A 143,477-nucleotide genomic window follows, 5' to 3' on the forward strand; every position below is an offset into this window, starting at 1 on the left:
CTGTGAGGTGTTCAAGCTAGGAGAGAGCTTATATTTCTATAACTGAGGTTAAAAACTGGCAAAACTAGGGGGCTTGGGGAAGATTGGGGAGGGTCCAGCAGAAAAAGTTAAGAGTAGGTGTGTCATCAGGCCTTGCTTTTGGCACCCTAACTAGAGTTTCTAATACCTAACTTAGCTAGTTTTTTAAAAAAGATTTAATTTCCTTTATCTATTCAGACTTTAGTAGTATTTAAACAGGAAGACAAAAACAATTTTAATAGAAGTGTATGTGATCTGATATGATAGACAAGTTTATAACAGTTTTTATGATTTGATCAAGAACAAGGGCTTCTCCTAAACCCATTAGATTCTGTCATGTGAATATATATTCAGGCAATTTAAAAATGCATATTATGCATTCACTAGACCGGCACGGTCTGAATTGTATCATGTTATTCTGTCCTATTACCCCCCTCCCCAAGTCTGAATATGGAAATCTGTAATAGAGTGACTTTAGAGCCGCAGCAGTTTTCCAGTGTTTGTAACTTGGTGGTTTCATTTATTTATTTTATTTCATTTTCTTTTTTAATATCAAAATGTCCAGTCCACACCATGAACTAATGGCCCACAAAATTTTCCTTCATTAAATAAAGTCATTTAAAACTGAGTAATAGCCCTACATGCTGTTAACACTTTAACTTTTCCCTTCCTGCTCTAATGTCCTAGTGGGTAACTTGATATGCTTCTAACTCAGATTTTATTATTGTTGGGTAACCTCTAAGAAAGTCTTAGAATATTCAACTCTTATAAAGTGCTATTCTGGGTCTTGATATGCTGTGTTTTGTTTTTTTGAGAAATAAAATTTATGTAACCTGCATATTTAAAGGTTTTGAGCTAAAAGCAGATTGTCCCAATTTTAGGCTGAGTAAAGTGTTTCAAGTGAAATCTGTGATGGGCGGGAGGATCTTTGAACCGGGTATGGCTGTTCCTGGGGCAGAAGTAGTGGGCATTTATTTCGCATATTAACCAGATTTAAATGCTTCTGAATTTTACTCTCCCTTTCTTGGACAACCTGTGATTGCAGCAGGGGGCACTCCAACATACGAATTACTTGGAAGTAGGAAGCTCAGGCTCTTCTGTTTCCCCATCTACTTGGAGGCATAACCACTGAAAACAGTTATCTCTCAGAAATTTGCATATTTATGGTGCCTCCTGCAGGTTCCTGTGATTGCTTTACAGTCAGGAAAGGTAACAGAAAAATATATATCCTCCTTTAAAATGTGAAAAAGGATCATATAGGAACAGTGACTCTAATAGGAGACTAATCCTTGCAAAGCCGGTAGCATGAAATTTGTTTCTGGAGTATCTTTGTTTTGGTGTTGTTTTAGGATTTGAAGGGAATATTTTGGAAGTTGTAGCACTAAGTCTCTGATCCCTTGAAGATAGATATAGGAAAATACTTCACATTTTGAGAGAAAAAAAATTAGCCTAGACTTACTTATTTATTGAGTGAATACCTCTAAAGAATAGAAAATTCCTTACAGACATGGAAAAGCCACCCAATGGATCACTTAAAAGCCTAGTTCCATGGCACATATATTTTTTTAGTCCTAGTCATAAGCAATGAACAATTGTGCAGTGTAGCTTTGGATATAAAAGTTAATTAGGTCTCAGAAGAGAATAGTTTCATTTTTATTGGCTCTGAGTTCCAAGGATACCTTTGATACACCTTTCCTCTCAGCCCCTTTTGACCTTCTTTGTGGAAACGGTATAGGGCCTAGACACGCAGGCTTGTTTGGTTCTGGATGCCAGATTTTTGTTACTCTGCTCACTCTCTTGAATTCTACCAGAGGAAGCATCATCATTGAAATTACACCCAGAAAAAATCTAATCTTATCTCCACTTCAGGACCAAGGTGTAGTTAATGTGATATTTTTCAAGGGTTTTAGTTCAGGGAGAGAATTCATATACTCTGGCAACTGGCAGCACCTGAATGCAGAAATGGAGGTAGTGGGGTGGGCTGAAGCTTTAATTCTAAGTGGTCCAGTTTCCTTGTGTCTTCATTAGAACCTCATCCTTATTTTATCACAGGTCTATCGTACTTCATTTCCTTCCTTCCTAAAAGGCCAGTGTACAGGGCTCATAGAACTGACATCAGCAATCATCAGCAAACATCCTGAGCGATGGTGGAATTCTGCAATACACAGCCTTTTCTGTATCCCATCCTTTCTATGGAAATGCCTATCAAAATCAAGGGGGTGAAAATAATTTTTCCTGCAATTAGACTTTACATAATAAAGACACAGGGTAGTAAAAATAATATGTGCTATCAATAATACATGGTGACATAAATGCCCAAACTGTGAGCAGAAGGATTCTCTTATCACACATTAGTCACCACAGCAGTATATGCGCTTATGCACTACCTTTCAGGGTAACATTAGGCGATATATCTGTTTGTTATTCTGGCTAGGGAGATTCTCATTAAAATAATTACTGCCATCATCTGATTATTTCAGTGCAAGTTTATTCACAACGTTTAGGCCTTTGGTTTCATGCTAGAAAACATATATACTTCAGGATTAATGTTTATTTCCTTGCTGCTGGTCAGTCCCTTGTCCCTAAAAGAAAATGAAGAAAAGATGCTACCTGAAATCAGGGGCTCTTTTGCTCCTTTCAACTCCCATAACGAGAAGCTTCTTCCTTCTAGAATGTTTAAAAATTGATAGTAATGAATCACAACTTCTTAGCATTGTCAGAGATATATTAATTTTCAACTGTTCTACAAAAACCAGATATTATGTTGATCTTACTGAGGGTAACATATCTGAAAACACAGGCCTGGGGTGAGCTTTTCGCATTAATTTTGAGAGATCCAAACCCTTAAATGTGAAGATCAGTGAAAATATAACAATGTAGCTTGGAATTCTAAAGATGTTACTAAAACTAAAGTCTTATCAATTGAAAAAGAAAACAAACAAGTTCCATTTTGGTTTGAGGTTGCTTTTCAGTTTGATTTATTTATGCTAAAGTAAAAGAAAAAAAAAAAGAGAGTTGCAAGTTCCCATTAAGGGGAGTTTACTTCCTGTAAAACATATATTTTAAAATGAGCCTACTTTAAATGTTTTAGAATCTTTAAATCAACACACACAAAACATCTATAATCTTAGCAAAACCCCTTTATGTGCTTAATATTCAAATAATTAACATATTTGCCTTACCCCCCTCATATGTTTACTTTCAGAAACTTAATTTACTTTGAAAATCTACTAATCTTGTGTTTTCTCCTACTGATTAAGCTCAGAGTTCAAGATTCGATCTTTTGAGAAGAGAGGGTCGGGATTCTCATTCTATCATATCTGCTATTTCCCTTGTTTCCCGAGCAAGGCCACAGAAATCACCATGTACAGATGGGTGGGAAAGTGGGTGCCATTATAAGGCTCTGTGGGACTTGCTTCTTTCAAATGAGAACCAGCTAGAATAGGCCTTGATATTTAAAGAAAGTAGTATCTGGAGAATCAGGCTCCAGAATTAATCTCTCAGAGTTATTCTGTGTTGCAATGTACTTGGAATTTGGCTGTTTGCATATTTTATTGCATTTCAAAATCTGAGAATTGAGAACAATAAAAAGAACATTTTACCTATGGTAGAAAGGATTTTGAAGTTCCCAGGAATCTAAGTGGTCTACTTCATCTTTTATTCATGTACAAAACATTTCCTAAGGTCCTACTCTGTGCTGAGGGGTAAAAAGATGAAAAGGACAGAGGCTCCTATAAGTATGTGACAACCCAGGACTTGTCAGGTGATAGCTTTTATGGCATAAGTTATTATATGAAATATATACAGACAGACATGCAATTGTTTCCTCCTGACACAAATGGGCTTGCTGTTTATTCTGTGTAGGTTAGATAGCAGTGCAAATGGCCCATACTTCCTAACTATTTAAAAAGTGAAATAATATAATTTTCCACTATATGCATATGTAATATATTATGGATCAGACATGAATACTTGTATCTTTTTCACCTGCTGAAACAACAGAAAATGCATTTGGGCAATTCATTCCTTGATTTAGCATGAGTTCAATGCCTACTATGTGTTAGGGAAGTGAAACAATGTTGTTTAAAAAAATGATACATTCACTAATGGTGTTAGAAATAGTCTCTGAAATTGCCTACAAAACAAATGTAATACAGAAAGCTTATTTCTTGAATAATTAAGCTATTTATCATAAAAGCTGAAAACGATAGATTATCATAGATATATTCATGACCAAACCTCATTATTTACCATTTTTTATTTCTGAGAAACCAAGTTCTTTCTCCAACCAGTGTCAGAAGTAACCAGAGCTGTGTCCACTCAAACAAGTCCTTGCTAAAGGCTTAGAATTCTTCAAATCAGCAATGTGAAACCAGGGCTACCCAAAGCAAGGGAAATAGTATGTATCCATATGGCTTTGGCACGTGTGACTTGTGAACTTTATATGATGTGCTTGTGCTTGTGTGTGCGTATCTAGTGCCTTCAAAATGAAAGCCATCCAAGAGCAGAAACCACATCTCATGTCTGTTCAGGGCCGTGCTCCATAAAGAAAGAAAGAATAACAGTGCTTAGGACCAGATTCTTCATTTTATAGGAATCTAGAGGCTTAGATAACTGACCTTGTACAGGAGATTTTTTTTTTTTTAAGAAAAAATGAAAACAGGCAAATTGTGTACAACCAGGAATGGGAGACCAAAGAGATTTATCTTCACCAAGCTGACAAAAATGATGAAATAGGCTTTTTCTACCACAAAAGTTTCCTTTGCTGAATTTGGCAGGAAAAAATAAAATACGGATGATTAACTACTGGCGGGGAAAAAAAGATATCTTAATTTCTGGAAAAGGGGCCAGAAGAGCCAGAGCTCTTCAGTAATCCCTGGGACCGATTGGTACACATCTGGAATGGCTGTGGGACTAGGCAGGCGTTTCTGGGGTTTATAAGAAACTGACAGAAAAGGAACTTGAGCCTGGTAACATGTTTTGATGACTGCTTCTCTTTTAGCTAATTTGAGCAAAGACCAACTAAAGCTATTGTGAAATTAGAATGATCAAGGCCCTGTGGCCCTTGATGGCCTGATTTGGTGGTCTGATTTCAGTCAGAGAGAACAGAGAAAAGGAACTGCTCTTCTTCTGGAAGTGAAAAGGTTTCTAAATGCAGATATGGTGGCTGCAGTTCTTGGTGGCTCTTTCTCTGTATGAAGCTGGTGAACTTAGGGCTTGCCCAAAAAACCCACCCAGGGCCACATCTTGGTGTGCAGGGGGGGGAACAGAGCGGCATGCATCTGAAAACTTCCTCTGAACTCATCTCCCACCTCGTCTTTGTGCAATGGCTTTCCTGATGGAGCAAGAGTTGGAGAAGCAAAAGTTCGAGCTTTTTAGCTACATCTTTCATCCTGTTTCTACTGCCCTCTGATGGACACGTTAACTAGGGAACCACTCCCACCTTCATCTCCAACCGCTTCCATCTCTACCACTATGACCTCATCACCACCATTACCATCATCATGGTCGCCAACACCATCTTTGTTTTCCTTAGAATTAGCATCAACCGCATCATCACTAACAAACATTACATGTTATGGTGATGGTATACCAAGTTAACAGAACATATTTCAAACTTCTGGTCCATTAGATAATTCAAGGTAAATTCTTCATCAATCTGTCAAGAACCAAAGTCAAGGAGAAACATTTATGGTGTTCGTGTAGAGTCCACTGCTGACTATACAGTGCTGGTTGTTGCTTTCTGAACAAGCCAAATGATATCAGGAAAGCTACAAAATTTTGAAATAAGATGGCAGTTCCTCTATTGTTTTTACTACATAGATGAGACAAAAACATTTCAGATACTTTATTTCTTCTCTTCAGTCAATTTATACTTTTTCATCAGAATACCATGTGTACCTCTGTGTATGTGTATGAGGTTGCATTCCTTGACATAGTGTTGATTTTTTTAGTTCGTATGTGTGTGTGTTTCTGTGTGTGTGTGTCCATGTTGTGTGTATGTACTCCACGGTAATAAGATAGTAAAAAATTATAATAATGGCAAACGGTACTTGTCCAAATAAAGGACTAACTGCCTATAAAATTTCCTTTTAGACAGTGAAGTCATAGCTAAAAGTTGGCAAGAAGACCATCTGAAACCAGTAAAAATCATTTCTGTGATGTTGTATAAGGAACAGAGGGAAGAAGGGAAGGTGGGAGGGAGGGGGAAAGGTGGGGGGAGTGAGTGAGAGAGAGAGAATATTTTCAAAAGCTCTTCTTCTTCCACTGAGTTATTCTTTTATAAAACAACTTCACATCTGGACTGATAGGTTGAATTCCACCCAGTGCCATTTAAATAGCCCAAGTTATAAACCTCTTAAACTTGGGGTTTATAATAGAAACACTGACAGACCCTTAACTATAGTGCCTCTATAGTAATGAAAGCACAACTATTTCATTATAGCAGTGTCTGGCAGGGCTGCTATAATTAAGAGTCTGTCAGCGTTTCCATTATAAACCCAAATTTTAAGAGGTTTTTAACTCACATTGTTTTAAATCACATTGGGCTGAAACTTGCTGTTCAAAATGTCAGACCAGATGTGTGTGTGTGTGCTGTTTTGCTTTTCCTTCTATTTACCCACTTGGGCAAAAAAAAAAAAAAAAAGAGAGAGAGAGAGAGAGAGTAGGAGAATAGATGAAGCTTGTTTTAAGACTGGGTGTGAAAAACATGTATTGAAAAAATTATTCCTCTGTTAAAAGCAAAAGATTTATTGAAGGATGGGTGGGCACACAGAAAATGAAGTTTAAGGTATTTTTCATTTTTGGTTTTTCTGATTGTATTGTTTTCTTTTAGAAGTGCTCTCATTTGGGAAACCAGATTTGAACACATCCCAAAAGTAACATTAAAACAATGAATTTTCTGATAGTAGGTTCTTTTGCTGCTGTTGTTGTTTAGTTGTATGTTCGACTCTTTGTGACCCCATGGACTGCAGCACTGGGTTCTTGACACTGGTTTATTTGGAAGATATTTGATTATGTAGACTGTTGGAGGTGATGAAAATATCTTGCTTTGTATTCTTGAAAGATTCAGTTGTTCAGCTGTTCTGATCTTTGGGATAATCCTTCTAAGCTCACCATCCTTGGTGGGAGTCACTTTTAGGCTAAAATGTACTCTTACAAAAGAGTTATCTGATCAAAGCCTTGCTGGTTCTGGGGGAAACTAGTAGAATTTGAATGGTTATGTTGGTTTCATTTATGTGGTGATAGGATTTATTCACTTATTCACTCAAAAACCATTCATTGAGAAGCTGCTGTGTGCTAAGTATTGTATTTGGACATTTGGACATTTCTAATGTGGTCCACTGGACTGGCTTCACTGCCCAGCATCTATGTGTCTTTGATGTCAATGTTAGGGAGTTAAATTGGATATTTCAGTGTTCCAGCCAGAACACCTTGCTGTCTTCATAGGAGCCTCTTAACGTGGTGAGACTTACCATCAGCCCCAACAGCAACCCAGTGTAGAGGTAAGTGTAGGCTTATTTAGAGCAGATCCAGCTTTTTACTTCCTACTTTGCTCCCTTCCTTCTTTCCTTCCCTCTTTCTTTTCCTGGGGTGGTTTGGGGGGGGGGGATGGGGGGACAGCCATCCAGGAATGTCTGCCAGTCAGCTAAATGCTTTCATCCCATTTTTACTGCCCCCTGATAGAGGAGTTAACTAGGGAAAACAACCCCCACCCTCATCTCCAACCCCTACCATCTCTACCATCTCAGCTAAATGTCCAGGGAGCCTCTGGAGAAATGCCATACTGTTTCCCCAAGAGCCTCCCTGGGAAGTCTGTCCCTTTGCAGGTGTAGACACTGCCCTCCAGGGGCCTCCTTAAGTCCCAGACTCTGAATCATACTGGGAGCAGAGGAGGAAGAAATGTTATAGTGGGTGGGGGCTGAGGGAGGCTTGGAAGAAGAGGTAACCATGGCCCTCATGCTCATCTTTCAGTTTGTGGTGCCCACACAAAGCCCACCCCCTTCCTCAAGCACAACCTCCTTTTCTTTTTAACATTAATTTTACCTTTGTCTTAACACCTTAGCACTCCCACTCTTAGAACCCCAAAACCTATGCCAAGTGATGAATCCAAACCTGTTTTATTTTTTATCGAGATGACTGTCCTTTCTCTATTTTCTGAACTTCCATTAGGGAGAAAAACAACAACAACAACCAGAAGTAAAAAGCAAGGTGGGAGTGATTATATTTATCATTCATTCATTTGTCTTTAAGTCTGTAAAGGTGTTCCCTGCTAAAGGCAGACAGTGACTATTTTATTTTAATCTTGTAGTTTCTATTAAGACAGACCTTTTAACCCTTAGTTCTCCAGCTCAACCTGAGTCCCCCACACTAGGCGATCCTCCGCACGAGGGCTGGGACCGTATTAAGCCTGCCTCTTGGAGCTGTTTGTTGACCACATTCACGTTCAGAGCCCTGGAGCTAAAAGCACTTTACACCATAAAATAAAAGCACTGTCTTTTTTTCTAAAAGGTTACGTCTGGAGGCCACGCGGCTCATACTTCATACCGAAAACTACTGAAAGGACTATGAAATCCTCTATGATTTACACTCTCTCACTGCATTAGGGTATAGATCTACTCGACTCTAAAAATACGGTGGGCTTCTAACCGACGTGAATATATGTGCATTATTTCAGAAAGTCTGTTAGAAAACTTGTCAACACATTATAAAGCATAAACCAGGACTTGGCTATTAAGTACGGAGATCAGAGGCAGAATATATACTGCAGGAAGTCCTGGGGAGTCTCCTCCGCGGGCAAGATAGAGAGGGGGAGGAGGAGAGGGGAGGGGTCGCCTGTTGGCCTGGAGTTTACACGCAGTTTTGTCACCGAAGGTTTGGGAAAGAGCCCACCGAGCGTAATTAGCCCTTCCGTGGAATCAGCAAAGGTTCTACAGCTCCACATGAAGTTAACTGAAACGCCAGAAAATAATTTTAACATTGTCATAATTTATTACTTTCTAAAAGCTACTTTTGGAAAGTAAATATACTGACTGTGTATCCAAGTGTGAGGGTTTAAAGTGACCTTTCACCCCTCTACAAACCCACCTGCATCATTAATCAATACTTACGTAATATTTTCAAAGCTCTTACAACAACACGTTTTTATTTCTTTAAACACACAGACACACCTTCCCCCTCCCCCACTTTTGGGCGCTTTAGCGAGCATCCAGCAGCAATGAGGGAGGGGGCGTCACTCGTAGAGGCAAGCAGGAGGGACCGGAGTGGGGGTCCGCGACCAGGAGGGAATCGAATGCCAATACTGAACCCTGGTTTTCTGGACTGGGTGAAATCAGGCTGGGGGAGGGGCGGGAGTGGAGGGTAGTTCCTATTTCACTCTGGGCATTTTATGATGGTGAAATTAAATATATGTTAATGGTGGAAACGTCGCTACTTACCTCTCCATGGGCACCTAGGGAAGGCAGCTGCAAAATTGGGTTTTAAAGGTATGTTTTAAGATGTGGTTTCGGAAGGAACCCCCTGGAATCTGAAACAAGTGCAATAACATAGCAGACCTACTTGTAACTAAGTGCTTAATTTCCTATGATTTTTTTAAAAAGAAAATCAATAAAATGTTGCCAGTTATTTATTGGAAATAACCACAGATAGCGGCCCTGATAGGGTGCCGGTTTTAGAGAGCACACAATTGTGTAATGAATTGTAATTCAGAAGACTGTTAAATGTGAACCACAGAACCTTTCAGAGGTAATAAAGTCATTACTTTTTACACTACAGCCAACCCTGAAAAGCTTTATACACACCATTATATATAAATCATACATATATATTTCCACAACACACGTTCGCTCATTTATATACCTTCTCTATATATGGACTTTTATGGGTGGATGGGAAAAATATTTAAATTTGGAAAGCTCGGTTCCGGAAAGAATCGGACTTATTATTGTTACCTGAAGGGGCTTTTATTTATTTTTTTATTTTTCAAAGGCCTCCCAGTTGTACTTTTTTCTTCTCTCTCCTCACCTTCCCTCCAACCATTCTCCTCCACGTCCGGCTCCCCCCACCCCCTCCCCTGCAATGATATTCTTTTGGTCGCTCTACGGCTAGCTGAACAAGATTAAAAAAAAAAAAGAAAAAAGACAGTAGTGGAAAAGAGATGCTGATCTGCTCTGAAGAACTCGTGAAAAGGGGGAAATGGTATAACGCACACGCTACAGAGCTTTACTGCAAGTGAATCTTCCTGCTTCTTAAACAGGATTTGAGTCCCCCCCCCCAACCCCCACCAAACTGGAGGGGAACAATAACAGCAAACCACATTTACACAAACTCGGTCCAGCCCACATTTCTCCCACTGTTGAGCATCAAAACCTCCTTTTCATCCTTAGAGGGGCCCGAAGCTTCGCCGAGCAAGGCAAACCAGTTATTTTCTGATGGGTTTGAAACTTTACTAAGACAACACAGGAATAAACAGCCGCTGGCCGGCGCGGCTGGGAGATGGGTGCGCGCCTGCGAGCCGGGGGCCCTCGCTTAAGACAATAAAGCACCCCGCCCAGGAGGTGCATTTACGAAAGCGACGTCCCTCAGACCAAGGAGGGAGAAGAGAAGACACGAGGGTTCGTGGAGCCACTTGGAGGAGAGGGGAAAGAAGGCTCCTCGCTCTGCAGACCCACACTTGTACACGTCCACCTGCAGCTCGCAGTCTCGCGGGCCGCGGCCACCCGTACCCCCCCTGCACCCTCCGCGCCTCCCTTGGACCTGAGTCCATTTTCTTCTCCCCCCTGCCCTTCCGGATTTGGAATCGCAGCGCGGTCTCTCGGCGGCGGCGTCGGCTGAGGCTACAGGGTGGCGCAGGCAGGCGGGGAGACTGGGAGGCGGGAGACGCCGGGGGACTTTGCAGGCACGTTTCTGAATAAACTTTCCAATCGCAGGGGGTGCTGTTGCTGTACATTTTACGTAAAACTGAAAGTATCCCACGCCAGAGTGAAGCCCGCTTTTTGACAGCAGCAGCGCGCGCGCGCGCGCGTGTGTATGTGCATTAAAGAGACAGGGGTTTATTTCCAACAGGTCTTCCCTAATTTCCCGGGAACGTCTGCAGAAAGGCCAGACCTGGGCTGCGGGCTCCGGCGGGTGCAGCTCCGCCCGGGGCCCCCCGGGAGCGTGGCGGTGACCCGGGGCGGTCACCCCACCACTGTGGCCTCCCCGCTGCTCCCGCGAGCCAGTCGCTCTTTCTTCATTCCCCATTTTCTTTCCCTGGGTAACTGCACTGGACTAGTTGTGCTCTGCCCGTAAGAAACATTTTCTTGCCGTTCCTCGGTGCTTTAGCAGTAGCTCTGGAGTGGGAGGGGGTGTGTCTTTTCTTGGGACCCAGCTTAGGGACCTCCCGCGGCGCCGGGAGCCCGTTCCCAGGGACTGGCACTCTTCGACTGCCCGGGCTTTGTCCTCTGGCCGGCGGCGGCCCCGTGAGGTGGACGCCTCTGCGCCTCCTTCGCCCTGGGTCCGGGCACTCCACTCCCGGGGCCGGAACGTGCCCCGAGTCCGGCTCCCTGTTCTTTCTTCCTCCTCGACCGTTGAGAGCGTGACTCCTTACTCCCAGTGGCATTCACACCCGATCGTTTGTCTGGACGTTCAGATCTCCGGCCCCCCGGCTCGGCCTGGGGGGCGCCCTCCCCGCCAGCCGGCCCGGGGCCTGCATCTCCTCTCTCGCCCTTGCCCTCTCTCTTTCTCTCTCGGACCGCCCGGGCTCCCGGAGGCCCCCGCGCTGCCTTTCCGGACCCGCAAGCCTCCAAACTTGAGCTGGACTCTGCTTGGCCGGGCGCTCCTTCCCGCCTCCCCTCGCCCGCGGCGTAGCTGTAACTTGGAGGCTCAGCTCCCAACTTCGGGTGATTTTTCTTGGCTATCCTCTCCTCGAGCAAAGTTTCCCGAGAGCAGCCGCGGGCTCTGGGCTTTCGGCCCCCGGCGTCCGCACACGAGGCGCGAGCTCCGCGGCGGCGGCGAAGGGAAGTGGGTGTGCGCACGCAGGAGGGTGTCCGGGAGCAACTCTACCTGGCTTCCCTCCGCCCGCGCTTCCCCGGCCCCTGCAGCCTCCAGACACTCTTTTTTTTTTTTTTAATTTAAAATAATCTTTCATTTTAGGGTCCGCGTGCCGGGGTTGGGGGGAGCAGGGCGCACGTCTGGCTCTTCCCCTCCCCCGCCGCCCCTTCCCTCTCTCCCCGCCAAGCCGCTGCCTCTGCACTCGCTGCGGCCACTGGTGAGCCCGAGGCCCCAGCGCCCCCTCCCCTCCGCCCGCCCCTCCCACGGGGGCCGCGTCTGGCGTCTGCGGAGCCCCCCGCCCGGCACCTCCCCCGCCCCGCACTGGCCATTGGCTTGTCCTGGTCTCTTTTTCATGTCCAGCCCCTGATGTGTGTCCATTGGTGTGAGCTTCCCCTTCCCTCCTCCCCTTCTCTCCTGCTCGCCCTGCCCATGTTTTGTGTGTCTCTGTCCATCCAGACTCCTGACGTTCAAGTTCGCAGGGACGTCACGTCCGCACTTGAACTTGCAGCTCAGGGGGGCTTTTGCCATTTTTTTCATCTCTCTCTCTCTCTCTCTCCCCCTCTATCTCTCCTCTCTCTCTCTCTCTCTCTTTTTTTTTTTTTTGGTTAAAAAAAAAAAAAGCCATGACGGCTCTCCCACAATTCATCTTCCCTGCGCCATCTTTGTATTATTTCTAATTTATTTTGGATGTCAAAAGGCACTGATGAAGATATTTTCTCTGGAGTCTCCTTCTTTCTAACCCGGCTCTCCCGATGTGAACCGAGCCGTCGTCCGCCCGCCGCCGCCGCCGCCGCCTCCCGCCCGCCCCGCAGCCCACCATGTCTCGCCGCAAGCAAGGCAAACCCCAGCACTTAAGCAAACGGGAATTCTCGCGTAAGTAACCCAATAATAGTAATAATAATTATTAATAATCACGAGAGCGCGCAGGACGAGAAGCAAGAGAAAGGGGGAGAGAGGGGTGTGTGCATGCATTAAAAAAATTTTTTTTTTCACGAGAAAAACCTCCGAGAGTCGGGATAAAAGAGATTAAAGCGGGGGGGGGGGGGACCAACCTCATCCCATCCCGAATCGTAGCCGTATGTACACTTTTGGGATAGCACGAATCTTTTAATTTTATTTAATTTTACAAAAATTTGACTCCTCCTCTTTCCTGCTTTCCTCTGCTTTATTTCGCTTTTCAGAAAGGAATGCAATGATTTCGCCTCCAATTTTGCAAAATAATGAACAATGCTGTGGATGCTAACAACTCTCGTGCAAACATAAGGGAGGGAACTGGAGGGGAAAGGGGGTTACTTCCACTTACCGTAGGAAGAAAAACGGGGGGTGGGGAGCCCAAGTTAAAAAAAAAAAACGATTCCCAGGGAGAAAAGAGGTGAGACTGGCCCTTGGACACCAGCGCGCTCACGGTCAAGTGTGCACTGGGAAGAAAGTAGTCATCTCCACAATAGTGAGAAAGTGGGATTGTGGGAGGGGGGACCCCGGCGCTCTTGAGTCCGCCGAGTCTGGAGAGGGGCCGCGGTGCCCGGGAGAGCTTGGGCGACCGGGAAGGACCGGAGCCGCGGCCGGCGCTGCAGCCTTTTGTTCCGGCCCGAGGTGGGTGTTTGCCCCGCTGCCTTTTGTGCCGGCTCCTCGCGCTTGCCCTCCCGCGCCGCCGCCGCCGCCGCCGCCGCCGCCGCCGAAGGGCAGGAGCGAGGGCCGGCGGCCAGTGGAAGAGGGAGGGAGGGCGCTGTGGGTGCTGCCGCCCGGGTTGCCGCTGCCCGCCCCTCCCGGCCGAACCTCAGTGGCAGCGAAAATAGGTTAAAATAAAATAAAATACATAAAATAAAACATGGCAACATTTTTTTTTTTTGCCCCCAGACAGACGCCAAGCGCTCCGCCAGCGGTTTGCAGCAACGCTCTCCTCTTTGACTCCCCCACCGCGCCCCCCCTACAAATATCTCACAATCTCTAATAGAGGGGAAAAATACAATTACCCCCTTCACCAAAACCTCTTTAGTTGCAAACTTAGAGCGCCGGCGGCACAGAGAGGGAGCGAGGAACTCCCTCCTCTTACTATTTTTTGGAAGATTTTCAAAAAAAGTGGAAGTGGATTTTGATTGGGAAAAATCTCGTGTCTGAATGTTTACAAGCACCGCGTGTGCGGGAACCTCCTGCCAACAAACAGACAGAGGACCGAGCGCGGCGCGGCAGGCCGGGAGCGGGCGGCGGCTGCGGCCGGGCCTCGCCGGGGCCTCGCCCGGCCTCACCGCGCCCCCGCCCCGCCCGGGATCGCCCACCCGGCGCCCGCCGCCAGCCCGGGGGCCCAGCGGCAAGCGGTGCAGCGACTCAGCGCCAGCGGGTCCAGGGTCCTCTCTGGCCCCCTAGTACAATGCCCAGACCTCCTCTTGGCCAACCCTACTGCGAAATCGGCTGGGGAGAAACTCATCTTTGCAAAGCATTTTTATTTTGCAAAGCATCCCTAAAAGCGAGTCCTGTCCGTCCCCTACCCGCGACGCCTCTTGCCCCCAGCTCAGGGCGGCGGGGAGATCACCACGTGCCTTCCCTGCCCCCCTCCCACAGGGACAAGCCTATAGCCCCCAGCTCCGGAGCTCGGCCACGCAAGGTGGGGGTGGGGGGCGGGGGGTGGGGGTAGACGGTAGGGAAGTAGTTGGTTCGAGTATGGTTTTGGGGGGTGTTCGACCCCGGGACTCCAAGCATCCCTCCCTTGAGTTCTTGCTGTCTACCTCGGGCCTGGCTGGATCTGGGGGCCCTTCTGAGTCTGTATAAGGGAGGTGGGGTGGTTAAGTGGGTGGCTGCCTCCTGGCTAACAGAATGCGCCTGGAAAGGCAGGCAGTGGGCGCTAAGGAAAGTTTGGCTGCAAAGGAAAGAAAGGCGTGAGAGGGCCCACTTCCCTCCCCCACCTCATTCATGACCCGTATTTTAATTTTTGCTGCAATTTTAAAGGACCACCCCATATCCAGTTCTGTATTTTTTAAAGGTGTGTGTGTGGGGGGGGGGTGGTGCGCGTAGGGAATTGAATTTTTCACTGGGTCCTGGAACTTGTCACACACTTCGAAAGCTCCCCCGCCCGGGCACGTTGCGGGCCCTCCCTCTCCCCACCCCCGCGCATCCCTCCCTCACCGCTTTCCCCCGCCCCCACTCCCCCGGCCGCGCCGGATGCGGAGCAGACGCGGCGCGCGGCGGTGTGAAGTTACAGCCCGGCCAGGTACCGGCGGGAAGGAAGGGCAATGTTCGCAGCACTCGGGAAAGCCGGGCCCTTCTTCGGAAGGATGCACTGGGGGCTCAAAGGACGGACTGTGACGTGCAGTCCAGGCTGCTCCCCCGTCCCCCACTCTCCCGGGGCCCATCCCGAGACTCCAGGCTGGGTGGGTTATCCCCTTGGAATCCCCGAGTCTCAGAGCGGGTTTTGGGTTAAGGGGCCAGTTTAAAGTGGGTGCGGTGGTCGCTCCTTTCTAATTTTCTGGGTGCGCAGAGGGGGGGGAGCCATTCTAGTCTTCAGGACCCCCTTTCCCTCCCCCCTGCCCCCATCCCCCGTATCTAGGGCTGAATGAGCCGTTCGGTCGCTAGGAGGCAGAACAAGATCAAGAAAGCTCAGCGAACTTGAACCTGTACCAGGGCCTCCTCCCCCTCCCCCCTCTGCATTTCTCGACCCGGAGGGAAGAGCTTTGCGAGGGTGGGGGTGGGGGAAACGGACGGTTAGGCAGAATTCCCTTCCTCTCCCCCCCACCCCATCACCCCTTCTGTCTTTGTTCTTCGTTTTGACTTTAAAAATGCTTCTGGCCAGGGCTGCGGAGAAGCGCCCGGGCGCGTGGCCGACTCCCCAGTGCACCGGGAGTGGAGCCGGGTGCAGTTTTCGTTCTTTCGGGCAGGCGTTTTTGGTTGGGAGGAAAGGGGAGTGCGCGCTCTCCGGCTTTGGGGCAAGGCCGAAGGCGGGATCCGGCAAGTTTGCACTTAGTCTCCAGGTTCACTTCTCCCACCCCCTCATCCCCGTGCAAAGCGCGGACCGAGGCGGCCGCGGCAGGCTTGCCGGGCGCCTCTGCAGCCCGACCCCCCACCCCCCCCCCACCCCAGCTCCCCCGCCTCCTGCAGCTCTCGCCTCCGAGCCCGAAATCACAACAATAGTAATAGTTATCATCATAATGATGCGGGCAAACGGCGTCATTAATAATGAATAACCGCAGCCGCCGCCGCCGCGCTGTGCACACCGGTGCCGAGGATTGCGGGAGAAAGGCATTTTCAGAGATCCCTCAAAGTAAAAAGTGTGAGCCTGTGGACACATGAATTTCAGGACCCGCGCCTGAGGTGTGTGCGGTGATCCCGAGACAGCGCCAGGGTAACCTGCCGAGTTTTCCAAGCCTCACTTCCCGTATCTCCACCTGGTGGGCCTGGGGAACCGTCGTCACCCCGCGGCCGGGCAGGACGGGCGTGGAGGCAGCAGTCGGGGCCCGGGGCTGCCCGCCGCCTCCCGCCCCCAGCCCCGGACTCCCGGCTCCGGGCCCCGCGGCCGCCGCTGCACGTGTTCGCAGCGAGCGCGACCGGAGCCTGCGGACAGCACGCTACTCGCTTTGTGCCTGAGTCCCGGCGCCCAACTTCACTTTCCGCGCAGCCTACCCACGCCGAGCCCCCTGCCCCGGGCCTGTAGCCCCTGCCTTCGCTTTTTTTTTTTTGCTTTTTCTCTCCGCATTTCAGTCTCGGTGTGCTTCCTTACCCTGTTAAGACAATCAAAGGGAAGGACTTGGAAAGCAAACTTGAAGGCAGAGCGCCTTTCCCCCTCCCCCTCGCCAGCAGCCCTTGTTTCCCTTGCTCCTTCCCTACATTTCTTATAAGGCTTTTTTTTTTTTTTTTTTAATTTATTCCCTTGCAACTGCTGAGAGAGGAAAGAGATCTCAGTTCAGCGGCTGGGGCATTTAGACATTTCAGTCAGTCTTGCTGTTTGAACGCAGAAGCGTTTTATTTTGTATTTCTTTTTCCCCTTGTAGAGAATTCGCGGCTAATTATTATGATTATTTGCCCACTCCCTTCCACTTTAATCCTGGACTCCCTGCTTTGTAGCCAGCGCTTAGGCCGGAGCTTAGAAAGGCCGGGTTTGTGGGGGTGAAGGAGGATGGAATTGAATTGAGGGAGGGGGTAAAATGGCTGAGGTTAGGAATGTTTTTAGGGAAAGGGGAATTTGCATTAAAATACAGAGAAATTATCAGAGCCCAGAAAGGAAATGTTGATTGCCAGTGAGAAAAGATGTCAATGCAAATCAGTAGATTACACCAAGAGAATTGTATTTTCATATTTTCTTTGTGCCCCACTTCGTCTGATTTTTAATAATGTAGCAGCAACGATAAGAACACATTTTGGTATTTCTCTGAACATCACCAGCCAAATGTTTAGCAGAGAGCCTGATGTTAAAGGTATTTCATACATTAGGATATAATTCTTGTTAATTAGCAATAATTTACGTTAAGAGCATAGAAAATGTTGAGGTTATAGGTTTTATATCTGTACATTTGATCATCTTGTTATTTTCAAGAACTTTGCCTCCTATAAAATTAATTAGGTGAAATGTGGAGGTGTAATCAGCAACCTCTGAATTACCACTTCATTTCCTGGTTTTGATTGTAAATCAGTTCAGTCACTACATTTAGAAGACTTTAACCAAGTCTGTTTTGTACCGCGTTACCTTTAACTGTTTGATACCTAGGAGAATATCTTCTTTTGCCCCCAAATAATATTTCCATTTCCAGAAATGTGTCAGGGCTTGGGGATAAAGAACAAATCCTAATGATGGAGTTTAAAAAAAAATGTGTTTTTTTGTTTTTTTTTTTTGCCAAGGTTCTAGGTACTACTAACTTTTGAAAAATGAGGTATTTCTCCTCAGTCTTTCTTCAATCTGTAAACCTCTGAACTTGTAGTTAATGCTGAACAACAACCAAAAAAGCCACATTTGTTAATGTGTACTTAAAATCCTTAATTCAAATAGGAGGAATCTTGGCGAATAACTTCCTTATTCAGTTCCTCCCTTGTCACAATGAAAGCAAGCAGGGGAAAGATGGCATAGACGAGTAGTGCAAAAGCACTTCTATTTGTCTCCTTTTATTTGGAAAGTATGCATGTGTATCTATCTTTCGGCCAGTATGTTGGGCAAAGAAATGTAAGTGCTTACTTTTCTGTCTCTATTAGTAGGAATATAACCTTCATATTCCTGTGGTGACCTTATGTTAAATTAGGAGGAGTACCAGAGGCTAGAAATTATGACATGTCCTAGTTGAGCACAGGTGCAGCTAGACAGGGCTCTCTCAATATTATTTCACCCAGCACATCTGGGAGTTACTCCAGATCTTCCCCCTCAGTATTCAGCCTGGGTAGGGTTGAAATAAATTTAACCTGAGTTCACTGGATTTTTGCACTTTATCAAAATCTGTTCCAATATTCTACACTCAAATTAAAATCTATTTTTTGATTCTCTGTGGCTTTAAGTTCATTAAATGTGAAATTGGCAGCTTGCTAAAGAAGGTCAGACTGATTAACTGTTTAAGACTTGTACATTTTCTGCTTCAGTTTTATTAACTGGCAGCATCCTGAGTGTATTCTGTGTTTTGTAAATTTTTTTTTTTTTGGTGATGGAGTAAGTAAGCATAAGGTTTCAGGAGCAGAGGCTTACTCTCATTTCCCCTTTGGAAGTTTAAAAAATGATAGAAGCTGTTCAAATACATGCTTGAGTGTTTTGGTGCAAAGTTTGTTAGTTTGTTTGTTTGTTTTTTTGTTAATTTAAAGAAACAGGAATGAAAGACATATCTACCTTGTTGTACCATCCACTGGTGATCATGTGTACAGAAATAGTCCCATAATGAAGCATTTTGGAGCTCATTCAGAAAATTAGTCAACTTTGACAACATTAGACAAAGTATTTCAAGTCTTAAGAAAGGACTTCTCAGCCTTAATCTGAAATGTGGCGTTTGCTTGACCATTCTGATTTTTATGTGATGGGGGCCACCAAGTGCAAACATGTTTAGAATATTTTAGGCATTCCTTTCTTCAGAATGAAAAAATGACTAATTGGCTTATTTTCTTAAGTACTCAAAAGTATCCCATTTAGCTAATGTGTCTGAGAAGAATTGCCAGTGAATTTGGTATTTGTTTGATTTTGTGGCACAGCTGAGAGTGAGATCAGAAAGGTTTTTGGCAGTGTGGGTTATACTGTGTTATGATTATTATTTAGATCCGTTTCACAGGTGAATGCAGTCTTTTTCTTATTATGGCAGTGTAAATATGGCACGTTTTCTGTGTGATGTAGTAGCTTTCTAATTTATGAAGCCGTGTCTCTGTATATTTTGAGTGTATATGTTCACACACAAAGAAGGTGTGTGTGTGTGTTTTATTCACCTCTCCTTTTATTCTTGGGCACAATAGACAACTTACTGTATAGGAAAAAAGAAACAAATTTGGTTTTAATCCATGTTTTTACCAGTTCTTTGGGGGTGGTTATTATTTAAGCTTATGTTATGTTTCTGTGCTATTTATTTAAATAACAGTCACATTCTTTCTAAACTCACAAACTGGACACTGTTGTGTGTGTGTGTGTTACGTATATATGTGTGTGTAGTTTTCCATGGAAGTGTGCAAGTCAGGCAGTTTTCTTTAACTATATGATGGTTTGCCTCTATGATAAATTTGCTTTCTTGTTGTCAGTTTCCACACCCGTGTATGTTTCAGGCGCTCACATGTTTTTCTGAGAATTAAATGGGGGAGCCTAGAAACCCTTTACATAATGTGCTGGGGTGGGATGGGGTTGAGAACGTATTTCCCCCTTTCCTCTCCTTTCTGGCCCTCTAATAATTGTGCTTTTGTTTCTTCAACCACAGCCGAGCCACTTGAAGCCATTCTTACAGATGATGAACCGGACCACGGACCTTTGGGAGCCCCAGAAGGGGACCACGACCTCCTCACGTGTGGGCAGTGCCAGATGAACTTCCCGTTGGGGGACATTCTCATTTTTATCGAGCACAAACGGAAACAATGCAATGGCAGCCTCTGCTTAGAAAAAGCTGTGGATAAGCCACCTTCCCCTTCACCAATCGAGATGAAAAAAGCATCCAATCCCGTGGAGGTTGGCATCCAGGTCACGCCAGAGGATGACGATTGTTTATCAACGTCATCTAGAGGAATTTGCCCCAAACAGGAACACATAGCAGGTAAATGAGAAGCAAGGAGAAAAGCTGTTTGCATGTTTTCTTTTCATTCTCAGAGGCACTGTAGCCATGCACTAAGGAGTGGTGAAGTGCTTTCTGTGTTTCTCCATGTGACTGTCCATGACAGCCCTGTAACATTAAAGTAATCATTCCTATGGCTTATGTCCAGAACACACAAAAATAAATATTTTCCACTTCAGTTGAGTCAGATGTAGGCAGGATAGGTTACACACATACACCTGATACCCTCTCTCTGAATCTACTGATTCTGAATTTCTTTCCTCTTCTCTCCCTTCTCATTTTGAAGTGTCGAACCTTATGACACCTAGCCCAGTTTCCAAGACCCATTTCCAACCCTGGTGATAAGTCAGAGGCAGAGGGGCTGTATGGGCATTTGTAGTTCGGCCAGTGACATGTTTGGGTCAGAATACCTGATCAGGCCTCCCTAGCGGTGCAGTTTGTTTTCGAGGCTTCCGTGACGCTGGGTGGGCTGGAGGGGCATTTTGGAGGGACTGGAAAGAGTTAACTGAGCTTCGGGGCTAGCCTTGGATCCATATTGGCTGTCAGCCCGTATGGGGCTGTAATTAAACACAGCCCCGTGGTGGGATGACACCGTGACCTTGACTTTAAGATGCCATTTTCGACTGGCCAGGCCAGAGTAGAGAGGGCAGTTGCTGAAGCGCACAGACATGCTTACTCGAAAAGTTTAAGGGCATGTTGGAAATTTCAAAAGGTTGGTTTGACAGGAACGGCTGCTCCTTGCAGCCTGCCTCCTCAGCTAAATGATAAATGCTTCTTTGTGCTCTCTCTTGTCTCTGATGTGGTTTTGACAGATGTATCTTGATTTTGTTTGTGGTTTACACAACCACATGTCACCCTTACAAATGTCCAGTCCAGACTTCATTGTTTCTGCTGTAACACAATGTTAAAATTCTCTTGGAAAAATACATATACACATTCAACAGCCCTGCTTCCTCTGGTTAATTTTAGCAGAAAGGTAGCTAGAGGTATGGGTTTCTCAGCAGCGCAGGGGAAAGGAATTAACCACTAACAGAGGGACTTAAATCCCTACTCTGAATGATAATCAACAACACTATATAGTGACCCTCAAAACATTAAAAAAAATGAAACAACAGTGATTTAATGTACAAGATGAAGTGAATGTGGATTCTGTAGTGACAAAACCGGCATGTCCGAATCACTTTCCTCTATTTCCCTTGCCCCTGCCCGCCAAAGGCAGAAGGTTTGTTTAGATTTAGGAAGGGTGGTACATAGAATCAGTTGATGCCCTGGAACTTGTCCCTCCGACTGAGTTTGACCAGAGAGTTGAACTGTAGTGGGTCAGTGGTCCAGAGGGGATTAAATGTTGTATCATTTCTCCTCCCCCCTCTGGAATTTGCTCATTAAAATCAAATGTGGCATTTTCTTTCTTTTTTAATGCTTCCTGCAATAGCACTCAGATACTTTACCTTTAGTAAAACGAGAAAGCTGCTGCCAGGGAAGCTGCGTTTACAAACTGTTTTCTTGAATCCATCCCATGTAGCTTATATGCCATGCAGGTTACAATTTTATCTGTCCCCCCCGCCCCCCAGTAGGATATGGTGGTGACCATTTCCATGTGCTGTCTTGTGACTGGAAGGAAAATGAACAGAAGTGTAAGGCATGATTAATGAAGCTAGAGCAAGCGGAAGGAGATTTGGTCTTCAGAGATCCAAAGCCTTTCTAAATCTCCAAATATGGAGTAACACTTGCGTGATGTAACATCGTATTTACATATCGAGCCGCTCGTTTAAAAAGACAAAACACAGTGTCTGTCAAGCAAGAATTAAAACCACACTTCTTACTGAGGTCCCAAGTAGGTTATTCAGTCTCCGATTAACCAGCTTGAAAATTCTGTGCCTCTGTACTTACAGGAGAAATCTAAAAGCTGGTGGGGGGAGGCCCTATAGTGAAGGCTTTTCACTGTCACAGTTGTAAATCTACGTAGGGAAAGAAGAGATTTTCCTGAACTCTCTGGTGGTCATAAAGATTTTTTTTTTTTAAGGAGTAGTATTGTAAGAGAGCTCAAAGAAGGACCCCTTCCACACAAAAAAGCACATTTAAGATATGTTTTATAGGGCTAATGCTCAGCAATTCCGCTGAGATGAAAAGCTACCTAAGCTAGCTAAGATATTCAATGGGTGCACCAGTGCTGCAACCCAGGTGAGGTAAACCTTTCATGCACAAATAATTACAAAGTCTTGATTCCTTTCATTGTGTTTAATCACCTGTTCCCACCCTGGAATTGGCTGAACATAAATAGCATGGTCACATCTCAAAGCGAGATGTCAGTAACTAGAATCACGACTTCTCATAATTCACGGTAATGAATTAAGAGTTTCCTATGGTGAAATTAACATTCTGCCATTGCACGTAAATTAAGATGCCCTGGTTCTCAGGTGCCTCTGCAGTGAAGTTCTGGAAGACGGCTGTGTACTCGCAGCCCATTTCTCTCAAGCACATCTTCACCGTTCCAAGTGTGCTTTTCTTTTTATGGTGAGGAAGGAAACAATAAGAGTAATCATTCAGTAGATATTTGAATTGGGTCACACACAAAAAAGAGAAGCAATGCTCTGCATTAGGAAAGAGATATATTGATGAATCTCTAGAAGAATATGTTTGGCAACTGTATAAAAGGTAGTTATTTAAATGTGCTGTGTAGGAAAGGCTTTATTAAAGTGGTATAAGTTGGATATGAGCTTACTGAGTGCTCTGTGCTGTCTTATAGGCAGGAAGCTGGAATCAAACAACGACAGATCTTCTTCCTGAGATAAATAAAGCTTAGAATTTGGGCTTTCACACAGGAGGTTGAGTGGAGTTCTTTAAATCTTCAGTAAGATGCCATGCGTTTTGGCTATACATAGGCCTCTCAAAGCCTAGTATTTTTTAGTGAGGATAATTTTTACCAGGTTGAATGCACACGTATATGTTGCTCAGGTTTTTTTTTTTTTCATTTTATTCAAATATTCAAAATATTGTGGGATTATGATCTGCTGAGACCCCTGAAGCAGTGTTATTTTAACTGGAAACCAGCAGGTTGTATTGTGCAGGGCCCAGATCATCAGTGTGTGTGTCAAATATCCACTATTGGATATCAGCAGTCTTTGACTGGCAGTCAGGGCTTTTAATTGGGGTTTTGTTTTGTTTCCTAGTTTCATGTTTTATGAGGGGGGCAAGTATTCATTGAAGATTAGTGACTGTGGAACTGCTGTTCACTTATAGAAAAGGCCAAAAAATATTATCCCACAATGTCAGCTTTGAGGTTTTGGCTTATTGCACATAGAAATCTTTAAATTAGGGTTGAGCTGTCATAAAGTTAGCTTTTTGAGAGAGTGGCAGAAAATATGATGAGTCCTGTGAACTGTCAAGCAGTCTGTTGCTATCTAACATTTTTTCTCTTTAAAATCAAGAGCATAGGCATTGATATCAGGGTATTGAAAAATTGTTTGCCTAGACAATACACCTCATACCTAGATAATAATATGTAAGGCAGAAGCCCTGTGGAAGGAAAAGTACCGATTCAATCCAGAAATATATAAACATGTTACTTAAAGGTAAATCAAGTTTACCATATTCATGCTTTTCAGAATTTAAAAACTCAATTTGCCTTTTCTTTTTGTACCCATTTGAATTCTTTCCTATCTCAGACTGAACTGGAGGATGTACTTTATGATATAATTGTAAATAAGACTATATAGTATCCTATTTTAACCTATTTTTTATTTCTCTTTATTTGTGTGATTCTGAATAAAAATCACTGACTTCTGAAGTGAATTTTTAGTGTGGCAGCTACAAAAAATGACAAGCAAACAAAAAAAATCCCCAGTATACTGGTGAACATTTTATTTAACCTTCACACCTAGAGAATAAAGAATATTGTTTTTTAATAAATACCTAGAATTTTCATTGGGAGCCCATTTTGCGAGGCCATTACCCAAAGGCTCATGTTCATGAGACTGGGAGTCCTATATACAAGATGTATTTGTAAATAAGACAGAGAAAGGTTGTGAACTGGCAGCTTGGATGTTTTGTCAAAGTACAATGTCAGAGAAACTCTTTCTAAGACAAATTGTAAATAGAACTGTCACAGCGATTGCATGATTGAGCCGCAGAAGTGTCTTACAATTGTTGGCATTGTCAGAGGACTTTTGAAAGCTTAATTAAACACAGTGGCCCGCATGGCTGCTAAATTTACTTGGGCAAGCCAAAAAGAAAAAAAAATCTAAAATGTGGAAGATCCCAAAGATCCCGAAGTTCTTGTGACGTTACCCTTTTGGTGACACAGAAAAGATGCATTGTGCGCTTTCCTAGTTGTCTTTTATAAATACTAGTTTTGAGAACAGGGCCACGTGATATGAAGATCGTCCTGTGTGTGATGTGGAGATTGTATTAGTTTTTCTGTCTCCTGCTGTTACAGACAGTTAATGTAAAAATGGCCTTTTATTGGAAACACAAATATGTATTCACTTCAAGAACAGGAGCAGGGGGGATGTTTCCCTCCCATTCTCTGTGTTTATTCTATGAAGGCTTAAAAAAAACCAGTGCTGTAATTTCTCAAATCACCCCATTCCTAGTTTTGTTGCAAGTTGTGCCTTTTACTTTTAAAGGATCTGAAATCTGTTTTGCACACCTTCCTCCTGGTGAGTGTAGCATTTAATTGTGGAGCTGCCCATGCGTTGGAAAATGCAACTGGGTATAGACACGTGTAGGCAGAATTAGAACAGCAAACCTTAAGCTCAGGGAAGAGGTGAGTTGGATGCATATTAATGGCACATTGTAGAATCCTGGAAAATCATTATTTTCACACTGCTGTTTCAGTTTGGCTAATGTGGGGGACTGAATTGAAATATGTAACAGATGTGCAAAACCTAAGGAGGTATTTTTCAGAATTTTGTGATTTCTTAGCGAAAGTGTTTCAAAAAGAATAGGTGAGTGGTGGCCTTGCACACTAGTCAGTGAGAAAGGAAGACAGTTTTGGCTTTCGTTTGGGAGAAAATGTGAAATTTAACTGAAGTAGCACAGTTAGGGCGATGCACCAAGATTGCGTCACTCGTTGTTAATTTAATCTACTCTGGTTGGTCTGTTCACACCCTTTATTGCACAAAGAAATCATTTGACAAAATTTACCCCAAGCCCAAGTCTGTTTTTGCATACAGTAGTACCAGCTTTGTGCAATAAAAGGCACTTAGCATCAAATCGGACCCAGCCTGGCACCTTGCCACTTTTTTAGCAAGAGATTTAATCACCAAGGATCTTTAGTACCTTTCTGCTTGTTCAGATTTCATTTGGGTCATGGTTATGTCAGCAGTGTTGTTATTACACGGATTTTTTAAAAAATTTAAACTTAGGGTCCATTTTTAACACTGTCTCAAATCAAGCAGGTTTTAATTTTATGTGTCAATTTGGAAGACATTAATAATTTCATAAAATGTATTCAGACTATATAATTTAATGGATAATGACTAGTATTTTTATTTGTAATACCAATGGGAAATTGGCCATTGTCTCTCTCCCTTCTCTGTTCTCTCCTCCTACCCAGGTAAATAAGTCCTCAAAATGCTTCTCCCCTTTTCTTCCAGGGGATAGAGCTCTGGCCAATATCAGTAAATTTACCTTTGTAATTTGTCATGTAGGTTTTACAAATATGACCTAATTAATTTGAGCATGGACCACATCACTGCTACTAGAGTCATTTTGTGTCACTAACTTAATTTCTAGGAAATGTAACCTGACGAATAAGAATGCTTTAGCTCTCCACATGTGCTCCTAGGAACCAAAGGCAGATTTAAAATAATAATAATAAAAAAATGCCAGCATTATGAAAGCCAGTATGCTTGATGCCAAACTCAATTTGAAGCCAGTAAACATCAGACTAGATTTCTAATCAGTTTTAGAATGTAACGTATTCCATATTGGGTTCACTGGAATTTGTCTCTCTGCTTTTTACTGGCCAGCTGCACTCCTTATGCATTTTTAAAACATTTCAGCAATGGCTTTTGCTGTTCTTAGCAGGGTTAGTAACTTAGGGTCTATTTCTGAGCTCATTCGTCATTCTGTGATGGCATCGAGTTAGGCTGGCAAGGGAAGGATTTGAGGCTTGGGGGGTGGTGAGGTCACTTCTGACCCCAGCAGGGAATAGGTGAGCTTCATTTGCCTTTACAATAGGCGCACAGCTACTGCACCTTGGAAGATCTCTCAGGTGCCGCTCATATGGGCGCATGTAAATGCCCTGTCAGTTGCGGAGCCGGAATATTAATGCTTCTTCCACCAGCGCACCATAATAAAGCTGTACACAGCAAGCTTAATATGCAGCCAGTCTGGGGAATTGTGTAAACTTAGATAGCCCAGTGTGAAAGACAGCGATGTAAAAATGCTGGCTCTGCCACAGTTTCCATTCTTGTTCTCCTTTGATCTAGAGCAAAATGAAAACATCATCCTTGCCTCCTCTTGGAGTTGTCTCCCCGACTCTGCCACCTCCCAGTCCCCCACCCGAATTTCTTTGCATGTGCTGGTATGGAGAAAAGCGACATAATTTGTTTCATATGGTTAATTACAGGCGTTTGAATATTTAAAATTTTAAATAGCCACAGTTCCAGCTTTTCCTGTTAAAAGTATGTGATTTGAACAAAGGGAGTACAGTGTAAATATTTGTGGTGATTTGCAACACCCCTCTTTCCCCATTAAACACACGCACACATACGCACACATGCACACGTGCTCATACATTCAGTTGAAATCTAGCTCTGACTTAAAGGACTTCTGTACTTTCGTTTTTACTTTTTTTTTTAAACCAACTCTCAACTGGAACTCCATTAAAATATTTTGCCATTATTTTTAAGTCCACTCTTGCTTGAGGTTTTAAAGAGGATTTTTATAATGTGTTCATTTAACAGAATCAACAGCTGTCAGAGCCAGTTGTGGGAAATCCACAAAATGTACAAAGAAAAATACACATGTTTCCTGAAACAAAACACTTGGAAAAATAAGCTGCCAAGAACTGGAGAATGAGGAGTTTGCACACAGGGCACCAGTGTTTCACCTCTCCATTCACCCTGGAGACTGATGTGAGCCTGTCTGATGCAATGCCGCTGGAAGGCTTACCTGCACAGGTTACCGCTCTGAGCTAGAGCCCTGCTAGGGGCTAGGCCAGGCCACAGCTCGCTTGCTCTCTGCCTTCCTTTTTTCTTTTTGATTTCTTTAGATAGATAAAAGACCAAGTTTTTGGAGCTCTAGACAACAAATCATAGCCACTAAAGTTGAGATGATCAGGTTTAAACTTCCTGTAAAAGAGGCGAGAAGATGCTGTGCACACTTTTCCACTTTTCCAGATAGGGTTGGCAGCGTGTTCCTCAGAATTGAATCGTCCCACCAGGGAATTCCCAGTGGGGACCTGGAGCAGGCCTATTGATGAAGGGGATACCTGGGGACCTGTGGTCACGCACAGTGAGTTTCTGTTTGTGTCTTCCCTGTTGTTAGCATGGGCAATGAACAGTTACACCTACAATTTGATCTCAGTTTTAGATAGAGGTGAGTCCATCGGTTTAAAAACTCCCATTAAAATGAAGAGTGGAATTATTATGAAACCTGCGGAAGTGCTTTCAGAAAGAACACAGGTGCTGTGGTGTTCCCCCCCCTTTCTCTGCTTTCTAGTTTATTTTGGAATTTTCTTTAAAAAAAATGGGGAAACCTCCTGCTAAGCATCGGGGCATTTACATTTATATTCATCAGTTGTTCATTTTCTTGATATGTAATGATGCATAAAGAAGTACAGAAAAAAAATCACATCTGTCAATTTTTAGGAAAATGAAGTGTAGCTTGGATTCCTGCCTTAGCTGCAGCATGAGGCACTATGTGCCATATCTGCTTTTTAGGTTTTAAATATGGAGTTTCTCTTTGGGTCACAAAAAATATCTGAAGCATTTCCTTCTACTGACTCAGGGGATAACCATGATGTCATGATTATTTACGTTTAGGGGCAACTTGCAATAAGCCATTTACTGCCCATTTTGCCCCCACCCCTATCTTTGAGTTCATAGTTAAAGCAATGCCTTAACAGTATTAAATTTTAAATCTCATGAGTTTTTCTCTCCTACTCTATCCCATCCTAAGATTTTAAAAAATTATTCTTTTACATTTAAAAGTGAACATTGGCTACTGAAGTATGATTTAAAGGCTGAGAAAAATTTTAATAATAAATCTTAACCTTCTCATGTTATGTTTTTGTTATGTTAAGGAGAAAAAAATCAATAAGGAAAAATTTAATTCTGATAAAGATACTCTTGGATCTTTGAAAACAACTGCTGTCCTTTTAACTAAAACATTTGAGCAGCTTCAAAGACTATGTATTTCTTCTGATCTTGGAGCTGTGTGACTGGTAGCAAGAAAGAAAAAAAAATCTTATTCTACATACAAGTGGATTGCTTAACAAGTCTGCACAGACACGTACTTGTTTGTACAATAGAGATAAAAATTCCTGTATAAAAATAATTCAGCTGCTGACAGCAGGCATTGTTGTTGGACCTGTCTTTTGTGCTTGTCCCAGCTCCAGGCCCCTCCCCCACTATCTGCTTGGGGCAGCTTGCTGCCTGCAGACTCCTGACCAGAAGTTAATTGCTATATATTAAATATATAGGTATTGTATCTAAAGAGGAATATCTCAGGCCTTCCTATATGCATTCCACTCTGCTTTCTGATGGGACTGTGGCACTGCCAGCAGGGGGGTGGCGGGCAAACACTCTAATAGGGAAAATGACTTGAAGGCAGTTAGGGGAAATTTGGCCTTCAACTCCCATTTGCTCTGCAGTGTAGCATCGGTTTCTAAACTTTTGTTTTTAATCTAATTCTGATTTACTCTGTCACATCCCATATCAACCCTCATTGAACTCTACTCATGTAGAGTAACATTAGTGTCAAACAGAATTGGTCAGGACTGTGGACCTGTGGTTCATACAGATGGTTGTGAATGCAGGTCCCGTGAAGCTCTGCCTCCTATTCTTTCTAATAAACGTTAAAATGTGGCGTGTTTCTGAGCAGGGCCCTGGATTAGAGAGTCGAGGAAATCGGAGATAGTGCCTGAGGTTTCTCCCTTCTCTCTCCACTTCTTTTCCCACTTCCTTGACATACCTACTACATTCCAGGTAAGATCAACTTCAGGAAAGCATCTGAGGCTGGGGGTCGGGGATGGGGAGGGGGAGAAGGGTGGCAGAGAGAAACCACTGGAATATTTTCAATAGGGGTTCAAAGACAATCACCAAGGCAGAGGGCCCTTTGGGTCTAGCTTTGGAGCAGTAAGCACAGGCACGTGGTCCTTTCAAAGCTGTTATTCCCAGTCTTACTTGTCTACCAGCTGAGGGAGGATTCAGAGGCTTCTGTGCTTTTCACCTGGATGGAGGGAGTGTTTGGGATGGCAGTGGGGGAGGCCTGCAGTGGGAATTCTGTCACTAGAATTTCTTTAATGTCATGAGGTTAGTTAAAGTAGGAGTCAACATTCAAGGTGTGAGTTAGATTCTTCTCCACACTGGTAATTGGGAAGCTTAAAAGTCCAAATTCCCACGATGCTCTCTAATAACTGGGGTGGGGTGGTGGTGGGTGGACACCCTAACTTTCTGAATGTTAGCCGATGTCGGCCTGACCTGTTCTTCTTGGATTAAATGCTGCCAGTGTGGGATGGGGGGGAACCCCCAGGAAGATAAATACCCAACGACAAGATTTTCACTCCTCAGAAGTAAACCAGATCACGCTCCTCTCTGCCTTTACACTCTCCTTCCTTGCTCTTTTCCCTTTGGAAGTAGAAACTTCTAAAATGAATGCCACTCCAAGCCGATGAAAAAGCTGTTTTTATACCATAGTGGATGTTTACACAGGAGACTCAACTTGAGGGGAAAAAGGCTTTTTGGGAGGGTGGTGGGACTCCTGTTAATCTGTTTTGTTGGAGGACTGTGCAGTATTGCCTATGAGCAACTCTGGGCTGTTTTTGATAAATTACCATGTTTAGAGATAGGTTTGGCTCTTAAGGGCTTAGTTTTATGAACAAAGTCCGTAACGATGTTTGCAGCCTCCGTTTGTCTCTTAGCCCCTTGGCTTCACTTCTAGCTCAATGTTTAGTTTAAGCTCAGTCTGGAAGATATAACAATTTTGCATTAAAAAAATGAGGAAATCATAGGAAGAAAAACCCTTTGCTTTTTGGATGAATCTTACTGATAATTTGCTAAAGCTCATTTGAATTTTAAGCACTTCTTTAATCTTCAAAGGCTAAATTGCTTTATGAATATGCATGGTGTGGGCAGACTTCAGTTCATTACCTAGTTGTAAATTCTAATGACCATTAGGTCCTTCCAGTAATTGCGAATTGTTTTGCATTTTTGATTGGCCTATTAACATGTACATTCGGTGCACATCAGGCTGGCCTGTCAGCCTGCTGAAGGAGAAAAAAAAGGTGAAAATTGTTTATAGCACCAAGATTCTTAGATTTTCAATCTTGCAAAATTGATGATGTAAAAAAATTAAAGCCGTGTTTTTTCTTCTCAAGATTGAAAGTTCACCAAGAGATTTGACATATTTAATTTACATGATGACTTTGCACTCCTTCATTAATGCAATTTGCATATGAAGCTGTTGTTAATCACTTTTGATCATGTTTTGTGTATTAGCTGCCTCAGTGGCTCTCCTCCTCAGATGCCCCAGTAGAAAGGAGCAAAATGATGCATCTTCTTGCCAAGTTTCCTTTAGTGAATTGAGGAATTAGAAGTCTAACCTTGAGTAATTACATATGTTTTTATCCATTTTCTTTTAATGTTAAGTACAGTTTGTGGAAGTGTTGGCTGGAAGTTTTTCTTATTTGGGGAGAAGAATAAAATTTAAGTGTATAATGAAGGCATATCCAGATATGCACAGAAATATGTATGGCTTATCCCTCTTCCCCCCTGAAAGTTGTTGGGCAGTTTCACTGTTAGCAGTTTGATGGCAGAGAGACTGTTTCAGTGTATTAAGACATCAGGTGCCTTTGGAAGAGAGACGCCTACTAACGACAGACCTTTGTAACAATGCTTTGGGTCTCTGCTTTGAAAAGGTGACTTGCCCTTCCATGTCTTGGGTCTGAGTTTGACTAACTTATCTTTTAGTTCAAGTAAGTTTTGCTGGGGCCTTCTGCTCTCAGCTGTTCTGCCTGTGTCCTCCCCTAGTCACTGAAGTAAATTGTGGTCTCTGGGCTACCGGGTGCCTCTCTCAAGGTACATAAGTGCTCTGGTTGTGAAAACAAGGTGCTAACGAACGGTTTCCGATTTTTGAGAGCCTGTGATTTTGGTGTTTGCCTTTGCTGTTGAATAGCTTGTGCTGTATTATTGATGTTTGTCTTTGGTTTAGGAGTTTATCATTGGTTAACAAGCAGAATCAGAACATTGAAACTGATATTCTGATTAAAAGGAATGTTTAATGAAAGAAAATAAATTGTGATGGAGAATGAACAGTGTGTAAGAAACGTAACTACAATTTTAACCTCTGAGGGACCCTAGCACTGCCCTACCGTGACTTCCATCCATACCATGCTAAAAGCATGCTTCAGTTCAAAGTTGTTAATATTCAGCTGGGAAACAGTATCCAGAACACAAATAAATTATTAAGTGCATGAACTTTTTAGGCAGTAAGATGAACTGATGGGGTCCATCTGTGAGATCCAGGGGCTTTTTATTTGTGTGTGTCGAGCGATTCTGCCCTCTCCGACTTCACAGCCTTTGGTCTCCGGCCAACTGCATGCATAATTGATTCCACACGCACTATCATTTTCTTGATGTAATTGCTTTACTAAGATATGATGAAATCTAATGGATAATTTGCTATTTGAAAATAGGCAAAAAAATGTTCATATTTTTTATTGAGGGGAGGATAGTAGACAAGGCGGGGGTTATTCAGATGACCCAGTATTTAAGAACACAAGACACAAATCAAAAAGGGCAAAACTAACTTAGGCAGGCTGCTTCATTCTCGTTGGTTGTGGGTAGGAAGGTCTTTGTGACATATGGAAGCCAGTGTGTAAATCTCTCTCTTTCTATCTCATATCACCCCCACCCCCTTCATTCCTCCTCTCTCTGTCTCTCCCCAAAACTTTACAAGAAAGGGATCCTAACAAGGTAGAAAGTAAACAATTTAGTCATCACAAGCCTTATTATTCAGTCTATCCAGGAGTTTTGCCATGTCGGTTTATTTAACTTCCAGGAATGTAAACACTGACACAGCCCTAGAAGCAACAAGAAAGATTACAGTATTAGAGTTAAAAACCCTGAGCATGGAGTAGCCGTGCTTTATACTCAGCTATAATAACACTTTACATCGAAATGTAATGGTGAGTCAAAACGGACTGGAAACTTCTGCTTATATGGAGTACAAATTTCATTCTAATAGATTGGCATCATCTAGTGTATCCAGAGTAGATTGTTATATAATGGAGCAACTGTATAAATGTCAAGTACACAAATAATTCTACAGGAAGTAAATGAAAAGCATTAGAATTTCTTAAATCACCATTAAATTTTGTTGGTGGGGCAGTCTCATTAGCTGCCTCAAAATCATGCATGGCTTTGCATACATCTTTTAAAATTGTATTTTCAGGGAATTTGTGGACATTGAAACATTTTAATCCAAACCAGTTCATGCTTTAAACCTACCTTTAAAAAAGTGTACTGGTTTTCAAAGTCCTTAAAGGGAGTAGAGAGGTAGAAAGCATGTAAAGCAAATCCATCTCACTGTGGCAAACTGTTTTTCAAGTAAAGTCACAATAATGAACAACACATGATCTGAAATTTGATCAGCAAACATACACTTATGCCAAGGAATTTTCTTTCTTTTTTCCTTTCTTTTTTTTTTTTTGCCACTCACATACCAAGGGTCTGTAAATCAGTAAACCAGGCAGAGAGTAACTATTGTAAGGGGGTGACCAAATCATAGTATGCAGAATGGCACAATGAAGCTGTCTTTTGGAAGAAATATTAACATCATCACCACTAACAACAACAACAAAACACTCCTTTTGCAAAACTGGAAATGACAGAACAGTTTTAAAAGGAAAAAAAAAAAAAAACCCACCCTACCTTCTGATGCTCAAAACTTCAAACTATTAATAGACCACCAATGAGATAGACTGTCTTTGTGCCTTGAAATTCAAAATGAGGGAAATAATTAGCAGAGGAACAAAATTCTCAAAATTTGAAGAACTTCTGTGATTACTGGGGGTATAGTGAAAAGAAAATGCAAATTTTTTCCCAATCTTAATTAGATTCGATTGTGTGGTGGGTGTGTTGGATTGGGGAGAAAGGGAGGGGGGCAGGGAGTGCTGGGGTGAGCGAGGGGCTGTGGGATGTGGAGATGGGTTAGCCGGGGCCTGGTGGTATGGCAGGAAGGCTGCTTCCAGCGCCGATGCAGTCAAGGGTGCTCATGGGGCCTGAATTCTGAGCCTTTTACCTAGCTGGGCTTCTTTCTCTCTGGATCTAGAGGATTGTGTTTGTCCTTCCACGGGAGGAGTGGGCACTAAAATAACAGCCCAGGCTGCCTTAGGAAGGGGAAGCAGCCTGTGGGTAACTTTCCCTGACCACATGGGAAAGCTGTGAAAGATGTTATGTGCATTGTGCACCGTGGCCATCAATCAGCCTCTCGAGATGGTGTCTGCACAAAACCCCCAGCACTAGGGCGCTGCTGTACCACCCTGCGCCCCCGCCCCCACCCTGTCCTGAAACATGCTCTGCAGAGTTCAGTGGTGGTTGGTTGGCCAGAGTCCTGCCCAAGTATGTGCAGCAAGTTTCACTGGCTGGATTTCCCCTTGTGTGAAATAATAAAAGCTCTGGCCAAGGCTTATGAATCTATTTTTGTTTCATTAATATTATTTATTATGTCTTTTATTAATATTTTTAGGAGGGACTATGCTCTCATTTGACCATTTGTAGTTATAATTAATACATTCCGTACTGGTTGTAAAAAGTGTACTTGCATTTAATTGCGAGTCAGGATAAATGAATGGATATGATTTAAAACAAAATTTACTCAAAATGTTCTTTCAGGGAGCAAAAGAGGGGGCAGTCCCTGGGTTTCATTTATTTTCTGGGTGAGTGTCTGTGGTGAGAGGGTCGAAAGGATTGTGTGGATCTAAGGGGGTGTGTGTGTGTGTGTGTCCAAGGGATGAGGGAGCCACAGGGGGACAAGGAGAACCTGGGCAGGAGGAGGAGCAGCCAGAGGCTCCGTTCTTTTAATTTCTGAGGTTACTGGGAGGGGCTTTAAGCAAAGTGGTCAAGTCCATCTGCTCCGGAGAAGGTGGTAAAGAAAAGAGGTTAGTGGCAAGAGGGACGGAGCACAAAGGGAAAATTGTACATTGGGAGCCTTGCTCTCCAGGCTGTGGTGTAGCCAGACTGGTTTAGCAGACAGAATGATAGATTGTTTTGTCAAGGGTCCCAGGGTGTGCCCTGAACTTGAAGCACTTTGTTTATCTTGAATAGAAAGGGAAAAGCGCAGACATAATCGATGTCTAGTTTTTAGGAGCTCGAAAGAGGTAGAACAGAGAAGAGTCTGGGAGGTGGGGGAGGTGTACGCCGCGGTTGCGGCTGTCCATTAACAGATGAACTTGGCCGAGGGCCAAGCTTTAGATGAGAGCGTGTCAGGGCCCCAGTGCAGCCAAGCCTTTTCAGTGGTGGGTTTTTTTTTTCTTCTTCTTTCTTTTCTTTCCTACTTTCTTTTTTAAAAAATACCTGCCGACTGTACATCAAATGTTCCCAGGTCTTTGGCTAAAGGCAAGAAAAAAATACACAGCTCAATTTTTTTCCCCTTCTGAACCAGTTGAGGCCAGTCTTTTGGCTACATACACAGTTCCTATCATCTTTCCTGGCTTGCCGTTGGGAAAAAAAAAGGAATTGTGATAACGCCAGTAACCCGAGGGCTGGGGATTGGAAGAGTTGGTGTGTTTAGAAGACCAGCGTGTGTGAGAGTGTGTGCGTGGAGCCAGGGCGGGACATAGCAGGCGGGCCTGCATGTGCAGGTGGGAATCAGGTTTTTGTTTTTTTTTTTTTTAATGGCTGAAGTTAATCTCTTCGTTGAAAAGGACCTGTGAGCTAATCTCTTGGTGGCCGAGCAAGAGCATACACAGGTGAGGCCCAGGAGTGGCCAGGGGTTGGGGGAAAAGTGCCCTGTTGGAAGCACGGCATTTCCTGAGCCAGGCTGATGGCAATCCCATGTGTCTGGGCTTGTTTTGTTCTCGATTATCTTATCTTCTTTGGTCTGTTTCTGTGTTTTTTAGTTTACTGTGACATTATGTATTCACTTATGAGTGTTGGCAAGCAAGAGTCATCAGCCCAATAACTTCCTGACATTTTTGGCTCTTTTAATGTGCAGTCTTTGCCCTCTTGCCACAAGTGGCGAGGTAATTGAATTTCCCTGTTACTCACTGGCAGGAAGCATGTTCTGGCTCCCACCAGAGGGGCTGCTGAGGCTAACGCCGAGCCCAGAGAATTCCACGTAGGGGAGCCTGGAGTTTCCAAGTGGTCTGGAGGTCTGCAGTTCCACAATGAAAAATATATTTTTTTCCCATCATGGACTAGAAAAGGCACTATCGTGAACATCCAGGTAAAATATGATAAAATCATGTTTACTTCCCCAGGCAGAAGCCTCAAAAGGGAGGTGAATTTTCTCCCATATTTATCCAGGAGCTAATAGAAACTGGGAAAATTTGGAGGCCTCTGTGCTCATCCTATAGATCATGCCCCAAACTCAGCCAAGCCCTTAGATGCTGTCTTCTCTCTCTCTGAGGTTATCTTGTACCCTGCATGGTAAAACAATGAGGAAGACCTGAAAGAGGGTAAATAAACTCTTAAAAATATGTGCATCTCCTTTTTTTTTTCCTTTTCAGCCTGTGTGAGTACATGGAATAAAATGGCAAAAAGGTGCTGCCATTTCTGGTGTGTGGTGATTTCTTCATCCCTCCAAGTTTCACTTTCCTCATCTGCAGCATGATGGGTGGGGGGTGTCACAGGACCCACCTTATGGGCTGTTGTGAGCATTCTGTGTGGACGTTTGCTTGTTTCCTCAAGTAAACACTTGAGGAAAGCCAGTTACTATTATGATTATGACTCATGGCTTAGAACTGTTTTCTCCTTTAAGGACTGGGATCGTTCTCCTTGAAAGACTGGGATCTCCATGTCATTTCTCCTGGTGTGGGGTGACCGGGTTGGCATGAGAGAACAGAACAGGGAGCCTCTTTCTGCCTCAGGGTGGGCTCCTGAGCCTGTGGGTGTAGAGAGCTCAGGAACTCTCACTGACCTGATGTGGTGGAGCTGTTGGTGAGGGGCTTCTCTCCATCTCAGCTCCCTTAGCGCTTGGCTTCTCTCCACGCAGTCACATGCTGCCTCACCAGGAGAATGCGCCTGGTGTGCGACATAGCTGCTGTGGGTTCAGAGTCCTGCTTCACCACGGACTGGATGGGAGGGTTTGGGTGGACCCTTGAACCTCTGTGAAATGGAGACCACCCAAAGAACCTCCCTTCCAGAGTCGATGCAAGGAGTAAATAAGAGAAAGCATAAATACACAGGATGGACACCAGGAGCTGCCAACACCATACTGTGGCTCCAACACATGGTTACTTCTCCCCACAGCAACACTAGAAGGGAAGTCCTATCAGCCCCACTTAGTGGAGGAGGAAATTGAGGCTCCCCAAGGGTTAAAGAACTTGCCCCCCCCTAAGGGTTCACAGTTATTAAGGATTCTGTCTTTTGGCGTCTAGTCATGAGCGCCTGCCACCCCCTCACAAGGTCTTCAGTGGTGCTGGGGCACCAACTGGGTGGGAAGCTCTTGGGCTGGATAGTTGGTCCTCCTGTGGGTTTTGTGGTTGAGTTTTTCAGTCTTCTGGGAAGGAGAGGAATGTTCCCATCCAGTCCCTGGGCGGCTGTCCTGGGCGTCTTGGAGCTGTTGGAAAGAGCAGCAATGTAAGGAATTCTGCTTTGCAAGTAGTCACTTCTCTGTCTGTCCAGAGTGAGCCAGAAGTGGGGCAGGGGTCCTGAGAAGGTGAGGGAGGGGGTTTTACTACATGTCTGTGACTTGGTTCGGAGACAGCAGAAGGGTGACCAAGGAACCCAGCTAGGGCCTTTAAGGAAGGGCTGGTGGAGTTAGCCCGGCAGCAGTTCTGTTCTGTCGTCTCTGTGACATTCCCTTCACTTGCCACACTTTTAAAAGGTCTGGAGAATCGGAACCACGTTGTAGGGAAAGGTGAGGGAAAGAGCGTAGTGCATGAGTAAGTAAGTGTGTGTGTGTGTTTGTGTGTGTGTGTGTGTAGGGGGTCCTGAGGGGTAATAATCTGCTTCAAGGAGGTTTTCATTTCTGGCCAAACAAGCGCTGTGGTAAGGCGAGTCTGGAAAGCATGCGAGGAGACTGAGGGAAGTTTTGAATGGAAACTACAGTCAACAACTCCATATGACCCACATGTGGCTTTCCCCGAGGCTGGTTTTCAGTTGCATGGTGGCCTCCCCCAGTCACTCTGCAGGCTGCGCTGACACCATTAATATTTGCTGAAGCAAGACCTGAGGTTCGTTGCAGAGGGATTACATAATGTATTCCAAAACCAAATGGCAGGGTTTTCCTTTCATTACCCAACCTTTCAGATTGGCTGGGCCCCTGTAGACCACCATTTATTTAACTTTAGAGTCTTTGGATAGTATCAGGAAGTGCCTACTATATGCAGAGGTCCCTTGGGGAAGCTGAAGGATTGGCCTGGGCACCCACAAGTGTCAACTCGGAGCTCTGCTCACTTGGTAACCCTTCTCTTTGAACCCAGGGAGGTTGTTTCAATAGATCCTCCACCAAGGGGTTGTCATTGGTGTGGATGCAGGTATGAGTTGGGAGGTTGGGATGGAAGTGATTGCTGAGAATACGTGTGGGTAGAGAACTGCAAACCTTCCGTTTCAGTTCTTCATCTGTCCTGGAACTGGATCTGTATTTCCTTCTTTTCTCCTCAGCTCTTCCTCTGTCTCCCTACATCTCTCCATGTCTTGGGTTCAGGATGGAACACCCCAGAAGAGAAGCTCTGAGTTTTGTTTCCTGGGACCCCTAGGTAGAAAAGCAGAAATGATACATAAAAAGGAAGACTATTGCTTTATAGCCTCTTCACCTCCCCACCACCCAATTTTCTCTCCATTCTCTTGAAAATCAGGCCAGCTCTCTGATGCTGGCCTTTTGTTTCTTTTTCTTTTTTTGGTTCTGCTTTCGTTAAGGTAAGCACGAATTTAATGTCCCGAGAGGCAGGCCGGTGACCCTTCAGGCCAAGTGCCTGGATGTGGCAATGCTATAATAAATATTGAATGGTGAGAGCAATGGAAATTTAACAAAGCCATAACTGAGGAGACCGCAGAGGGGCAGCGGACTGGTTAAGAGGCTGTTGGATGAGCTGGGTAGTATTTCTGCTTCAACCTGATTGAAATGTCGACTAAAAATCAATGCTGTTGACTAGTGATAATTTACAGCGTTCCCTGTGCTAAGTAGTTCCCCGCTTAAGAATGCGTTGGCTGGGCAGAGATTAGTGCAGGGAGTTGTGTGTGTCACAGTGAATCAGACGTATTATAGGTCAGCCCTTTATTTGTTTCATCATGACTTTTACACAGTTGTCATGTAATTTATGGCTGCTTTCACGTTGTCAAACATTTTCATTGCATCTTCTTCCTTAACACACTCCTGACACAGACGTGCTGTCTTGGAAGGCTTGGTATTATTTCCTAATCTGAGAGGAGGCCTATAAACCATCAAATTACACTATCTTCGGGCTAATCTAAATGCACTGCAGATTAAAATCAGAGCTCATTTGTCCCTGATGCAAATTATTAAGTTCTAATTATAAATATCCATTTAATTACCCCATACATTTTTATTTTGTGGCCCCTTTTGAGCACTGCTGTCTGCAATGGGGGGAAGACGCATAGGAGACAATCTGCGGTAATTAATGTACACGCCCCGAATGGTAAAGGATAAACATATGCTGCTTTGTTTGTCTTATTTATTGATTGATTAGATGTATAGAGATTTTGGCGTCGGCACAATTCAAAGTTGAAATCCTTTTAAAAGTGAAAACTATTTAAAAATCTTCAGGGGGAGGAAAAGCACAATATAGCCAATCCAGAGCTTTCTGTTAGAACACATCATCCTAAAATAACAGGATTTTAACCAGATTCTAAGTCTGATCCAATCTAGATTTTGCGGAAGTTAAGAGTGAGAGAAACCATATACATTTTGCACCCAGAATGTGAAATCATTGTTACAGAAAAACTGTAATCTTTAAAAAAAAAAAAGATATCCCGGTTTCCAGGGATATCTATTCACTACTAAAAGTCTATAGTATCTGCCTGTAAGAGGAAGACAGTTCATTTGAGAGCATTATGGTGAACTATTTTTGATTCTGAAACAATAAAGTACAAAAAAAAGACAGATAAAGTAAAAATTTGTAAAGGTATATAACTAGACATTTACTTTTCCATGAAGACAATGGAAAAATTACTGAGACTGGTTTGGGGTGAGGATTGAGGTCTTTTGGGATTTTTCGACTTTTAATGATAGTGGAAGGATACAGGTCTAAGAACTAGTATATGCCTGGGTTTTGACCTTGAGCTAGGTGACCATGGGTTCCTTTCATCTCTTGGCGTTTTAGTTTCTTCATCTGTCAAATGGGTGGTCTGGGCAGGATGAGTTCTCTAGCCCCCATCATATACAGCATGTTCCGAATGCCGTAGGCAGAGTCCCAACTTCCGCTCCTTCCTGCTCTCTGTAGAATATAGTTGCTGAATGAGGCTAATCTGCAGAGAGGCCAGACTATTTTCTTGCTTTGCCTCAAAGATGGAAGTAACATTGGAGATGGAAGGCTTGAGCTCATGAGCTCTCAGCAAAAAGCTTAAGAGCAACTTTCCAATTGCTGGAAGCAGAATGGAATCATGGTATAATGGAATGGTAATAGTTCACAGAAGTTTCCAGCCTTATAAGATTTCTCCATCTTTTAATTGTAGCAAGCTGTTTTTTTTTCTTTGATAAACTCTAAAAATGTGTATTTTCTCCAGCTTTGCTTTTTTGGGCAACTGTAGTTATGTCAAAATAGAAATACACTTGACAAAGAAATCAGTTGAATTCAAACAACCAGGTATTTTAAATTCAATTAACTGACTGAATTCAGTGATATTTTCCTTCTTCCTCCCCCCAAAGCTGGTTTTTCTGCATGGACATAGCCTACATATGCTGAGTTCTTGGAGTTACAAATTCTTGCTTGTTAAAGGCATCCGATGCAACATGTTTAGAAGAACTGTCCCTCTGTTAGTGTTGAAGACAGCATAAATTGAGGGGAAAATGTTCTTTTTTTATTCGTCATGTAGGTAAAAGCATATGGCCGCTTCTGGGACATGTGATCTTTGCAATCCATTTTCTAAACTTAGTGATTACCATTGACTTTTAGCATGGATGTTTCCGTTTTCCATGCTGTCCAGCAAATACCATTGATAGGTGGCTATAAATTAGATATAAAATGATGTTTTTCAGAAGCGTGCTGAAAGACAACATTCAGAGTTAGCCTTTGCAGAATGATTATCTGAAACTTTCTTTTATTATCCCATGTGATAAGAATAAGGGGGAAATGAACCAGTTGTGAAATACGTGTTTTTTTTTTTTGTTGTTGTTGTCGTTGGATATAGACATTCAAGATGTATAGCTTCAAATAAAAAAGTAATTTATTTAAATTACTGCCTCTTTAATTTATAATGTTTGGGGGATTTCTTATTAGGAATGCTCTATTAGGGCACTGATAATTAGCTATTTCAGATTTTGCGTGCTCTTCTGTCTCTGGCAAAAAAAAAAAGTTGGAAAAAAAAGAAAACTAACGGGAGAAAGTTTAGCTCTAACTTAAGCTAAACAGAGATAACAGACAGACAGAATGAATGGCAGCCACCTAGAGGCACTTTTTCCCCATCGGTTATTACCTGAAGAGAAAGAACGATAACATTCATGCCAAAGAGATAGGTGACAAAATATGTATTCAGATATGGAGTTTAGGATTTCATAGCCCGATAGTCACTCTCTCCCGCCTCCAATTGTATTGTGTAAATGTATCAGCTGCTGTATTGTTAATGTCTGATAGGATGCTGCTGCTAGGACAGTCTTCGCTCACTAATGGGGTCAGCTGTGTCACCGTGTGATATATGGATTATGTTTACCATGGCATATTTTGTTTGCAAGCTGGGCTGTGAGATGGGAGCAGATGACAAATGAAGATACCCTACAGTTTTCACACTAGTTCCTGTGGTCTTGAGTCTCCAAGACAATCACGACACCACTGACAACGGAGAAGTATTTTGGGGGCGTAACTGACTTCAAAGTTTGAGATCTCTGCCTGCAGTTTAAGATGGGATAGTCCATTATGTGAATATCTTTACTTAAAGATCTTATTTGACTTTAGAGTTTGTTGCTAAAATCTTGGTAAATTCACGAACCTTTGGGTTAGTTAAATAACTTTCCAGTGGCTTTCCGTGTCTGGATGATTCATTTGCTTGGGCTCCTGTGTGTGTTTTTATGATTTCTAAATTTATTTCTCAAGTTTCATTGGCAATGAATGATTTTTCTTGCTGGAGTCTTGTGTGGTACACCTGTAAAAGACTTGTGATCTCTTTAAAAAAAAAAATTCCCCAATAGAGTAACACTATGAGACATAGTATATATGCACACATATATACGCATGTATATATACATGCATACTACATGAATATACATATGTACGTTTTACATATATAAAGGCAGAGTGTATGTACAGTGTGTATATATATGTGTGTTCATGTAACGTGCATATATGTATACATATATAGACACACATATTTTACATAAGTGGAGAGAAAGATTGAGAAAGTAGGAAGCTCTCTAGATTTACCATGATTCAATTAAGTTAGTATAAATTTAAAAAAAAAAATCTTTATGTGAATACTTTTCACCAGATTCTGACTTAGGCAAATACCATCTTAATGCTATTTGCCTTTGAGGGTCTGTTATTCACATAGTCCTGGATTGAAGGGTGTTTTTAGGGATTTGAGTCTCAAGCTGAAATCCCATATGGCCACTTGTACCTTTTGCCTTCACTGTGTCAAGAAGGCCAGGCTTTCTCTCGTTCCGTGGCTTTAACACTTGTTGCCTGCAAGTCCCTTTTTCAGAGTTCTGCCAGGAGTATATTTCTCATGACCCGCCTCTGCATCTGGTTAAATGGACTTCAGTAATCTGTGCACAGTTACTTCTTACTTATTTTATATCCTGAAAGATATTAAGTCCAACAAGCTTTTACCCACTGAGTCTACAGAGAAAACGGCCAGGCAATTTTTGTTTCAATCTCCTTGTCTCTCTGGAGCAGTAGTTCCAGAGGCTGATCAATAGGTTTTATTGTAGACCTCACTGTCTCTAAAAGCACTGTGACCTTATCCTGTCTAAAAATAGTATTTGCTCTTGCCTGCAGAACCTTGACCTGTGAAAACCCATTTGGAACATAACTGACACATCTAGTCAGCTGTATATCCAAGACATGCTCTGTGAATGAATTCTGTACAGAACCTTCCAGGAGAACACTTTCATCAAAGAAAAATAAATACCAGTTCTGAACACTGGGAGTTCACTTGCCTGCCCACTGCGGTGATGGGCCACCTGATGGGGAGTCAGGAGGACTCAGGGGCTGGGCGGTGCTGACAGGGGTGAAGACCCTCATGGAGGACTTCTGGAGGATGCATTTGGCCCCAAGAGGGTAGGGGACCGTGCAGGGCAGGAGTTTGGGCTGAAGTGAAAGGTAGCTTTAAACAAAGTCTGAAACCTTTTCCAGAGGGTGTGATTCTCCCCAGGCTGTCCTTGGCAGCCTCAGTCTCAAACCTTGGTGATAGGGATTCTCTGAAGCATAACCTAGATGGAAAGAAGTGTTGATATTTTGGAGTCTAAAGTAACTTCCCTATTTAATGATAAGAAATTACTTTTGCTTTATTTATTTTTTGGTGTGATAATGGTTTTGTGGTTTTTTTTAAAAAGAATCTTTATCTTTTAAAAATGCATACTGAAGTGTTTACTGATGAAACGATAGGATGTGTGGAGTCAATGTAAATAATCAGTGGGCAGGGTTGGCAATAGATAAAACAAGCTTGGCTCTGTGTTGCTAGTGGTTGAATTTTCATCATGTGTACTGGCGAGCTGATTTATACCATTCTCTCTACTTTGGTGTAAATTGCAACTTTCCTGAAAATAAAGGTGCTGCTTGAGAGCAAAATGGCCTTATTCTGTGGGTGTTGTTTCTTCACCAAGGGTTTGGCTCAGAGGCAGTGAAGAGGCAGATGTCCTGCTGCGAAGAAATGACCTGTGAGCCCAAGTGTTGGAAGTTCGCTGTTACGGGGGTCATCTTAGTGTCTGCAGTGTGCACTATGCTCCATCCTTCTGGAACAAAAGAGAGCCCATGATTTTTTTGGTTCGCAATAAAGAGTTGGAGGTGGAGCTCACCTGAGTTTCAGCATGGGGGCCTCTTTTCATCCTGGAATGTTGGAAGAAGCAGGTGGGTGGCGCCTGCTTCCCTGGTTACATTGAGGAAGACAAGGCTCTTGGGCCTTCTTGTGGCCACTGGAGCCCTGGCTTGGAGAGAAAGATGGTCCCTCTAAGAAGCGGCTGACCACACTGTAAGGAAGAAGGGGACAAAACACAGTTGAGGGAAGACTGGGACCCAGCCCCTGACAGGTGGCAAGCAGAGTGCCATGACTGCACCATCGTAAAGGGGCGTCGCGTTCTCTTGTTTAGCTACAGCTGGGACTCTCACCTTAAAAGGGAGGTCACCGGTGGTTAGGCACAGCCCATCACACGTGAGCCAGGGTGGGCCCGCTCCCGGCCCTCTCTGCTGCCTGGAAGCTGAGCTCAGCCCCTCTGAGCCGTTCTTAGGCACGGGTCCCTCTGGTTTTACAAAATGTCTGCTCCTGCTTGCTTCTTGCGGAAGCTATTATTAGCAAGTGTCACTCAGTTATCTTGAGAGTGGCGCTTTTAGCTGCCATCTAAGTGCTTGACACTTGGGTTTACAGCAGATTAAATTAAATTTTAGACTGGTTTGGCTTCACTGGTAGTAGACGATAGGAGCAGTTGTTGTAGAAATGTAACCTGGCACCCTCCAAGACTGGGTGTGTGTGCATGTGTGTGCATGCATGTGCTCATTGTGTGTGTGCTCAGAGGCGCACCTTTGGGAGTTCTGAGTGTGCAGGTGACTCTTGGGTGAAGAGGGACTTCCTAGGCCAGTGTTGAGCCAATGGAGAAGGTCCCATTGTTTGGGGGCCTGACTGCAGGGCTACACCTCCTTCCCGCCCCCATTTCATTCCTTCTTCAAAATGTGTTCAGATAAATAGTTTTTCCAACTTGATTTGGTTGTGCTTGGTTGGCAAAGGAAGTACACGAAGCTGGAATAATCTTTCTGCTGTTTGCACATCCATGTCAGTGTTGTCTTGCAAAAGAAGGGGCTATGCTTGCAGGAAGACACTAGTGGAAATAAGCAGAAGAAGGGTATGGATGATTTCTGGCTTATGGCAGCGTGGGGACCAAGTTGATCTGATGGGTGTTGTGGGCAGAATATCTGGTTCCCCCCTGTCCTGCTTTGTATCTCAGGTTCCCGTAGATCCAGCAGGCAGACCCACAGGAGGGTGGGAGGAAGGTTTTTGCTCTCTTAGACTCAGCTGTCTTCTTCTTGGTGCTGTGCCTGGTGTGCTCGTGCCAGTGAATCTGTGCCTTGTATTGTTGAATCAGAGCAAAGCAGTGCACATCAACATCACTTTCTAAAAATGCTTCTGAAAACTCTGTGGGGATAATCTCTCTTTCATATAGGCAGATTGCAAATGTGTACATTATTCTGCAGAAGGGCAATGTTCTTTACTTTTATCATCTAGGTTTTAAAAATTCCATGGCACTTGATTTCAGTTCCTCAGACTCCAGAATTTATACTCACTGATTAGTGATACATTATGCAAATAATTCAGTTTACATATCCAAATACTGTTTTGCATCATTCACACCTCATGTCTTGAAAAAAAAAAAAGTGAAATGTTTCCTCAAAATAAACAAAACCTGCAGAAGAGTTTATTGTGAGGGTGAAAATTAAAGAGGCGCCCATTTGCTTGGGAACTTTTGAGGAAAAATTTCATACTCTTGCATCAATAATTTTACAAGTTTTTTCCTTTTGGCTTTTGCCCATAGGCCATGCCATTCAAGGTATAGATGTTATCTTTAGCTTTCTGAATTTTTCAATTTTTGGAAAAAAGAAGCCATAACACTGTAAGTCACTCAGTCATGTCCGACTCTTTGCGACCCCATGGACTATACAGTCCATAGAATTCTCCAGGCCAGAATACTGGAATGGGTAGCTGGTCCCTTCTCCAGGGGATCTTCCCAACCCAGGGATCAAACCCAGGTCTCTCACATTGTAGCAGATTCTTTACCAGCTGAGCCACCAGAGAAGCCCATATCAGATGCGCATTGGTGAGTAAACACTTCAGCCATATGCGGAAATTCAAGCTGAGTTATTTGAAGGAGATACAATAATTGCTTATCAGTGACATGAATTTTCTACCAGAGAGGGGAGAGTAAGCCGATGCAAACTTTTATGCCCTGTGTCAAGAAGAGTTACATAAGCGTGGCCGCAAAGTCCTAAGTTATATGTTGGCAAATGGCAGTACCCTTTGAAAGTGTCTTTTAGGGACTTCCCTGGCAGTGCAGTAGTTAAGACTCCACCTTCCAATGCAGGGGGTGCAGGTTCGATCCCTGGTTGGAGAGCTCAGATCCCGCATGCCTCGGGGCTAAAAATCCAAAACAGAACAGAAGCAGTATTGTAACAAATTCAATAAAGACTTTAAAAATGGTCCATATTAAAAAAAAAATTCTTTAAATAAAAAAGTGTCTTTTAGCGTCCAGGGGTTTTTTATTGTCATTGGAGTTATTCAGGAGAACACAGGATGTGACCTGGAGACCTTGTCTGAATAAGCACGTTCCCATGCCCATGTGAATGTCTAAACCAGTGGCTTTGACCTCACGTGTTGGGACAGAATTGGCCTCAGACTTCTGCTCAGAATTCCAGCGGTTGCAACCTCACCGTCTGGAGCGGTTCACTGACTTCTGCTCCGAAGCATGTCAGGTTTTGGGAGGAATTTCCCAGAGAAGGAAGGAAGGAAGGAAGGGAAGAAGGCAAGGGGGGACCTTGTTTTCTTTTTGTGTGTGAGTGCTGTCCTCCTTCTTGGACGATGCTCCACACCCATCCCTCCTAACAGGTTATAGGCACGTTTTTGGCACCATGTAAAGTTAAGTGTTCCAACATGTTTTTAATCTTTAACTTTCACATCATTAGGAGTCTGATGTACTGGCTTTCGGCTGCCTGGAGATAGTTTAGGGCACAGCCCCTGACAGCTGTAATGTTTTGTGTTTTATGTCTCTTAATATGGAGGTTATAGCATCAAAAAGGCTGAAAAATGCCTTAAAGATGTTGATACCCATATTCTGAACATGCCTGGGCCTTTCTTGCCCCACTTTCACACCTGCTTTTTTTTGGTAACGTGTATTTAGAAGGGTGCTTGGTGTTACTTGAGAGACAAGAAGCTTCTTGGCTTGGCATGACCTCCCAGAGTGTCAAGTCTGGGAAATCCCACTGCTCTTCATCTTCTTTCTCGGGTTGGGAGATGTCTACCATAACTCTCATTTTGCTGTGGATTGTGGGGAAACACACATACTGGGTGCTGTGGCTTCAGGTCTCAAATTGAAACACAGAAGGTCAGCCAGAAGCAGCCCTGTGAACTGTGGCCTTGAAGGACTTGTGCCTTGATTTTTACCAAGAAGCAGGTTGTTGGAGTCTGTTTAGTTTGGAGCCTGAATAGTAATTGCTGGGTCCCCAGGATGCCCTATGGCGCTCTTTCCTAAGTCTGGATGTGGATGGACTTTTATTTTTTTGCATACATATCTATGGTCTTTATTAAAACATTTTTTGGAGTATAGTTGCTTTACTATGTTGTGTTAGTCTCTACTGTACAGCAAAGTGAATCAGCTCTGTTGTCGTTGTTGTTTAGTTGCTGAGTTGTCGCTGACTCTTTGTGACCCCATGGACTGTAGCCCGCCAGGTTCCTCTGTCCATAAGATTTCCCAGACAAGAATTCTGGAGTGGGCTGTCATTTCCTCCTGCAGGGCATCTTCCCCAATCCAGGGATCGAACCTTTGTCTCCTACTTAGTAGGAGGATTCTTTACCACTGAGCCACCTGGGAAGCCCTGATTCAGCTATACGTATACGTACTAGATGGACTTTTAAAGGAACTCCATGATCATGAGCAGCCTCTTACTATTTCCTTGGTATTCTCGGATGGGCTTAGTGTTGTTTCTCCCTGCTCTGGTGTGTGGTGATGCTCAGATGGTGTGTGATGCTTCTCACCTTGTCCCCCAGGTCCATACGTGTGAGAAACTGACATTCTCACATGTGATGCCCTCCCAGGCTGGGCCCCACTTGAACAAGTGTATTGAAATTCTGGTGAGTTGGAATGTCATTTTACAGACATAATCTTGAGTCGATGCTAACGCAGACACTTACAGAGTAAATAAATTTTATTAGCACTGTGTGCTGTGCTTAGTTGCTTAATCATGTCCGACTTTTTGGGACCCCATGGACTGTAGCCTGCCAGGCTCCTTCGTCCATGGGATTCTCCAGGCAAGAATACCGGAGGGGTTGCCATGCCCTCCTCCAGGGCATCTTCCCAAACCAGGGATTGAATCCCACATTTTTGGCAGATTCTTTACTGTTTGAGCCACTAGGGAAGTCCAAGCATACTGGAGTTTGTAGCCTATACCTTCTCCTGGAGATCTTCCCAACCCAAGAATCAAACCAGGGTCTCCTGCGTTGCAGGGGGATTCTTTACCAACTGAGCTACCAGGGAAGCCCTTATTAGCACTAAGCTGTAGCTATTCTTTGGACTCACTTCACTACGGGCTATGGCATAGCCATGCGGAACTGAAAGTCAGGTCCATGCCATCTTCACTTCCGGTGCCTTATGCAGTGGGGGAACAGGTGCTGGTGTAGGGAGCTAGACAAGGTGAAGTCAAGCCTAGCCTTGTTGGAGAGAGTCTGTAAAGAAAACCCGGCCCTGATTTTGTCTTTTTAAATTAAGATAGCTAGATCTCAGTAATTTTTAAAGATTCTTCTCTTTCCCTCAAATTGACTTTTTAGGGCAAGGCTCTTGTTCCTCTTTAACCAGAGTATCTGAAGAATCACAGTACAAGTCTTTGGGCCTGGACATTTTCCTCTGTGCAAGGGGGAGGTAAATATTTGCTGAGCATCTTCCATGTCGATGTTGAGTTATGAAGTCCTGTTGTTTCCTGTATCATTTTATAGATGAGGCAGGTTGAGGCTGAGAGGGAAGCCAAGTTCCTCAGGCTACTCACCAGGCAGTGACAGAGTTGACAGAGCCCAGGGCCTCACACTTTCATGCCTGGCTTCGTCTTTAACCCTCTGTCCCAAGTCTCCTGGCCCAGAAGGACTCAGCGTGGTCCTGCTGGCTTCTTCTCACAGACCTGTGCTGCTCCTAATGCCTTGCGTGATGGCTGCAGTGGTTTTCAGAACTGGAGCTTTGCCAGGGAGGATCCTGGAGCTCTCTGGGTGATGCTAACCTGTGGATCCCATAGTGGCGCCAAACAACAAACCCCCAACCGTCCAGGCCGTTACAGAGGGTGGTCATGTTGCTGTGCCTCGTTCCTTCCCACGTCTTCTGCCCTGTTTTGTCTCCTGATAGGATTTCCATGCTGTGAACAGTTCTGAAGTTTGCACCATGAGCATGTGGAATGGCCTGGTGTTTTTATGTAGATCATTGGACAGATGGGGTGGATGGAGTTGGGGTGGCGGTGCCCCTTACAGTGCAGATGGACCTTGAGGATTGGCTGGCCCAACCTCTTCCTCCTCTGGGGTTCTGTTTTTAAAGGCATCTCCCATTAGCTGGAGGTAACTTTAGTTTATCTTAAATCCTTTATGCTTCAGCTTAAACTCCTTTATTCTTCATTCCGGAGAAGGCAATGGCACCCCACTCTAGTCCTCTTGCCTGGAAAATCCCATGGACGGAGGAGTCTGTTAGGATGCAATCCATGGGGTTACTAAGAGTTGGACACGACTGAGTGGCTTCACTTTCACTTTTCACTTTCATGCATTGGAGAGGGAAATGGCAACCCACTCCAGTGTTCTTGACTGGAGAATCCCAGGGACAGGGGAGCCTGGTGGGCTGCCATCTATGGGGTTGCACAGAGTCGAACACAACTGAAGCGACTTAGCAGCAGCATTCTTCATTCCAGAGAAGACAGAGTATCTTATCGCCAGCTCTGGGCTGAAACCCCTGATATCTTAGAATTCTCTGTTCTGTTCCCTGCCATGGCTTTTTCCTGTGTTATCCCTAATCCCTAAACTTGAACTCATAGATCTATTCTTTTTCAACCCATTTCTGATTTTTGTACCTCTGTTAAGATCTTCCTGATCTCCCAGCTCTTTTACTCAAACATTAGTCTAATTACTGCTGAGTATGATGACAAGATACCTTAGTGTTTTCCATATTGCTTACTGCTACATCTGCACTTGGGTATCTTTGCTTGTTTTTTTTTTTTTAAAGAAAGCAGTGCTTCATTGATGACTCATACTCAGCTTGATGTCCACTAAGAACCCTAGACCTTCACCCATCTTTCAGTGAAGTCGCTCAGTCATGTCCAACTCTGTGACCCCATGGACAGGCTCCTCCATGGAATTTTCCAGGCAAGAGTACTGGAGTGGGTTGCCATTTCCTTCTCCAGAGGATCTTCCCAACCCAGGGATTGAACCTGGGTCTCCCACATTGTGGGCACTTGCTTTATCATCTGAGCCACCAGGGAAGCCTAGCCGTCTTTGAGTTCAGTTAATCTTTCACTCCCAACTATATTGATGCCACGCCTCTGTCTTCCCAGACCTCCTTCTCTGTCCTTGTCCACCCTGAACTTAGTTCTCCCATCCTATCCCAAGTTTCCTGGCCACCTCTCTGCTTCACCAGGTGACGGAGAGTTATGATGCTGCCTCCGAAGGTGCCTCCTTCCTCTTGGCTCCTCTCCCAGTGACAAGTTCATGGAGGCTGAGAAACACAGTGAGTGGCCTTTCTCGCCTCTCTTACAGCTGGGGAGAGGGCTGTTCATAACTTTCCGCTGACATCTGGAGAACGTAGGTTTTGGAGGAGCAGAGCCCAGACTCCCTGCAAGCCAGCAGAGCCGTCTTTTTTGAGTTTCCAGCACAATCCGTGTTATAATAGGAGTTGGTCATTGTGTTTAACAGTGAAGCAAAGCCCAAGTGCATGTCACAAGCACATCTCTTCTTTGTGCCGGGGTGAGCAGAGGTGACCCTCCCTGAGTGTGTAGGATGATACAAAGAGCATTACAGACATGGGAAAGCATTTCAGAGCACCCAAATGTGGCATGAGTAATCACAGGCATAGAGCCCACAAGACTGTGTTTTCAGCCCCTGCCTCCCCTTTTTGTACTCCAGTTCAGTCAGTTAAGACAGAAATGAAGTGGTAAGAAGAGGGGCTGCCCGCTCTTCAGACTCCAAGGTGTTTGTAGCCCAGGACCCCTGCATGGGCGTGGGTCCAGCAGAGCCCAGAGAGCATCCCCTGCTGGAATCTTTCTCAGACTGACTTGCTCACTTCCCGTTCAGCCCAGCCCAGAGGTGGCTCAGTAATCCCCACGGGGTGACCTCACAGTGGGCTAAGTGGCCTGGGAACTTATGCGTCCAGACTCAAGTCGGGAGCAGAAATGGGGCAGCTGGGACGTTGGGTGATCAGGAGTCAGTTGGAAAGCCCTGTGTCCACGCCAGACCCCTCTGTGCACTGCCACGCTCTCCTCGCCTGAAAGCACCCGGTGACATGTCAAGGCAGAAGGATGTAGCCTGCCCCCTACATCTGTGCACTGAAGGCTGGCTTCCGGATTGCCTTCCCTTGGGCTGCATCTCCGAGGCCCTTTCTGCAGGTAGCTAAGGGTGTCTGGGTGCAGACCTGGCACCGCCCTGGCTGGTGCTGTCCTTGGAGAGAGTGTGGCTTTGGGATCAGGGAGTAGGTGTCCATGTATCCACATGACTTTGTGCGAGGGGTTGGTGTCTTCTTCTCCTCAAACTACAATATAAGCTTTTTGAGAGCGGGGGTCGTTTTTATTTTCTGTGTTTTCAGCCCCACATCATTATGGTATTTAATTTGTACTCTGACTGATGGGAAATGGAAAGGCCAGGCTTTGAATCCATTCCTCGGCTTCCAGAAGTGGAAAGGTGTTGAGCGAGGCTGGGCAATTTTATCTGCCCTGTGTTGCCTGGGGAGAAGATGGAAAAGCCTGGGATTGGGCTGGAGGGCGGCATCTTCACGTCCTTCACTCTGTGCTCGCCTTTTCTCTTGGCCAGGCAATGAGGTCTGTCCTTGTAGTTCCTGCCCCTTGTCACATGACAGTGGGTGCAGGGAGGCTCCTTGGGGCTGGGCAAACGCGGAGAGGGCAGCTAGGGAGTCTCTGAGGGTATGGGAAGCTGGGAACTGTATCCTGCAAACAGGAGCATGCCAGGAGCAGGGCTGTGTTCAGAGGGCCTGAGTCCTGCTCTTCCTTCTTGCAGTGCTGGCTCACAGAGAGTCGGCTTTGAGGGTGATCCTGTCTTTTTGTTGTTGTTTTTGGTGTGTGTGTATGCAAGAACTTTGATGTTTGAGTTGGGAAATCCTCCCTTCATGTCACCCTGTTCAGTGTGTTGGAAAGAGTCATCTAGACCAGCTGGATTTATATGCACAGCTCTGATTTCTTTCATAAGGAAAAGGAAGCTTAGTTGAATTCTACATGCAGGAGGCTTGTTCTCCAGGTCCCAGGACTGTCCAGAAGTGGGCTGCTCAGCAGGAAGGACCAGGCAGGACTGCTGTCCTGCCAGGAGCCAGGGCGACCCACAGCCTTCTAGTTGAGCTGTGGTCTCTCTCAGGTTACCTCTTGGTGGGACCCGCGCCTACCTGCACCCCTGGAGGTGGCCCAGCATCTTCCTCCTGGAGAGCCGTCAGTGCGCTGCTGGCTGGAAGGGTGTTAGTGGCACAGGACCCCATTGCAGGTGTTGACTCAGCTGTGCTCTGCTCCAGAGCTGGGTCTTGCTACTGTTTTCTGATACTGGAGTGATGGGGGTGTTGCTTGTGCTGGGCGACTTCTTCCTCTCCTGGCCAGGGATGGGTTGATTCTGCTGTGGGCGAGAATGGGCAGCCAGTCTTTGGAGGGTGAGGGAATTCAGAGAGAAAGGGCAGGACAGGGAAGCTTCTGGCAGCATGTAAAAATGTGCTCCAACAAGAGGGAAGAAGTAGGAATTCTTGTTAGAGGTTGATCCAGCCCCCAGGCCTGCCAGAGCTGCTCCCAGGGGATGTTGGCTTCGAGGCCTTGGGCAGTGGCTTGGGCTCTGGAGAAGCCACAGGGGTGGGGAGGCATGGAAGCATCTGTCTCACCATCCGGCAGTGACCACCGCTGAGGAGTGGGCCTCCAGGGGCAGGGATTTCATCTAGTGCCCCTGCTGGGACCAAATTCCTGGTCCCCTTCTTCTCCCACATTCCCCTGCCTGGGAGTGGGGTTGACTGCATGGATTGGACACTGGGGCAAGATCGGGGTGTGCCTGAAACCTGCTTAGCGCGTGAGCCCCTTACTCTGATTCTCCTCCCAGGCACGGGCCTTTTAGAGAGTAGTGCTGGATGAGAAAGAGTCATTCAGCACCCTTCAGAGACTCTGTGTGGATTTTGGTGGGGGGGTTGGGTTAGCCCTCAAAACTCTCCCTCAGGTGTCTCTGTTCCGTGGGCCATCCTTTCTCTGCCTCTGTCAGGGGTAGCCAGGGATGCTGGTGTGGTCAGATGTGACTGTTGCCCTCACTGGGTGTTGGTTTTGGGGTGAGACTCGTTTCTGCAAGGGCTCCTGGGCGAAACTCCTTTCTCCTAGTGTCACCGAGTGGCTGCCATGTGGGTGGGCAGCGTGATCAGTGTATTCCTTCACTGTGGATGTACATTGCAGTAAAACCTGCCTGTTCTCCTACCCCTCATTAAAGGTGACTCATAGTTGAGAAACTGAAAGAAAATAAACTGACTTCACAAGACAGTGAGCGTCTCCAGGCTCCCAACCAACTTTAAGTAACCTAGGGATGCTCCGGTGTCTACCCCAACGCAGCCTCCTCAATGAGATGACCAACGTGAAGTTATTGGAGGCTTTCATTTCCACAGGATCAAAGAGTTAGAATTGAGAGATGCCATCGAATCTCATTTTTTAAAATTCAGCATGTGTTTATTGAGCACTTACTCTAATGCCCTGCACTGTATTGGATGCTAGAGATGCAGAGGTGAGCGAGGCTAGGCAAGTACCTGCTCCTGAGGCTTTCTTATTTAGGAGATGGGTGTGTGTATGTGTGTGTGTGTGTGTGTGGGGGGGGGTGGGTGCAAATCCTTTGTACCTGAGAGCCAGACATGCAGCTAGAAAATGAAAAGCACCCAGGCCAAGAAAGCTGAAGCGATTTGCCCAGGCCACCCAGCTACCTAGCCTTAACCTCATGCAAATAGTTTTTTCTGAGTCTCAAACTCATGCTTTTCCTAACATGTCAGGCCACTGCCTTAAGCACCTCAACAGGAGTTACAACGTGGGGTCTATGAATTCTGAATTACTCCCCTTTAAAGCATCCCAGGTAAGCAGACTTCCTCTTCTGACAGCTCTTCAGGGAAGCTGCCCACAAAGCTGCCTTTGCAACTCCCAAAGCCAGTGCTTCTTATCCTTCCAAGTTGTTTTGGATCAAGTTGCCAGCCCAGATGGCTGCACACTTAGTCCTTTTGGAGTCGCTGAGATACTGTGTTTCTTGGGAAGAGTTCCTGTATCTTTGGCCCCATTAGCACGAAGTATGGTTCTTATGCCTTTGAACGCTTATTCCATTACTGGAAGGACAACTTGGTGATTTGGGTGTAGCAGATGAAGCACCTCACATTCTCATTTATTTGTTTGTTCGGAAAGAAAAAATAAATTCCCACTTGCTTTACCATCCGTTTTCTTCTTGGAGACAGAGTATACAAAGCTTAGAGGAGAATTAGCGCTGCCCCCCGCCCCCCAACCCCATGTCTTACATTACAAGCTTCGTCTATGCCTACTGCATTTACAACTTATTATAGCTTTTCTATGGCTTGGAAAATCCCTTGACTGAGTGATGACTGTTTTCATGAAATGGTGCAACATGTAAAGCAATGGTTGTCATTAATAGTGCAGTTATGTAGAGTCTAGATCTTTAAGCCTTCAGTTTCAAATCAGATTAGCACTCTGTTAACTTAAAATAGCCCCCAAAAAGAAGAAAGAAAGGAAAAAAAAAAAGAACTGTTGGAAATCAGAGGGAAATATTAGCATTATGAAACATGTTAACAAGTGGCCATTAGCACTTTATGTCTGCATGAATAGCATCTTTAAGTGTTTTATTGGTAACAGAATAGAGTGGAGTTACAGAGAATGGTATTACTTTTCAAATTGGCAAGTTCTTTAAATTCAGACTTCTTGTTATTGCCTACTGGGGAGCATTTATTCACCTGTCAAAATGTGCGCTGGGGTGGGAAAAGGTACTTTAGCTTTTCTGGCTGATCCCAGGCTCTCAGGTGTGAGGAATTTGTCCCTTCACTGTGGCCCCCTCTACTCTCTCCCCACCAAGAGGAGGGAGCGCCTGAAAACACAGATGGAGAACCAGTAACACCATGCAGGAAGCTGGCTCCTCTGGGCTTTGTGCCTGACCCAGGGCCCCTGCCCAGCACTGGTGGGCGTGCCTGTGTCTCAGTGTGCCTAGATGGGTGGCTGGCTACAGGAAGTGTTTAGGGACTTCAAGAAGTGGGAAGCTTCTTCTAGGCTGGCACCTCCCCAGGCTCATAGCTTCCTCTCCTTCCAGTGGGTCCTCATAAGCCTTAGGGAAAAGACTAATTTGGTCTTGACCTGCTCGCTTGAGAGCCGCCCTCCCCATTTCTGTTTTCCCCAAGCCAGCTGACCCACTCTGTTTACACTCTAAGGCAAGATGCTGTTCCTCCTGGCCTTTAGGGCCTTTGGAGGGGGTGAAGAATAGCATTTGGCTCAAACTCAAATTCCAAAGCCCATATTTGCCCAGTTATAGGCTGCCTGGTGGTTTTATAGATCTAGGGTTGAGAGGCCTCTTGGCAGGTTGGAATTCTGGAGTTTCACTCATTCAATTTTCAGTAATTTTTTAAACACTTGCAATGTACCAGGATCTGTTCCTGGTGTTGGGCATATAGTGATGATCAAAGCATTCAAATATTCTGGCTCTTGTGGCTTGCATTCTTGTCGGGGAGACTCAAGATAAATGAATATAGGCGAGTTATAGAATTTGTTGGACTTCCCAGGTGGCTTGGCAGTAAAGACTTTGCCTGCCAGTGCAGAGGATACAAGAGATGCGGGTTTGATCCCTGAGTCGGGAAGATCCCCTGGAGTGGGAAATGGCAACCCACTCCAGTATTCTTGCCTGGAAAATTCCATGGACAGAGGAGCTTGGCAGGCTACAACCTTTTGGGTCACAGAGAGTTGGACTCAGCACACAGAACATGTCAGAAGGTGGCCAAACTACTTTGGAGAGAAAATAGGGACTGTGTGGTGGGCATGCTCTTAGCAGGTTGCTTAGGGACTGCTCAGAGAAGCAAAAGCTCCCAGCAAGTGAGGCAAGCACCATGTGGGTTTCTGGGGGAAGAGGGCTCCAAGCTGAGTGAAGACCTGTGCGTAGTCTATCTGACTGTGGAGGAGGAGGGGCCCGGTGGCCAGACTGAAAGGAGACAAGGAAGTGGGTGGGAGCTGGAGCCTGAGGGGACAACACCAGCCCCTGCCTGTGGGCCACTGTTTTGACTCCACGGAAGATGGAAGCCACTGGAAGAGTAGCATCATGTGGTTTAGTTTCCACAAGGTCACTTTGGCTGCTTTTTAAGATTTCATTGTGGGGAAGGTGGAAGTGTTTGTCACTCAGTTACGTATGACTCTTTGTGACCCCACGGACCATAGCCCATCACACTCTTCTGTCCGTGGGATTCTCCAGGCAAGAATACTAGAGTGGGTTGCTGTTCCCTTCTCCAGGGGATCTTCCCAACCCAGGGATCGAACCCTGATCTCTCACATTGCAGGCAGATTCTTTACTGTCTGAGCCACCAGGGGAGGTGAGGCTTAATCAGTCAGGAGACTGTCACCAAAATCCAGGCAAGATGATGGCAGCTGGGATAAGGGTGCTGGAGGTATGAGAAGGAATAGGATTCTGGACATATTTTGAGGGTAAAACCAATGGGATTTGCTGACAGATTGGACGTGGATGAGAGGAGTTAAGGTGGACCCTGAGAGGTTTGGTTTGGTGGATGTTTTCAGGGCTGGGGAACGCGTTGGGGGTGCTTGGGAGGATGGGGTGCTCAGTCCAAGCTGTGGGCGGACCTCCTCCCCCTCTTCCTCTTCCTGCCCCTCCCTTCCTCCCCTCCCCTCTGTCCTCCACTAGCTCAGGGCGGTGGGTGGGGGTCTGACTTCCCCTGCTTAGGAAGGATTGGGAGGGAAGGGAGAGGGGCCTTTGTGGAGTGGTTAGGAGAGCTCCGGCAGACTGCTTGCAGCCAAGACGACTCACATCAAACTCTTAACTGTAGTTTTTTAGGGAAGGTGTTTTTCTGAACGTTCTACTCCCCAGTTTCCTTCTCTATTTTTCTATAGCAACCAGAGACGACTTCTGACTCAGAAATGTGTGCTTTGTTTCTTGCATTTCTTTCCCTGAGCTTGTTTGCTCAGAGTTCAGGTAAACCATTCAGGGCTGCTGAAGAACCATGGGATTTGGAAATGGGTATATAAGCTCTGGCCCCGGACACCACCCTTTCCAGATGCTTGAGGTTTTTTAGGAATCCACTGCGGGGTCCTGTATCTCCAAAGACTGCTTTTCCGAAGATGTCTGTGTGGCTCCACTGTGCTCAGATCTGCTGGTCAGCCTGGGGTTTGGAATTTGTTATGGACACCCCTGTCCTCCTTTCCCCTGGTCCTCCTCCTCCTCCCTTTTCCCCATTCCTGGAAAGAAGTTGGCTGGCAGATAGAGTGTTTTTCCTTGAAAGGAGAGTGGAGAGCCCTCTAATGGAAAACTAAAATAATTCTTGGACTCCTCAGAACACCCAAGCTGGCCAAAGCTGAGACAAAGTAAATTATTGGGGGGTAATTTTCGAGGACCTGAATCAAACAAATTGTTTTCTTACCCTGGCCTCCACTTGAATCCTTAGTCCAGAACTGGTGATTTTAGTGGTCTGATGAGAAATGAGAGCCAGCATTTCTGTCTGAGTCACCTTTATTTTGAGGGTATCTTTGAGGTTTTAAGGCTCAAAGGTGAGCAGCTTTTGTCAGCAACAGGTTACTTACCTTAGGAGGGGCTCCTTGCTCTCAAATCTCATGAAAGATCTTAAATGACAGCGTGTAGAGCCTGAGTTTGGGCTCCTCAGGTGGCACTAGTGGTAACGAATCCACCTCCCAATTAAGGTGACATAAGAGATGCAGGTTCGATCCCTGGGTTGGGAAGATTTCCTGGAGGATCGGATGGCAACGCACTCCAGTATTCCTACCTGGAAAATTCCATGGATAGACGAGCCTGGTGGGCTACAGTCCACAGGGTTGCAAAGAGTCAGACATGACTGAAGCGACTTAGCATGCACACCCAGAGCCCGAGTTTAACACCCTGCAAGCCAGACCTTAGTTTTCCATCTCCCTTATGGTGCTGGCTTTGCCATATGCAGAACAAATTATTCTGGAATTGTAGGTGACCCAAGGGAGAGCTCATAGAAGAGTCCAGGCTGCCAGCTTAAAGCTCCGCTGTCGAAGAGATTCTCAGAGACATCCTGGGGCCTCCAGCCACTCCCATGGTCCCAGACAGAGGAGCCTCGTCCTGAACCTTCTCATAGCCTCTTGGATCAGGTGCCCAAGTGGAAGTTCCTGAGACTGTTTCTGTCCTTGCCCATCAATCCTATCCTTTCCATCCTGGAGGAAAGCAAAGTCCACTTCAGAAAGGGAAGAGGCCAACACAGTGGCACACAGGCTGTTCCATACTTGTCACTGCATTCCTTTAGAAATGTGTCTTGAGACGTGTGTCTCCCAGCAGCTGACAGCCTCCTCATTTTTGTAAACATAGTGCACAGTACCTGGGCTGCGTGTGGCCCCTTTCACCATTGCAGGGAGAGTGGCCTGGGTAGAATTCTGTGTCTCCAACAAGCTTTTCTCTTTCACGTCAAGCCCTCTCTGCCACGCTCTCAGGCAAGTGTGGCCGAGTTTGCGTTTCCTCCTGTTCTTTCTTTATGTGATTTTTTTTGTAGTTGTATCGGGGGGGAAGATAGAGAACCCTGGGGCAGTCAGCCTGGTAGTTTGGCTCTTTGAGATGAATAACTACTTAGCTGTTGCTCAACTACTTTTGTTTGTGAAATAAAGCAGTAAGCACCATGACAGGAGAGAATTTCAGGTTTATTGTGATTTCTTTTTTGTGTTTGCGTCTGTCCGGTTCCGTTAGGGCATTACCCTGTAACCCCCTAGGAACCAACACGGAAGACCATATGATTTTAAAGCTTTAGAAATCTGCGTGTGTAATATGTCTTTTGTGAATTTTTTTTTTGTTGTTGTTCTTTTGCTTTAGAAACTGTAATAATAATCCTTAGTAATTATCCCGTAGTATGCTGTCCTTTGTTACAGGAGCACCGGATTAGTGTGAAAACGTGTCCTGTATACAGTTTCAACAGCTTGATTTTGCTTCTTCCTACACCCCCCCCCCGCCCCGTTTCTGTCTTGTGCTATTTGGAAGACAGTTTCCACATTTCTGCCATATGTCTTAGAAAAGCTTGGGACTTACAGGCAGTAGCAGACTTAGGACAGAGAGCTTAGTTCAGGTGGGGAGGCGGCCCTGTGCAACAGAGACAATTATGCAGACAGCGAGCTGTTGAAACAGCTGCTTTTGGAAATAGTGCTTCCCCCTCGCCTGCCCTCTTTTCTTGAGAGACTCCAAAACATCTGAACATGCAAACGCACTTCACCAGGTTTTAACTTTTCTGGCTTGAACAGAAGTAGCTTCAGATCAACATGAGCACAGCAGTCTTTGTACGTTTTGTATACATTTTCCCAGCTTTTCAATTTTATTCTTTTTTATTTTCCCTGCCCCTCTCTCTCCTCCTTTTCTTCCTTCCTTCCTTCCTTCCTTTTCTTCTTTTTCCTTGTTTGGCTTTCTGCTGAAGCTGGAAGACTGTTTAATCCTTGGCCTCCTGTCTGTTGAGATATTATGTTTTTTTAATAGTGCTTGTTTATGACTAAGGTCAAAGACAGTATTTCAGAACAAAAATTAGAGTTAGTTCATAATTGAGTACATATGTATGTAACTGTTTATTTTTATAGTTTGCTAATTTATTTTTAAACAGCTCAGTTATGCCAACATGTTTATAGCTCTGTTCATCACAGGCCTTACCAGTCAGGGTGTTAAAAGGCACATGCTTTTCAATAGTGTGGATCCTAAGTTAAGTTAGATAACGCCATCAGGTAGTAATTTAATTACATTAATCAAAGGTTTATGTGGAAAGATAGTTTTGCAGAAGCTAGAATGAAATAACATTTAAGTACACATGTATAAATCACAGCGTTATAGACAATTGTTTAAAGTGGCCAATAGGAAACTGGATATATACCAGAAGCTTAGAAGGAAACCTGAGGGGGCCTTCTCCTGAGTGGTAGACACTGCTTCCGAAATCAGGAGGCTGCCGGGCCTGGCCATGTTCTTCATGAGCTGTTCATTGTGAGTCCTCTGAGCAGAGACACACAAAGGCACTTGGGTCATTTTATACAGCCAGGGCTTTCCTGGGAGGCAGCTGGCCAGCCCAGGCCTACTCTCTGAGCCTGAAAAGGCGAGACACACTCTCGTGAGGTCTTTGTCACCTTGGATGGCCGAGGTTTGGCACGCTTGGGTCTCTTTCCCTGGCGCTCCAAGCCAGCTCTGTCCAGAATCCAAGGAGGGCTGCCTCGGGGTTCCAAAGATTTTACAGCCTAGGACAGAAGCTGCTGCCAGAGCCCTGGGGCATGAGATGTGGCGGGTTTGCCCACAGCTTTTGCCAGTGAAGGTGACTTTCTCTGCCACACAGGGACTTAAATGAGGGCCCAGAGCACCAGCCCCTGGCCAGCCAGCTTCCATGCCCTTGGACAAAATGGGAACATTTGGCTAACAGGACAGGCTCTTGGAGCCCAGGTGCTCTTTTCCACCTCCCTGTGATGGAGTGTGTGCACATGCTCAGTCGCTTCAGTCGTGTCTGACTCTGCGACTCTATGGACTATAGCCTGCCAGGCTCCTCTGTCCATGGATTCTCCAGGCAAGAATACTGGAGTGGATTGCCATGCCCTTCTCCAGGGGATCTTGCCGACCCAGGGATCAAACCTGGGTCTTGACATTGCAGGCGGATTCTTTACTCCCTGAGACACCTGGGAAGCCCGTGGTGGAGTGTGGTGGATGTCAATGAGTGCTAGCGAAAGGGGACTTTCAGGTGTGCTGACGATAGCTCTTCTGCCTTCTGCCTTCTGACACCATCTGGCTTCACCTGGGCTATGGAGCCTGGTGTGGTGTCCCGTGCGTAGCCTGTCTCACCCTACCTGGGTTATTCACCAAGTGTCCCTGGGACTCCTGGCTGTTGGTTTTCTGGATGCACATTCTTCTGCCCATTGTTGATGTAGAGACACTCTCGCCCTCTCTCAGGTAGATTTGTTCCTGGGCATATCTGTAATTGCCTTGTTCCTGGTTGGGGGTCAACCACGAATGACTTGGTCTGAAATGAGAGGCCTCAATGGAGGATTACCATCCTCATCACAAAGCAGCTACCTTGTGTAGGTGGGGTAGGCGGAGAGGTCCTGATTTCACCACATTTTTGCCTCAGTGGCCCTAAGGTCTTCGTCCCTTGAAGAAGAGCTGAGGGAGCTGGAAGGAAGGGTGAGAGGTGTGTCTTCATGCTGGTTGAGACAGGAAGGGAAAGGCGGGTGGGTTTGGCCCCCAAAGGCAGGACAGGAAGGCTCTCATTCCCATGGCAGATGCAGTGTTTGTCCAGCTGAAAGCTGCCCTACTCGGCTGACTACCTGATGAGTGATTTCCCCCAAGTTGACAGCTGCTCCAACACATTTCACTACAAGTCCTGACAAAACAGGGTGTTCTTGTGGGGCTGCTGTTGCTGCAGCAGGCATTTGGAAGAATCTGGAAGGATAGGGCTGCATAGGATGACCTTGAAGCAATCTCCCAGTGTCTTGTTCCTCCCTTTCTTGCCAACCCTCCAGCTTTCTGGGTTTATGAGAAATTGGGCCCATCCCTTTCAAATACCCACTGTGCTCTTAATAATGGGACTAGACAGAAAATCACGGTATGTATTTACGGTTCTAGAATAAGCCCTTGGGTGAGCATCAGCATATGTGAGTCTTCCCTCGTGAGTAACCTTGTGAAGAGGCAGGGAAGGTGGTATCTAAGCCGGAGAGGTTAAAGGGTTCGTCTGGTCTCACACAGCTTCAGGGTCAACTTAGGATCTAGACTGAGGCCTCCGCAGTCCCTGCTCCCATGCACAGTCCGCCCACAGAGCAGACAGCAGGACCTGGAGCGCTTTGGGGCAGGGAAGCTGTGAGGAGGCAGGTGACAGGGGTTAGTCTGCTCTCGGAGAGTTGCAGGGACCGAAATGTACCTGACATTCTGCTTTTCTATATAATTTCAAGAATTTATTGCCATGGTCCGAAAGCACCAGAGGCAATGTTAACTTGGAGGAGCTTCTCAGTAAATACTTTAGGTGTGTTTTCCTGGGGAGCAGTGGCACCTGATTCTGGGGCTTAGCCTCGACCTGCTGCAAGGCTGAGCCAAGGCTCTGAGGAGGAGGGTGGGGGTTGGGGAGACAAGCGGGGAGCCCCCTTGACTTTGATTTGCCTTTTGCTTCTACTTTTCCTGGGTTCCAGGATGCTGAGCTGCTGTTCCAAGAAGAACATTAGTGTAAGTGTGAAACCCCAGGGGTCGAGGGTGACTCCTTCGTTCTGTCCTACCTCCCTCTCTGGGAGAGTGCACAGGCAGGGTGGAAGGTTCAGGCATGTGTAATAAGCTGGCATTCAGGTTGGTGGCCTCCTTTACCTTTGCAGTGGGTGGCTGGGCTGGGTGAGCCCCGGGGAGGCTTAGAAAGGGAAGGGTGGACCCGACAGACCTTTGGGAAGACCGTGCAGTTTCATCATTGCTCCCATGGCTGCGCATGGATGGCCTGGCAGGAGCCGTGCAGTGTGAGCCCTGGGCCCTGGTTCTCTTTGTGTGCAGGCTCAGTGGGCCCCTCTCTTGTTCGGGGGAGTCCTACCAGGCAAGTATGAGTCACAAAGGAGACCAGGAAGCTGTGGCACAGAGGTGGTGAAGGCCCAGTGATACTTTCAGAGTTCTCAGAATATGCCTCCCAAAGTGGAGAATGCTTTCGGCAGGCAAGTTTTCATCTGGTAGGGCCTTGATGCTCACTGTCTTTCATTTCCTCCCTCCCTCCCCCTGCTTCTCTTCCTTCCTTCCTGTTTTGGTTTGGTTGAGCCTTAACACTCAATGTCTTTCATTCCCTTGCTCCTTTCCTTCTTTTTTTCCTTTTTAAAAAAATTGATAAAAGTCAATTTTCAGAAGGTTTAGATACATGCCAATTACTGTCTAATTTTTAAGTTTACAAAAAAGAATTGAATTCTGACAAAAGAGCCAGAATACTGTCCTTCTCAGTGGGCACTGGGTTTACATCTTGTCTCTCAGCTCTTTGGCGTGGGTTAAATTAGCCCTCACAGGAGGCCACACTCTCCTTTCGGGGCCATCTGGGTATTTGCTGAAGGCTCTCCAGGGCTGGGTGAGAACTGCTGGGTGTGAAAACCACAGCATGGATGTGGGACAGGCCCTGGTGTTGGAGTCTGGACAGCGTTCAGGCCTGAGTGCTGCAGATTCCTTCCCGGAATCTTGGGTAGTAAGTGCATGGGAAGTCTAGGGAGAGCATAGGAGGCTCATGCCCTGTGCTGGGGGTAGTGGAGGAGACAGTGGAGAAGAGACTGTGGTGTTGTGCCAAGGGAGCAAGAGCCGCTGTCTCGCAGGGCGAAGTCTGCATCCTGGAACATCTGCCCAGTCGGTAGTGGGTGGCAAGGATGAGGGTGTTATTAAAAACCTCGAGAAATGAGGTTCCTTTGCAGCTACCCCTCTTTTCTCCCTTGGGTCTCCTAGTTGGACCTCAGTCTGTCCTTTACTTTCTTGGAGACAGCGGGGGCTTTAGAATGGGGCCCCTCCCTTCTGGCACTGGGGGGGCCCAGTTTGCAGGAGGTGGCTTCCTCCCCTACTCCCACCCCTAAGGCAGATGCAGTAAGTGGGTCTGGATCTGCTCCCTTCCCCACAGATACCTTCCTGACTGGCTTTGATCCTTATTTAAACACATTCCATGCATATTAAGATGACAGACAACATTGATTTTGCTCCAAGCAAGTAGCCATCCACACCCTAGATGGGCTGTGGGCCCCAAGCAGGTTGATGTTTGGAAGAGAGTAAGGGACAAGTCCCGGATGGATGGGTGTTCCCTCCATCTCACTCACTCCTCCCCCATCTCATTTTACCCACAAGAAACTTTGTTCTCTTAGAGATGAAGTGCCTCCTCCTGGTCACAGTGACAGGATTAGAATTTATGTCTTTAAAAAAAATATATTATTTTTACCATTTGGTCCATACTGTGTAGCATGTGGGATCTTAGTTCCCTGACCAGGGATCAAACCTATGACCCCTGCATTGGCAGCCCAGAGTCTTAACCACTGGACCACCAGGGAAATCTATAGAATTTATGTCTATTGATTACCAGTCAAGTGCTTTTTCTGCTCAACTATATACCATGATCAGAGACAAATTTATTCTCTTTGGTATTGTTTAAATGCACATTTTACTGTTTGAAAGCATGGAATTGGGTGTGAATAATACTTTCTGATAAAGGAGGAAGATGAAGAGAGGAAGGCGACTGGGACCATTCGGGGGCAATACCTGGGAGCCGGGAGTTGGGATCACGACAGACAACAGATACGTGTTAGCAAGGACCCACCACGCTACCCTTCTGGGTTTCATGAAGAAGTCATTCTGTCTGTGTAATTTTATTAGGCTGAGACTTTTTCCGACGGTTTATTTTTCCGTTTGCTCACTGCCCATAGAAGTGAGCCAGGGAGGGAAGCCAACACGTTTGCACTATTTACCTTCTTTCTGACTTTGGAACTTAGCAAATCTGCTGTGTGTGGCTTTGTTTTGCCGACTTTTACAAATCAAGACCATAAGCTGTAAAGCACATCAGCTCACTTTGAGGGACCTGATAGCTGATTGTTGCCTTGATAAGTGTCTGTACAAATATTTATATGTTGCTGATAGTCTTGAGTTGCATTGTTGCAACACTCAAAGCTGTTAGGTTTCCAGGACTGCTCCTGGCAAAACTTCTCCATGGAGTGAGGCTTATTTTCGATCTGCTCGTCCTCCCTAAAACCTTGTTAGCCTGCGATTGCACGTAATGCAGCTCAGGTTGTGGAGAAAGAAGCATCATATTAGCCCGTGCCGTCATGCGCTAGTAGAATAACTAGAAGAGGCCATTCTGGAATGCAGGGAGGCTGGCATAACTGCTCAGTGTAGCTTCTTCTGACCCCCCCACCTTAAGTATTCACATGAGACGAGCGCACTGCTGTGATTAAGGAAGCAGTGTGGTGCTTCAGAAAGGCCTTCATCTCTTGCCACTCAGGTGAGCACCTGAAAAAGAACCTATAAACCATTTGGAAGCGAGTAATCCTGTTACGAAGGTATCCTTCATTTCCCTGAGGGACCCACAGCTTCCTGAGACATTTCCATGTCTGTTAACAGATCAATAAGGGTTAGAGCTGCTAGACTGTGAGCTCCTTGAAGCCAAGCAATGAGGTTCATTTCATTTTATTCTCCCCACCATTAACAGTTCATGTTTGGAACAAATGAATGAAATTGAGTGCCATTACATATCAGGTGGAATGAAGGTAGCATTTCTGGAATGAGGATGTAAATAAGTGTAAAATTGGATATTCACTGACACTTTCCTAGGAGCAGGTCTCTGAGCATGAGAGCTGAGAGCTGAGCATATGGTGGTTGCAGGCCTCTGTGGCTGATTTTCTGGACCATGATTGGAACCAAGAGTTGTCTTCTCCCATGTTATAGATGAGGACTCGGAGATTGAGGAGTGCTGTGAGCCCACAGGGCGAGGTGACTGAGTTCTAGCAGGTCCTGAGTTCTTGCTCTGGGCTGAGTGTTTCACAGACACTATTTTAATCAGTTTCCACAGCAACCTCAGCAGACTGGCAATACACCATTGTCATGTACATTTTACTGATGAACAAACTGAGGTTCAGAGAAAGAGCTGCGTTGGGTCACACAGCCAGGAAGTCCTGCAGATGAAGATTCCAGAATCTAATTCAGGGAGCCCGAGTGCCCACTCTGCTGACACACCTGGGCTTGAGTTCACGTGGCCCACTCAGGTCTGGGTTTGCAGTTCCAGGCCCACCAACCTGATACCTGGCCTGCTGGCAGGTGCTGTCTCTAGGGGTGGCAGCCTCCAGCCTGGCCCTGGATGTGGTCCCTGGGGCTTGGGAGAAGTGAAGCGCCGTTAGTACACCTTGTCCTTTCCACTCTTCCCCCGTCTTTCTCAGGGCCTCCCCTTCCTTCCTTGCCGGTGCCACTATCTGCCTGCTCCAGTGTGCGTTCCTGCTGGGGGTTAATGCCCTGGCCAGGCCACCGCTGCACCCGTTGTCCCATAGTCTGGAGGCATGTCTGTCAGCCGGCAGGGGTGTGGTGTGGGGGTGGAGAAGTCAGAGGTGGCTCAGCCTGAGGAAACTGGCCCTGGGAATCTCACCTGTCCCTTCTCTCCTCCCCAGAGTGGCACTGTCAGGATTGCCTCTCTAAACATAGCCCCTCTGTGGCCCCAGGGGCTCCCTCCAGACCTTTCCAGGCCTCTGGGTGATCCATCCTGGCCCTCTGGAAGCAGGACTGTGGGAGTCCTAACCCTTAGTGCCCTGGGCAGAGCCTTGACATGCAATCGTTCTGGCAAGCAGCCTTAGGCAGGCCTGGGCAGAGGACTGAAAGGAGGAGAAGGAGCCGGGAGAGCTGCAGCAGACCAGATGAGAGACAAAAGACAGCTCGGGAGCAGGCTGCCGGGCGGTGGGGTGGGTGCACCCGCGGAGGCCCGGGCTGGCCTGCGGGGAGGAGTAAGGCTGGCGCCTTCTCCCTCAGAATCTCAGTCCTGCTGGAGGCCAGCCAGCTGCTGGAGCTGGGTGTGGGGCAGTAAACACAGGGTCTCGGAGTCTTGAAGGTTATAAGCTGGGAGGCTGAGAGGAGGGAGAAATGAGAATTCGCAGTATCAGACGGCATCGGCCTCTGCACCCCCTCTCTCCAACGCACACGGTGGTCCAGGTGTTGACCCCCAGACCTGTTTCACGGCAGCCTCTCCCCTCAAGGCTGAGTGAGTTTTTTCAGTATGGTCCACACTTTGGTCCTGCATGGTCCCTGGGGCTGAAAGGTAGGTGTAGGGAGATTGGCAGACATTGTCTTGAGAAGTCAGCCCCTCCATGAAGCCAGGTACATCTGAGTTCCTTCAGCCATTGGCCGGGTGGCCTGAAACAAGCCAACCAACCCCACTGAGCCTCAGGCTCCTCGCCTGTAAAATGGAGTGAATTACCTTTCCTGCCCACTGGGAGGAAACGTTCCGCTTGACTCCAGGTCACTCAGAGGTGTTGCAGGATGTGCGTTTTGTCACAGAGGCATGGCTCTGGAAGCATAGGCGTGGTGTCTTCTGGCTTGTCAGCTCTGTGGGCTGAAAGTGCGGCATGGCCTGCTGGAGGATGCTGCCTGCTGACCTTGCCCAGTATGTGTGGCTGGCCTGAGCCTCCCCAGCCTCACCCGGCTCTGTGGGCAGATGTTGTCCTCCAGCTTGGCGTGGGCCCAAAGATGGGAGAAGATGACCACAGCTCTGGGAGCCTGAGTTCCAGGGGACCTGCCTGGGGTAGTCTCCCATGTGAGTCGCTCCTGTGGCATCCTTCCCTTTCCGTGCGGTGTGCAGAGACAGTTGGGGGAAGGGAAAATGGGAGGAGCCGCTGCCCCTGCTGCCCATCCCGCACCCTGCTTGCTTCCTGTTCTGTTAGAGAAATGCGGTTTCTTCAGGAGTTGGCCAGTCATCTGAGGTTGATCAAGTTTACGGGTGATTCAAATGTGTGTGCAGGGTACATATGGCTTACAACACAAACCCGAGCGATTTCCTTTAGCAGCCAAGTCTCCATGCTTCTCAGAGAATCATCAGCCTGGCAAATGACGGGGCGAATCTGGGCTGACCTTGGACCTGCAGGTGACCTCAGCAGCCCCGCCGGCTTCTGGCTTCCTTTTCCCTCATCAGCCCACTTCCCTCTTTCCTGACCATACGTGTTGGTGAGTAGATGGGTGGGTCAGCTCACCCCTGCTCACGTCTCTCCAGCACACTAAACCTATTTGCCATTAAAAGCTGGAAAACAAGCCCAGGTGGTGCTAGTGGTAAAGTTGCCTGCCAGTGTAGGAGACATAAGAGGTGTGGGTTTGATCCCTGGGTTGGGAAGATCTCCTGGAGGAGGAAATGGCAACCCACTCCAGTATCCTTGCTTGGAAAATCCCATGGGTAGAGAGTAGCCTGGGGGGCTATGGTTCACAGGTTCGCAAAGAGTCAGGCAGGACTGAAGCAACTTAGCACGCATTATCATTTGGAAAATGTGCCCAAGAGCCAGAGGTGGCTACATTATGGAATGTCCCAGACCACTTCTAGGAAGGAAAGTGGGTATGGGGCAGCCCAGTGCTTCAGGGTGCCTCCCTGGTACATGCACAATGCATCGTCACCTCCCACCTCCCAAGTGCACGCCCGGCAACCTTGCGGACACCCGTGTCCAGCCCAGCCTGGGTGTACCTCTTGTGTGCTTGGTTGGCACTGATAGGGGTCACCGGTGGGGAGGAGTTCTCCTCGGAGCACACTGCCACATGTCCTGTGAGCTGTCTTTGAGGCCTTGCCCAGCCTGCAGTGTCCAGGGCCTCTTCTGCCAGAGCCCTGCTGGTTATCACTGTGGGCATTATCTCCACTCACCACCTCTGTGCCCAGGGCTGTGGTGTCCCCTTGAAGAACCCCACACCCATCTCCCAGAGGCCCTTCTTGCTTAAAGTCTGACCCAATCCAGCGGCACCCCCCTCCCCGCCACACAACCTTCCAGGGACTTTGAACTCACCCCAGCCTTGCTTGAAGCAGTGTCCTTCCCCAGAGGACCAGATCTGTCTCTCTAGGGGCCGCCCTGAGGGTCCCTGCCATCTCAGCAGTGCTTGAACCTTGTGTGGGTTCTTGTGGTGGCCCTTGGCTGATGTGGTTTCATTTAGAACCAAGCATAGCACCCTTTGGAGCATTTCTCTACTAGAGCGTTGTCTTCTCACTAGCAAAGAGAGAAATGGGACAAAAGAGGTCACAGAGCCCTCTGGGGGAAATGTGTGCTGAAGATAAGGTGGCAACACAGAGAAAGAAGGAGACTGGTCTAGAAGGCCTTCCAAGAAAGGACAGGTTGTTAAACTGCTCCATCAGCTGTACAGTGCTCTTCAGGGGCAGCTATTGTTATTACCATCAGGGCCATTATCACCACCATGAGAGGATATGGTCATGAGGTAGGTGCTAACTGTAAGTGCTGATTGAGTTTCCAGCTGATTTCCTGATTTTAGAGGCCACGGATGTGTCTACCTGGAACATTCCAGTTCAGTTCAGGAGCTGAGGTTTGAGTCTAGACCTCATAGCTCTCCGATAGTTTGCTGACTGGTTTCTAGGTGTTGACTTGAAGACAGCTTATACATCCTTGAATATTTGTCCATATTGTGAAAAATCTGAATTTATCAAACAGAGCAGTAAAAAGGTGATGCTTCATTTTACAAAAGATTTTTCTTTTCAGTTTACCAGAGGATCCTCAGTGGTATTTCTCTTTGATGGAATGTTTGTCTACCTCAGAAAGTGTTTACAGGTCATTAACTACTCCGGTGAAGGACCTCAGTAGAGAAAAGGAAGCCTGCAAGCAAACAGACTCATAGCTCTAGCTTAGAGGGTGGTAGTTAAAGAGAATTAGACTCCTTGGCCGACAGGTGTGTGCTAAGCACTCTGTGTATCCAACCCTAGGAAAGAAGTAGGGAGCATGCTTCCTTCCTTGGAGAACTGGTAGTCTCTTTGGAAACAAGACTTCTCATGAAATAATTGGGAAGACAGTATAGTGAAGACAGAAATTAGGTGCTAAGTTGTGTTCACTCATTTCTTACGATTTATTGATGGAAGAATGAATGGGCTTTGCTTTACCGAAATTCGGTTTATGTACTGCTTTTCAGGAATACTGCAGTGGTGCACAGTGAGGGAGGTCTGAGGAAGGAAGGAGTTGGCTAAGAGCCCTCTTGGGAACACAGAGAGAGCTTATGATGGAATGCAGAGGGCTGGCTGTCCTAGAATTAAATTCTATGTGATCAGAGTTTGCCTCCCAGAAATGGCCCAGGCCCCTGAGAGATACTGGGACGGAGACATCTGTTAGGCAAGAGGGCAGTACAAAAGAGAGAGAGGGACTCATCGTCCGTGTCTTGAATCCTTGTCTCCAACTAGTGGCCAAGTGGAAGATGACGTCACTTTTTCTCTCGCCCTTCGGGCCTGCTGACTGCTGCTCTGAGCCCACTTTGGCCGTGTGTCAGAGCTGACCAGAGGACAAGGATGACTTGTCATCAGATGGTCAGCACCAGGTCTGTCTCTGCTGGGAAATGGTTTCAAAAAGTTTTCAGTTCTGCCTCAGAGAGCTCAGCTCTTGCCCCTTTAGTGACATCTTTGGGATGGTCAGCTCTTACCCTTTCCCAGTCGGTGGCAGCCTGCCCCATCTCACCAGGGAAGGCATTCTGTAAATGGTGGTTTTTTTTTTTTTTTTCAGCTTCCATTGTATGGGTCCTAGTTTGTTTTTCCAGTTTCCAGGGACCCTTCCTGGTGCTAGAATTCTGGGATTTCGTAAGCAAATCTATGTTCTCCTAACCCATTTCCTCTGTATATGCATATGCATAGCTTTCTTTCATCCCCCCTCTTGTTATCCTAAAAGCCTTCATCATAAACTGAATTTTCGCAGGAGAGTGGCCCTGGTCCCCTTCTATTTAGTTTGTGTTCCCCTTTCCTGGCAATCTTTCCAAGTTTTATAGATTATGTCTTAGGTGTTTTAAAAAACCATTCTAAGAAGATTGAAAATATCCTTGAAATTTTAGACTCACAGAAACAACAATGCCATTTAGAATCTGGAGTTGCTGTTTGCCCCAAGTTATCTCTGCCCCAGGCTCCCACGGTGGCAGGGGATTGGGTTGGGGAGGAGCAATGAGGTGTCTGTTTCTGAGCAGGAAGGGAGTTTGCCAAACATCTTTTATGTATAGGTACTCCAGACTCTCAAAGCACAGGGACCATAATAATTTCTGCACCCCAACCTGGGATACAAACTGACTGCCTCCACTGGCCAGACTGAATTCATTTCTAAGGGGTTCCACCCTCATTTACTGATGAACCCTGCCTGCCATCTCTGTGTAAGAAAGGAAGATAGGCAGGACTTGGGAGTTATCCAGAGAGATACAGCTGAAGAGATACAGCTGGTCAGTGTCCAGGTGTGCACAAATATGAACAGGTTGCTGATTCTAGTACAGAGTCCCAAGCTGGCCAGGAAGGAGCTGTGGCATCTACTCTTAGCCAAAACCCACCAGGGTCAACACAACTGTGTTGGTCTGGAGCAGGCCAACAGTTGCCTTTATCAAAGGCCCCATGGAAGGGCTTGGCCTCTGATTGGGGTGGGCATGAGGGTGGGGTGGAAGAGGAGTGGCCGATCTCTGGGTCTGTGACTGAGCTCAGGTGGCTCCTTTCAGAAGGCTCTCTTGTCAGTGGAGAATTGGATTTTATTTCTCAGTAGGAATAAAATTGTTTGTATGCCATGGCAGGTGCACTAGGTCGTCCCTCCCCAGATTGTAGAGGAGGTGAAGGCTCCCTTGAACGCACTCTCCCCACCTCATCACTGTCTGTTTTCATCTGTCCATCTCTCCAACCATTGGTCATATATGGATGCCTATGAGCACAGTAGCTTGGAAACTGCATTCCCAATTGCCCCCTCCCTCCAACCTTGAATTTCTTGATCTATTCTCCCCCTCTTCTCTATTTCCCTGATCCCAACTTCCTCTTGGGAAAGGAACTGATGACCTCATTTCTGCTGAGGTGTAACAAATACCAGGAGGCATGTGTTTTATTTCACAATAAAATGTATGCACTTTCTCATTTCTAAGTACTTTACAAATATTAACTCATTTTACTTTCATAACAACTCCTATTAAGCAGATACTATTATTATTCCCATTTTACAGATGAATCAATTTTTAAATTCCAGCTAAAGAAGTAGGAGTGAGCCAGGAGTATTTGTCATCACAGGACCGGTCTGTATCTCCCCCGGTCTGGCTTTGCCAGTTGGAGATTAGGTAGTTGGAATGTATACTCTTCTCCCTTCGATATTTTATCCCAGCCAGCTCTGGGCCACTTCTGCCCTCCTCTCCCTATACTCCCATCTCTGCAAAAATGACACAAGATTTTTAAGACATTAGAGAATTAGAGATCATTTTCTCCAACTTCCTTGTTTACCGTGGGGCAGCTGAACGCCTCAGAGGTGATGAGACCCACCAGACCAGATGGTGGCAATGCGTGGACGAGAAGCCAGGGCTCCCTGCCTCCTATCTTCCAGCCTCCCATCTTCGCAGTCCTGAACCACTGCCAGCACCTTCTTCCCCCCGCCTCATGCTTCCTCAGTCTGTGTAGCTAAGAGGTGTGCTGCCCCAGAAATGAAGATTTGCTTGGGTCTCTTAAGTAACGCAGGTGCGCCTCACTCGCAGGGCTTCGCTTTCCCTTTCTCAGTTTATTGCCCATAGCAGTCTCTGCTCTGTTTTCTTGGGACTTCCCCGGTGGCTCTGACGGTAAAGAGTCTGCCCACAACGCGGGAGACCAGGGTTCAACCCCTGGGTTGGGAAGATCCTCTGGAGAAGAAAATGGCAACCCACTCCAGTATTCTTGCCTGGAAAATCCCATGGATGGAGAAGCCATGTAATTGCATATCTGGGACAAGCAAAGTCTTACATTTGGAAATAGTGTTATAACTCAGTAAGTTGTGTTGAGCCTCACTTGGCTCATTCTCAACTTGTTTGGGCTTCCTTGATAGCTCAGTTGGTAAAGAATCTGCCTGCAGTTCTGGAGACCTTGGTTCGATTCCTGGGTTGGGAAGATTCCCTGGAGAAGGGAAAGGCTACCCACTCCGGTATTCTGGCCTGGAGAATTCCATGGACTGTATAGTCCATGGGGTTGCAAAGAGTCGGACACGACTGAGCGACTTCCCTTCACTTCCCCTTGAGTTGTTGTCTTCCTGTTTAAGGTGGCTGCCCCTCTTTTGTCCACTCTCCCTCCACTTGCTGTGTCTTCTCTCGGCCTGCCTCTGCCGCTGCTGGGGGTCACTGCAGCTCCAGTCTCAAGGCTGCAGCTCTTCAAGGAGCTTTCTGCTTCCTGGTCACCTGTGGTCTCCCAGCCCTGCTCTGTCACAGCCACTGAGGGTTGGGGAGAGGCGAGGGGGAATCCTCATATCTTCCGGGGATTCTCTGTGTCCACAGCTCTGGGCAGCAGCTGGGGGCCCTTCTGAGGGAGGCCTTGATGTTGCCTTCCTTCCCAAGGCCTTTGGGCAAGGTAGAAGTTATCTTCAGGACCCTTGGCTGCTGTTCAACTACACAGCCAGCTGGGGAGGTCAATCACCCCCCTTTCTGACCTGGAGAAGGGGAGGCTCTTAGGACTCTGAGCCCACATTTAATAGTTACTCCTGACTCAGAAGGGGGTCTCAGTCCTAAAGAATGGCCATTATAAAAATGTTTTGAGGTCATTTCCCATCATTCCATTAGAGTAGCGGAGAGGTTTCTGCTTGGAATAAGGTGACATTTGCTAATTGAGCCAGGCTGTGATACAGGCTTTGGAGTTGAATTCCTTGAGGACTAGGAGGAGGGAGATGGGAGAGGCTGTAGGATGACAAATGGGGGTTCCCTGGGCTCAAAACCTTTTTTGTGTTCTCAAAAGTTGCGTTGCTCTAGATATTATTTTTCTAAGAGAAAGGAAGACATGCATTCATACAAACTCATATATGCAAATGTTCATTGGAACATTGTTCCTAATAGTCAAAAAGTGGTAACAACTCAAATGTCAATCAATAGGTGAACGGATAAACAAATTGCAGTACTGCCATACAATGGAATATTCAATTTAGGAATGAAATGGTAATGCATCTAACAACATGGATGAATCTCAAAATCATTCTGCTCAGTGGAAGAAATTAAACGGTTTAATGCAGTTTGATTCCACTTACATGAGATTTTAGAAAAATCAAAACTAAAATGATGGGAAGTAGATCAGTGTTTAAAAGGGGTCAGGGGATTAGAAGGGATTGACTGCAAAGGGGCATGAGAAGACTGTTTAAAGTGATGGAAATGTTCTCTGTCTGATTTTGGTGGAGGTTCTACAACTGTATACAATTAGCAGAATTCATCAAACTGTACACTTAAAGTAAGTGACTGTTGTATGTAAATTATGCCCCAATAAAGCTAAAAAATAAAAACCAACCTCTTGAATTGGACCGTCATGAAAGGCTGTCTGTCTGTCCCTAGCTTCTAACTGCATCATCTCAAGACTCTAGGCATCTCTGGGTGGGTGGGGGGCAGGGGGGAGTGGGCACTAACGTGCATCTCAGGGAACTTTGGATTTGGAGATTTCAGGGAAGTCGGTAATGACTGGAGAGAGGCAGAAGGAGCCTGAGATGATGCTTTCCACCACGAGCAGAGCACATGTCAGAAATTCATGAGCACTTGTGAGTATGTGAGGTGAGGGACAGTAAGGGGAGGGGATTTATTTCATAACCCAGAGGGCTTTAAAATATAAACGGGGAGAATACGCCTGAGTCAGTCTTATTATATATAAGTCAGTCACTGATATATCTTCTCTTTGGGTGGAGGGAGATCCCAACCGTGTGACTGTCTGGTGAATTCCTGTAAAGTGAGAATTTTTGTTTGTTTTTAACATCCATCTTCCTCTGCAAATCATCTCTCATGCAAAACTTAAGGTCGTCAGCGTACGTGTGATATCTAGACTTTCCTCATTCATTTGGTAGACTCGAGTCTTTCTGAACCTAGCGTATGCTAAGGCTGTGTAGATCTGAATCCTTACACAGAAAACCTCCGTGTGTGTGGTGTTGGGTTGCACCTGGGCACATGGCCTGACTCCGGGACTTGGCTGTCAAGATGGAGAAGGGATGCCCTGGATGCCTTGTTATGAACATTCAGCCCAGCCTGTGCCTTGAGGGCAACATTACAAATAATAGCTACATTAGTTGTTGCCCTCATTTTCTAGGGAGCGCCCTTTACAAAATAGGATAGACAAAGTGGCCGAGAACTTCTATGTTTCCTTCTCTCTGGCTTCAGAGTGAAGTCCTTTTTGATGATGCTAGATTCAAGAGAATATTAAAAATATGTTTTTAGAGCTTAGCGTTTTGCCTTCAGTGTGTGCTTCAGCCAAACCTAACGTCTTTGCAGCTGACCAAGGTTGAAATTGAGCCAGAGGGCTGTGCAGACTTAAAGATGGGTTTCCTGTAAAGATGTTAGTTTTTGGTAACTGACAACCAGACTCAATCAACCTGGCACACACTCTGGTTGGTGCATGGGCTTCATTTCTGCTCTTCTCTAGGGTGTGGAGTGGCTGTTTAAAGAGGGTGGATATTACTGCTAATCTTTGTGTAGCATAACAGGTTACTGCCACTTGCCTTTTTTTTTTATCTGGAAATACAAGCAGATATCAGAAGGGAACTGTTTGTGGCTACAGAGATGGTTAAAATTGTCATTGTGAACAGAAATGATACTTGGAAAAATAACTTTCCTTTTAGGAAGGCAAATCAGTCATTTAACCACTATTTGTTGAGTTTCTAAGATATATGTATATCATATATCACACGGTGTGCTGGGTCTTTTGAAATGAAATAAAAATAAATAGAAGACAGAGTCCGTGCACTTCAGGAGCACATTGGGAAGATGTAGAATTAAGGAGGGGCGTTGAGAGGTAACGAGCGATGGGAGGACTGGTGATGTATCCAGGGTGGTGTAGGGAATGTGCGCTCCTTAAGGTCAGGAAAGGCAGAGACTGATTCTTTATGCCAAGGTGACCAGCAGACTTTTAGCTGGGCCTGGGATATGAACAGGAAATCAGAGAGGAGGAAGAAAAGCCTGAAAGGATTTTAAACTAGCCTGAACCCAAATGAACTTTTCTGGATGATGTAAGAGAAAAGTTTATACAAGGAGTATTAGATAGGCATTTGAGAGGGGAAGGGAGGTTTTGGGGCCCAGGAGATTAGCCATGGATGCATGGAGAGTCAAAAGGAAAGCAGAGACCTCAGTGAACCCAGAATGTTCTAGAGGATGACTAGCTTCTGTTAGGATTTGAAGTGGTCAGAACAGCTTTGTAGCTTCTGCCATGGTACTTCCTCCTCCTGGCCAGAGTTTTCTTTTGAGACGGATGTTGGTCACACAAGCTTTTTTTGTTTGTGGTTGATCACTTGGCGTACAGCATGGCTCCTTGTCCTGGACGATGAGGAGGGCATTTTAGCAGCAGGCAGGGTATTTGTGTGTTCACTGCAAAAGGAATGTAAGCTTCTAGGAGACTTGGTGGCTTTGGGGAAAATCTCACAGTGGCAGAAATTAATTAGGAAGTAGAGTAGAACTGACTTCTAAGAGCTGGTGTTATGTGGATGTGCTATGGGCCACATGACAAAAAGGAAATGGGATGAGAAAGGGTGTAAATGACTAACAGGGACCTGTTGGCCGGTGGGCTGCTGTTGACCAGCTCCGCAGAGTGAAGGTAGTTAGGTGTTTCCACTTTGTCTTCCCCGAACTCTCTAAAGCAACTGTTCCACTGGGGTCAAAGACATCCTTCAGGAACCTCTTGGTTTCCTGTTGTTTATGACCAACAGCAATGTTTTCTTCCTTTCTTTGAAGATAAATTCATTTGGGGTGGTAGTGACTTCAGGCTAATTTTGATTCTATGGTCACTGATTTGAAATTTTTATTGTTATTTTTTTCATATCAGCCAGAACTAGAAGAGTTTCCCTGAATCCCCTGAAATGTGTTTCCTTTCACTGGGAAAGTCAACTATCTCTAGCCATAACAGGGTTTACACTGAATTGTATAAGTGATACTGACTTCTGTGTCAGCAAAAAATGAAACGAAAACTGATCATAGATGACATTACCTAAATGACAGTACCTATGTGTGTCCTTTCTTTCACATTTGCTGTAATCCTGTTATGGCATTGTCCTATTAACCCAAGTACTGTCATCTTTAAATGCTGTCAGATCGTAACTGGATTGCCAAGGACAGAGGAGAGGAATCAGGGAAAAGTCAATGGCATTTCCCAACACACTGCAGAGATGGGCTTCTTCCCTGTCTCGTGGTTGAATTCTTGGAGAAACTGTTCAGTTAAAATGATGACTCAGGTGTCTTGCAGGCTTTGATGAAATAGTCAACTTCACTCCTTGTGTTCCTAGAAGGAAAGAAAGAAACAGTCTCTTTCAACAGCCATTGGGGCAGACTCTTCCAGGATAAAGTTCATGATTCTGCAGAACGAGAATGCATTATATGTATTATTCTTGTGTTTTTCAAAAACCAGCTCAAAACTAATAACAAAGAGAGGGTTCTTTGTGAGAGTTTAACATCCAATTGCTTTTTTTTAATGTATTTTTAAACGAAGGATAATTGCTTCACAGTATTGTGTTGGTTTCTACCAAACATCAAAACCCAATTGTTTTTTAATAATGTTTCCTCAGATTTGGTTAGGGGATTCCATTGTAGAGATGGGAAAACTGAGTCATAAGATGCTTTGAGGTAGAGGTTCCCAGAATATTTGTATCCTACGTTTATGCCATATGCCCAGGTTCTTCTCACATATTTAGACTAAATTCTAATCCAGGTTTCTTACAAAGTGTTCATAAATTTCCAGTCTTCACTTTTCTGCAGCTTCCTTAGTTAGAATAGCTGATGGTGAAATGACTGCATTGAAATTAAGCCTCTCACTTTTTGCATTCCATTGCTTATAAATAAGCGAGTGAGAAATAGTATCTCTGAACGCCCTTATTAAGGCAGGTTTGGCTGCCGGAGAGTAGGGCTAACCAAAGGGGATGGGCTAAGACACCTTTTTCATGCTTCTTTTTTTTTTTTAATTTGCATTTTATAATGGTATAATTTAGTTTTTCCTTAATCTGATTCTGTGTTCATTTTTTAAAATATATAGTGTTGTTTAGATGTTCTATTATTTATAGCCCTCCAGAAGGATCCCAAGGGACGGTAATCTCCATTTGAGAAGATGATTTCCCAATTTCCATACAGATGATGAAAAAGTCACTGCCCACTGCACGCCACCCAGGCCCTGCCCGTGGTTGAGTTTTCTTCTCCCGGTCTTGGTATGGGGTGGTATGGGCTGCACCTGAAAGCCTGATGGGAGATGCAACATGTGGTGTGCTGACACTAACACAAAAGGACTGCCTGATGGACTTGGAAAATATAGATTAGGGAGTTTTATGGGATATCAAATTATCTTATTCTTTCTCTGATTAAAGACAAAAGACTATATTAAGTAGATCATTACATGGGTAAAAGGTTAGCGCTTCATAGACTTAGAGGGGTACCCTGGCATTCCCCCTCCTGCCTGTGGCAGAGTAACAGATCAAAGGCAGGCAGATACCCTGTTTGTAGGACTCTGAGATGTCTGAATAGTCAAGTTAGATTCATAGGAGGGACGTTTTGTTTTAGTTTTGAATTTCCTGAGTCCTTTTCATTCTGATAGAACAGCAGTCTTGTAAATGAAAGTTTAATTTGCCCTGATTCTATTTCATTTAGCAGGGAAAGAGGTGCAAACATGAAAGGGGGAATGCAGGGCGAGAGCAGTGGCTGTTTGAAAGACAAGTGGCTTCACAGGGTGTTGGGCAGACATGCCGCTCCTTGAAGAGGTGTGGTCATTTTGAGACTATGGGCTGCTTCTCTGTCATACTGTGAGATGTGTTGGTGTATCACCTAACGCTTAACGCTGCCTTGGTCAACTGTCTAATGCATAAAGGTCTTCCTGGAAGACATTCCAGATCCAGTCCTCATGTGGAGTTGGAGCTCCCGTGGGTCTTATAATAGTTTACCAGCTAATCCATCATACCTCCCACTTCTGTGCAAAACGTATTTGTGTGAACATGCATATGAGTGTGCATGTGCAATCTAAGCATAGCTTTCTTGAATTTCTCACTTCAGTACTTAACTATACATACGTCCATAAAGTGGGCTCTCAGCATTTGGCCACTGTGTTGTCTCATTGTTTGGGAAGAAGGCATGAGTGCCCAGTTGGAGGTGGGGCAAGGTAGGCTGGTAGAACTGTGGTTGGTGTCTCCATCTGATGTGTGGGGGAGAGAATGAGCCACAAGGCATTCTCTGCGAATGAGCCATGATATGGTCCACTGTACCATCAGTGCGGTGATGGGGGAAGTTTGAGGACCTCTCCAGGAGGTCTTGACCCTTCAGCAGCCTTTCAGTCAAATCCGTTTCAGAATGGAGAAGAGCTTGCTGCTGTCCCTCTATTTTTGACCAAAGCAGTGGTGTTAGATATAGATTTAAATCTGTATAGATGTATATCTTTGGGTAGATGTAGAAATAGATCCCTATGTATACTAAACAGATTTTGTGTGTGTGTGTGCGCTTGTGCATATGTGTGCACCTATGTGGGTATGTGAAAGGAGAGAGCCAGAGCAGAGGGTTGGAGAAAGAAAGCTGGGAAAGAAACACGAAAATGTGCAGTCTCATTCCCCCTTTTGAAAATGGGGATCTGGTAAGCAATATATATTTCTGAGAGAAGACAAAGCCATCTCTTGGGCAAAGGGGTTTTTCTGGGGAGACGTGGAATTGCTGTGTGACCTTAGGGAAATACTTGACTTCTCTGGGTTGAGCTCAGCCGAATGTTCACAAAGAGCAATGCTGATATTTATAGACTATGTTTGACTATCCCAAGTGAAAGACAGTCCTCTCACCTCAGAATAGCAAGCGTTGTTTCTCATATCTAGGTTGCTGGGACAGTTTCCTAGGAACCTAATATTCAGCAGCTTTATGACGTTGGATGCAGGGTTTTTCTTTGTAAACGATTCGATTGGGTTTCACTACTTTTCACATTATTTCCCAGGTCTAGAGTTTTTCTTATATTTTTCTCACAGGAAGAATCTTAAATGATCCTGATTATTTTTTCCCAGTTAACTCAAAGGCACCAAGGCTCAAGGCTTTCCCAGGACTGGTGTCTGGAGGCCAGTGACCAAGCTGAAGCCACAGGATGTCTGTAGAGGCCTAGGTGCCCACCGGGGTCAGCTGCCCACCGTGGCTGTTGAGGATCCTAGCTTTGGGATTCTTGCTGGGGTTATCTTGCTCTACCCTTGCTGGTTGCTGTGATTTGGGCTCATTCTGGGTTTGTGTGAATTCATCAGTCCAGCCTCTGGCATCCCCTACCCCACTGAATCCCACTGCAGTTCTTAAGGCGATTCCGAGGCCAGGGTTCCATTCCCCTCAGCTTCCTGCGTTCGTGTGAGATCTTCTTAGGAAATTGGGCTTTGGCCTTGAGACCAGTCCACTTGGGAACTGTGGCGGCAAAGGATAGTTGTTCTTCCAGGGCTGTCCCTTGTTGGTAGGGGTGGAGATGAGCAAATAATTTTTATGTTTCCTATTTTGATTTAAAATGCTGGTCTCTTTTTTTGGCCAAGTCTTGGGCAAATGCCACAGAGGGATTTTTTTTTTTTTTTTTGCTTGAACTTGAAATTTAGATGAACTTGATGAAATAAATGCAAATTTACACACACATGGTCATCACATCACCAGCACCCCCACTTCTGCAGCACATAATAGATTACTCCTAAATACTCCTAAATAAGGCTTCCTAAGTTTTGAGGTCTTGCTTTGCATGGTGATAAGGGCAGAAGACCTCAGCCCCATGTGCCTTTTGGCTTGAGTTGTTAACCTTTCCTTCCTTCCTCCTTCTTTTTTCTCCCCGTTCAAGGTCTTCCTTTTCTTAAGAAAAAAATGTGAGCCATGCTGGGAGTGTAGACTTGACCTCCACCTCACCAGGTGCATTTGCTGACCAGCACACACACACAAAAAAGGAAATAGTTTTTTGAAAGGGGAGGGGGTAGTTTCTGTTCCACAATCACTGCTATTTCAATGAAAAGCAACCTGGTTTATCTATAAAGTCTACTTCCCTTTCTGGTGAGGTGTGACTGTTTTGAACTCCTCTGCCAGGAGAGTAAAGGGAGGGGAGGTGAGGGAGGGGAGATGTGGAAAGGGGATGGAAAGGAGAGACAGAGGTGGAAAGGAGAAGAGAAAAGAGGGAGTGAGAAAGAGAGGAGTGACATGTGGGCTATTTTTAGCTGGACTTGAATGCAGATTTCATCAGGTTCTTTGGCTATGTGGAAACAGACTGTGTGGACAGTCACCTTGTCTGGAACTTCCTGCGAAGCGGCCGTGGTGACTGAATTTTCTGACACTGTCAGAGTTTGGACAACCCTGCCAGCTCCTGGGAGGGGAGCGCCACTGCTGTCACGGGCGCTTGAAGCCTCGAAAGCACACGCTGTCGATAGTGACCTGCATTTGCGGAAACTCTTAAGGGCTTTCTAATTACCGGAGGAGATCCAAATTAGAGGAAAGCTGTTCGACAAGCCCCCTCGCATGAGCTAAGTGTCACGGCGCAGATAATCATTACATCTAACAAGCTCCTGATTTTTAACAGAAGCTATGAGGTGAACTCGTTTATAATGGTTCTGTTTCAAGTGGGGGGGCGGGGAGGGTGGGAGGCGGGGAGAACCACCCTGGCCTGAAAAAGAAGAAGGAAAGAAGGAAGGGAATAAAGAAAGAACAAGAAGGGGAAAAGAAAATAGGGGGTAAAAAATAGGAAAACCAGGAGGAAAAAAAAATGAAGAGAGACTCTCATGCTAGTGCTTAGACTCTCCGCCTGGTTCTTGCCTTTGTCACTGGCTGGAGCAATCAGATACATCTTCTGTTTTAGATTTTCCTTACTGTAATCTATTTCTGTGAATATGCCAGCTCGTTCATTTGATGTTTCCCGGAGACAAGCCTCCTCTGTGAGTTATTTCTGACCATTGCAGCATTCCACAGGGTCTGAATTGTTGAAAGCAGTGACCCAAACCATAACAACTTGAATATTACAATCGAAACACGTGATGTAGACAGTGGTTGATTTGGGGCTGTATCTTGGATGGCCCTCATCTGTCCCCAGGGACTTGTCTGAGATCCCTTAGGGTCTGTCTGAGCCCAGACCTCCTGACCTTGTCCAGAGCTCCGTGCTCAGGGCAGTGGAATTTAAGTCCTGGTTTGAGGCGATTTAAACCAGCTTTCAAAGGCCTGAGTGGAGCCGATCTTTTGTGGACCTTTTTTTCTGGGTGTTCCCCCTGTCAAAACCGTTTCTCCACACGGGATACACATCAGAGGGGGAAAGGGCTGTAAACCTTGAGGGTTGGCCAACAAGGTTCAGGAAGCACAGTATCAAGAGCCGCACTTCTCTTATTCCAGTTGATTCTTCCCAAACTCCCCACACCATCCTTGCAGTTATTCATGGGAAATAAAATAATATAAATCACACTGCCTGCTTCTTTTCCAGTGGCTCACAGAGTAATCACAGGCTGAAGTGCAGGTTTTCTTGCTGTGCGTTGATCAGTAAATCAGATTTTGAGCATTTATCAGCAAAAGTTAGATTTAAGCAACGTTCCTGTAATGTTTGAAAGAAAGAAGATTTGTTCCGGTGGGGACTCTGCCAATCAGTGATCTTCCAGCTTGACTCTGCTATCAATTATTGTTGCAATTATTTGTCTAGTTGGATATTTAAAATGTCATCAGAAAGAGATGATTACATATTCCAGAAAGCGAGGCACTGTATAATCAGATGAACTGAATCCAGTTAAATGTAGTGTGGTACCAACCTGTCCTTCAAAGTGGAATTCTTGAGCTACCACCGAAGGCAGCAGCCTTCTGCCCGGTTTTCAGGAAGCTGATCTTAACCTTGGGACACAGCATGCTGCTGGGGTCGGGTGATACTCAATTATGGGAAACTTTCCAAGTCTGAAAATGGAATTGCTCCTTCAGATACACGAGAAGTGCATTTTGGGTTATCGCATTCAATTCATCTGCAAATCTATAAATAAGAAGTCCCTCTATTCTTCTTGCTTCCTGTGGATTTAAATGCCAAATCCTGATTTGTGGCAAAGTTGTCACATGTCCCTTTTCCCACTCTCTCTCTGCCTGGTGCCCAGGATCTAAGCGGTGGCAGTAGAAATTACAACTGTTTGGAAGCCAAGAAAAAGCTCCATTTCTCACTTTTCTCCAATTCCGGATATTCTCGGCCCTGCTCCATCCATCAGCCATCTCCCCACACACCTCCTCCACCACACACCCGCCTTCTGTCCACACCACCAACAGGAAACAAATACAGCTCCAATTTTTTTTTTTAAATGGAGGAAAAGAAACCACAACCTGAACAAATAACAAAAATACTCCCACCATACTGTCTACATAGAACGATCACAAATGTTCTGAATGTGTAGAAATCGCCCCTTAGGCCTGCCCCCTCTCTGGGCATCAAGAGTGCCCCTGAAGAATGAGATTCTAGATCCGAGAGTGTTATCCAAGCCGTCAGCCAGGAAATGTTAGTCCATCCCCATTATTAAAACCGAGTGTAGGTTCCGGAGATGTTTTCTGTATCTTGGTGGGTTTCATGAATTTGAGAATTTTTGCAGGACTTCCTAGTTCACGTCCCAGAAAGCATGCTGAACTCTTATGATTCCAGAACCCCATGGTGGTCAAAAGGCTTTCCCACCATAATATAAAATTTTGGGAATCTGCTAGAAAATCCATCTCTTCTGTGAGGCGGAAGTGGGGATGGGGAGAGACCCTTCAAAACAAAGGAGCCCTGGGTTGTGTGTGCTGGAGCATGTGGGAGAGAGAAAGAGGTAGGGAGTGGAGCTCCTAGAAAAATGACTTTAAAAACATCACATTTCATTGAAATGGAAAAAAGATATTGTCTCTGCTGCCATCACCTCCTGTCAGCTTTGTCCTCCTCCTTCACCACGTGTGCTCCGGCACCTTCATCTTGCCTGGCTTTCCCTGCCAGGCCTTGCAGCTTGGGGTGATCGGGATCAGCTGACCATGCTGCCCTGCCAGGGGGGGTAGAACTTGCTTTGAGCCTGGAAAGCAGGTTATATGCTTGTGGTGGGTGAGGTGGATGTGTGAAGACCACAAAGCAAGGGTGCCAAGGGCCGAATTTAGCTCTTGGGAGATGTAGAGGAGCCCTGGAGGTCTGAATGGTTTTGCTTTTCCTGGAATCCCTGCCTCATTTTTGTTTTCAGGGTGTATGTGTTTCTCTCTTGTTCTCCTGCACATCCCACAGGCAGGGGCTGGGCTTGGGCCTGAGGCTCCCGCTAGGCAGGGACATGCCAGTCATTTGGCTGGGAAGCCCGGGCCCCGCTGAGCACTCCAGGGCTTTGCACTCTCTTCCCTGCCCTCCACCGGGTGGTGCCAGGATCGAGGACAGTCGGGGGATGAGGCGTGGGCTGCTGCAGGCAGCCTCCTGCATCTGAGGCAGGGAGGCAGATGAGGTCATCCACACAGCCTTCCACGCACCTTCCAGGGCTAGCCTTATTTACCCTTTTAGTGGAGCAAAACCATGTGATCTAAAGAGGATTCCTTGAACTGAAGGGCTTTGCACTGTTCCCTCTCTCAGGGCAGAAAGATGGGGCTGTAGGTAGGGGATGAGAATAGAGGAAAGTGTAGGAGATTACTAAAAAAAAAAATTGAGATGATGAAGGAGAAGAAAGGCAGCCAGACTAGGTAATTGGGACCAATTCATCAGAAGGCTTAAGGAAATTTGACATCTATTGTAACTCTTCTAACTGTATAATTACGCAGCGTTTGGAAAGTGAATTATTAACTTGATTGTCCATAATGACCATTGAGTAAATATACAGTCACAGGTTGTCAACATTGTACAGTGAACTGATGGGCCAGCAGCCACTTTCAACTGGTTGTAATCATCTCCTGGGTCAAGGCTGACCTGGAGGCTCTGGGGTTAGTGAATCATTTACGGGAGAGACCTCAGGGACTCCAGGAAGGCAAGGTCCCCCTGGTCACTGCTGGGCCCTTGGCAGCTCCTTTCAGCCCAGGTCATTTAGAATTGCCCTTCAAGAAAAAAAGTCCCCTGAACAGCATATGATTTAAGAGTACTGATTGAAGGGATGGTGCTGGGTGAGGAGAGGTGGACAGTGCGCGATTGGGTCTCAGAAGGCTGAACTTTAGTTGGGACCAGAAGTGGTGGTCACATGAGCATCACATGAAGCCCTGGATCCATAGTGTAAGGCAGGAGGTCCTTTGCCGGCCCTGCCTTTGTCTAACCAGGGGCCTTGGTGCCCCCCGCCCCCTGAGCTGCAGTGCCCTGGCCCTAGGTGCGGGGTGGGGTGGGGGGTGGGGGTGTAATCTCCGTGGGGCCTCCTCCTGGGGAAGTCCGCAGCTCGCTCCACACTGGAGGAGCAGCGTGTCAGCCAAGAGCCGCAGGCCATAAATGCAAAGTATGGTTTAACAAAAGCAGCTTTTGAGTGAGAAAGCTGAGTGGAGTTGTCCCAACCTGTCAACTTCAAATTTCTTTCCTCCCCCATAAATCAAAAAACGGTTGGTGGAAGGGAGGGACAGAAGCGTTTCATTTTCAGATTTTGTAAGAAAATAAAATCAAATCAAAAGAACCTGTCCCACGCTGATACCTTACATGCCAGGTTTGAGCCTGAGGCAAATTTTTGTGGCCATGTAATAAGCCTCTTTAAAATGGTGACAGACCCTTGACTCTTTGCCTTGAATTACACTGATAAAAGACATTTTATTGCGTTAGAGCCGGGGCAGGAGTACAGGATGGTGCTTGCCTGGTCGGCCTCTTTGAAACCCCGTCAGCCCTGCTGTCCACACTCCCCACCGCCTGACAGGGCTGGAGTGTGATGGTGGCGGAGATCTGTGGGCCAGTGACAGAGGGGGCTTTTAGCCTGAGGGGCTTGTTAGGGAGAGGGGAGCGACTCCATTCCTAGTGGACCTGGGAGACCTTGACGTGGGTGGCTCCGGGTCGGTCTCACGTCTGGTGCTGTGTAGAAAAGAGTGTAACTGGGGCCTCATTTGCCAGGCAGTCTTAGATTCAAAACAAGAAATGATCCTGGGGACTCCCTTCTCATGTGGGGCCCCCTTGATGTCTGTGGAAACAGGAAAGGGGGTTGTGGCCCCAGTGCCCGGAGAGGCCAGGTGTCACAAGCTGAGTTCTCAAGCGGACCTGTCCAGTGGGTGGAGAGGGTGGTGTGTTCTTGGCTTGGGGAGCTTGGAGGAGTCTGATAACTTTGTGTGTTCGCTCGTTGAATCATCAGAATTAGCAAGCCCGAGAACAGCCGATGGTACCTCCCGAGTGACTGCAGATCATACACGTGGGCATCTTTTTTTATTCAAGAAATTCTTTCCAGGTTGGTCAGTGGGATAAATGCAGGATTTGAAATTGGGTAAAAAGCCAGGAAAATGAACTCTGAGGCCAAGAAAACAGGCCTCCAGTCGATAGGCTGTGTCTGCCTCTCCTTTGTTCTGTGGGGCTGTCAGAGAGGTTAGGACTGAGGCCAGGGCTTGGAGGAGGAAGGTGCTGAGCTACTGAGCCCAGGGGAGCAGAAGTCGGAGGAGCCTGTGGGCGGGCAGAGGCCTGTTTCTGAAACAAGGACTTGCTGCCGTGGGACAAGGCCTGGCCTCGAAGCCCCAGAACCCTCCTTGAGTCAATCTCACCTCAGGCGAGAGGGCAGCCTAGTTTTGTTCCTGAAGAAATGGCAGAGCCTGACCTGCTAGACCATTTTAAGCTTGTAGAGCTTTGAAGCCTTAAATTAGTTCTCATAATTTCCGAGCAGTTCTGTATTAACCATCGGACATAATAAGTTTTAATTCTGGAGAATGGCTAATTTTGGTGCTACAGATCTCTTGGCCAAGGTGTCACAGAGCATTAGGCCCTTACAGCATGTCTTTCCCCCACTTCCCTGGATGCTCACACCCCATTTCACTGTCCCAGGAAGGCAACACACTGCCTGTAAGTGGCTTTAAGACGAGCACCCAGACACTCAGCCAGCCTGGAGGGCTCTGGACTCAGTTCCAGCCCTGCCCTCACTACCTGAAGCAGGATGCCTGAGAGATCTTCCACCACCCGGGGAGGTGAAGATAACACTTTCCCTCACCCCACAGGCGTCCTGTGGGGTCAGAATGTGAGGAAGAAGGCTTTGGGGAAAAAATAAAGCCCTGCACAGAGGCCGAAACATACTTCCTTCTTTATTTTAGCCACACCTTGCGACATGCAGAACTTCTCCAACAAGGGATCAAACCCACACCTCCTCTGTGGACGCATGGAATCTGAACCCCTGGACTACCACGGAAGTCCCATGACATACTGTATTAAGAAGGACGAGGCTTGGAGGCTTGATCAGGCCTTCCTGGGGCCACCTGTGCTTCTGTGCCCTTTTTCTTTGAAGGTTGCACACATCAGACCTGGAAGATGAAACCAGAAAATCTCCCAGCTCTCTGGGCCTGCTCATATCCACCTACCATGCTTCTTTCCTCCAGCAGCATCGCTGCCTACATCCCACCCACATCCTCCTCCACACGGCCCAAGAACACCTGAAAATATCAGGGGCATTCCTATAAGTGCCAAGCTTGGTTTTCTTCAGCTTATTCTGGCATTTTCTTGAAACTGATGAAAATGGTTATGTGGAGGCATAAATTCTGTTTGTTGTGAGTTGACATAGATAAAAAAGGCTCGGGGTGGCCCCTTCAGAGGAATTTGGGAGTTGCATGTTCTGCTTGCTTTGATAGAGAAGTCCTTCTCTACCCTGGCTGGTGTTATCAGAATTAAACGTTTGCTGAGCAAATGGTCAGTCTCACTGGATCCACGTTTACAGCCCAAATGCCTTCCTTCCCTCAAGGGCTTCCCAGGTGGCGCTAGTGGTAAAGAACCCGCCTGCCGATGCAGGAGACCTTAGAGATTCTGGTTCAACCCCTGGGTTGGGAAGATCCCCTGGAGAAGGGCATGGCAACCCACTCCAGTATTTTTGCCCGGAGAATCCCATGGACAGAGGAGCCTGGCGGGCTACAGTCCATAGGGTCACAAAGAGTCGGACACGACTGAAGTGACTTAGCACAGCACCTCATGTGAAAATGCTTGTTCCTCCAGGCATCAAATCCTGGAGAGATGCAGGTGTAGCTTTCCAGGTGCTGGGGCTATGATTTTCCGGCCTTTTCTTCTTTTCTCTGTGGGGTGAGTGGGGTCTGTGAATACATGTGCGTGAGGCTGGACGATTAGGGCGAAAGAAACGCGTCTGGGACTTCAGTTTCTTCATTAATCACCCCTTCTTCTAACCAAAAAGGTACTGCTGTTGAGTCCCACTTTAGGAAAGTCCAGTACACACCAAATCTCATCAATGGAAACCGATAAATTAGAGGGTGATTTTTCACATTACAGAAAGATTGTTAACTTTTCAAAAGGTTTCGCCACAGGGTTCCTTTAAATAGTGAGCTCCCCCACTGAATTTAAAGTGTTTGTTTACAGATCATTAACTACTTGACAGAGAGGTTGGGGAGGGGGTGGAGGAAGAAGCACTTAAAAGGTAAAAGTGTTAGAAGCCCTGCCAATTTTCGATGAGCCTGGAAGGGTGATGAAACATCCCTGAAATTATGTCCGTTAGCAAATGTGATTCAGTTTACAGAAATTCAGTTTACACTTGGCTTTCCAGGAACCCTGCAAGTTGGCCGAGGCAGGGACTACAGGGCGCTGGGGCCTGGCTTCTCTGGTTGGGGTGGCTGGGAGAGGACTCTGGCTTCTCTCAGAGTCCTTTGTGTGCCCTCATGTACAATGGGTGCCAGGCTCTGGCATGAGGCCGATCTTTGCCACTGGCCTTCTGGCACGGGCAGTGAAGACCTTTCCCCTTGACATTTAGCCTGAGTTTGTGGGAAATTTCTTCCTGGTTCTCCCTGACCTTCAGTCTCTTTGGCTCAGGACCCACCTAGGTTTCCGGCTTGAAACTCAAGACAGGTAAGCTTTGAGAGACTGTGACCCCAGGAGACTGGAAACCACCACTAGGCCTACATTCTGAGTCGTAAGAATTAGCCTGGGGACCAGCTCACACTGGCCTCATCCTGCCAGGCCATAACAGGGCATAGTTCCATCCTGGCCACCTTCTAGGATGGGCTGTAGTAGGTGCCTTATTTGTGCCCTTGATCTGGTCCCAAGGAGACTCAAGACTCGCTTGGGAGAAAAAACTCATTCATCTACTCCAGTCCTCTTTTTCTAAAGATGAGAAAACTTAGGGCCAGTAAGGGGAGGTGCTTTACTCACATAGCTGGTGAATGGCAGAGTTGGGACTGAAGAACTTAAATTCCTGATTTTGTTTTAGCAGTCTCTATAGAGGAATGAGCCCCTAACATCCTACAGGAAGAAAGGAATCTGGATGGAGATTAAGGGGACCCATGAAGGAAGGAACCCGCCGGACAAGGCCTCTTTAAAAGTTGTTTCCCGATTCCCCCAAATAACCTGAAAAATAATCTTGGGTAGAGGCAAGTGCACACACACACGTGCATGCAAGCGTGCGTGCGCGTGCGCACACACACACACACACACACACACACACTCTCCCTCACACCCCACCACACACAAACAGATTCCTCCATATAAGGACTCAGCCGGAGTAGGGTTACCCCAGCCCTCCCCAGGGCTTTGAAGAGAAGAAACCAGGGAAATTTGGAGGGAAGGTCAAGCTGATGATTGAAGAGACACAGCAGTATAGGAAAATCGCCGCATTTCTTGCACAGTCGTTTGTTGAAAATGTGTCAGCAAGTACAAGCCCATCTGAAACTAGCAATGATACATCTGAAATAGATTATTTAAGCCGGGGAGGTGGTATTGCGAGGAAGAACATGGCTATCAGCACTTGTTTGGCTGACTCAGAGGAATAAAACACAGTGAATTCTGCCTTGGCAGACCACCCACCATTCATCAGGGGGAAAGACAATCAAGGTGGGGGGGACAGGGCAGGAGCAAAACAAGATGGATGAACTTTCATAGTTTCACCAGCATCCACATGGCTGCAACCATTATTGTAAGAAAATGTGATGTTTGAAAATAAGAAGCTGTGAAAGCTGACTCCTTCACAAAAGTCCTGAGGGTTTATTTATTTAGATGACCATATCCTCTCTTGTCAACTGAGTGGATTTGTCCATGATGTTTTGATTTAAATATATTACCTGTTGAGCCCGTTTGCTCTGTGTATATCTAGAGCTTTGCTTCTCTCTGGACATCCACACTTCCTTTTCTTTTACCTAGAAAGTCTTTCCTCTTGACTCTTCAGGTCTAGTCCCTAAATTACCTCTTCCCCAGAGCCACTGTCCTATCTTCCAAAATTCCTTTGAATTTCCATTGCAGTTTATCTGTACCTGTCTTGTGACACACTTTCTACTTTGGAGCATAGCGATTCCTTTCCAGGTCTATCTTCTCTACTAGATGGAATTTCCTGTAGGGAAGTCTGTGTCTGAGTTTTCTTTGTTTTGCCCACAGAGGTAGCCCATAGCTTTGGGCATTATATGCACTCAGTAAATAGTTGTTGAATGAATGTGTCAAAGAATGAATGAATGGAGTTTATACTGGGTACACACATTTTGCATAGTGAGGTACACAGTTAAACAAAGGGGGGAAAAAAAAAACTGTCGTATAAGATGATTGGTCTTTTTATGCAGCTGCCCTTCCAGTCTCCTCGAGAAGTTCCACCATTCTAAGGGAAGAGCTTAAAATGTAATAAAAATTTATCTAATTCACGATCAAGTGAAAATACTTTGGGCCTAGAGCCAAAGAATATTATTGGAATGAACTTTTTTCAACACCCTAAATTTAACCAGCTGGAATTCTTTTTTTAAGTACCATCCTATTCAACCTTTTGAAATGAAGGATTTGCCTTTTAGTGGGAAATCTGCATTTCAACACAAAGATGGAACAACACAATGTCTTTGGCTTACTTATTCTTCTGAAAAGCAAGCTCTTTTTTTTTTTTTGAATTATATGCTTTGGTTATGTTAAAGACACAGATTGCAGAAAATTCTGTTTAGGCCTGACAGATTGGTGGCTTGCATTTTTTCATTTTTATAGATAAAGGGGGCATGAAAGATGTCATCTTTTCTCCCCACTGATAGAGTGGATGCCTAGGGTGAGAACTCTTAACAGGTGAAATTAGTAACACGTTGTTTAGATAGCAAGGCTCTGAGATGATAGAATTGGTTTAAAAAGGTGGGGGGAAGAGTTTTTAAGTGAGTGAGTGATGAGATTAAAGTCACTGGTGAAGTATCTAGGAATACAAGGACCATGAACAAGTTTCAGCCAAGAAATTCTATCAAGTGATGTTTGTAGAATTCTTGTTTGCTTTCGATTGTACAGAGCATCACAAGTTGGTAAAATCTTAGCTAGTGAAAAAGCATAGTGATGGGAGATGTGCTCACATAAATGCTCGTTTCTAGAACAAAAGGGAATGCAATTTTGACAATATCAGAAGGTTAATTAAGAAGTCTGTGAGCAGTGATAAAGCTGGCACATTTTCAGTCAGACTGATACAGCTCAAGACACAGGTATTATAATATTGTATTATTCAAACTATAATATACATACTCTAGCAGGTCACATGGAGAAGGCAATGGCACCCCACTCCAGTACTCTTGTCTGGAAAATCCCATGGAGGAGCCTGGTGGGCTGCAGTCCATGGGGTCGCTGAGAGTTGGACACGACTCAGTGACTTCACTTTCACTTTTCACTTTCATGCATTGGAGAAGAAAATGGCAACCCACTCCAGTGTTCTTGCCTGGAGACTCCCAGGGACGGGGGAGCCTGGTGGGCTGCCATCTATGGGGTCGCACAGAGTCGGACACGACTGAAGCGACTTAGCAGCAGCAGCAGCAGCAACAGGTCACAGGATCTGAGAGGTGAGGGCTGGCATCTGTCCTAAACAGAGGGTCAGGAGATAGAAGGACATTTGATGGATTTGCTTCCAGTTAGATAAAGAAGCCTCTATCCTAGACTAGCTGCACTGTTGTTATTTTTGTGATTTAGATGCAGTAATATTACTACAGCTAGAATGAATTCATTCATGGAACTTTACAAACTTTCAGGATGCATTTTAAGTGTAATCTGTAATTTGGCTATTGGCAGGGGCAGTCGGACACGACTGAGCAACTTCACTTTCACTTTTCACTTTCATGCATTGGAGAAGGAAATGGCAACCCACTCCAGTGTTCTTGCCTAGAGAATCCCAAGGACGGCAGAGCCTGGTGGGCTGCCGTCTATGGGATCGCACAGAGTCGGACACAACTGAAGCGACTTAGCAGCAGCAGAGAAGAGACTTGAGAATGCTGGAGCTGGAAGGGACAGTTAGGGTCCTTTATTTTGGCCTATCACCAATAGAGAGATTCTTCCCCATTATAGTGGACTGTCATCCATTCTTTTCATGAAGACCCAAGGTGAGCGGGAGGTGACCCTTCCTCTTGGGGATAGCTCTACTCCTGTGCTTCGTCTTGTTAGGAAAACACGGAAATTACCTAGAAATGTGTGTTTAAGAAAAGAAATACATCGATGCACATATACACTTTAGCGAACAGCAAACATCCATACATGTCTGTACTTCTCTAGAGAGGCCTGGGTTCTCAAATCTTGACAAAGGTCGGCACCTGGAGCAGTCATGCAGTGCTTTGGGAATGTTGCCTTTTGCTTGGCTGTTTCTGCCCATTTGTACATCAGCAGGATTACTTGTTGATCGGTAGACAGTGATGTGGCTATATGACATACCCAGGGATTCGTTTTGGAAACAAATAGCAGGTCAGTAGTAAAGGAATCTTTGAGATGTTCTTGAGGAAACCTAGAACTTGATTTAATGATCTTCAATTCCAGGGACGTCCCACCCGGCTTATAGCGCTCTCTGTCAAAAGTTGGTCCTGACGCACATAGAAATGTAAAGTGACCCGTACATAACATTCAGCCAAAACCATTCCCAATTCAGTGCAGATTTTTAATGAGACCTGAAAAAAATAAGATTCATTATTTGTTATTCAGCCATAAGGAACCATTGCAACCTAATAATGCATAAGGTCCCTGGGGAAGGAAACGGCAACCCACTCCAGTATTCTTGCCTGGGAAATCCCACGGAGAGAGGAGCCCAGCAGGCTACATTCTATGGAGTCCCAAAGAGTCAGATATGACTTAGTGACTAAACAACAACAACAACAAGCAACAAATGCATAAGGCATTTCTGAGGCCCTAAATGGAAATGCTGGATCTGGAGAGACTTTTATGCAACAGAACAGGTTAAAGTGCCTTTCATCAGAGGAGTACAAGGCATATGAAAAGATTGATTCAGAAGAGGGCCACATATTTGCAAGTCCAGAAAGGGAAACAGGAGTCCAGTGCTGGCTACATTACACCGTGCAGCGTGCCACAGCTGCATTCACAAGCACTTCCCCTTTTGTGGAAGTAGTGAGCACATCATCTGCCTGACAAAAGCTGGTTTGGAAGTTATGCAAAGAGCGTTCCCTGTTTGAGTCTGGGCCTGTTCCTGGTCAATGAGGGAGGGTGGAACCTTGGACTCCACATGGAAGGATCCTTAGGAATTTCCCAAGCTTGCTTTGGTCCTGAAGCAGGTGAGTTCCAGACAACCTCAGAGCCAGTAGATCTCTGCCAGGAGAACATCAAAGCTTCCAGCTTCCATGCCTCCCCTTACCCTAAGACAGTGCTTATGAAACTGGATTGTGCATACGAATCCCTGGGAGTGCTTGCTAAACACAGGTTTTTGTATTCCACTCCGCCCTTCCCCGTCGACACAGTTTTTTATTTAGTAAGTCTAAGGAAGGGCCTGGGACTTCGCATTTACAAACAAGCTCCCAGGTGATGCTGATGCTGGGCTTGGGTTTGCACTTTGAGAACCACTGCCCTGAGAGGACCACCGAAGAAATAAAGGGAGCACAGGTAAACTGCCCACTTCCCTGCCGGCCGGCCAAGCCCCCCCCAGCCCCCCCCCGCCCCCGGGGAGAATGAAAATGTGGGTGGGAGGAGAAGAGGCCCTCAGTCAGGGGCAGCCTGGGGGGTGGGCAGAGCTGCTGGTTGAAGGTGATGCTTAGAAGCATAAATTGTGAGACTCGACTCTGCCTAAACCGTGATGAAATAATTGAAAGCATCATAGCAAAAAGTTAAGCCCTAGGGAGGCTATTAACAATTTAGCATTTCCAGTTCCTGTGGGGCTGTTGATTCTGCTTACCAAGGAGAATGTGTTTAGAGATGTGTTTGGTGGGAGAGGCTGCAGAATCAGTTGGGGATGCCCGTTGCCTTTGGTTCGTGGGGGAAGAGAAATGCAAGTATGAGTCTCTCTCACGAAGACAGTGTCAGGAGCGTGTTTGGCTCATAGGAACGGTTTAGTTTCTCTTCTACTGACTGATTCTCAGAGGGGAAGCAGAGGTAGAGGATGACAAGCGTGGAGGTGAGCCAAGAGGCACAGGAAGCAGATCAGGTGTTGTTTTCTAATTTTGAAACCAAGTCAGTTCATTCAGACTGTTTGAAAGGCCCACTCAACACCTCTGGGCTGGACTCTCCTCCAAGAGCGGTTATTCCTCCCAATGGTTCAAGAGAAAGAGATCCCTCCTCACTGGTACTTCTTGGGTAGTGCAGAACATGGTGGGAACCACAGGAGGGAAGGATGGATATCCCAGAAAAGAGCACTGAATGGACAGTCAGGAGACTAATTCTGATCTTCACTTTATGGTTAACCATCAATCTAGCTATGGGCCAGTCACTTCATTTCTCAAGGCCTCAGTTTCCCCATCTGCAAAATGAAGGCATTAGACATGATGATCTCTAAGGTTTTTTACAATTCAGAAACCAAAACCAAATCTTGGTACCAGGTACTCAGAGACTTTCCTTGGTGAGGCCTCACTTTGCCCTGTGGCCTAGTGCTGTGGGGAACAGGGCCAGGCTGCTACCCCCAGAAGCTTGGTTTGCTCTAGGCCAGTGGGTTAGTTGAGGAGTTTGCCAACAAGAGATGCATGCAGTTGGTTAGGCCTGGACAAGGTTAATGGTTCTCTGGTTTCTCACTGGAGATCTAGTCAAGGCACCAAAGGGTTGCTTCTCAGAGTCAGGGGCGGGGAATATGAAACGAGACTCTACCCCCATCTGAACATCCAAGTAGCTTGTTGTTGTCATGTTGGGATCATAGTACCCTGTTGTGTGGGTCTCCTAAGAAATGGATTTCAGTCTTGGTGACAAACAAATTTATTCAATAGCTGAGCCCAGAACAAGTGCAAAAATGCATTCTCAGATTTCTCATTGAAAAAAGCTATGACTAAATCTGTAGTTAATTTCAATAGTAGTCAATTCATGGAATGTGAGCAGCTGGATGAAGACATACTTGTTTTCTAAGTCCAGTCTTCAGCTTTTGCTGGTTCGTTGAGTGATATTTGTTTTTTTGGAGCGGGGTGTCAGGGAGGAGGACTTGCCTCTGTAGATGGTCCTAGGCAGCCTCCCTGGGCAGGCCCGGTAACAACAGATTTAAGAGCTTTCGCGAGCGCCATGCCATTGTTACCCACCAGGCTCCTCATGAAAGGGAACCCTGTGCTGGTTGCCGTGGCTGTTCTTGGCAGTGTGATCCATAGAAGGAGAACAGGACGTATTTTACACTTGAGACCTGCTATCCTAGAGTATAACAACAACACTTCTAAGTGCTCTTAATATTAAGCTAATGGAAAACATACTCTGTTTACTTACCATCAAAGTCTGTTTTTCTTCTCTGCTGCCTCCCCCAGTCATCTCAAACTCCAAGCAGCTAGAGCACACAGAGCGTCCCTGCTCCATCCCTCTCCTCCCTCTGTCTCAAGATTGACTTATCCATGCCTAGTTAGCTCAAGGTGGACTTGCAAAAGCTAGGAACTCACCATATAAACCATACAATCCCCAGGTTGCACAAACCCAATATTTCCTTTCTCACAAAAATCTCAGTGCTAGAAATGCTTGATTTATGGCTAGGTTTATGTTTATTAGTGTGAGCAGTCATTTTTCCTCACCAGGATGCAGCCCAGTGCAGTGGAATAGAGAAGGTGGGCCACTCTTTCTGGGTGCTGCTGTTTTTGGAATGCTGGTTGTCTCCTAGTCACTGAGTGGCAGGATTCCTTATCCTAAAGGTGAGGATTTGGCCAAATTACCTTAACCTCAGAAGTCTAGTCTTTACGTTGCTTTGTGCTATAAGAAGACATGTCTATATGGGGTACTTCATGGATAGAATTCCAAGTCCTGAGATCCCCACAGTTTCCCTATCATTGAAGGTGCTAAATACAGCAGGGGAAGTGCAGGACAGGGAAGGCAGAGTGGAACTCTATTCCAGAAGTAAAGAGTCACAAATCCACTCATTTTCTGTTAGCATATTGTTTTTTTGCTTGAGCTTGTCTATAAGTAAAGTAAATGTATGCGTGTAAACCAGCCTTGCAGATAACCTTGCCACGTTACCAGCCTGCCAATCATACTAGCAATTTCCTTTTGCTGTTCACACATCTCTTATTATAAGACAATAGTCAGACTAACGAACCAAAGAACACTCCCCCTCCTACCCCATACCTAAAACATCAACTCCCTTCTCTTTTGTCAAAAATAAACCAAAATTAAAAACAGAACTATGGGAAAGAAGTCACCACTGTTCATTTGATACAGGCCTTGGGCCTGTTCACTATCTGCAAGGCTGTTGTAATGATGTTAATCTATTTTAATGGAACTGAAATGTGATATCCTGTGGTTTACAGTGCACATTGTTTATAGCTTTCATGCTTGATTTTGGGTTTCTTTCACAGATAAACTTCTGCACTGGAGGGGCCTCTCCTCCCCCCGTTCTGCACACGGAGCTCTAATCCCCACGCCTGGGATGAGTGCAGAATATGCCCCGCAGGGTATTTGTAAGTTGAGCATTATTTTCTTCTACAAATGTCCATGTGTGTAGAGATGAGAGTTGTTGGAAATTACCCTTATGTTTTAAGTACTGAAAGGAGTTACTTCCAAAATACCTTGGCATCTGCATATGTGTATCCCATTACTCACTGGGCACCTGGCTCCCCCAGGTCATTCAGCCCCAGGGACTTTTTTCCTTCCCCCCTTTCTTTTTCTCCTTACTGAGGGCATGAGGCTGACAGCAGCTCCTCCCTGTTGGTCTCCTCCCCAGGGTCTTGTGTGGCTCCATGACTGGTGACTGCATAGGTCTGTTCAGGGCCCATTTTATCGCTGGGCATTCACCCTCATGGCCTCATTTAGAGGACTTTGAATTTACTCCATGACATGTGTCTTTAGCAGAGACCAGAACCAGAAAGGACTCAGTTCAGTGTTACTGTAGAGGTATCCTTATGCATATTATATATGCATGTGTTTTAAACATGGTATATTTTTATATATGCATGGTATACTACATATATAATTTCTACTTGTTTTTCTCCTAGATTCAGAGAAAAATACACAGCATTGTTGCTAAAATTCAAAGATACCACTCCCCACCCCCGCCATCACTATCACTGTCCAGTTATTGGTTCAAGCCAACTTTTATGGTGGGGACCTTCTTATGAAATTTAGATTTGTATGTTTATAAAAATGTTTCTGAAAGATGTTGTTTTAAAAGGTAATACAGTTTCATTCTGTCTGTTGGAATACATAGTATGAGTCACGCATGGCTAAAAAGTCTGATGGGGAGGGGGTGAGGGCCTGGTGCTTGATTCGATCCCAAACACAAAAAAGTAGGCTCAAGAAGAAAAGAAATGTGACGTCTAATTTTTATTTAAGGAAACCATCTTTATTTTGAAAGTAAATGAAAAAAATCAAGAGCCAGGAGTTGGGCCTTCAAGGTGGCTGGTTTTCAGATGGGCGGTCAACTAGACCCAGTCTTCTTATGAATGGTGTCTGCAGGGCAGGGCCTACAGCCCGAGATCAAGCTGGAAGCTGGTTGTTTATTTTTATTAACTCCTAGGTAATTCTAGCTAACAAAGAGTTATTGTATGAAATTTCACAAGCCCTGAGGTCCTGAGGGCTGGGTGGTGCAGGGGTTAAAAGCACCTCTTCCCCGCCGCCCCCCCACCCCCCTCCACCTGCCCCAACCTAGCTGGGCTGAAGCCTGGGTTAGGTCACTGATTGCAGAGAGCTCAGGGGGTTGGACTCGAGGCATCAAGTGCCTACGTGCTGACTGGGTGGGGAGAGCTCTCCTCGTTTTGCTGGGGGTGCCTCCCTGGGGCCTGTCCTTGGCTGTGGGAACAGAGCCTTTGGAGGGAAGGGAGGAGAAGAGAGTGGGGCATAGAGGGGAGGGTGGAGTGGGGGCCCAAAGGCTGCTGCCTGGGAAACAGGCACCTTCTCTCTGGGTTCATCCTCCTGAGGGCAGGGAGTTTGATCTGAGGGGATGGGAAACTAGGAATCTTCTAGTTTGATGGGGCCCATACTGGCAGGGCCAGTTTAGGAGTGACCAGAATGAGGTATGTGGGAGTGGGTCGTAGGGATCCACAAAGTCCTTGGGTAGAACTGATCCGCACCCCACTGGCTTCCTTAACCTTCTGCCCTAGGCTCTCAGAGCATTTAGCACTTAGGCTGTGGCCTCCTGGCTGTGTGGACCATGGTCCAGGGCCTTAAAATCACCCACTCTTGCTTTCCTCTAACCAGGGTCTCCCCTTGGCCTGAGAAGGCCCAGATCCTGGATTCCAGTCTTTTCTTCAAAAGCCCTTGTGGATGTGTAATGTGCGGTTAGTCATCATGTTAGGTAACTAGTCAAGCCTAGGAATAAAGAAGACTCACATTCATGTTGGACATGATAGTTTACAGAGAGCTTTTATATACATTTGTCATTCGAGCCTCACAATTCTTTAAGGTACTGTTTTTACACTCATTTTACAGATAGGGGCTTCCCTGGTGATCAGAGGGTAAAGGAATCTGCGTGTAATGCAGGAGACCCAGGTTCCATCCCTGGGTTGGGAAGATACCCTGGAGAAGGGAATGCCAACCCACTCCAGTATTCTTGCCTGGGAAATCCCATTGACAGAGGAGCCTGGCGGGCTACAGTCCTTAGCCATAGAGTCAGACACGACTGAGCGACTAACACTACAGATAGGAAACCTAAGACCTGAAGAAATTAAATGATTGTCCTAGAGCCACCAGCCAGTAAGTAGTAGAGCCAGAGTCCCTCATCAGAATTTGCTCTTCTAAATTATAACTCCTGAACATTGGTGACAAACTGGAAATGGGGTCATTCCTTCCTATACAATAAAATGAAATAAAGTAAAAGCTGTAGGTGAGCTAATAGCTGATTTTAACCGTTTTGATGCCTCAGAGTTCCTCTGCTCGAGGCCAGATCTCCGTTTATTGCTCTAATCAAAACAATCCCCCTGAATGCCCAATGAGGCTCTCAAATTGAGAAGTTGATTTTCATCAGAGTAAATGAAGAATATTATTATATTTTACACATCAATAAATCAATGTAGCCCTAATTTTGCCACGCAGGAAATCAATTCTGGTCTTTCTAAACCATCAAAGATGTTATGAACAAAGTAATTTCACAAATTATGGCAAGTAACACATTTATTGATGACTGCAGTTTAGGAATTTAGAGTCTGTGAGCACTGTAATATAATATGGTGCACTGGCATGAGCCGAGTGAAATACAGATTATATGGTGAGACTGTGATGCATCATTCGCTATTAGTGGACTGGTAATAATTACTAGTTTCAAAGCAGCTCTTTCCATGTAATCTTTAGTCTCAATCGTAACAGCCCTTCTCATTGACATTACGATTACACTAGCTGCCCTCATGATCTAGAATATCTAGTTGATGGGAATACTAAAATGAGGTAGTGAAAACTGTATGTTGTGTGCTCATTATAAGAGAAAATGCCATTTTCTCTGACCTGATGTATGAGAGAGAGGGGAGGGTAAAAGCCCAGTGTTAACATACTGTAGCATGATCACATAACTGGCTCTGAAAACAAAATTTGAGAAAGCTCAGGGCAGCAAAATAAAATGGACTTTCCCCATTTAAGCCTTTTCAAAAGGACCCAGATGAGATCCTTAATGGAGTGCTATAGATTTTGGAATTTATTCATGGTGCCTGCAAAACCAGCACTGCTAATTATAGGTCCAGTCCTGGGTTTCAATAGAATATTATAAGGTAAAATACTATTTAAAGGCATTGGTAGTGATGAAAGTGTTAAGGACTTGCTTCAGCTGACAAATCTCCTTTTTACTTACCCAATTCAGATTGTCAGGCTAAATGTATGATAATAACACAGAGTCCTAGAGAGTCAAAGGAGAAAGCCACAGAGGGTCACGGGAGTTGGAACCAGATAGTTTTTTTCCTGCCTATTTAGGACCCAAGTCATTGTTCAACAACAACAAAAAATTTATGAAAATAGTCTCAATGATGCTTTTTATTTCTCTTTGAAGCGAGGAGGCAAACAAAAATAGACAGATAATGTGATACTAATGTCAGCATTTTCTTTCAAAATCTTTCTGCCTTTTTTTTTTTTCCCCTTCCACATTAGGCAAATGTTTGAAACCTAATTTTGGTATCTTATCATCTAATCTTGTTAAAGAGATTTACGCAGGAGTGGGATATATTGAGTGAGAATATAAATGCATTGTAAAGTAAATTACAAGGTCAGGGCCGGGAGTCCACTATTCAGACAAGTGCTTGAGTGAGTCTGGCTTGTTTTGGAATATGAGTGTTTGGGGCTCCTGAGAAGATGCTGCCAGCTTCTCTTTCTGATTGGCTAAATGGAGGAATCATAACTGATTAATTCCTCATTCCCACTCTTTTAACTCCATGGTGAATTTTTCCCTTTTTCAAAAGTTAACTGACAAATACTATCTGTGGCCTTAACGAATGCCTCTTAAAAAGGGCATGTGTGCTAAGTCTCTTCAGTGGTGTCCGACTCTTTGTGACCCTATGGACTGTAGCCGCCAAGCTCCTCTGTTCATGGGATTCTCCAGGCACGAATACTGGAGTGGGTCACTGTGCCCTCCTCCAGGGGATCTTCCCAGCCCTTAAAAGGGGAGACCTAAGAATATTTCCCGCTTGTGTTTTAAGCGTCTTTTTTTGAAATTCCTGGGGAGTTACTGATGTTTCTCATCCTAGCCCGCTAGCCACCGGCCTCTGTGCCCTTTTGTGCCCTTTCAAACGCTGAGATGACTGGTAAACTGTTAGTGACTCCCTTGATTTATATGTTTTTTTAATTTAGCTAGCTCCAAAAAAGAATGATTGGGAAGTCAAGCTGGCCCCTTCTTTGCCACGGCGGCATTTCCCACTCTCGGGTTCTTTTCAGCGAGAGGGAAATAATGTGACTTAAGCAGGGCCCCTCTCCAGACGGCTTGGCGACTGGCCAGAGAGTTGACTAGCTGAACTGTATCTTTCTGTTTCTTTCTCAACTGGAGCTGAGGCTCAGCCGAGGGCGCAGGATGTTGTATAATTTGGTTCACGTTGTTAGCCTCTCAAAATAATGAGGAGGAGGCCAGTGTAGCATTTCTCAGCCTGCTGCCCGTCATGGTGCTGGCTGCTTTAACTGTTCTTCAATTCGGATGCCGTGTCTGCTTAAGTTGGCACCAGACACTCCTCCTAACTTCTCTAGACTTGCATTTGTTTGACTTGGGGGGACAACTCCTGAAGATTTGATACGGCCCATTGGTTAAGTCTGAATTAAATTTCTCTTTTGAGATTTTTTTGCAGCATCCCTTGAGATAAACATGGGAATCCCCATGAGGTGTTATGGAACCAGAATTAGGACTCACTGCCCCTCACACAAGCTGGGATGTGAGATGTTACTAGTCTCTCTTCCACGTAATTATTTCACAAGGACCTTCTCATGTTTAACAATATTAACAACTAGTGTGTTTTAGGCAAAGATTAAAAGCATTTCTAGGGCCATAGAGAATTGTAATGAGTTAACCTTCTCTTTTTTGATATCTCCATGAAATGATTGCCTATTTAGAAAGTTTACCTGCCACCCAGGGGGTTTTAGGAAGCAGGAGAGTTTCCTTTAGGTCACCTTGTCCAAGTCCCTCGCTTCATGGAGGAGGAAACAGAAACACAGAGATGAAATGGTTTGCCCCAGAAAACGCAGCTGGTGAAAGATTGGAAATTCGGAAGATAGTTGTTGAACTTCCCTAGAATGTAGGGATCCTCATCCTTGAGCTTGGATTGGTCTAGATTTTTCTGCTTTAAAGACTGGATTTAAAATGCTTAGCACCGAGTCACCATGGCAGGAAGACTCCTTTGACAGACATTTGTTGGGCACCAATCCCCAGATGTAGCAGCCCATTCTAGGCACAGGGGATAGGATCAGCGAGGGCTTAGGCCTTGGGGTTGACAGCTGGGGGAAGGGAAGGCTGGAGGTAGAACATAAATAAGCAATTGCTGATGCCCTCCTCGGTGATTAAACATTGATGTTGGTGTTGTATTATTTTGCAGGTAAAGATGAGCCCAGCAGCTACACATGTACAACTTGCAAACAGCCATTCACCAGTGCATGGTTTCTCTTGCAACACGCACAGAACACTCATGGATTAAGAATCTACTTAGAAAGCGAACACGGAAGTCCCCTGACCCCGCGGGTTGGTATCCCTTCAGGACTAGGTGCAGAATGTCCTTCCCAGCCACCTCTCCATGGGATTCATATTGCAGACAATAACCCCTTTAACCTGCTAAGAATACCAGGATCAGTATCCAGAGAGGCTTCCGGCCTGGCAGAAGGGCGCTTTCCACCCACTCCCCCCCTGTTTAGTCCACCACCGAGACATCACTTGGACCCCCACCGCATAGAGCGCCTGGGGGCGGAAGAGATGGCCCTGGCCACCCATCACCCGAGTGCCTTTGACAGGGTGCTGCGGTTGAATCCAATGGCTATGGAGCCTCCCGCCATGGATTTCTCTAGGAGACTTAGAGAGCTGGCAGGGAACACGTCTAGCCCACCGCTGTCCCCCGGCCGGCCCAGCCCTATGCAAAGGTTACTGCAACCATTCCAGCCAGGTAGCAAGCCGCCCTTCCTGGCGACGCCCCCCCTCCCTCCTCTGCAATCCGCCCCTCCTCCCTCCCAGCCCCCGGTCAAGTCCAAGTCGTGTGAGTTCTGCGGCAAGACGTTCAAATTTCAGAGCAACCTGGTGGTGCACCGGCGCAGCCACACGGGCGAGAAGCCCTACAAGTGCAACCTGTGCGACCACGCGTGCACGCAGGCCAGCAAGCTGAAGCGCCACATGAAGACGCACATGCACAAGTCGTCCCCCATGACGGTCAAGTCGGACGACGGCCTCTCCACCGCCAGCTCCCCGGAACCGGGCACCAGCGACCTGGTGGGCAGCGCCAGCAGCGCGCTCAAGTCCGTGGTGGCCAAGTTCAAGAGCGAGAACGACCCCAACCTGATCCCGGAGAACGGGGACGAGGAGGACGAGGAGGACGACGAGGAAGAGGAGGAAGAGGAGGAAGAGGAGGAGGAGGAGCTGACGGAGAGCGAGAGGGTGGACTACGGCTTCGGGCTGAGCCTGGAGGCAGCGCGCCACCATGAGAACAGCTCGCGGGGCGCGGTGGTGGGCGTGGGCGACGAGGGCCGCCCCCTGCCGGACGTCATGCAGGGCATGGTGCTCAGCTCCATGCAGCACTTCAGCGAGGCCTTCCACCAGGTCCTGGGCGAGAAGCATAAGCGCGGCCACCTGGCCGAGGCCGAGGGCCACAGGGACACTTGCGACGAAGACTCGGTGGCCGGCGAGTCGGACCGCATAGACGATGGCACTGTTAACGGCCGCGGCTGCTCCCCGGGTGAGTCGGCCTCGGGGGGTCTGTCCAAAAAGCTGCTGCTGGGCAGCCCCAGCTCGCTGAGCCCCTTCTCCAAGCGCATCAAGCTCGAGAAGGAGTTCGACCTGCCTCCCGCCGCGATGCCCAACACGGAGAACGTGTACTCGCAGTGGCTAGCCGGCTACGCAGCCTCCAGGCAGCTCAAAGATCCCTTCCTGAGCTTCGGAGACTCCAGACAATCGCCTTTCGCCTCCTCGTCGGAGCACTCCTCGGAGAACGGGAGCTTGCGCTTCTCCACGCCGCCCGGGGAGCTGGACGGAGGGATCTCGGGGCGCAGCGGCACGGGAAGTGGAGGGAGCACGCCCCATATTAGTGGTCCGGGCCCGGGCAGGCCCAGCTCAAAAGAGGGCAGACGCAGCGACACTTGTGAGTACTGTGGGAAAGTCTTCAAGAACTGTAGCAATCTCACTGTCCACAGGAGAAGCCACACGGGCGAAAGGCCTTATAAATGCGAGCTGTGCAACTATGCCTGTGCCCAGAGTAGCAAGCTCACCAGGCACATGAAAACGCATGGCCAGGTGGGGAAGGACGTTTACAAATGTGAAATTTGTAAGATGCCTTTTAGCGTGTACAGTACTCTGGAGAAACACATGAAAAAATGGCACAGTGATCGAGTGTTGAATAATGATATAAAAACTGAATAGAGGTATATGAATATCCCCTCCCTCACTCCCGCCTGCCACCTCCTTTTTTCACCATTCCCCGCCCCCCCTTCCCCATCGCCCTCCAGCCCCACAACCTGTAGGATTTTTTTCTAGTCCCATGTGATTTAAACAAACAAACAAACAGAAGTAACGGAAGCTAAGAAAATGAGAGTGCTTGTCACCAGCACACCTGTTTTTTTTTTCTTTTTCTTTTTCTTTTTTTCTTTTTCTTTTTTTCCTTTATGTTCTCACCGTTTGAATGCATGATCTGTATGGGGCAATACTATTGCATTTTACGCAAACTTTGAGCCTTTCTCTTGTGCAATAATTTACATGTTGTGTATGTTTTTTTTGTTTTTTTTCTTTTTTAAACTTAGACAGCATGTATGGTATGTTACGGCTATTTTAAATTGTCCCCGATTCGTTGCTGAGAAAACACCGTTGCTGTTTCCAGTTCCGTTCTGAGAGAAAAAGAGAGAGAGAGAGAAAAAGACCATGCTGCATACATTCTGTAATACATATCATGTACAGTTATCTTTTATAACGTGAGGAGGAAAAACAGTCTTTGGATTAACCCTCTATAGACAGAATAGATGGCACTGAAAGAAAATCTCTACACGGTAAATGTCTGTCTCTAAAGGGTTAAATATTATCAATTGGAGAGGAAGAAAAGGCCTTTAATTGACAAACTAACAGAAAAAAAGTTTATTCTATCATTTGGTTTTAAAATATGAGTGCCTTGGATCTATTACAACCACGTTGATGGTTCTTTCTACTTGTTATAAACTTGTAGCTTAAATCAGCATTGGGTGAGGTAATAAACCTTAGGACCTAGAGTATAATTCTATATTGTATTTCTCACAACAATGGCTACCTAAAAATATGACCCGTTGTCCTAGTTAATCATCATTTTCCCTTTCGTTTAATCTTGTAAGCAAAACTGATTATACCAGTATAAAAGCTATTTTGCTCCTGGTGAGAGCTTAAAAGAAATGGGCTCTTTTGCCCAAAGTTTTATTTTTTTTAACTGATGATTAAATTGAATGTGCAACGTGCAAAGGCCCAGAAACATGATTAAATACATTAGTAAGGAAGTCATTTTATGAAGATAACTTGTTTTAAATAATGTCTTTTGAAGAAAAATTCTGGCGTCAGAAGAAATAGATCCAGACCTACTTGGTTGTCAAATGGACAATCGAACAATAAATGTTAGGACCTCGAATAGCATGTTAAAAAGAAGAGACTGACGATAAGGTTTGACAGAGGGTAACAGAGGGGGAAAAATATGTGATTTATTAGCACAACATGGTACTCTTTGCCATTTTAAACTAGAACAGGTGTATAAGCTAATATTGATACAATGATGATTAACTATGAATTCTTAAGACTTGTGTTTAAATGTGACATTCTTAAAAAAGAAGAAAAAGAATTTTAAGAGTAGCAGGATATATGTCTGTGCTCCCTAAAAGTTGTACTTCATTTCTTTTCCATACACTGTGTGCTATTTGTGTTAACATGGAAGAGGATTCATTGTTTTTATTTTATTTTTTTAATTTTTTCTTTTCTTTTCTTTTTTTTATTAAGCTAGCATCTGCCCGAGTTGGTGTTCAAATAGCACTTGACTCTGCCTGTAATATCTGTATCTTTTCTCTAATCAGAGATACAGAGGTTGAGTATAAAATAAACCTGCTCAGATAGGACAATTAAGTGCACTGTACAATTTTCCCAGTTTACAGGTCTATGCTTAAGGGAAAAGTTGCAAAATGCTGAAAAAAATAATTTGAACACAATCTCATTGATGAGCATTTTTTAAAAAAAAAAACTGAAAAAAAAAAACTTTGCCAGCCATTTACTTGACTAATGAGCTTACTTACTCGGACTCAACATTGCAAGCGCTGTGAATGGAAAACAGAATACACTTACCATAGAGATGAATGATTGCTTTCGCTTCTACAGTGCAAGGATTTTTTTGTACAAAACTTTTTAAAATATAAATGTTAAGAAAAAAAATTTTTTTAAAAACACTTCATTATGTTTAGGGGGGAACTGCATTTTAGGGTTCCATTGTCTTGGTGGTGTTACAAGACTTGTTATCCATTTAAAAATGGTAGTGGAAATTCTATGCCTTGGATACACACCGCTCTTCAGGTTGTAAAAAAAAAAACATACATTGGGGAAAGGTTTAAGATTATATAGTACTTAAATATAGGAAAATGCACACTCATGTTGATTCCTATGCTAAAACACATTTATGGTCTTTTTTCTGTATTTCTAGAATGGTATTTGAATTAAATGTTCATCTAGTGTTAGGCACTATAGTATTTATATTGAAGCTTGTATTTTTAATTGTTGCTTGTTCTCTTAAAAGGTATCAATGTACCTTTTTTGGTAGTGGAAAAAAAAAAAAAGACAGGCTGCCACAGTATATTTTTTTAATTTGGCAGGATAATATAGTGCAAATTATTTGTATGCTTCAAAAAAAAGAGAGAGAAACAAAAAAGTGTGACATTGTACAGATGAAAAGCCATATAATGGCGGTTTGGGGGAGCCTGCTAGAATGTCACACGGATGGCTGTCATAGGGGTTGTACATATCCTTTTTGTTCCTTTTTCCTGCTGCCATACTGTATGCAGTACTGCAAGCTAATAACGTTGGTTTGTTATGTAGTGTGCTTTTTGTCCCTTTCCTTCTCTCACCCTACATTCCAGCATCTTACCTTCATATGCAGTAAAAGAAAGAAAGAAAAAAAAAAGGAAAAAAAAAAACCAATGTTTTGCAGTTTTTTTCATTGCCAAAAACTAAATGGTGCTTTATATTTAGATTGGAAAGAATTTCATATGCAAAGCATATTAAAGAGAAAGCCCGCTTTAGTCAATACTTTTTTGTAAATGGCAATGCAGAATATTTTGTTATTGGCCTTTTCTATTCCTGTAATGAAAGCTGTTTGTCGTAACTTGAAATTTTATCTTTTACTATGGGAGTCACTATTTATTATTGCTTATGTGCCCTGTTCAAAACAGAGGCACTTAATTTGATCTTTTATTTTTCTTTGTTTTTATTTTTTTTTATTTGGATGACCAAAGGTCATTACAACCTGGCTTTTTATTGTATTTGTTTCTGGTCTTTGTTAAGTTCTATTGGAAAAACCACTGTCTGTGTTTTTTTGGCAGTTGTCTGCATTAACCTGTTCATACACCCATTTTGTCCCTTTATTGAAAAAAATAAAAAAATTAAAGTACACAATGTAAGCTTCTTGTGTCCTCATTTGACACACTCTGTAAATTACTTTCAAGAAAATAACAGGTTTTAAGAGAAGGCCAGTCAGTCTTTTTCAGGATTATTTCTATGGGCATTTTGATGCGTGTATTATACCCTAAAGGAACATAAAGTATTTACTATATTAAAATAGATATATCTCAAGCCATGGAAATAGTTTTTAGACTTTATAGTTCTAGAATAATTTTCAAGAAATGGAAAGTGTTTTCAGTCTGATGTTAAAAACTTTCCCTCCATCTCTTAGCAGTAATCCATTCAGATATAAATGAAAAACTTACTGGTAATAGCATCTTAAACTTTCATTCCCTCTGGATTTTTTTTTGCTGTTCTTGTCTGAAAGTTCTTTTCTATTCTCCCAACCTGCCCTATGGTAGAACATAATGTGAAAAAGATGTGTTTTTTTTTTTAAATCAGCTCTTTTCTTTCCAAGTAAGAGACTTTCCTCATACCCAAAATAACCCCACCCCTCAAATCTAAAAATCCAGAAATGAAAGCATCAGGTAAAAAAAGAGAGAGAGAGAAAAGGAAAGCAGTAACTAGGAGTTTAGCCAGCTTAAGCCCAATGTGTGGAATTAGCCACTGATTTCCTGAGATCCATGAAGGTTTGCTCTATGATTCTAAGAGCCTTAGGGACCCTAGATGGGACAGATGTTTTAGCTGTTTTTACAGAGTCTTTTTGACTGATAGCAAATAAGAGTGGGAATACCCTTTCGTTATCTTTTGGCCCACCAACAGGCTTATAAAATGAAGCAACATCTTTGAAAAGGAAGTTAGGTCTGTCTTAAAAGCCCCTCCTTAGAAATCTGTGTTGTCATTTTTACAAATACTGCATGTTGCAGCATCTACACACGTACCTCTGTGATACTGTCTCCCTGTTCCCAGTGTAGATGAATGGATACGACATTGTTCTTATTTTTGTAAAAACCAAAACAAAAGCCATTCTGTTGTCTTGTGGTAGCATTTCTGTTGCTCAGTTCTTATGCCCTGGTGCCTTGTGAGGTGGCCTTTTCAAGGAATGCCTTTTGTCTGAGGCAAGAATAGTTTGATCTTTCTAAAATACAGAGAAAGTAGGTGTACTTTTTTAAAAGTCTGATTGAGTGGAAAGCAGAGAGGCAGAGAGGAATCCGGTAAGAGATGATTTGGGAGAGTATAGTGGAGGAGCTGGGGTGGCATCATGGGGTACTTACAGAAGGTGATAGTTGGCAGTGAAGTGAGGGGAGATATATGTGTTTTAGATAAGTTTACTTCACCAACGCAACCAGAATGCTGTTCAAGACATAGAGAAATAGTCTTCAGTGCCATGCCAGCTTCAGATACAGTGACTTCTGCTTCACCATATTGAATGTCTGTAAAACTGCTGTTTGTTCCTATCACTCCTTTATTAGGAGCTGTGAGTACAGCTGTGCAGGTTTTATATACAGTATTCATTTTAATTTCTCCATATATGATGCTCTTAGTGTAATTAAATTTTGCATCCTGACAGACAGAATTAATGGTGGATACTCTATGCTTGTATGCTCAAATTTCTTAAATCAAATGGGGACTGGGGAGGGGTGCAAACATTTGGTGATAAATCACAAATTATGTTTGATTTACATAATCCCAAAGTTAAATAAATTTATTGGGAGACAGGTTCTTCAGGGTTCTCAATCTCCTGACTTATTGAAACCCTCCTATAAAATATTATTCCTGAAGCTGTGTGAATAATAGAAGCCTGAAAACCTAGGCAACAAGAAGATAGCTTATAAATGACATCTTGCATCCGGAACACTAAAATTAAAAATCTTAATTTAAATAATAAAAAACATTTCCAACAGTAGATGAATTCATGATAAAGTTTTTTAAAACAAAGAAACAATAAGGATGAACACATTTCAGGATTCTCAAGTTAAATGTATGTGACACCCCTGATGTGTTGAGTGCTTGAATGCCTGGTGCTTAAAATGTTCTCTTTTAAAAATCTTCATTTTGAAAACAATAAACAGGAGTACAGTGAATAACTATGTCTCACAGATTTTAACTGAGACACCCTGCCTTACATGTAGTACCTTCATCCCAAAACCATGTACAGTCCTCTCTGTTTAGGACTTACAAAAAGAGTGAGACGGACGTATTCTAAAGGTTGTTAAGAAGTAAGATTGGTTCTTCATTTGTACCAGCGCTGGCAGGAAGTGTGAAGTAGCCGAGTTTTTTCCCAGGGCATTCTGCGATAGAACTGTTTATTTAAATACCATTTCTGTATATGCAATAAGTTCATCCTGTATATATTCATAATGCTGGAAGTGAGAACTTGAAAGGAAGTGGCGGTGGGGGTTAGATATCATTTCATTTGGGGAAATAAGGAAATGAGATGGTTTGTTCACAGACACTCAAAGTTTGTTAAAAGGTACGGGGATATGTCAGGCCTTCCTGAAAAGGAGTTGAGAAACCTCAGGCCCCACCCTGACCTGCTTCAAACACTTTACTCTCAGAGAGTGAGGGAGGAAATTCAGAATCTCCATTTTTCAAACCGACCCCCTGCTCCATGATTTCCTATGACTGTGTTGTAATCGTGTGTTCTTCATTATGATTTGTTCCTCCATTGTCCCTGGGCCTGGTGTTTTCAAGAATGTTCACATCCTATACTCTCTTTTTTTTTTTTCTCTCCCCACCCCCTAGACTTCCCATTTAAAAAGAAAAAAAATTGTGGGACTTTTGCTGGTATAAGGATGGGATTGGCAGTGCTCTTTAAACCTGCTTGGAAAAATGGTTTTTAAAAGATTGTTAGATTTTTAAAGAGTGTTAGCTTTCAAAAGGCATTAGCCACTCAGCAAATTTGCCTGTCTTCTAAGACCCTGCCACTTTCCCAATTAAAAATAAATGAACCCCTTTTCAGGGACATGAACATCAGAACACATAGATGGAATTGGGATGATGTGCATTTACTCCAGGGTTGCTTTAGCTACAAATGGTAGACATGGGTTGTTGGGTCGGCACTTTTGCTTGCTGTCATCTTGTTATCCCATTAGGCCACTGTTTCATTTAGTAAAACACATGGCCAGTGAATCAGCCTTTAGGGGGATGGGCCTGTTTCTCTCTCTCTCTCTATTTCCCAGTGTCATTCATGATCATGGGAGGCGATCAATTCCTCCCTTTCACGTGGAAAAGGAGACCAATACAGTTCACCTGGGTTATTGTAGTCAAGAACCTAAACTTGGCCGAACGTAACTCAATGGTTGATCCAAATACTGTTTTTCCTTTCTGTAAAGTGATAAAGGGAGTATTTATCAGGTCTTTACAAGATGGCATAAAAGGCAAATTAAGCCATCTCCCCAAGGTCTGTCCTCTAAAGCAGGGCCCCCAAACCCGTGGGGTGGGGGGCGGGTTGTGTTTTTAAATAATGGTTGACGTGGTGCATGCCCATGCTAGCTATATACTTTGTTAGGATTTTAAACATCAGCAGCAGGCTGACAAAGTGGCTTGAAGAGGGTATCAGCGAAAGGAGCTTCAACGACAGTGACTTAGGGCTGGGCCCCGAATGGGGATTCCCCAGAGCCCACCTGGATACAGCAGGCCCCTCAGCTCAGGTCTCCACGCTCAGGGGGGGTTTTCGGAAAGCAGCCGAGCTCCAGACCCTGGGGCCTCCTGCGGCGCCAAGTCAGGGGAGAGGAGGCCCCAGGCCCCTGCTTCGGGTCGCCATGGCAACGAAGCCTGGAATGCCACAGTGGTAGCCCTCTTCCTCGGCACATCCCACATCCGGACTCCCCGTTCTGCTGCTTCAAGTCAATGTACACAGCAAGGGAGGAGCCCTGAAGGAAAATAACCACTCCCTTCTTCCCTCCATCACTGCCTTGCCCCCTCAAAAAAAGAAAAAAAAAAAGAAAAGAAAACTGCATGTTTGAAAGAAACTACAGGCAGTTTTTGGTGCCATTTGGGAGCAACTGTTTTGAGTTCTGGTTTCCTCTTCAGAGATTTGTTCGCCTCTTGTAAATCGTTGGCTGCTTTGATGTTGAACTTGATAACATTTCATGTTTTCGTTGTGCTGCTTTTACATCAATTTTTATTTTTTTGTTTCTTTATAATTTTATTATTATTTTAAGGAAATGTCCCCCTCCCTCCCCCTTCCCCTGTTCTCCTCAACCAAAGGACTGTTTCCTACTCAGTTTTCTCAGTCATAAGGGCGAGTGTTTCCTTCCAGGTGTGTCCCCAGCTCATTAGGACTATCCTGGGATGGGGAGGGGGTCTGGGTCCTTTGGGGGAGGAGGGGAGAGAGGTGTGGGAAAGAACTCAGAGGTCAGAGATCTGGGGGAGGTGGGGAGATTCAGGTTTAAATCATGCTTAAGATGCCGGTGGCTCAACCTGTGTTTAAGTTGTAATTTTTAAAAACCTAGTTAGAGAACAGAAAATCACTGGGCCAAGTCACACCTGTATTTTTTTTTTTTCCCCTCCCTCCTCTGTCTCCAACCTCTTTCTAGGTTCTTCACACACCCCCATTCGGCGTAGTGCCCAGAGAGCTCAAGATGTGTGGCAGTTTTCGGATGGAAGCTCGAGAACCCTTAAGTTCTGAGAAAATTTGAACCCCCAGGGGTGGGGTGGACGCGAGCCGCCCAGCCGACATCTGCGTGGTCTGTCATCCTGCTAGTTTGTGATGTTTTCTGACAGTAGCCTCCAAGAAGCCGTTGTGCGAAGACAGAGTCCTGCAGTGTCCTTCCTGCCCGGGCCTGCAGTGTCATTTTATTTATATTTTTTAATAAAAAGTAAAAACAAAAAAACAGACCCACATTGGAACAGTGAATCAGTCCCCTAGAGAGGGTCTGTGGACCACCGCTGCTCTGAGTGCCGTCCTGGCCCCTCCGAGACCAGCCAACCCAATTCCCTGTCTTGTGGAAATGAGCATGAGTTTCCCAAACCCCTTGTTTCTATACATTCTATGTTGTCTTTTAAGAAGTGTGCTTAACATTGACACAATAAATGTTGGAGCTTTAGGTGGTGTTTGTTTGTTCTTTAATTATTAATGCTTATAAGACAATGCAGCTGCTTCAGAACTGTGTTTCTGAACCATGTCTTGCAGACACCTATCGGGTGGGAAGGAGGGACAGATTTGAGGGATGGGTAGGAGGTGTAGGAGGGGAAATAGGTTACTGCTTATCAGATGGCATAAATTTTCAAGGGGAATCAAAATGCAAAACTTGGGAATAAATCATAGCAATATCATAATTAATGTAGTAGTAGTGTTGCTGTTTATTAATGCTGAAGTGTAGTTTTCCTAACTGTCTGACTTACAATTTGCATACCATTAAATAATGCATAATATGGCACACTGAATTCTGTTTTTCAAATATATGCTTTTGGTGGCTACTATGCAGGATTTGAGTTTGTCTTTTAATTTAGCTCAAGAAAGATAATGTCATTGAGTTAGTGGTAAATCCCAAAGAAGGTGATGAATATCAGTAGTTGTTTATTAAATATTCTAATTTTAGGTTCCCAAACCTTCAGCAAATATATCTTAGCCCAGACAAACAAACAAACATAAAGCTTCTTTATTACTCACACCAGGAAATTTGGGGCAGATTTTATAAGGGGAAAAGATGATAGGAGGAAAGAGTTCCATATCAGAACACTCTCTTGTCATTGTAGTAGCGCCCCATTCCTTAGAAATTAGTGACACAAATAAGTTAGATCTACAAATGAGTGATAAAAATTCCTTCTGGCTCAGTTAATTTGCAAAGAACTTTTCTCACTTTGGTGTTTTCTATTGCCTAGAGATCCAGACGAGAACTAGAGACAATATAGCATATTAAAACAGGTTTATAAATAATAGAACTCAGACACCTGTGTGTTGCAAATTTACATATTGGCTGTGAACGCAAGTAGGGAAAATCTTACCCATTCACCCTCTGGCTAGGTTACCTAGCCTAGTGAGAAGACAGCAAAATAATTGGCATCTGGATTCTTTCCTGGTTATTTATAAATAATGACTCCTCACAGTTGTGTGCTGCTTTATGCGTGATACGGGGCTTTCATGTGCATTGTTTCATCTGATCCTCGGTGGAACAGATCTCAAGACTTCCACTTTGTGGATGAGAAGACTGAGGCTCACCAAAGTTAAGGGCTTGCCCAAAGCCATGTCATTGAGGAAAGCAGAGAAGCCAGTGTTCGGGTGTCTTGTCAGCTTAATTCCACTGAACTCTGACTGGTCAAAAGGACTGTTGTCTTACCATGTTAGCACACAAGTCATAAACGTTCACCAATCCACACACATATGGCTCTCACTCAGAGATTGAAGATATCCACTATAAGGGCACACAAAGATGTCTTTTCCTACAACTAACTATGCACTGCAGAGGGGAGCTTGGAGCAAGCATGACAAATAACTCTGGTCGATGAGGTGGCCTGGATGAGTTTTTGAGAGTTCCTCTCATCTAGGTGAGATGGGACCGCCAGACAAGGGTTATTTTTTGGAGGAACATTTCCTGCCCCATGTTCTGCCTCTGTGTTACTGAAACCTCAGACCATTAGGGATTCCAGGACAGCATCTTCCCAGAACGTGCTAACCCCCTAGAAATGGTAACTGCTTCACACAGGAGACCCGACTGAAATAGAACAAACAATCCTGGATTTGGGGACAACTTCAGCCTTGGTGCTTGCTACACTTTAATTTATGATCTGTGTGTTTCCGCCTCTACCTCTTATTTCTTCTTGGAGCCAATGTGTAAATAAATGGTATCTCTAGAAGTAGGATGGCTTGGGGGAGGATAGGGAGTAGGTAAAGGATATATTTTTCTTAGTCCTCCTTTTGGAGAAGAGAGAGCCCTCTTTGAAGCAAACAAACAAAAAACAAACCAACCCCAAACTCCAAACTCCACATATCTTCCCCCATACCCTTTTCCATTGAAAGAAAAGAACAATTCATTTTTGAAATTCATTGTGAGATGATGGTGGTACACTAGGGCTAGAACTTTTGAAAGCCCATGCAAGATGGATGATTTGGGAAGACATCTGCCTGTGGGATATGCCAAGGTCATGTTTCTCCATGAATGGTGGAAGCAGCTGAAGGGACAGACAAATCTGATTGGGGTGCTTACTGTGCCCTCTCCCCAGAGCAAAACCTCAAATTGCAGATAGATTAATTGGTTGCCAGGCATGCACCGAGCATGGACTAGAGGACACAGGCCCGGGTTCTCAGGAAGGTAGGGACCAAATACCGGACATTGTTCTCACCCTCCCAAGCCTGGTCCATGACCATTAATTCTGTGGTCTGTCCAGACTGTCACACTAAACAAAAAGTTCTGTTAGCTGTCTGGGTCCATGGTGGCAGAGACTCAGTAGCTTCTATAGCACCCAGCACCAGGCCATTTGAATATTGGTGGTGATGGAGAAAAAAGTGATTGTATCAAAACCGATGATAAAGAAACAAACAAAAATGGTGGTAATGAAAAATCTTAGGGAAGAAGAGCAATCTTGGATCTTAAGTCTAATTGAGTGCCTAGACCTCGGCTAAATGTATCCTGGGCGTTTTTACTTGGAGTTTTCCAGAGTATTCATATTGAAGTCCCATCTTTCAAGCAGTAAGAAATATCTTTCTAGTTTTTTTGTGTGCTGACATGATTTTCTCTTTTTTGAAAGCTAGATAGTGAGGTGAATGGTGAAGATGATTATTCATATTAACAGGTTTTTCCCCAGTGTTAATGTTTATTCCTATGAAGAATTCTTATATAGATTAGTATCCCCAGAGAGCAGAGGTGGAGAGGATCAGGATGGAAGTGTTTCGTAGGTGTTGTTTCTCTTCTTACATGCCACACAACACTGGCTCCTTTTTGGGTGGAGTGAGAGGGAAGAGATTTAAGGAATTTGCATCGTGGTTGTGAAGATTTCATTGAGTTCAACTGGAAGTTCAGAAGCCACATGTGTTCACGCACACCTTTCAAGGACCATCCCGAGTTCTTCATCAACAGGGAAATAGTAAGGTGAGGCTCTTTTTTTCTGACTCCCTAGAGGAGATAGCACTTTCCAGTTTGCACTTCTCCGGGGGTACATTAAGCTAAAAAATGTCTCAATTCCAGCACAATCCGGAAGCAGTCCTTCTTTCTCTTCCTATCTCTGTGTAGATTAAGATATCTGTTGTTGGGACTTCCCTGCCTGGTAGCCCAGTGGCTAAGGCTCTGTGTTCCCAGTGCAGGGGCCCCAGTTTGATCCCTGGTCAGGGAACTGGATCCTACATGCTGCACCTAAAAAGACCCTGCATGCCACAAGAAAGATTCCAGGTGCTGCAACTAATACCCAGCTCAGTCAAATAAATAAATACATTAAAAAAAGAAATATATATATAGTTAAATTACATTACCTTTCTCCTTGCTTTATATTAAAAAAAAAATGCTCCCAGGAAATAATTAAGATTTATAGAGTACTTTTGGGCTTCCCTGGAGGCTCAGATGGTAAAGGATCTGCCTGCACTGCAGGAGGCCTGGGTTTGATCCCTGGGTCTGGAAGATCCCCTGGAGGAGGGCATGGCAATCCATTCCAGTATTCTTGCCTGGAGAATCCCATGGACAGAGGAGCTTTGCGGGGCTACAGTCCATGGGGTTGCAGAGAGTGGGACCCGACTGAGCGACTAACACTTTCAGACTTTCATAGAGCACTTTTACAGACGTGACAGTATCAATTTTCCTCACAATTCTAGACCTTCGGTAGGAGAAGAATAGACTAAATCTTGAAAGGAACCACAGCAATCATTCATTTTACAGAGCAACAGAAGCAACAGGGCAACAGAGGCCTAAAGATTAAGTGAAGGACCTAAGATCACACAGCTTGAAAAAGTGAGAGCCAAGCTTGAAACCACACAGTTAGTGGCTAAGCCAGAATTGGAACCCAAGCCTGCAGCTCCTGTGCAAAAGAATTCAAGCTGCAAATCTTTCCCTTGTGACCTACTAAATTCAGAATCAGGAATGGCAGAAAAAGTGTGCGTTACAGAAGGACTTAAGAATGAAATCAAAAGCTTGTTTTGGTGCCAGTCCTAGTGGGGCGTATGTAAGTGTGTCCCATATTTCAAGGGTTTCTAAACGGCATCCTGATGACAGGGTACATTGAGGTCACTACCTGGAAAGACTCCTCCTTTAATCCACCCCTCTGATGGTAGAAATGAACTTAGGATCCACGAATTGCTGGGAGACAGCATTTAAAGTTTAAAGGGCATAAAAAAAAGCTACTCACCAAACCAAATTCATCTCAAATGTCTTAAATAGATCTCACAATCTGTTCCATTCTCTAGGCAAGATTTAAGGGAAACGCCCACCTAATTTGCATTTCATGGCCTCATCGCATCCAGTTAGAGAATTCAAATGGCCAATAGTATGACCTGAATTCTGTTACTAGGGATATTTAATTTTGAGTTCAAAGATGGTGAGAGAGAAATGAACTAAATGGAGGGTTGACTGAAATGGTATACAGCTCTGAGTTGTGAAGGTTATTCCACTTACTAATGCTATTTAGGCTGCACAGTCCTTTTCTGTGCAAAGTGAAATCTTAAGTCACTTCCCCCCTTGATCAGGGGTTCCTGGCTCTGTTTTGTTGTTTATCACTAAGTCATGTCCGACTCTTTTGCGACTCCATGGACTGTGGCCCGGGCTTCCCAGATGGCTCTAGTGGTAAAGAACACACTTGCAGGAAACATAAGAGATGTGGGTTTGATCCTTGGGTCAGGAAGATCCCCTGGAGGAGGTCACGGCAACCCACTCCAGTATTTGTGCCTGGAGAATCGCATGGACAGAGGAGCCTGGCGGGCTCTAGTCCATGGGGTCGCAAAGAGTTGGACAAAACTGAAGCGACTTCTCACGGATGCATGGGCTGTAGCTTGCCAGGCTCCTTTGATCATGGGGTTCTCCAGGCAAGAATACTGAAACAGGTTGCCATTTCCTTGGGCAAAGGATCTTTCCAACCCAGGGATCAAACCTATGTCTCCTGCATTGCAGGCAGATTCTTTCCCATTGAGCCACCTGGGAAGCCCTCCTGGCTCTGTGTGCAGATGTACAAATTCTGTCTTGACTTTTTATTAGATCTTCTGTGTTCGGGTCTTCTACTGCCATTTCTTTTCTTGCCAGCCATCCTTTGATTCACATTTACTTCTGTGAATGGATATGGGTTGACTTTGACTGTCTTGAGACCAATAGGACTGCAACTGCTGGGCACAGCAGCTGTTTGGAGCCTGCATGGGCAAAGCCATCCCTGAAATAGGAGCAGGACGGCAGGAAGTCTTAAGGAGCAACAGCAAATCAAATATCCCTGTTGAGGATGGTCTGAGAGGAAGTAATTTGCCTGATTTTTTTCCCTTGGTGATAGTTCCCTGAATTTCCTGAAATGGTAACACAAAAAGGGAACTTCTGTTGTCCCTTCTGCTCCTCTCTCCCTGGCAATTTGTCCTCTCTTCTCAGGCACACAGAAAGCAAGCCTAGGGAGATGTGCGTGAAAATTCTCTCCTTTTGGCGCTAAGATGTGTTGCTCATGCTCTTTTTCAGAGTGCCTGATTTTACCTGTTGCTGGCTTCCCTACACTAAGGGGAAAAATGCAAGTGCAAATACTCCTCTTCGGAGCAACAGCTCTCTCAAAGCTCAGAACCCAGAAACACGAGAGGTTTTCTTTTAAAGGGGTCACCTTTTATGGATTTGCTGGTAGCCACCTTGCCTTATATGTGGAGTTCTTTTCATTTTTCAGCTTCTTCCAGTGTGTGTGTGCGCAAGCTCAGTCGCTTCAGAGTGTCCAACTCTTTGCGACCCCGTGGTCTGTAGCCCTCCAGGCTCCTCGGTTCATGGGATTCTCCAGGCAAGAATACTGGAGTGGGTTGCCATGACCTCCTCCAGGGGATCTTCCTGACCCAGGGATCCAACCGTTATCTCCTGCATCGCAGGTGGATTCTTTACCCCTAAGGCCCCGGGGAAGCCCTCCTCCAGAGTGCATTTTTTTTCCCCTCTGACATGGTGATGGATCAGGGATGGACTCCTGGTAGTTTTGATCCAGGCTGATGAAAAGTGCTGGTCTCTGAGTTGGCAATTCTGGGTTGCAATCCTGGCTTTATCTTTGTCTTGCTCACCTACCTGGTGTCCTCTCTGTACTTGACCCCATTCAAGGCCCATTTCTTCCTCTAAAGAAGGAAGGACACACCCTGCTTCCCACCGCCTTTCACCCAGCGCCACAGAACATTCAAAATAGTATGAACACTCTGGACTCCGCATAGGATGAGGGGTACTGACAACCAGTCTTGATGACTGTGGGGAGGTGGGGCTGCGGTCCATCTTAAGAGTCTCTTTTTCTTTGCTTTTGATTAGCAGACCCTTTTTTTTTTTTTAAATAAGTTTATGTCACAGAAGAAAAAAAGCTGTAATGATTTTTGTTTGAACTCTAAAGCTGTCATGTTTTTAAAATGTTTAAATTTTGGAGATGGTTGCATTTGCAGTGCTCAGGTGAGTTTTATCTCTTCAGTGCAGCTTAAAGTTGGAGGTCCCTCTCTACCCCTCACTCTGCTGGAGGGTAGCTTTGGAGGACAGCCTTCCACAGACCTTGTGCATCTAACCCAAGGGTTGCAAAGCACCACACATCTTCTGATGCCTGGAGATTGAAGGCCAGGCCGTGTCCAAAATGTGACATCTGATTGAGCACCTAACTCTTATTGTCCTCAGCTGTTTTGCCTGGTAAAGAGCAAAACATAGGTTAAAGCAGAAATGATAATACCAGTTAATGTTTATTGAGAATTTACTATGTGCTGGGAATAACAATGAGGGTTTTCTTTTTTATGAAAATATTTAGTTTATCTATTTGGCTGCCTTTGGTATTAGTTACAGCACTTGAGCCCTCTAGTCATAGTGCACTGGCTTATTTGCTCCACGACATGTGGGAACTTAGTTCTCTGATCAGGGATTGAACCAGCATATCCTGCACTGCAGGGTGGATTCTTAATCACTACACAACCAGGGAAGTCCCACAATAAGAGTTTTCCATGCATGTTCTTATTCTTATGTCTTCTTTATAACCACCTTGTGGGGACAGTTACTACTATTATTCCTGTTTTATTGAAGCTTCAGTTGAGTTCAGTTCAGTTATTTCAGTCGCTCAGTCATGTCTGATTCTTTGTGACCCCATGAATCACAGCACGCCAGGCCTCCCTGTCCATCACCAACTCCCGGAGTTCATTCAAACTCATGTCCATTGAGTCATTTCATCCTCTGTCATCCCCTTCTCCTCCTGCCCCCAATCCCTCCCAGCATCAAGGTCTTTTCCAATGAGTCAACTCTTCACATGAGGTGACCAAAGTATTGGAATTATAGCTTCAGCATCAGTCCTTCCAATGAACACCCAGGACTGATCTCCTTTAGGATGAACTGGTTGGATCTCCTTGCAGTCCAAGGGACTCTCAAGAGTCTTCTCCAACACCACAGTTCAAAAGCATCAGTTCTTTGGTGCTCAGCTTTCTTGATAGTCCAACTCTCACATCCATACATGACCACAGGAAAAACCATAGCCTTGACTAGATGGACCTTAGTTGGCAAAGTAATATCTCTGCTTTTGAATATGCTATCTAGGTTGGTCATAATTTTCCTTCCAAGGAGTAAGCGTCTTTTAATTTCATGGCTGCAATCACCATCTGCAGTGATTTTGGAGCCCCTCAAAATAAAGTCTGACACTGTTTCCACTGTTTCCTCATCTATTTCCCATGAAGTGATGGAACCAGATGCCGTGATCTTCGTTTTCTGAAAGTCGAGCTTTAAGCCAACATTTTCACTCTCCTCTTTCACTTTCATCAAGAGGCTTTTTTAGTTCCTCTTCACTTTCTGCCATAAGGGTGGTGTCATCTGCATATCTGAGGTAATTGATATTTCTCCCGGCATTAGAGACATTAAAATGACCTGTCCAAGGTTATACCATTGGTACTGCTGCTGTGAATCCTCACTCTGGAATCCTCTTAACCTCTACATACAGGCCTCCAGGGACTATCTCATTCTATAGTTTTTCATCATATGTAACGCCATGGTTGGGGGTATCATATGAAAATAATATGAAAACAATGCTAGTTAAACTGATTAGGAAGTGTACTCAAAATGGCTTTGCTGACTGGGTTCTGGTTCTGTTAACTACTGAGCAAGATCAGTGTCAGTATTTCCCATGGTGCTTGCATTTCTATTTGTCCTTGGTGCTGGGAAGATGTGTTTGATTTTGTTAGGCATATCCGAGGCATTCACTCATGCATCTGCAGCAAGGCTCATTCATTGTTCAGTCGACAAATATTTATTAGGTCCCTGCTATAAGCAACCTACAGAGCTAAGTGCTGGGGAAGGAGGCAAAGAGGTAAAAGGCACAGTCATTGCCCATCAGAAATGGCCACCAGTGGAGAATTAAATTAATTAGAATCTTCCTAAATAACTAGTCTTAGTTGAGTTGATGTGGTGAGAACAGTGAGCCTTTTAAAATGCTAATATATAATTCACTTTGCCAGTGTAGACAGCAGTCCCAGGCAAGGGGCTTCAGAGCTCCCAAATGAATGGGAATGATATTCTTTATACCTTACCAGTAGGATGCACACTTAAAAAGTTGTTTTCAAGTGGTGGAGACGAGTATACACTGATGTTTCTTCATCTGGCCCTAGCTTATTGGGAAAAAATAACAGCAGGTAATTTAGAAGGAGAGAGGAATAGAAACACAGCTCTTGTTCCAGGATCAAAGATAAGTGACCTATAAAGGGATACATCCAGGTATTCAACCGTCTGCGCTGTCTGTAACTGATTATTTACACCTAATGTAACCTAAATGGAGCTTGACAAAGACATCTTTACTTCTGTTACATGCAGTCCTACGATCTCTCTCAGAACATCAACATCAGCTAAGCTGGTTTTCTCTACCTACAATGTGCAAGGTGAAGTTCTAGGCACCGTGGATATCTATAAAAACTATAGAACTTCCCTGATGGTACAGTGGATAAGAATCTGGCTGTCAGTGCAGGGTACGCAAGTTCAATCCCTGGAATAGGAAGATCAGCGTGCCTTGAACAGCTAAGTCTGTGTGCTACAACTACTGAGCCCGTGTATCTAGAGGCTGTGCTCTGCAACAAGAGAAGCCACCTCAATGAGAAGCCTGTGCACCGCCCAGAAGAGTAGCCCTGGCTCACTGCATCTAGAGAAAGCCGCTCGCAGCAACAAAGATGCAGCACAACCAACCAACAAACAAATAATTTAAAAAAGAACCCCCCCCAAATTATAACACCCCACTCCTGGTCCTAATGTGAGGGATAAGACTATAAACATACAAGCAAATAATAAGTAATTAATAACTAAAAGGTACAATAGGATTAATTCAGAAGTGAGACATGAACAGTAGGAATGTAAAGGAAGATAATTTCTTTGGGACTCACAAAGATGTTGAGCTTTTGGTTGGTCATCAAAGGTAGGCTAGGATTTAGATGATGAAGAGAAAGCATGAGGGCAAGTCAGTTCAAGCTACTGTTGTGATGCTTGGAGGGCAATAGGTAGACCAGTGAGGCAGAAAAAAAAGGTTTTCTATGAAAATCATGGAAAATAAGGTTGGAAACTAATCCGGAGCCATTTTGTGGAGGGGCTTTAATGATAGGCTTAAGGGGTTTATATTATAGTCAATAACAAGTCTTTCAAAATTATGACCACAGAAAAGTCTTAGGAAGAGTGTGACTAGGTATGGAATGAATTGACAGGTAACTCAGAGACCAAGAGACGAGTAGGACATGATCCTTGAAGGTGCTGGCAATTTCCTAGAGGAAAGACTCTGCTGGGAGTATAGTATTTGTGTCAGATTATGTAGTCATCCTTATCACATTCAATTGGGCAATGATCACATTATTCAATGGTATATCTAAATTCCCCACTTGCCCTAGTTAGAGCAGTGGAAGCCCACAAAAGGTCTTCCTTATATGACGACTGTTGATAGAGACCTACCCAATGAAGGGCATAAAGATGAAGACCTTGAAGCCAAGCAGGTCACCTAGTTCCTAGAGACAGACCACATTTATAATACAAACTGAAAACATCAGGGCTCATGGAGCGTTTAACACTTTACCATCATCTCAAGCACAATGATAAATTCAACTGGAAAAAGAACAGAAAGCTACAAGAGGATGCTCCAAGGACTTTCCTCTTTTAGGGGGAAGATTTATGAAATTTTTCATTCTCTTGATGACTTGTATAAGTTATATTATGTTGCTTTTTTTCTTTGCAGCCTGCCTGTTGATCCATGCTGTGTCCCATAACAATAAGAGAGGGAGAGGGTGGGATGATTTGGGAGAATGACATTCTAACATGTATACTATCATGTGAATTGAATCGCCAGTCTATGTCTGACGCAGGATGCAGCATGCTTGGGGCTGGTGCATGGGGATGACCCAGAAAGATGTTATGGGGAGGGAGGTGGGAGGGGGGTACATGTTTGGGAATGCATGTAAGAATTAAAGATTTTAAAATTTAAAAAATAAAAAACTAAAAAAAAAAAAAAAGAAAAAAAAAAGATTTAATTGCCACTTGGCCACAAAATTAGATGAGTTTCATAATGAAGGTAGGAATTGAAAGTAAGCAAGCATGTTTACCTGGAATCAGTGAAATGGTCTCTGCATAAAGTAAGGCTGAACAAGCTGGGGCTTCACTCTGTTGGAGTTTATGTTTCAAAAGCAGGGACCTTTGTATTTTTGTATTGCAGTCGTATAATCTAATGTCCTTCCATGCCTCATATCTCTTGCCTATCATTCTGTTCCTTCTGGAAGCAGGACTGGTCTATGACTGTCTGGTGTCATAAATCAGGACATCTAAGGCATATAAAGAATAATTTTTGGCACTGGGTTTCGGATTCTCCTTGTCACCATTGTTTCTCCCAGAGTCCCCCCCCACCCCCCCGCCCCCGCCCCCTGCCATTCCTATGGCCTGTCCACAGCCACAAGCCTTGGCCCCAGTCCCACCTCTCAGGAAGATTGTCAGGATGTAAGTACAGGCTAAGAGAGTGGTCAGGATCTTCCCAAAGGGATTCAACACACATGGAAACCTTCCCTTGACATCTGAGAACATTTTGATGTTATCAGTATGGCCCATGTCTCCTCTCCCACTGAAATAAAGTATAATGGGAAAAGTTAAGTATTCCCAATAGACCTTGATGGAGACCAGGGAGGAAAAGTAAGGCCTATGTGTGATGCAGCCCGTGGAGCAGAGGACAAAGCTCCCTTCTTGAGCTAAACATCTCCTCTTCCTTGTTGACACCTTAGTAAAATAATAGCTGAAAATCGTGTACTTGGTTAGGAAACTCAAGTATCCATACAATTGTTTAATAGTTGGCCTATAATTGCCCTTTCTATTTTCCCTGGGAGTCGGAATGACGGTGTCTGTACAGGAAACATGTACATATGTGCAGTTTTACCTCCAATTCCTTACGTATACTCCTGTTTACAACATAAGCACACTCATGTCTTATGCGGGCTGCCTGTCCACACTCATACAGACAGGAAAACACACCTTGTCTATAATGACTGTGATGATCTCAAGGACATGATTGGGCTTTGATCTCTGATAGTCATCACTCCCAGGTTTCCAGAGTCTTATCTTCAGAAACGGGCTCCCACCTCTCTTCTCCGGGAGTTAAAGGTCAAGGTGACAGCGCTGGTCTGGGGAAGCTGCGTTTATCCTTTCCCGGCGTACGGAGTCATTGTGTCTACAGAACAGATGTGGGATGGGCAGGAGCGGAGTAAACCTATCCCCTCTCCTACTGGAAATCACATTTAATTCTGACCCAAGGGGCCTCCGTGTTGCAAATGGAGAGGTAATTAAGCCTCCAGACTCAGAGCCTTTTGGGGTGAGAGGGCTTAGTTTTTCATATCTGCATTGAGTATATTTTTGAAGAGCAGAGGGTGGGGGTCAGGGAGGCTTAGGAAGCCTTGATGAGAATGGAAACAAGATGACAGGTGTTGGGCGTATTGCTGTTAGGTGGCATGGATAAACGGAACACATATTTAAAAATTCATTTCAGTTTTAAAGAGCTCAAAGAATTCTACCAGCGTCCTGGGTGGTGTGATGGAGGAATGGGAACACTGACCTACCTGGCAAGGGTTCATGGGAAGGTGTAGGGGCTGGAATGCTCCTCCTGCTTTCATTATTATTTTAAAAAAATATATTTTCAAAGTGGAAAAGTTTCACCTGCAGAGACCAGACGTGAGACCTCGAAGGACAAGAGCCCTCCGCTGGTAACCACACTTGGTTGTTAACCAACACAGCCAAGGATGGAGCCCAGTGACCTAGAGGGAGATGGCTGAGGTAACCAATCCCCAGGAGCAGTCCCCCCGAGGAGTGTCGGTCCCACTTCAGCCACTGCAGGCAAGGAAGATTCCACTTGCTGTGGCTGCTCTGTGTTGATTCAGCCAATCCCTCCTGGGTGTGTGGCTGCTGTGAAGCTTGGAAAATCTGAAGCAACCAAGAGGACTTGAGATTTCCATTTAGGAATGTTGACACCTTCATGGGATGCAGAGAGCATATGTGTGTGTGTGTGTATGTGTGTGTGTGTATGTTGGGTTTGTACAGAGTTGGGGTCACTCCTTCACTCCCCCCAGCTGTGTTAGCACTGGTGAAGTGGAAGTTGCCCCTGTATACTGCAAAACCCTCCCCTCTCACCACCCACTTCAGGAACTAAGCCGAGAGAACTCTCTAGCATGGGCACCCTTGGTTTTTTTTTTTTTTTTTTTTTGATGGGCCAAGCTTACAGTTTTCAAAGTGCTATGACAGGATGGTTGCAAAAATAAAAAGCTAGTGAAAGCTTAGTCACAATATTTCTATAGCTGGCAATCAAAAGATCATATTGCATGCAACTGGCAAAATCATCATAGAGAAATTATGCATTTTCCAGAATACCTTATTCCCTTCTGTGTATTAAACATTACTTTAATATTCTGGTGACAATGTTTTATAATTAATCTAAATGTAAGGGAATGAGCACACCAGAGATTATGTCTCCACGCAAGGAGGTGAAAAAGCCTTTTTTGTAGTGGCAGACTGGATTACCGACTCAACTCCTTCCACTTAGGAGCAGCCACAGATATCACTATGGCTGATATCCCGCCCCTTCCTCCAGTGAATGCAAACATTCTGTACACTTTGGAGAGTAAAATCCTTTCACTTATAAGGGTGTTAATGTTAACACAGAAGAAAAGCATTTTAAAAATTGCATTACTTCATAGACTTACATTGAACTCATGAGGGGGAATCTAGCCCCAGAGAGATAAAAACTAAAGAGCTGAGCTATAAACCAGTATGATAACATCCTTATTAGAAGATGCAAATTGAGGGACCCAATTCACTAAAACACATGTTATTGGTATTTAATTTTGCTTGTGGGAATATATCAGAAGTTGGCCTATGCCTTTTGCACAGTCTACTTAAAAGGAGGGTGAGTAACTTCAGCTATTAAAAAAAAAAAGTGATAAAGCAGCACAGGGCAAGCCAGGATTGAAAGATAATTGCAAGGATCTAATTTAAGTGTCAGTATACACAGCTTTCCTTTCCAGGTTTGGACTTAGAGGCACCACATTGGCAAGGGAAGGCCAGCGGGGCTTGCTCCTGCGTGGGATGCCTGGGTCCTCCAGCAGGGGAGCAGAAGGGGCCAGCCAAGCCAGTGGGGAGGGAACTCTGGTGGGTGGGAGCCAGAAGAGGCAGGCCCACACCCGGTGGTCATCGCAGGAACTTCACTTGAACTAGTAAGGTTGTGAGCCTGTGGTTTGGAGCAGAGAAGATGCACTTCCCCATGAGAAAAAGGTCAGTTCCTCTTTCCTTGGGTGGCACAAACAGCCTGCAGGGTGTTCGTGGACTTCCTGCCTCTGCTGCCGCTACCACCCCCGCCTTGAATAGGTGAACTATGCTTCCCTCTCAAGCTGACATGGCAAGGTTGTACCCTGCATCTTCCAGGTAGCCATTCCTGTGGTACTCGACAGATGGGAAAACTGGTCCTTAGCTTTCCCTTCCTCTCACCACTTTCCTCACCTGGGGACTGTGCAGGTAGGGAGCTCTCCCCTCAAGACTCAAAGTACTATCTGTGGATCAGAGTGCTGTTACAGAGACTGGGCATCACCTCGAGCCTGGAGGAAATGTGCAACCTGCAGCCCTACCCCAGAGATACCGAGTCATAGCCTACAATGACTTTTGGGAAGTATGGCCAACCCCATGCTGCGATCTACAGCAGGAGCACCCCCCCCCCCCATTTCACCTCTACTATGCTGGATTTGTATAATGAAGAAAGAGCCCTCCAAACATCCAATTGCTTTTTTTTATTTTTTTATGGGGTTTCCCAGGTGGTGCTAGTCGTAAAGAACTCGCCTGCCAATGCAGGAGATGTAAGAGACAAGGGTCTGATTCCTGGGTTGGGAAAATCCCCTGGAAGAGGATATGGTAACCCACTCCAGCATTTTTGCCTGGAGAACCCCATGGACAGAGGAGCCTGGCGGGCTACAGTCCATGGGGTCACAAAGAATTGGACAGGACGGAAGTGACTTAACATACATATACGGAAAGAGTCAAATCTTTATGACTAGAGGGAAGAAAATATCATAGGAAGCATAGTGATACATTGGATGTGTCAGGGCCCGAGCATAATATACTGTTCATCACTATCTTAGATACTAGCAAGGTCGCCTGGATGTTGGGTGGGGAGGGAAGAGGCATCCAGCCAATGGGAGCACAAAGGGTTGGCTGAAGCTCTAGAAGAAGCTTTGAACCTAAGGGTGGTCTGGCCCTGCCTGGCCTTCTCCAGAAACAGGCTGCCAGTAACCTCCATGAGAGTGGAAGTTAGGGAGACAGGGAAGAGAGGAAAACGGTGGAGGGCAGGGACGCCTGGGTCACTGTAAATGATTAAATTTGCCTACCTGGAAGCTGGCTGGGTAAGCCTTCAGTGATTTCAGGGGCTTCTTGGACTAACTCTGCTCCAACTAGCCTGCCAACACCTCAAATTCCTTTAATAAGATGAAAATCCTTTCATAACACAATTAGGAGAGAAAATGCTTACATGGCAAAGGTTGGGTTGAGGTAACACTGAAGCATGAACAAGTTAAAGAATAACCACCCAGGGACTTCCCTGGAGGTCCAGTGGCCAAGATTCCATGGAGGTTTCATCCCTGGTCAGGGAGCTAGATCCCGCATGCCACAATAAATGATTCTGTGTGCCACAACTAAGACCCAGCACAGCCAAGTAAAGACATTAAAAAAAAAAAAAAATACTAACCAGCCAATCAATCCTCAAGTCTGGACAGGTGAGGAGATGGGCCTGGCTTGTTTGGCTGGGCCAACAGATTCAGCTAAACTCAGCTAAGTTAGAGAAGAGGGCTGGCTGCCGAACATGGATTTTGAAGACTCCACTCTTAGCTATGAGTGGGGCCCAGTTTACTCCACCCTGAGCAAGAGGAATAAAGCCTGTGAGGAAGTATTTTAGTCCTGCAGCTGCAAAGGCCACAGCTCAACTTTGCATTATTCAACAATGGTTTTGTTTTTTGTTTTCAAACCCAGATTATTTCATATACCAGGAGTTTGTCTCCTAGGGCTTTATTAAATGGAACATTGTATTTAAATGTCTTGTTTCTCCACCTTTGCTTGTCCTGCACTTTGTGACTTTCCCTGAAGCAAGCACAGTGCCTCCCTACCGTTCTCTGTAGAGACGCCCAGATGTAAGCAGCCTGTTTGAAGGGCCAAGAAGACCTATGGTGGAATAACTTCCTCTCCCAGGATGGATTTTTCCACATGGTGTTATCCAAGTGTATCCAGGTCTCTGGAGTGAGTACCTTACTTATGTTTTTCTTTTATTTTTTAAAAGCAAAGAGGATATGTTTCATGAGGCTCTCAAATTCAGATTACACCATCAGACTGATGGACAAGGAACTGAGGAAGAAGCAGGGATGGGATCATTAATTAGTGCTTTCAAATGTGTGGATTAAAGCGCTCATGTTTTCCCAATAGTTCAGACCCAAGTTCTAGCTTCAGTTCATGTGTGGCCTTTGAGGACCCACCTCTCCAGGTGCTTCCTTTGGGAGGGAGAGCCCTGGGTGACTCTGTCATGGGGAATCAGAAGGAATGATTCCTGAGCACTTGAGAGAAATGCTTAAATGATAGCACTGACTCTCTGGGGAGGCAGCCCCAGGTTTTTGGAGGAGGCACGTGTAGTTTATGGAGGTATGTAATTCTGTTTAGACTTCAGCCATTTTTTTATTACTGTTACCGCTACATTTGTGTAATTATTGGCCTACAAAACAGTTCTCAAGCTTTCTCTCATTTGATGCTCAAAGCAGCACTGTAGCATGATGCAAGCTGGACAGGTGGTGTTACCTCCGTTTTACTGACAAGGAAACTGAGGCTCAGAGCAGTTTGGGGGAGCTTATCTGAGATCACACAGTTAGTTAGAAGTCAAGTCCCAGGGTAGATGTTTCAGTACTTTGTGAAGATGGCATATAGCAAGATCTGTAGCCTACTGTTTCTCTGACAAGTTCACATTCTTTGCTTTGCCTCTTCCTGCCTCTAGGGTAATAAGTTGCTCCAGTGCCCTCTCCTGGGGCAAACTTTGGAAGCATCTCATCAGTGCTAGGTAGCTACCATCTGGTCCAGCATTTTACTCCTATGTATACATCCAAAAGAATGGAAAGCAGGGGCTCAAACAGATATCTATATACTCACATTCGCAACAGCATTACTCACCATAGCTAAAAAGTGGAAACAACCCAAGTGTCCCTCCCAGATGAACTGATAAACGAATGTGTTATAAACACACAATGGAATACTATTCAACCATAGAAAGAAATGAAGTTTTGACACACGCTACAATGTGGCTGGACCTTGAAAACATTTTGCTTAGTGAAACAAGGCAGTTACAGAAGGACAAACGTTGTATGATTTCCCTTATATGAAGTACCTACAATAGGCAAGATCATAGAGACAGAAAGCAGAATTCAAGTTGCCAGGGGCTGGTGGGAGAGGAGAAGGGAGTAGATTAATGGGCACAGAGTTTAGATTGGAGATGATGAACAAATTCTAGAGATGGATGGTGGTGATGGGCACACAGAATTGTGAATGTAGTTAATGCCACCGAATTGTACGCTTACACATGGTTAAAATGAGAAACATTAACTATTATGTTAGATACGTGAGAGCTGGACTGTGAAGGAGGCTGAGCGCCGAAGAATTGATGCTTTTGAACTGTGGTGTTGGAGAAGACTCTTGAGAGTCCCTTGGACTGCAAGGAGATCCAACCTCCATTCTGAAGAAGATCAGCCCTGGGATTTCTTTGGAAGGAATGATGCTAAAGCGGAAACTCCAGTACTTTGGCCACCTCATGCGAAGAGTTGACTCATTGGAAAAGACCCTGATGCTGGGAGGGGTTGGGGGCAGGAGGAGAAGGGGATGACCGAAGATGAGATGGCTGGATGGCATCACTGACTCGATGAACGCGAGTCTGAGTGAACTCCGGGAGTTGGTGATGGACAGGGAGGCCTGGCGTGCTGTGATTCATGGGGTTGCAAAGAGTCAGACACGACTGAGTGACTGAACTGAACTGAAAAAAATTGTTTTTAAAAAAGCAGGCAAACAAAACTCAAATATAAAACAACAACAAAATAAGAAGAAATAAAAGAGGGGGCAAAGCAAGCAAAGAAAGCACAGGGTAAAGGGTAGGGCTAGTGTGGGAGAGACAAAGGCATGAAAATGGAAGCAAGCAGAGGGAAAGGAAAGGGCCTGGAAACAGGTGCTGGGCCCAGGGCTCTGCAGCCTGCATGGGGCAGAAGGGCATCTTGGGAGGGAGTGCTGAGGCTACTGCAGGTCAACATCCCAGACAGGTTCAGTTGGAGAAAGGTGGGTTTTCTTTTACTGCAAGAGGGTACCTAGAGCACCTCCCTGGGGTGGGAGATGTGTCCATTTCCGATTTATTTAAGTGTTTTATCCCAGGAGTGGGATAAACGGCTGTGAAGCTGAGCTAATATGTATGTCCATTTTGTTGTTAGGTGTACTTTCTAGATGTCAGTACTTTCTCAGAGCCATTTGCTTTTGTAGAAGATTTCTGTTGGAGAGGAGACTGGGAAAAAGCATTACATTTCCTGTTCACTGCTCCCTCTAATTATATTTTTACCTCTGAGTAATTTCTGAAAATTAAAGAAACATAAGAAATGGGGCCCCTTCAACTTATGGGGACATTCCAAAGACAGGCAAAATGTACCCTACAGGGGCCGAGCCCTTTATTAGTTTGTGAAATCTGCTTTCATCATTTAAAAAGTTTCACGTGGCCCACACTGCCTGTTAGGAAAAGTGGAGATCAGGCTTTCAAACATGTGCTTGGGCTGGATCCTGGAAGACAGATTCTAAATAATGCCTGGTCTGTCAATTTGTGTGGTTATTTCTTGTTTGTTTAGAATTCTCTCTCTCTTTTTAAACTGTGTTTAAACCACAGGTGGAATAATCACAGGCTTTGCTTGAAGAATTCCCTGCCTGTCAGACCCTGAAGGCTCAAGTCTGTGGACAGAAGATGTGTGAGTAGTGAGCTAAAACAGAGAGTAGGCAAGAGTTTTGTCTGTTCACCACTGGGATTTAAGAACTTGAAGGCCAAGAACTAGCCTCAAAAGCAAAGGAGTGGTGATCATTTTGTAATGTATAAAAATATCAAATCACTATGTTTTGTACCTGTAAAAAAAGAAAACAGATGAGGCGAAGTCAATATATGCTCTAAAATATATATATAAAATACACAGATATACACACACACTTATGCTTGTGTGCTAAGTTGCTTCAGTTGTGTCTGATTATTTGTGACCCTATGGACTGTAGCTCACCAGGCTCCTCTGTCCATGGGATTCTCCAGGCAAGAATACTGGAGTGGATTGCCATGCCCTCCTCCAGGAAATCTTCCCAACCCAAGGACTGAATGCATGTCTCTTAGTCTCTTGCATTGGCAGGTGGGTTCTTTACCACTAGTACCGCCTGGGATATTATACATATATATATAATATATAAAATAATTCCTTCTCACATCTGAGAGTCTCTCTCTCACACACACAAAGCAAAGGAATTGAGGCTTGATGTTACATTCTGAGACCAAGGCAAAGGACCCTACACTCTGGGATCTTGCTGTGACCTGCTTACAAGAAAGTAGGCAGCATGTTTTTGCTTGGTGATGGAGGCAGATGACTGCAATTCAGTTTTCACCAAATGATTTTGTTGTCTGAGTCCTGGTCAAATCTTCCCTTTTTATCTTACTTATAAAAACATCAATTGGTGCAGACTGAGCTTAACTGCAAGAGAATTTAAGCAGGAGGAGAGGAGCTTGTAATTCATACAAGCTACTTGTGAATCGGGGATTTCCCAGAAAGGAGTCCAAATTTGTATTTGTCTAGGAGGAGGGCAAGGAAGTAATTTTATTATTACTAATAACATAATGAGATAATCACACCTTTGAAAAACGTTTTTCCCTTTGTTGAAGAGTTTTTCTTCATCTGTCCCCATTAAGCCTCATTTCTCCAGTGAGTTAATGGAGGCCCAGAGAAGTCCAGCAGTTTGTTAGGGTCCACAGAACTGGCTGGGAGAACAGGCAGGGATTAGGACCTATGCTGTGGCATTTCCTTGGGATTTTTCATACTGCTTTTTCTGGATGTGCCCCCTCCTGGTGCACAGCGGGAGACTCATGCTCAGTGCTTGGTGGGAGGGTATTGGATGTAGTGCGTTAAGTGTGGGGTAGCGGGTGGCTTGGGCTTCCCAGGTGTCACTGCGGTAAAGAATCTGCCTGCAATGCAAGAGACACAGGAGATGCGAGTTTGATCCCTGGTTTGGGAAGATCCCCTGGAGAAGAAAACCACAACTGACTCCAGTATTCTTGCCTGGAAAATCCATAGGCGGAGGAGCCTGGTGGGGTATAGTCCATGGGGTTGCAAAGAGTTGGACACAACTGAGCACAGCACAGAGAGCAGGTGGCTCTTGAACGTGCTCATGTGGGTAGGTTGCTGTGGCAAGGCAGTGGGAATCGAGGGCAGACCCTTTGCTAGAAGGAAGAAGTGTGAGCTCTGGGGTCATAGTACTGACTTGTGGTTCTCAGTGATTTCATTTGTTACTGGCCCTTTCCAGCTGGGCCCCAATAAGGGTCCTCCTGCCAGGTGTCAGTGCAGCCAGTAGAACGAGTCCCAGTTTGGCTCAGAAGTTTTGTTGATTGGAGAAGGGAGAGGTGTGAGCCAGGCTCTAGAGCACAGGTTCTTCCCATTACGTGAGGCTGCACTGTAGGGACAGGGATCTCATCCAAGGGGAGCGGGCTGAGTTCTCACAGGGCTGGCCTAGCTGTGCTGCTCATGGCTGCAGAATCCGGGGCCAGAAGCAGCGTCTCTGCACACAGCCCACTGCCGGCATCTTGGACTGTGTCATGCCCAGCGCTTTCGCACATGGCCTGCTGAGCTGAGGCATTGCAGCCATTTCCTCCCTCGAGCTCTGGTCTGAAGAGCCCACTTCAAGGCCTCTACACTCAACCCTCTTTGAGCAAGTGAAACTAGACAAAGAACAAAGGAAACCCAGGTTAGACTTTATTGTTTTAATCTAGATTCTAGAATTGTTAATGGACTTTGCTGGGGACACATTCAGGCTGAGAGAGCAGGTGGATTTACCTACCATTTGCCTTTTGGCTACTTCTGGACCTGGCCAGCTCCTACGTCTTACTCTTAGTGGGGCAGGCAGCTGACTCCATCACCCAGAGATCAAATACCTTCCTTTAAAGTTACTGTACAGGTTGGGACAGCAAAGCCATTTCTTTCTGAAGGCCTTTGTTTAACATTCTCAGATTGGGAGGAGTCATTAGTCTCCTTTCCCCAGATGGATTGGTTTGTTGGATTTTGTACATCTCACTTTATTCCAGAAGCAAGGAGTCTGACCTTGAGGACGCAAGGTGCAGGAAAGTAAGCTGAGACAAACCGGGTGGCTGCGGGACAGTGGGCAGGAGGGTGGCCTATCTGGGCAGACAGCTAGGAGGCCAGGCTGGCAGCCCCAAAGGCAGCCTCCCTGGACCTCACCAGGTGATCCGACTGGAAAGTGTGCTGGGAGAGGGGCCACTGAGGACACCTTCAGGCTAGGTGCCTGATGACTTGGCACTGGGCACTGGATTCAGAGCTAAGACACCTGGGCTCTAGCCCTGGCTTTTTCAGTTAGTTTTCTTCTCTGGGTCTTAGTTTTCTTTTCTGTAAAATGTCTAGATGAATTCCAAAGTCAGTTCTGCCTCTAAGGTTCTATGTGATTCTCTCTGGAGGGGGAACCTGCAAGGGTAACTTAAGAGGATGCAGCTTCACGGTGGCCAGGTAGGAAGTCACCTGGCATAGCCATAGGAAGAATCGGTGAAAGGCCGAGTTATAACTGTGAGCAAGCCGTGGTGAGAGGAGTAGGTTCAGACCAGTCAGGGCAGGAAGCTGATTTGAAAATGCCAGGAAAGTTATAGAAGAAGGTTTTGCCTTAATGATGGACAAGTAGGTGCTGGTAGCAGATAATCCAGCTCAGGGTCTCAACTTGGTCAGGAATGGAATCCTTTTTTTTTTTTTTTTAAGGAAATGAATCCAATTGGGTCTTTTATCTTGTTTAGAAATCATAAATTTAACGTGTATGGGGGTTAGTAGACCAATTCAGGGGCTGTTTGGGGGCATGAGTTCAAAAGAGTGGAGTATTTATGAGACAAGGTTTAAAGGCCGCCATTCAACAATCCTTGGCCCAAGGCTGTTTGGGCTGCAGCTTTGGGCGATCTTTTGGAATTGTGTTTTCCTGAAAAGTAGTTCAGAACACAGAGAATTAAATGGCTCTGAAAACATTTCCCTCCCACCCCAACTAGTTAAGTTCCCAACACTTTGCAACCATGGCTATAGTTCAGTTTATAAACACAGATGACGTGCCTACGTGTCTCTCTATGTGCAGAAAACAGTATGAGGTGTTTCAAGGAAAATAGCAATGGGCTACAGTAGGGCCACTGCAGGTGCTGCAAACACTTTCTAAACTGTAATAAGTTTGGGGAATTTTCCCTCTTGTATTTGAAGGCACGTCAGCATATACCTACACTGTGACTTCCATGTGTCTTTTTAAAAAGCCACAGACCTCAGTCTTGGTTTCTGGAAATGTTTTCACAACTGATAGGCCTTACTTTGTCCTAATCAAAATATGGCAGAACACTGTTTAAAATATGGTGTGAACTCTGTTTAAAAAAGAAAGGTTCTGGAATACAAACTGGTTAAGAGAATAAATGAATGCTATCTCACTGGACACTTGGCAAAGGTAAAGGACATGCTCTGTTTTTGAACATCTGTGTGTATTTCATTTGCTCCTCTGAGCCATGTAGTATGTAGCCATGTAGAATGAGCCTTTGCCGTTCTCCAGATAAAGAAACTGATGCTTGAACTTGTTAAGTGACTTGATAAAGGTCATCTAGCTAGTAAGACATAAAACCAGGTCTTTCTGATTCCAAAAGCCAAGCTCTTATTTCCTCATTCATTCAACAAATACCGAGCATTTCCCACTAAAAGGCTGCCTTCACATGGGGTAATCTGCATACTCAACTCTTGAAATAAAACATGGTATTAATACATTTTTCAGTTAAGTGCTACTTTAAGAGCTACCTGATTTCAGGAAAGGGAGAAACGATGTGGGTTGGAGAGGCTTGGCAAGATGTCTCATGGGGACTCTTAAGCTGGATCTTAGAGCATGGAAAAGATTTGCAGGGACAGAGAATAGAGAGGAGAGTTAGAACAAGTTGTGTCTTGGGAGAGAATAATCAGGAATAGATGGTTTAACTTTGCAGTGTTACAGCCTTTTGGGTTGAAATATGTCTACTCAAAATGGCCTTTCACTCCCCCAGTACCGGAGTGAGTAGAAGTAACCTGCCTTGTGTTACTCCCATCTGTCTTAATAGTGCTTGTTTCCAAGTCCAGAAAGAGAACTTAGAAGGATGAGAATATAAATAATTACTCTGGCAATTTCCACATGCTTCCTAAAATGATACCCAACCCAAATTACCTTTCTACAGGTATATCTAGACAGCTGAGGCTTAATAAATCTGAAATAATAATGGGAAAAGCCGTGAGAGTAATGATTTTAAAAGCCCTATGTTCCCTTGGGGAGTGTGTTACCAGCTGCACAGACTCCTTTCTGTGTGATCAAAACATTTTTGTTTCTTTAAAAGTAAGACACTTGTAAGAAAGTGCTTCATTGGTTGAAGAAGTAGTTGCTTGGCTGCTGGCTTGATTTTTGAAGACACACATGATGTTTTGGGGTGTCAACCTGAGCAAGGTATTTTGTTCAGCTTCTCAGAAGTTGCCAATAAATTTAAAAGAGATATTCTCAGGGAGGCGGTTGTGGTGATTGACTTATTACTCCCCATGCTTACCCCATCGCCCTCTTTTCACCTCTTCACCAGCCCTGAATAACCCAGAGGAGTTAGGATGGGAAGACAGTTCTGCGGGGCTCTAATGTTGATCGGGAGAGGTTGGAGCCCCAGAAGGACAAGGAGGCTCAAGGTGGTGTCGCCTCTTATCTTCCACACTCCTGCCCAGGGGACAGCTGCAGCCACCATCCTCTTCTTTGTCACTGGTGGTGACTATTGGGAACATTTCTCATGGGTTTGGGAGGAATGTCCAGGTTCATCTCTTGAGACCCATTAATTCAGTTGCTTGGATGTTCTAGTGATGAGTTGGAACACTCAGGCAGTGTGGTAGAGAGAGTGTCAGCTTACAAAAACAGCCTTAGCCCCAGGCTGTTCTACTGTGTAGGCTTAGTGAGTTCTTCAAGATTTCTCTATCTCCATTTCCTTATGTGCCATCTAAGATGGTTATACTACATAATCTTCATGCTCCCTCCCAAGTCTGTGACTAGAGGCTAAAGTTGTAAACCCTGTCACCCCTTCTCAGGGAACAGATGCTGCTGCTTTGTGCTTGAGTCACAGACAGTGGTCCTCATCTGCCCTTATCCACACTCCTCTAGGTCAGGATGTCCCAGAGGTGGTTCAGTCCAAACTGTTCGTCCTTTTAGGTGAAACAGCTCCTGCTTGATGCAGTTAACGGAACTGTGAGGAAGAACTAGGGTGACAAAGTGTGCTGGTTTGCCTGAGGCTGAGACAGTTTTAAAGCTGGCAAAGTCCTGGGGAAACTGGGACGGGGTGGCCACCCTGAGAAAGACAGTGCTTACCGACTTTGTGTGAAGGTGCTGCTCAACCAGGGCCACTGAAGGTATCGCTAAGAGATATGGAAACATTTTAGAAAACTCCAATTTCTCTTGGCAATTAAGAATTCCCTGGAAGTCTCTTCAGGGCTCTGTTAGACAAATGTTGAAATTTATTTATTTATTTTTGATTTAATTGTTTTATTTAAAAATGTGAATATTTTTATATGCCAGGAATTATATCCTTGAAACAATGTTTATTTATTTATTGGAGTATAATTGCTTTACAATGTTGTGTTAGTTTCTGCTGTACAATGAAGTGAATCAGCTAGATGTGCGTATATATCCCCTCCTCTTGGACTCCCCTCCTACCCCCGCAACCCCATACCACCCCTCCAGGTCATCACAGACCACCAAGCTGAGCTGCCTGTACTATAGATCAGCTTCCCACTAGCTAGCTATTTTCCTCATACTAATGTATATATGTCAATCCTAATTTTAAGTGATGAAATGTTTTCTCCGCTCCACTTCCAGAACTGTGTAATAAGACCCTTCCCATCCCAGAGACTAGTTTGGCTCTGGCCTAATAGATCTTGCACCAGATGTCCCTGAAACAGTCTCTTGCTCATCAGTCTCCTCATCCAGCATTCACCTGTCCAGTGCAGGCGTCATGATCCGTGTGAGTCTGATATGACCGTGGTTAGCGCCTGTACCAGTCCTCACATATCCTCCCATCCCTCACCCTAGAAATGAGTAACCTCCCTTCCAAAACGGATGCTCTGCCTGGGCTACCAGAAGAGAAATATGTGACCATCAGAAAGCAGGAGCCTTAAGAGATGAGCGTGCCTAGGACCCAAGATATCCTGATTTAGGTGACTTATTCTTAGAGGGAGAGTTCTGAGAGTGGCTATAAGAGTCTAAACAAGCTTTGGTTGGCACACTTACTCCCTGTGGCCAATAGCTACTTTGTAGGGATCTGACAACTTCTCTTTGGGGCTTGGACTCGTCTTCCCGTTTCTTCCAAAGTTCTTTTGAATTGAAGAGCCAGTAAGTGGTTCCCTCATGTCTCTTCCCTTTTATTTAATTCTACTTCTACTCTTAGTTTTTCTAACTTGAGCCTTCCTTCTCTCTACACTCTGGTGGCACAGAACTCTGAGCAGCCATTTTATAATTTCTAAAATCTATTTGAATCACATAATTTATATAGTTATTTTCAGTTGTTGTGAAAATTCAAGTTTTGTCAGTTAGATGAATGAGAATGGTATGGGCTTGGTTTAGTTCACGTTTCCTGGGGTCTCTGAATGACAGTGTGGGGTAGGCCCCCTCCATCTGCCACCCTCTGGATAACCTGTGTTAAACTGTGATATAAGTGAGAAATACTGTTCTATTGTGTTAGGTCACCGATTCTGGGGTTGTTTGCTACCGCAGTTGGTCTACCCTGACTAATATAAGGCATTTCAAATAATGGCAGAGTACCGAAATCTTCTTGGCCTCTTAAAACCTTACCAGCCAGGCTCTGCCCTTCCTGGCCTGTATGTGAAGCTGAACTCCATTTTTAAGACCCAGCTTAATAGGTTTGAAAACCCAAGTAACTAAATAGAATTAAAATAGCCTTTCCCCCTCCTCTGTTTCTGTCTTTCTCCCTTAGCCATCCTTTCCCCATTGTCTTTGTGAATAGTCTTTTCCTTTCTCTCTCCCAATTTACAAAAGCAAAATGGAAATGTTCAAAGGTTGAAATAGGCCAATGATTCTTTGGCTATGTCAACGCATAACAAATTGGGGTGGAGAATTTTAACAATTAAAAACATTTCTTTTTCTGAGTCTTCTTTTGGCCTTGAGTACTATCTAGATAATTAATGCCACCGTGCTATCTCTTCTCTCTTTGGGTGACTAAATATTTGCACCTCAGCTCCCTCCTTTTTGTGTATGTGTATAGAAATAATTTCAATGCCCTCGCTTAAGATCTGGCAGAGGAAAATATCCTTATCCCCTTGGAGAAGGTCATCCAATTCTGGAAAAGCTGCCTCAAGAAAGGACCATATACATGTTTTGTAAAAGCATGATTATTAAGTTTCAGGTTTATTATCATGCAAATGCTTCCATTTCCCCTCTTACTCCACCCAATCCCTTCCTATAACTGTGAATGAAATGACATCTGGGACGTTGGGAATTTAACCAGCCAGTCAGGAAAGCGGAACGGTGTTTCCTCAGCCAGGGGTTCACAGGGGTTTTCAGAGGGCCTTTGCAGGGAACGTAAGGAGTTGTTCCTTTAAATAAGGTGCTGGCTTATCTCACATTTTAAAACTCCCTTTGCTTTCAAAGTTAAGTGTTTATCTCCTCGGGAATGTGAACTGGTACAACCCTTTGGGAAAGCAATTTGGCAACATGCATCAAGAGCCTTAAAAACGTTTGCTTATTTGACCGTGTAGTCCCACTTCTAGGGCCTTATCCTAAGGAAATAATCGGAGATGTGACCACAGATGTATGTACATGGATGCTTATCACAGTATAATTTATGATAGCAAAACACATGAAAACAGCCTAAATGTGGAATAGTAAGGGTAGGACAAGTGTACTGAATAGTGGAATATTATGCTGCCTTTAAAAATAATGTTTCTCCACAAAAACTTAAGGACCTGGGAAAATGTTCATGATAAAGTTAAGGGGAAAAAAGTATACAAAACAAATCTCACCTTATTAAAGAATAGTTTATTGAGGCACACAGGCATGAAAGGCAAGGAATACATACAAGCAAGAAGAGTTTGCTTTTAACCTCAGCACTGATACGTCCTAACTGCTTAGCATGGAAAACCTCAACACTGATACGTCCTAACTGCTTAGCATGGAACAAGTGATTTAAGCCCTCTGAATTTTTTTGCAAGGTTGTGGTGAGGATCTGAAAGAATGCTTTGCAAATTTCCTCGCATGTAGTGATTGCTCAATAAATGGTAGTAGCTATTACCATCGTGATTCTTATCACTGCTTTTTATTAGCGGTTAGAGTCTGCCAGTGACAAAGTTCAAGGCTGTGGGGACAGCCTTCCTGCTACTCTCAGCTCACTTCCCACTGTTGTCTACCTACTATCTTCTGTGAGGTGGTACTGCCCACATTCCAAATAAAACAAACCCGAAGCCCTGAAATGGAAATTGTCGCAGGGATAAAACCTCCTGGAAAATCCATGGATGGGGACATTTGGAAGAGAGCAGAACTTCCTCTGTGTGTTCAGACAAAGCGAGTCAAGCACTGAAGAAAACGACTGACTTATTGGGTTGAAAAAAAATGATAATATATAGTCTGTGTGGTGCTTCATTATTTAAAGTCCTATTACCTCATAGGAGGAAGCATTCCTGTGAAGTAGTTCACACAGTTTGATTGCCTGTATTATTTATCCATTACTATCTAACAGATCACTCCAACACATTGCACTTATATCAGTTATCTTGCAGTTTCTATGGGTTAAGAATCTGGGTGCAGCTTAGCTGGGCTGAGGATCATCATGGCCTGCAGCCAGGTAAGGACAGATCTGCAGTCTTCTGGAGGCTCAGCTGGGCAAGCTCCCTCTGTGGCTGTTGGTAGGATTCAGTTCCTCATGAGTTGTTGGACTGAGGGCCTCGGTTCCTCACTGGCTATTGGCTGGAGGCCGCCTTAAATTTCTTGCTATGTTGGGCCTCTACTGAGCAGCTTATAGTGGTGAGGCAGCCAGCTCCATCAGGGTAAGTAAGTTAAGAGAGAAAAGAGAAAAGTCACAGTGTTTTGTGATCTAATCTTGGAACTGACATCCTATTACTTTTGCCGTATTCTTTTTGTCAGAAGCAGCCCTGGGTCTAACCTGCACTCAAGAGGGTGGGAGTTACACAAGGGGCATGGATACCAGAAAGTTGGGACATTTGGGTCATTTTAGAAGGTAGCCTACCACATCCCCTTTTTACAGGAGAGGGAACTAGAGCTTAGCAAGGATGTGTGACTTTCCCTAAATCATCCATGAAAGTGAAAATGAAGTCATTCAGTCGTGTCTGACTCTTTGCGACCCCATGGACAGTAGCCCGCCAGGCTCCTCCATCCATGGGATTTTCCAGGCAAGACTACTGGAGTGGGTTGCCATTTCCTTCTGCAGAGAGTCTTCCCCTACCTAGGGATCAAACCCAGGTCTCCTGCATTGCAGGCAGACTCTTTACTGTCTGAGCCACCGGGAAATTCATGAAGGCAGACTCAAACTAGAGTCTTTTTGGTTTCCAAAGCCTCTACTCTGTCCACTCAGGCACACCTCTACTCATCCCAGCGTAATCCTCATGCATGAAGTCATGCGTGGTGTACATTTACTGAGTGCTCAAGGATTTTCATATAATAAAAATATCCCAAGAAACCTACAACAGTCTATGGTAGTCTAAGTCAGGGGTGCATTTTAGAGACAGAAAAATTTAATGATAATTAGAAAAATATACAGAAGCTCCATTACCTGCAAATGCCATCCAGAATTTTCACTTTTGAAGGCCTGGAAAATAGTTCTTTAGGCCATCCAGGGTAGCAGAGATGATTAATTCCAAGCTGTTAACGCATTTTATTATGCAAATACTCCAGCAACTCAACCGAGGAGAAAGTCCAGGCACCGCCCCCCACTCCATTCACTCTGGACACTCAATTTGCATGGAAATGTGGCACTCTCACTAGGAGAGGAGACAGTTTGGTTTTCCTTGGTGGGGAGGGGGGTTTTAGGAGGTGGGGGGAGGATGTGGCTGGAGGGAGATCCAGCTATCCATTAGTGACATTGATCATTTTAACATCATTTGTGGTTAGAAAAACAATGATATTACCTTAATTTAGTAATTAAATTGCTCCAAGCAGGAGAGATAAGCAAAACCTAGGGTCAATTTCAGATGCACTGAATTTGGGGCCTTCCAGGAATGAGAGTTGAAGCCTGCATCACCAGGAAGAAGGAGACCAGTGTTCAGTCTCAGTGGAGATGGGGATCTTCTTTCTGGGGAGAGAAGGGCAAACAAAAGGAGCAGGTTGTTGGGGGCTGGATGGAGTTTAATCTGGGAGTATTTAGAATGGTCAGTGCTTGGTATCAAGGAGGTAATTACTGAGGATGTTATGGCTCTTCCCCAGTAAATAATACTTGGAGGGTGGGGGATGCTCAAAACTGTTCAGTGAGTAAACAACCTCAGTTTAGGCATGGTGGGCTTATGGGGTATTTAGCTTTGGGTTGTCTGAGGCAGCTGCTTAGGAGGCAAACAGAGGCCTCTTGAGAGATGGGCCAGGACACTGGACAGACTTGGGAGGTGGGGTAGGCTGGCTTCAAGTTGAAGACTTGAGCTGCACAATTACTTGGAAGTGGGAGGGGACTCCAAAACCAGAGCAAAGGTGAGTTCAAATATCTTTGGGAAAGACCTCTTTCAGAAGGAAACAGGGAGATAGGGAGATGGGCAGAGAGTTGGGAGGTCCGCTCTCCCCAACCCCCAAACCTGTACACATTTTTGAGAATAAAAGAACCAAATCAGGTTTTCCCACAGTGGGGAGGGAGTTCAATGGAGGGAAGATAGTGTGCATGCAGGACAAGCCCCTAAACCTCCTTTGTAATTCCTGCTTCTGGCAATCAGTCTACAGAGAAAGCATGTTTTTGAAGTGTGTTATCTCCATTCCTAAATCTTCCACGGTATGCCACCTTCTAGGGTATTTCTGCTCTATTTTCTCTGTATCCTCACACGGCCTTCAAACAGATAGAGAGGGTGTTATATCCTCACTTGACGGAGGAGAAAAAAACGTGGCTTAGAAAAGTTCAGTGATTGGTGAGTTTGGAGTAGGCGGTCCAGAGACCAGGTCTCCTGACTTCAGAACCTGTTGCATTTTACCAAAGTGCCTGGGAAAGCCAAAGCTGATTTGAAGGCAGAGAAAGGGAGCTTGCTCCAATGGGGATTTTAAGGAGAAGCTACTAGGGTTTCTTGAAAATGGTTTCTGCTGATGTGTGGACAGAGAGGGAGAGGCACTGGGGAGAGCTATAGACCAGCCCTGAATCTCTGGAACAGTTTTGAGCTGATTAACTGTTTAACTTCTTAGAGCTCCAGTTCTGGAAGGAAAATGGTTCTGTCAGCTGGCAGGAAAGGATATACAGTGCCAAAAAAAAAAAAAAAAAGGAGGCTGAGATATAGTAGAAAGGTCATTGACCTAGGGGACAGAAGACCTGCATTGTTTTCTAGTTTTAGTTGTGCTACTAATTTACTATTTAGCTCCGTGACCTCCTTGTTTTGTTCACTTGTAAAACACAAACTTGATAATCTCTAACACCTTTCCAACTCTTCCTAGGGGAAATCAGATAGAAAAGCAATCAACTTCCATTCCATTTCTCTGTGATTGATCACCCGATTCCACCCTCCAGGAACCCTGTTTTCTCCCTCTCAAATCTCCAAGTTCTAAGCATCTTGGAACTTTTCCTGACTGTGAAACACAGTGATGTGCATAATGAGGGAAACCTTTTCCTCTTTCTATTCACCACTTTCCTGTCCACTCCTCCAGTGACGCACTAGTAGTAACAATAGTCACTCTTGATACCACGTAAGAGCTCCCTTTCAGTCTGCATGTCTGTATTTGATTCCACACCTTCCCTTGCCTGTGTTCTTTCAGCTCTACTTCTGCATCCCTTGCCCCTAATCATAGCCACATTTTTCCAGAGAGGCAGCTGAATGACCATTACTCAGGAGCTATGCAGAAATGTAAGATAGGTTCCTTGTCTTCCAAGAGCTTAAAACGTAACAGGGGGTGGGGAGAAATTGATCAACAGATCAGCAAGCTTTTATGTTGAAATTGACAAATTGGTTCTAAAATGTATATAAAAAGTCAAATACCTAGAATAGTCCAGACAATTTTGAAAGAGAAAAATCAAGTTGGAGGATGTCATGTTGTTGTTGTTGAGTCACTAGGTTGTGACTTCCTCTTTGCAACTCTGTCACTGCAGCATACCAGGCTCCTCTGTCCTTCACT

The 143,477-nt window shown here is 45.1% G+C and overlaps 1 protein-coding gene and 1 long non-coding RNA gene across 19 annotated transcripts in view; both read left to right on the forward strand.

Moving 5' to 3' along the window:
- The first annotated feature begins 12,028 nt into the window (after positions 1-12,028).
- On the forward strand, positions 12,029-112,325 carry BCL11A (BCL11 transcription factor A). Of its 17 annotated transcripts, none has more exons than XM_069580428.1 (5): positions 12,029-12,921; positions 19,902-20,231; positions 96,434-96,535; positions 102,065-104,087; positions 111,816-112,325. In XM_069580428.1, exons 1-4 carry the CDS (start codon positions 12,867-12,869, stop codon positions 104,083-104,085), a joined length of 2,508 nt encoding a protein of 835 aa, XP_069436529.1. In that variant the 5' UTR covers positions 12,029-12,866; the 3' UTR covers positions 104,086-104,087; positions 111,816-112,325. The 17 variants fall into 17 exon arrangements, with proteins under 17 accessions (XP_069436529.1, XP_069436532.1, XP_069436536.1 ...); XM_069580431.1 differs by having other exon boundaries at positions 102,065-103,959; XM_069580435.1 differs by having other exon boundaries at positions 102,065-103,807.
- A 15,476-nt stretch (positions 112,326-127,801) lies between these two features.
- Positions 127,802-143,477, forward strand: part of LOC138436920 (uncharacterized) — a 426,009-nt gene continuing 410,333 nt past the window's right edge. The window contains exons 1-2 of one of the 2 annotated variants that reach the window (XR_011255667.1): positions 127,802-128,135; positions 130,792-130,870. This is a non-coding gene — a long non-coding RNA (uncharacterized lncRNA). Of the gene's footprint in view, positions 128,136-130,791; positions 131,038-143,477 lie in introns of those variants that run through there. The other variant, XR_011255668.1, reaches the window with a different exon arrangement.

Source organism: Ovis canadensis, chromosome 3, assembly GCF_042477335.2.
Source record: "Ovis canadensis isolate MfBH-ARS-UI-01 breed Bighorn chromosome 3, ARS-UI_OviCan_v2, whole genome shotgun sequence".
Taxonomy (NCBI): domain Eukaryota; kingdom Metazoa; phylum Chordata; class Mammalia; order Artiodactyla; family Bovidae; genus Ovis; species Ovis canadensis.

Bases quoted from the DNA above. Each gene is read 5' to 3' on its own strand.
- BCL11A (XM_069580427.1), top strand. From the start codon at position 17,261: ATGTTGATTGCCAGTGAGAAAAGATGTCAATGCAAATCAGTAGATTAC. The intron at 17,451-19,901 runs GTATTTCATACA...CTTCAACCACAG, and splicing joins CAGAGAGCCTGATGTTAAAG to CCGAGCCACTTGAAGCCATT. The intron at 103,960-111,815 runs GTGGGGAAGGAC...ACCTCTTTCTAG, and splicing joins ACATGAAAACGCATGGCCAG to GTTCTTCACACACCCCCATT.